Below are 143690 nucleotides of genomic sequence, written 5' to 3' on the forward strand. Positions count from 1 at the left end.
TGTCAGTTTTGTTTTTAAAAAATTATTTTCTTGGGAGAAAAAAATAAAAGAATTATTGTTATTTTCCAGGAAGCTTTAATAATTAGAAAAGAGGCAGAGCTGTTGAATGATCCCCCCCCCCCACACACACACATTTGTTGTATAGGTGCACAGTGAGATGGACAAATGAGGAGTGTGGGCTTGTACAGCTTTTTGGAGGAGTTCAGTGAAATACAAGAGGACAACTCTGTGAATGGCCTTGTGCGTAAAGAGCAATATATTGTAGCAAATGAGACATGTGATTGGGAGGCAGTGGAGTTTCTGCAGAACGGCTGTAGTGTGATGGGTAGCTGGGGTTCTTGTTTTAATGTAGGCTGCTGAGTTTTGAACAAGCTGAAGTTGGTGGAAGGTTTCCTGTGGGACACAAAACAGTAAGGAGTTGCAGTGGTTGAGTCTAGAGATGAATCTTAAGAAAATAAAAGACCTTTCTTAAAACAAAAATTCAAACAAAAAAGACCATTTTATTTAATGCCATTGACAGTTTTTTTTTGCTAATTTAAAGAAGATCTGCCAACGGAGTAAGAATTTTTGACGTATTTCTAAGGAGTCTGTTTTTGCAGTGTGACAGGACAGTAGGACAGTACACTTTTCTCAGACAGATATTAACAAGTTCATACTTTTCTCTCTTGTTTAAACTCTCAAAGTTCAAACATTCACAGGAAATAAGTCCTGAAAGTCCTGTCGCAATTGAAGATGAGTGTAAATGTGAAAAATTGAATACAACCTGTGCATCTGCAAAAAGAATAGAAAACACACAAACAGTGAAAAACATTTCACTGCCACAATCAAACCTTCCAGACTAATTAAGCTGGGGATTTATTGACAAAGTCAACAGCCAATTAGGACGCAGAACATGGTGCCGCGTAAAATAGGCAAAAGCAAACAAAAACCCCTGCAAAATTGCATTAAAAAATCTTTGAAGCAGCAATACCACAAAAGGTGAACCGCGATATAGCAAGAGAACACTGTATACAAACACAAAATAATTCATGCAGAGGTGAGCGGGCCAGTGAATTCAAGGAGTGTGTGTTTACTTGAATGTACCATGATGTTACTCCATGTAGATTGGAAGGGCCCATGGTGGGCGGTGAAGGTCAAGGAGCCTAGATGCCCAGGGTCCAGTCCAAGGCCCCACCATCCCCTGATGAATTCCGACATTGCCTGAGCGACCCCCATCATTGTCCCATGAGGTGCCCAAAGCCCTCCCCAGTGGGAATTCCAAGATAGTAATGAAGGCAAGGGGCAAAAAGGAGTTGGGAATTCCTGGGATTATCCTCACAGGGATACTATTGGGCCCATGGACCCAATGCAACTGGCCTCTCTTACAAGGGATGATTTTGGGACAGAGCATCACTGGTGACTGCCCTCTTTGTGTAGTGAGAAACACTTTCTCGCGATCTACAGAGCCAACAGTACATTTATCCTTTTACCATCATTTATCTTAGTATGTGAAGTTAGACTGTTCTGGAAGAATCATGAGGCTCACAATGATTCGTGATTAAGTCTAATGCCAACACAGGTCTAGAAATCGTAAAAAACGATATTCTGAAAAGATCACATTATTCTTTTTTTAAACTGTGGCAAAATCTTATTGATCTATATGAAAGGATGAATGGGTTCCATGTCAACATGGGTGAGTATGTGGGCAAGATTGACATGTATATGCCATTTTTATATACATTAAGAAAATTTAATATATATTTAATTCTGATAATAACCACTAAAGGACCAGTTTGGGCAGAAGGGGAGTCATAGGGAAGACAGAAAATTACATTTCTTTATCTTCTGAATGCCATAAAACCAATATCTCACTGCACCACCAAAAGCTATTATTCAGATAATTTAGCTAGGACTGACATTGCCGTTCACATGGCACTCACTGACGGGAGTGACAAAAACCAGCGAAGCCGCAGTCTGTCTCTATGACAACAAGTCATTTAGGTGCCTCACGGTTAGTGTATTACTGTTTACAATGGCAATAGCTTGACAGGTGGACGCTTTACGACAACAAAACAAAAATGATGGATTGGAAAACATGCTTGCCAAACATCAGCTCAGCAAACAAGCACTGAAGCAAAAATCCATATCACAGCAAACATGACTTTTAGGAGAACTGCAATGCTATTTCTTGCTGGAACCAAAATGAAGCATAACGAACATGCCTCATAACAAACAAAAACGACCAGGGCAACAGATGGTACCTCCTGTCCTCCATGGGCAGTAGCTGAACTGGTACAATGTTAAAAGAACATACTAGCTGCTTGTTAACATGTTGACGTCACTAAGTGACTCAAGGAAATTACGAAACCACTCATTCAGAAGCAGTTAGGTGTTATTATCTAAAATAACCTTTTTTGTAGCTAGTGCACTGCAGTTTTACTAAAGTATCTCCCAATTTTGTATGCTCATTTATAATAGTTAATCACTGTCTTTGTCATCGCTGACAAAGATAAAGAAATCATTAACAGTTGCTTCTTTAAGCGTTGCAAAAATAACAAAAGCAATATTTTTATATGACAATTTGAGGAGTAGTTTCATGTATTCGAACAGGTCCGGGCCGTGGAGAGTCATAGAGAGGAGTGTACAGTTCAAGACTAATTTAAGGACAGTCTATGTGTATCTGTCAGGTAGGGAGGGCTGGTGGGCATGAAAGACCCAAAATGCAGAGACGGGAGGCACACGGTTCCAGGGCAAGGGGTTTATTAAACTAACAAAAAGTGCTGCAGAGCAGGGAAACAAAACTAAACTAAACTAAACTTACTGTGGGTAAACCATGGCAGAAGACAGGGGAGAGACGGTGTGGACCAGCACAAGAGGAAGGCAGAGACAAGACTTAAATGCAAACAGGACTGACGAGACACAGGTGAACATCATCAGAAGAGAATGGGACCAGGGAAGTAAAACTCAAAAGCATGACAAAACAGGAAACCTTCCAAAATAAGACAGGAAACAGAACTCAAACATGACAGAAACCAAATGAAGCAAAAACTAAGGCAAAGACATCCAAACCATGACAGTATCTTGCAGGTCCCTTGAAGCTTGTTGAAAGTGAAATGCAGAATAGTATCATGAAGTAGCCATAAGATCAATGTAAGCTGTACATACTTATGATGTGCGAGGGACGTTGTCATGAGGTGCCCTTACGCCACACTCTAGTTGTTTGTAAAGCATTAGTCACAGCTGTGCTTTCAGTTAGCTACCGGCTGTCTGTAGACAAAAATTGGGCAAACTTGTTTAGGGCACCCAAGGAGCCCCCACACATCATGTGAACAGCACTTATGGGCCCCTTGAAGTCTGCAGGATTTTGTGGGGTCTACAACCTTGCTTTTTTTGTGCAGGCTACCTGCCTTGTCCAGGTTTGTCCATTTTTCACCCACAGATATCGCATATCAAGCTGTAATGGCAGTTGGGACTAAGCCATAAATTGGGAGGAACCTCATGTGTCATTTACAACACTTGTACACCTCATTTTTGGATTACACTAATGACACAGAACATTAAAATCCCTGAGGTTCAATCCCTCACCAAAGGACAGCCCCTTTTGTTTGTTTGATATTTTATACACATTCATTTTTCATTTTGCACAATATGTATCTATGGAATTCACCAGTTAACCTCTTGAGACCTGAGCTCTTGTTTGATATTTTCTTTTCTTTTTTCAATTTCGTAGTCACAGAGCCCCAGGTAATTAGAATAAACTACAATAGTAATAAAACCCACAATGCGATGTCCACGTATGAGTACGCCAAATCTCAAGAGGATAAAAAAGGATGGATAGGTTCGTCCACCAATCTGTCATCTGATGCTTGTCAGAAAGTTGCATTAGTTGCTCAACAGTAGATATTGTGACATCTCTTGAGACATCTGTTCTGCTTTATTTGCTGAGATTCCGTATAAACTTTTTTCTCCTTTGAGACGTTTTTGACTTTTTTACTGCAATTACCTTGTCACAAATAATCTTCTATATCGAAATTGGGCTGACATTTAGATATTCTTGCTGAACTAAACAATCTTTTATTCATTTATTTTTTGCTTCTTCCTCTGGCATCTCTATTTCCATGGGGCTAAATTTTATTTTGTTTTTGAGATTTTTCTGCAGTCGTACTTTTTCCATGGTTAAACCAAATGCTGATTTGAATACTGCTATTTGCATCTGGAATCAATGGTACATGAATTCTTTGTAAATCACCAGCACATATACAGCTTTTCCAAGTAAACCAGGCTCTGGTCCCAAGAATCCAAGTTTTGACTCAGCTCCTGCTCACTATAAACTGTCATTGAGCCTGTATAATGATAGATGCAGCACCTTTCAGCCTGTTGGCATCAATGTCTTTCCTTTTCTTGTTCATTAGCAACGTCCATGATATTTTCACTACTCCATAGAGTAATAACTCATTTTCGACTCAAAGTAATTTTTTACCCCTAACTCTCCTTTGGGCAGCTTCAGCAGCAGGCTATTCCAGTGAGGTCAGGGCTCAATGAAACTAGCAGGATCAGGCAAACTATGTACAAAAATCCGACCCTCAAACTGCACCTCTCCATCTTTTTGCAGCATAGAGAAAATTTGAGGTGTCACGAGTGGCATCAGTTTTGTAATATTTTTCTCCATAATTGACACAAACTCTAATTGAATGGTAAGTGAGTCACAACTGAGCAGGAGATTATAACCCCCCATCTTTTGATGGTCAGTGTTGAGCAGCCAGACCTTGGGCCCTACTTCTTTTTGGTTTTGATATGAGATCACTAAGAAATCGGTCACTGGAAATAAACTCAATATTAGCTCACAAAGCTTTTTATTTTATTTGTCTATCTGAGTTGACAGAATTACGCCAAAAATCAAGTTTCCCAGTGACTCAATCAGAGAAACCCTGATGACAAGAATTAATCAATGTGATTTCTGTCAACATGAAAGCAGCTTTCTTTAATGATGGTCTGATAGACTCCCACCAGCGGCTCAGGCATCCCAAACTCGCAGCCTAAACTTGGGACAGATCCATATGGACAGGTCATATGCCTTCTGCAAGTGTATGTGGATAAATTACACAAAATCTCATGACCTGTTGAGGACTAGATCTGAGTTTAGAGGTACTGAAATTCAATTTTAAAAAGTGGTTACAGGGTCAGGAGTCTTAGGAACAATGGGAAGGACCTAATTTTCACCTTGAGCACTGCTGCAGAGAAGGCTAAGTAACCTGAGCCCTGGCAGTGGACAACTGTTCTGAATCTTCAAGCTCTTATTATGTTGGAAGGATTGAAACAGTGGGTAAGTCACTGTTGCCTATCTGAAAACTCAGTCTGTCAGTTTTTTCCTTAGGACTTTTGGAAGAGATTTCCAATAAACCTTCAAACACTTGAGTGCTTCTGTGACAGAAAGGCCACAGCCCATACTTGGTCCTAGAACCTCTGTTTCCACAATCTCACAAGATAACTGGAGCCTGTGGGACTCCTTCAGCTTAAGGGCCTTTCCAGGGCTGGTTTACAACATTGAACGGTCATGTTGACAATATGGGCATGGAAAACATTATCTCTGGCTGAGTTTTTCCCTTCCTTTACTGAAATGTTGCAATAATTTTGCTGATCAGATTTTTCTGATCAAATGGCTGATGGCTGATTGATACATTAGTGGGCACAAGATAAACCCTGTAGATTAAAGAAAAGACTATTATTTGTAAAGTAAAATGGAAAAATAAACTTTGGACAGATTTTTTGAGGATTTTCTATCATAATAATTGTATTGTAAAAAAATTATCTTTAGTTATTTTTTTCTTTCAGCTCTGTGAATTCTGAAAACAAGACATAATGTGAAAGTAAGTTGTGCGTTTTAGATATTCCACAGGCAGAGAACAACAAAAAATTGTTCTTGAATTAATGTCCACTGATCTAATTTTACTGTAAAAATAAAATATATTGTAACTTTATTGTTGTTCCTAATTCAAAAAAAGGAATCTTGAATTAGCAAGTATAACCTCACAAGTTTTACATGTGGGCATGCTTGTAGTCAAACTAAATAACTCGACCCAACCTTGAATGAATCAATCTAAACACGGAGGTGATAAACTGGCAACATCTGAGCTTATATGAGGTCAGTTGCAGTTGATGAAAATCCTTGGATGGACAGCAGAGATGAAACTCTCATTCACTAGATCAACATCCAGCCGGCCAAAATGATTCATCTTCGACATGATACTTACTCAGTCACATTCCAAAAAAGTTAGTTTAATCAAATATTTGTGAATCTGAACTTAATCGTGGATAAAGCTGAATATAATAAAAGTGGTGCCAACATTATTTAAAAAAACACAAGTATGTGTTTCTCAAATATTGAATAAAAATGTTTTTGTAAAGACTTAGATTACACATAATTAAAAAACAGACTTAATCACCAAAACATTTTAATTAACCAAGGAAATGTTATTTCATCGTTACTATTTTTTTCTCTTTTTTTTGTTTTATACCAACTGTATAACAACAATTTTTTTCATCAAGTAATTAGCTGTTATTTAGATTTATAGTGATGCAAAGATGTGATTAGGCCAAACTTTCTTTCCATGGACAAAAGCGATTATTTTGTTAAAAAAAAAATAAAAAATTCCATACAGACAGAGAAGACACTGGAACAAAGGCTGCTTTCTACTTCAACAAGATAGGCTGGAATTCTCGTAAATACACAAGTTTGAAAATAGACAAAAAGGCTCTGGGTTTGGAAACAATTATTGGCTTGAAACTACGATTCCTGCAACAAAACTGACTAGCCGCTCATTTCTTTTGCTTTAAATTTGAAATAAATGCTGTTTCCCCATACTGCACATCCCCAAAGGCTCTTGGAATGGATGTTACAAGATTCTCAGCTGATTAAGCCAAATGTTGATGTTTTGTGTTCATTCTGACCTTGAGCAAAGTCTTGGCCGTGAATTGTTTTCAGGATTTCACAAGTAAGTGCAGGCATCATTTATACTTGGGAACTGTGTCAGAGGAGGGGTCCTGGACCACCAGGATTTGCTATGAAAAAGGAGATCATTTATTAGAGCAGTTTATCTCCATTCTGTTCTCTCTCTGTTTATTATTTTTAATCATGTCACAGTCTATTTCATGTGTGGTTGTATCAAACCTTTATGTACCTAAATAGATGCTTTTTGCTTTAGATTCCGATTTTCTGTTGTTTTGTTTTGATTTTGATATTTTATGTTTTTAATGTAAATTTATGGAACGACGGGATGGAATTTAACAAATTAAACTTTTTGAACTACACAGAAACGAAATAGAAAATGTGGAAATCGTTTTTATTTATTTATTTTTTTACACATGTATAATCATGAAAATAAGGTTTGAAAACAATAACTGGGTCAAATAACTCATGAGCTCAATAAATCTTTCATGCTTACTAAATGATGCGTTGATAATATTTTTTCATCTCCGTTGCCAAGATTGGGACAGTGTTTACGTCATAAATTATTTCAATTGAGAAACAACAATATTTTTCGAAGGAGTCTGTCTGTTTTTGTATCATTGTGGAAAAGGGAAGACTTGATGGCCTGATTTTGCGTTTTTTCTCACACTTGGGGTTTTTCTCGGAGCGCTTATAACGCATGCATCAGTTGGGCACAAGTCACTAAAGCTAAGCAGGGATGCATGTGTCCACTGTCCGCACTTGAAAGATGTGAAGTTTAAGAATTTGTTGTTTAAAATAATCCGCGGTGGTAAGTGAAAAATGCCTAAAAAAGGGGTTCTCGACGGCTTTGGCCCCTGAATATATTTTATTTTTCTTAGGATTTTAAACAGCTCAATTTTACGCACGGGATTATTTCGATTTCAGAAATATAATCTAAAGACTGTTGTTTATCTTAAGATAGAAGAAGTCAAACAGAAGTCAAATAAGTGGTTTGTTCAGTTGCCCGTATTTAAATGATTGCATTTGATCAAAACGCTGTGCTGTAGCCTAAATGTTAGTTTACTTAATCTCCGACTGTTAAAATTGTAAATAAATGACTAGTTTATCAATATTTAGATTCTGAAACTTCTAGAGTTTGAATTATGTTTTAACATTTTCTCTGATAAGGAAAATCTTTCCGCAAAGTCCCAGTTTAAACCTAAAGAAACCAGTCGCTTTAGGTTAAAATGACATTTTCCCAAAGAATTGACTAAATCCTTAACTTCTTTCTAGTTTTGCTTCTTTTCCTTGTTTAGTATTCGAAATAAATGGGAAAATGCACATCTTAGATGTTTGTCTTTACACCATAGAGTTTGGACCTCGCCTATGCGGACGTTTGCTTTTTTTTAAGTTTATAAGAGAATGTTAGTGGGTGCGTTGCGTTTTTCTGAGCACATCCCACTCAGGCTGAGAGCAGGGACTTTGAACTTGAACTTCGCCTTGCTCATAATGTTTGCAGCGCACGCAAACGAATAACCCTAAATTAATTTGCACAATTCTCGATCCACCGCAGTCTGTGGGCCGACAAAGTAATCAATGATGAAGAAGAAGGGCAGGAAAGAAATTTGAAGAGCCGCAGCCTGATGGCGTATGCTAAAAAGCAGCCAGGACATCAATAAATGTATTGATTAAAAAGATCTCAAAAAAGCTTAAAACAAAAGTGGCAAAAATATGATTCTATATTTGTAAAGTCTTAAAGGGGAAAAAAGGTTGGATTTATTGGAGTGATACGTAAACAATGCAGAAATGAGACAGTGCGCTTCGATTCACTTCTTTCCGTTTGATTGAGAAGTTATTTTGTTGATTAAACTTAAAGTGTCAGTAGATGCCCTGATATTTATGTTTAAAAGAGTAGTCCTTGCTCTTACTTGTTACTATAACAATATCATACCGATTTATCGTTATAGATCCGCATGTGCACTACAAATATAGAGAAAACCTGCGGGGAAAAACACTAATTTGTAAACATTTTTGTACTGTCTTCCTTAAATTTTGTTTCAGCATTAATTTTTTTCTTTTATGTCTCTCAACATTTTTTAAAAACCTTCAAAAAAAAGATTCAAATTTAGCTGCACGTAACTTGATAAATCTTGGAAAAAGAATCCCTCATCAGGGATGAAAAGCGTTTGGATGGAAGAAGCCACGCTCCTTCTGTGTATCATGGAGTCAACCGACCTATATCCTGCTGCCAGCTGAAACGTAATCGATTCAGTACTTTTCCAACGAGAAGCTCTCGTTATTTGTTTAATTAAACCCAGGTGACGTCTTTGTTTGCCAGGCGCGGTGCGTGCGTAATGCAAACACACTACTGCTTGTCAAAGAAGAATTTTAATCTAAAGGAGCAAATTCTCGATTAGTGAAAGATTTGAAGAAATATGATCATTTAAAAATAAGTATTCTTGAAACTCAATTTAACGTCAAAAACGTATACGTTGTGCTTGATAATTTGTTTTCCCAACATAACCAAATGCGCTCACTACAAAGATTACACAGATTAATCTGTTTTTGAGAAAATGTTGCTCACTCTGAGCACATGAAGAAAAAGAAAATGTCCGTTTCGACTTTCTTATCTTCTGAATAAAGAAGATACATAAAGCTTATTGTGGAGTTGCGTCGTTTCTGTCCGTCTGTGTGGGTTTGTAACAAAACCCAAATATATCAACAGTTTAGACCTTTTCTCCCGATACCTCTGACGCAGTAAAGCTCCCAGGGTTTGATTTCATTCCCAGATTTTTTATATCAACTGGCATCCAACAACAAGCAGGTGCTCAGGTCCTTCAACACTCCACGTTTTATAAAATTACATTTGAGCTTCTTCTCATTTTTGTTCTTGAGAGAGAAAGAGAAATGAAGCCTGTTTAAATAGTATCTCACATTTTATTCAACTGGAGACAATTGGCTTCACCGAATCATTGCTTTCAGCTCTTATATCTTATATAATGTTGCTAATGCAACATTTTGTTAGCAAAAAAACGTGTTATGACCTGCGGTTTGCTGTGCAGACAAATAAAAGTAGATGCAGAAAATAAGACGTTCTGTTATCAGAAAAAGTCTTTTTTATATTAAATGTTTTCATGTTAAATCATGGAAGAAAATAAAAGGTCACATTGAAGCAGCTCCAGTTAGAGAAAGTTGTTGGAAGGAAAGAAAAGTCAGGAAGGAAGGAAGAAAAATGAGCGAGTGGAAGAAGTTTATTAAGAAAAAGCTGGTGAAGCTGGTTTGGGGTTTTGCGGTGCAAAGATCGCCTGTGGGCTCGTTCTTGTTGCATATCCTCATTTTTTACCATACGACTAGGCATCAGCCACTCATTTTAATTATTTACTTTTCTAGTTTTGAACAAGTGCGTTCAAGTTGATGTACAAACTGATTTACAAAACCTGGGTCAAGATTTATATGTGAAAAAACCTTTATTGATTTGTTATTTCCATACTAAATAAGCAAGTACTGTTTTTGTCGGGTTAAGCCGAATAACTTTTAAAAATCAGTTCGTGCTAACTCAGACATTAAAAATATATCTTCAATTTTGGGAGAAATAAGCATGAAATCAAATGCATATTTATTTTATCTCCTTGTCACAAGTTTTCAAACGCAGGAAAGAACCAAACGACATCCGCACATCTGAAGGCCTGTCTTGTTGGACACCAGAGGTGATTCATGGTCAGTCTGTGCGTCTTTTGTTTTGCTGTCTGGGTGGATGGAGTGACCGCCTCTCTTAACTTGAACTTGGACTTCCGACGAGACGTGAAATGGATTTATTTTGTCTCTTTTCCCAGCTGTACGCCGCAGAACGCACCAGTTGCGAAAGTTCTGTGTAGAATTTCCAAGCTGCTACTCATACACAATCAAAGAAAAATATTTAATGCCGGTGTCTGCTCACACAGCACGCAGGTCCAGACCTGCACTATTTAACGCGTGAGAAAAGAAAATAACTGTACTTCAGTTTTTAAAATGTGAAAATGCTGACTAAAGAAGACTTTTGACTTCACTTGATGCCTTATTTAAATGTAAATTCGTTGCCAAATATGATAAGTATGTCTCTTGCATTCTGTGAAAGAGTCGCTCTGGTTATGTCTCGAATTTTGTAAGCTTGAGAATAAATTATTAACATTTTTAATTTACTTAATGTTATTTTTCCTTTTACTTTCCATTTTTTTCAGAGAAATGTGCGATGTTTACTTGTGTGTCCACAACACTTCCTTATTCGAGCTGCACTTCTTCAGTACGGTTGGTGTTTTGGGGAAAAGTGTTCGTCATTTGGATAAAATACCATTAAATAAGAAGGATGCGAAGGTTGTTATGTTTTGTTTTGTCTTCTCTCATCTTGCAGTGGTTCTTTCCTCTGCGCCGTGGGCGCGGCTGTGCGGCGGCCCAGTTTCATTTTGCGGGTTCAGCCACAGCCATCCTCTAAAGAGTCTATCTGCTTCTTGGTGCGGTTGAAGGACTCGCATTCAAAGTAAATGATGCTTAAGTGCTGTGTATTGTACATGGTCCACATTCTGATCTTTTATTTTTATTTATTTATTTATTTTACAGACGAAGAACATGTTCAGGCATTAAAAGACGACCACTGAGAACTGTCGGGATCACCGGCCAAGAACAGAAATGAGATTTTCAGACACCGTGTTCTTCATCTGTAAAGCACAAGAGTGGTTTAAATTAACATATTGAGTTGGTTGGGAAAATGTTAAAGAGTGTCAGGGTTTGAGGTGAACATTTGTGCCAGCACTGGAGTAGATTGGGTCTCAAATACGCTCCACTGCACAAACTCCACACTTTTAGTTTCAAATAAAGTTCTTTTACGTCTCGTATGACAAGAATTCAGATCTCAATAGATCTTTGAAATGTCTCTCACAGCCACATACACAAAATGAAGCCCATTGCATTTGTATGCTGTATGCTGATGTTGGACAGCACGAGCGCGTAAAGTGAGCTCTTGGAAATCCTGGGTCTTGATGGCCAACTCGTGTTTGTCACGAACTGACTGCAGTCTTCCTGTATTTCCGACCAGCAATTATGATTTTTCCCAAAGGATATTCATTTTCTTTTAGATGTCTCGGAGCTTTAAAAACACAGAGCTTTTGGTCTTAGTGATCAGGAGCATTTCGGGTCATAAAACAGACTGACCCATGAGAAAATCGTGCAAACTGCGAGGATGTTATCAAAATGACACCGCTTTACTTTTGTGCATGCTGAGCATCAGCCCGCCTCCTTTTACGCACACGGGCGTAAGGGAACACATGCACGTACGCACGCACAGGCAAACTGAGACACCCCCCTTTTCGAAAGTGGTGTCAAATGAAAAGTTAAGATTTTGGCTGATTTCAAACTGGGGAAAGCAAAAGTATGTTTTAAGCAGCAGTTATGATGCCGAATGGGCGGGCAATAGTTTTGACTCAATGCGCACAGTGTGCTGTCCTAGTTTCGTTGGACATTTACGTCAATGAATGCCCAGATTCTATGCAAATAACCTTTGAATTTCTTGACAAAGAAAATTTGCTGCCACACAGAAATGTTGGTTGTTTTTGTTTATGAGTCAGAAAAAATTGTTTTATTTTTTTACTGTCAACAATGATTCCATCTCTGCAAATTCTCAAGCTGCGACTCATAAACATGAACCAGATTTCTGCACGTATATGAAGCAGATGTTAACCTGCAATATGTCAGATATTTTGATGGCTGCATAGCCTTTTTGGCTGTTTCATGCTCTGAAATCTGCTTCTGTTTTTACATCCGAAAGATAATATTTGAATATTTCACTGTCATCCAAATTTTGTCATTCAAATCACATAGGAAATCTGCACTTTAAATGGATTGTTTCCTACAGCAATGTCTGTCATTGTGTCACCTGCTTTTCCAGGGTTGTTTGAATGAGACTCAGGCCGAATGTGGTGCTACAGAATTTGAATCGTGACGCTAAAAATGCGCGCCATGTAGCTCTGCGCAACCTTTTTGGAACATTATCTCTGTCATGCTCTCAGTTTTATTAAGGTGCAGGTAAGCAACTATGGTATGGGTATTCGTGCTTCCCCCTCCCCCAACAAAAGTCCGCATCAGACAGGCTCTCTTCCCGTCTAGGGTCTGTCTGGAAGGACATGATGTCTGGTTGTCATTTACAGCAAACCATCATGGCTTCTCCGCAGGACCCACCTCTGATTGTTGCTTCCATGAAAGCTTTTTTTTAATAGCTCTCTGCGGCAAATACAAAATGATAAACGGGCAACATACCTGATTTTGAAGAAAGACAGAGGAAAAAATTAAACTAAAAAAAGGATTTTAGCGGAATTGGCTTTTCAGAATCACATAAAATAAACAATAACCACTTTAAGTTTTTCAAATAGAAATATAGTTTTAGAATTTGCAAGATATAAAGAATAAACATTGTTGCTCTGCACGTGTGCGTGCAGGCACGTTTCACCTATAAATGAGAGATTTGGACCTCTCTCTGCATCGTTCTCATTTCCTCCTAATGTCCGACCTTTGAGATTTGTGCAACAATTAGAAACCATAAAACACCCTTTTCCATTAGTTGTAGCTTGTTTTCCAAAAAAATAAAAATAAAAAATTGAAATATGTGTTTCAGCTTTTGGGATGACAGCTCATCAGCTATGTCTGGAGATGTTGGGCTTATATGTTAGCAGAGACAATGGGAGAACGTTAAAATGTAAAATTCTGGGTGTTGTGTATCAGAATAAATTCAAATGTAATACACAAGTTTTGTGCATTAGATTGGCTGTATATTAAAAAGCTGGGCATTTATTTCAAAACTCGTCTGAATTGTTTTCAGTACGTTTCAGACATATTCATGGAAATGTTATGTAAATCTTTGTGGAGGTTCATAATACCTTTACAAAACCTTGCTAACTAGTAGTGTTTGGAAAAGATACAATAAAAAACAAAATAATAAACTGCAATTGGTTCACTCACACTTTTAATTTTTATGTCAGATTTCTTCCGTCAGGAAAATGGAACAGTGACGAAAATTTTGGGGAACTTTTAGATGAAGTTTAACTATTTTACTTTCATTCATTGTCAAACGTTTTCACTGCGAACTTTTTGCCCAGTTTGACAAAAGCCACGTTTTTTAATATTCACAAGGCAACAAACCCATGTCCCAACGCTGAATTGTACAGAATTTGACACTAAATAAAGCAGTGCAAAGCATCACCTCACCATAATTGTAAATTTTCAAACTTTCTAATCTTTTTTTCATTATTATTGTTATTTTAAAAAGAAAACTACAAAGTTTTTTTCCCTCCCAATCTACACAGCCTTTTTTTCTTCAGATGGGTTTCTCTGAATTACAGCCAGTTTGCATTTATACTCTAGTGTGAAGTTCATCCTTGTCTGTCTAGACTCTCATTACGACCCTGTTTGTCTGCGTTTTTTTACCTTGACCTTGGACTTCCGTGCAGCTGCCATTTGGATGGACGATTCTTTCCTTAGACAAAAGAACTAGGTCTCTGCTGCAGGAGCGACAGAATCCAGCTTCCTCAGAGCTGGTTCCAAGAACGAAAATGCATTCTTAAAGGCAAGTCAGGAGTGGAAAAATGTTACTACCCGGCGCTGCGTTTAAGAAGGGCAGCTTGCGGCCTGCTTTATGAGTGACTCACTGGAAATGCATCTAAAAGCAGACTTTCTGGAAGGAAAGTCCCACCTGAACTTTTAAAGCTTAGACATTATGAAATGATCAGTTAGACAAAAAAAAGCTCCAGAATGTGGAGTAATAATTGCAAACGGGTAACAATGTGAACACAAACACAGGTTTGATTTTGGTCAAGAAATGTTCGCAAATAGCCGAGTGACTTCTTTGAGGAAGCTCGTCTGCATTTCAAGCGAGGGCTCTAATTAAAGTGGAGTGTACTCACTGCGGCTCCTTGTTCTTTTTTCACCTGGGAGCGTCAGGAGGGAATGGATGGATAGCTGAGTTAAATAGCATCACTTGCTTTCTAACTCTGTTTAAATTTATTATTTCCGCTGCAAAAACTAAACAAACAAAACGTTTTTTTTTATTTAATTGCGAGAAAATGTGCCTGTTTTTATAGTTATAACACCATTCTGATTAAAATTGTCTTGTAATTCAATCATCTGCGCTAAAGCAAAATCGCGTACGAACTGAATGGCTGCGTCCTACCTGGAAAAGTTTGCCTGTTTTGTGACACATGCAGCCTTCGTGCATCCACATTCACCAAACACGCTCAGCTTTGCTCTTTCTAATCTTCTGAATCACGCACACGCTTAAACACGCAGACATGCCACAGCATCTTTCCTATATGAGCGTATTAAGAAGTGGACATATAAGAGAATTATATTATTTGCTTAGGTTCTCAGGGTTAAAATATGGCTGCACCGTGAATTATTGGTGCAGCTTTCCTGTTGGAAAAAACAAACTAAAACTCTATTTTTAAGAAAAATCGTGTTTCTGTTACAAGGACGATACTGATCTAAATAGTTGAGAATTTGGATCATTTTACAGATAAAGGTGTCAGTAGGCCTATTTGTTAAATTTTTTTGCAAATTGTTTTTTTTTTTTTTTGCACCCAATTCTGGTTAGTAAGTGAATTATTATTCATACTAAAAAAACGAACAAAGACGTGATTAGTACTCCAGTTTATTCCAGCAACATATTTGCTTGCGCAAAAATATGCAAGAGTTTGCGCACAGGGCGCATGAGAGAGGTGGGGGAACTAAACTACAAAATAATATTTCTTTGAATTCATTTGTTAAATTTTTTACCCAAAAAGTCTCCTACTGTGACATGTGTCAAAAGCTGCTCTATCTTCTTGCAGCTCCAGCAGTCGGCAAAAATTCGCAGATTGTTTTCGTTTGCCCGACTCTAAACGCATTCAAACTCCCCTTTAAGGGTGTGGGTCTCTAAGATTTAAACCAATCGTGAGTCTAGGTGTTCTGCAGGGGAGCGCGCTGACATGTGAGGCTGTGGGTCTTTAAAGGGCTGCTCCGTCCATGCTCACGAGCCCAATCTCGCAGGACTTGTTAGCGTATCACGTGCCAGAGTCTTAATGAAGTGGACACAGTGGGGCCTGGTGTGCGCATGCGCTCGGTGTGAAATGTAGTTGGAAATGAGGTGTCCGTCTTGGAGTAGTCGACTTTTAAAAAGCATCGGCAGCCCGTGATATGACGACTTCGCTGGTTCTGCATCCACGCTGGGCGGACACCTTGATGTACGTTTATGAAAAAAGCCCGAATGAAAACAGCCAGAATAAAAGCCAAACAATGGAGGGACTGAGCGGTAATTGCCCTGCGACCCACTGCAGGGACCTGATGTCGCACCCTGCGCTGGGACGACATTCTGGCACCATAGCGACCCACCAGGGCTCCGTCTACTCGGATATTTCCTCTCCAGACACCGGCCGCCAGTGTCCCGCTCCGCAATCGTCTTCTAGCGCGTCTCTGAGTTACGGTTATCCGTTTGGAAACCCATACTACGGCTGCAGGTTGTCTCACTCGCACAACGTAAACTTGCAGCAGAAGCCTTGCTCGTACCACCCCGCAGAGAAATACGCCGAGCCCAGCACAGCTCTGCCCTCAGAAGAACTGTCATCCAGGGCCAAGGAGTTTGCTTTCTATCCGAGTTTCGCAAGCTCCTATCAGGCCGTTCCCGGATATCTCGACGTGTCGGTGGTGCCCAGTATCAGCGCCCATCCTGAACCGCGACACGACGCCTTGATTCCCATGGAAGGCTACCAGCACTGGGCTCTATCCAATGGATGGGACGGACAGGTGTACTGCTCCAAAGAGCAAACCCAATCAACTCATCTCTGGAAATCACCTTTTCCAGGTATGAATAATATTCTTTCATGACATAAACAACCAGCTTCAGTTCGTGCACTCGACAGTCCCGTTGGATTTAGTCACAACCTGAAAAGAGAATTTAAAAATAGTATGCATTATCTGTCCAGTTTTAATGGTTATTTTCTATTCTAGCATTCTCAGAAATTATTTATCCTTTTTTCGTGTTTGTGTGTGTTTTTGTGGGTGTGAGTGGGCGTGTGTGTGTGCATTGAAGTTTCCTGCAGACTAAACTGTAATACAGTCAAGAATAATGATCAGATTTGTCTGCATTCTGTCGTAAAAGTAAACAAACTTTCTTCTTCCTAATTGTTAAAGATCGACTTTTTCAATACTCACATGTGCTTCTGATCAAAACATATTTACAGAAACAGTATTATTCATATAAAACTGTGTTAGACAGGAAACTGCATTTGTAAATATGTGGATCTTTTCAGGACAAAAAATGTTAACTTGTATAATTAAATCAATGCTGAATAGAAAAGAACGTCACAGGATGTCTCTTGTATGACAACCAATGAAGCAGCTCACTGTCTTTGGTTTGTGGTAACACATTTCAGCGCACCACAATTCATATTTTGTATGTCCGGATTCATTCACAAGATTAACATCTCATGCAGACACCGCTGTCAAAATAGATAGGATTTTGCATTCATTTACGCATTCCAAGCGCTTTTTTGTAGTAGCCCTGGTAAAGAAACAGACCTGGCAACGTAGAAAACTATTTATTTTCTTGTGATTTTTTGAATATTCTAAAATTCATAGATTCTGTTTTTCCAGGTGGGGATCCCCCTCGAGCCTCCAAACCCCCCTCCCCCCATTTTTTTATATAGCAAATGCCGAGAGCAAGCCACGCAAGCAGTCAAATAGCGCGCACGTGCACAAAGCCACAAGCGCGCGCTGTTTACGTTTCCTTAGTGGCACGAACTGTGTGTTTCTCTTTTTTCACACAGATATTAATGAAATAAATGCACGGCACTGTATTGATAAACTTGTCCTGCCTCGTTCTTTTAGGGGATGAATGCAGTCCAATAATTCAGGCCTCAACATATGGATCAAATATATTTGTGAAAACAGGATATAGAAATGGAACATTTCCTATGGGTAAACTTCAAATATAGATCATTTATAACGTAAAATTTAGCATGTGTAAATATGTAGTTTCTAAATTGGCTGATATGCAGATCCTTTTGTGCGCTTTACTCACCAGCCTTACCAACATGGTCAATATTGAAATAAGAAGATAGATGATAATTAGGCAAAAAGTACACACATTTCTGCAGAAAAAAGCATAAAAATGACGCCACAAACGATGTCTAACTGCATTGTTGTTGCAACATGTAATGAAAGAAACAGGTGATATTTTTGACGTCACCAAAACTAAAGAAATTTCACAAACCGAATGTAAGAGAGGCTTTAAAAATAAACCATGTGAAAACTGATCTTATCATCTCTCCTGTCAAATGGATCTTGTCAACTAAACCATGTGTGGGGTAACGCACCCGCGCCTAATATTACACTTTCTTCTTCACTTCTTTTTTGTTTGTTTGTTTTAGATGTCGTCCCACTGCAGCCTGAAGTCAGCAGTTACCGTCGCGGGCGCAAAAAACGCGTCCCTTACACCAAGATTCAACTCAAGGAGCTGGAGAAAGAATACGCAGCCAGCAAGTTCATCACCAAAGACAAGCGGAGGCGCATCTCGGCAGCCACCAATCTTTCTGAGCGTCAAGTTACCATCTGGTTCCAAAACCGGCGGGTCAAGGAGAAGAAATTCGTCAGTAAATCCAAGAACACTCATATGCACGCTACTTGATGGGATGAGCTCACTATCACACACACACACACACCAACGTACCTTCCAAAACAAAATGCCATACCAATACCTCTGCATTGAAAATCGCGGTTTATTGACATGCTGGCCGAGTGCTTTCTTACTTTTTCGAATCATTGAAGCTCCATCAACTTTCTCGACCACGTCAACAAGACCCCTGCTCCCAGTTTAGAGAAAATGCTCTAAAAACTGTGAAAATGTTCAAATCGCTTCACAATTTTGTTTTATAAGAATGTACATATATAAATATATAATATTTAAAACGATATCTGTATTTCAGACAAGTTATTGCGTGCTTTTTCTGTGTTTTCTGTTCATCAAGCCAAATCTTAAAAAGAACTAATGACATTTCCAAGTCTTGCATCGGCGTGAGGAAAAGCAGAGGAAAGAGTTTGTGCTCATTTTATGTTTTCTAATTCCCCCCCCCCCTCTTTTTGTTTATTTGTTTGCAAAAGCAATCGCTGTATGGACAAGAACTGTGGTGGACATGTGATATGTCGAACTTGAGATCTGAATAATTGTCCACAACAGCTGCAGAGAAAACCTCTGCAAGAAAAAGTGATTAAAAAAGAATCAGACTGAAATAGGATGAAAGCGTCCTCTGTATGGGATTTGATCTAATTAGCCTGGGATAAACGAGGCTGCTGTTAATCTGTATAGTGCAATGCCTTCATTATTTAATTCATATTATCGATTATGGCGGAACTATAAACTGGAATTTCACAATTCTGTATGTTTTCCTTTACCAGTGAAGGACTCTGTCATGCAACTGGAATGATTGTAAACCATTAAAGTCAGTGAGTATTACATATAAATGCACAATCGTTTTATTTGGGTCTGACTTTGTTAGTGTAGAATCGGAGCAGATCACTTGTAACAAAGCCTGTAATTTCTACTTTGGAACAGTGTGTGAACTGTATTGTGCTGTTGACTTCCGTACTGGTAAACGTGTTTCATAAATAAATGATGATTATGAAAATGCTGGAACATCCAAATCGATTCGCCAACCTGCTTTTACGATTTTATTTCGTTCATTTTATTTTATTTATATATTTAATTTTTGTGGTGGGTGGGGGAGCTGAAAGTTTCGCCTTACGCGGCCAAAACCTTAAAGTTTTCATCCTGCAAAAGAAAAAGAAAAGCAAATGTTAATTTACAGATTTGGGAGATTTTGACTATTACATAGGCAATATTTACATTTAATGATTCAGAAGTGCGCAGTCGATGTAGTCCAAAGCTAGCATCTGTGGGAGGTGGGGTACATATAATAGGTGCATTTATATTTTTAATTTCGTTTTTGCAACGATAATAGCTGATTTTGTTGGGTCATGTTAATAAAAAGTAATTCTAGGTGGGAAGGAGTCTCCGTGGGTGGAACAACTCAGTTCTCTTTAACCAAAACAAAAGCGCTTCAGAAGAGATTGTACTTTGCGCTGTGGATTTGAGGTTAATCCTGCATAAAGGTAAGTTTTTCCGGAAACATTTAACACGTTTTATTGTTATTGATCTAATTCATACACAAACTAGTTTAATCCTCACTCATATCTTGCCTAAAATAACTGAATCGTTTAATTTGCGCGTTGTAGCGCAATACGTCAGTTTCGTGGAGTCGGGTTTAGTTTGTCTTCAATTTTGCGAATTATTTCCAGTTGAAATTCAAGGAACCTAAATATTTATTTTTAAAGAAAGCATTAAAATAAGTAGATTCATTATCCAGGAAAAACGATCACGACCCAGGAGACGCTAAAGCTGCAGTTATATCTGCTCAGCTCTCAAAATCAGTATTTTAATTAGGAAAACGGCGAATTTGAATTATTTCTAATAAAGTCCAAAGGTTCAGGGGGAAAAGTTAGTTGCAATATCTCAACATTGACACCAAAACATCGCTCAAGTGAAGCTGATTTATTTAACTAAATAAAAGATTTTTTAATAACGTGCGCGTTTTAATTTCCCCGCGTGCCTGTCTGAGCAGGACTTTCGCTCCTTCGTGACTCTTTTTCGCGTCTCTTCGTGTTTTTATTTAGTGTAAGAGCTGTAGGATTTTTGTTTGTCTGGATTTGAGATCCTCGGAAACTTCTTAGGTCTCCCAATTTACCCTTGACCATGACTATGCCGTCACTTTGACCTTGACATCACAGTAGATTGTGAATAATAAATAGGGGGCTGGACATCAAGGCTTTCGGGTTGTTTGTAGGCAAACAAGGTGTTTTCCTCCTGTCTAGACAGCCGGGCTTAATGGCATGCCATAAATTAATAAAAAGGGGAAGTGTAGCGATATCCTCTGACCTGCTTTGCTGACCATCTCCAAAGAGCTTTGCCTTAACATTTGGGCTCTTCTCTCTTTGCTGAACTGCCCCAGCAAAGAGTTCTGGTCAAGTCTCTGAAAGCGCCAATGGTTTCATGCACTCATCACGAGGTGTGTGTTAATGACCACGCAGAACAGGTATGGGACTTTTGACGTCCCACACCAACAACAGTCATCTGCAGCAAGAAACTTTACTGTGAACACAGCAAGAGGAAAATATAACACGACGTTGCCCGCAATATAACAATTAAAGGTATGACCGTTTTCTTCCTACTTTGGTGAGAGACCGACATGGACTTTGTTTTATGGCTTTTTAGCTCACAAAATAAATGCTGCACAGACAGAACCAACGCGCAGGAATGTGACAGATAGATAATATGCAGTGTCAGTTGTAATATTTTCTTCTGAGGGTGTGTAACAGAGGTGCATGGAAAAACGTTTCATATGCGTATTAAAATCCTCAAGAGGAAATGTTTTTGTTGTCTGTTTTAATGTTGAAGGAGCGAATTGTCACTTGGTGTGATTGTAAACGCAAAACTTTGTTTTGTCAAAAACAAATAACATAAATATTTAAAATAACATATAAGCTATGCTGTTAATTGACATTTGGGAACACGCAAGTGTGGGCTTGTTTGTATTTTACTGCCACACATTTTCAAATTATGATAAGAAATAGATGTACAGATTAAAAGTATGCGATGAAGAGAAGCTTGAGTAATGTTTTACTCTCCTATAAGTTGTGAAGATGTTTGTAATCAAATAGTTCCTGATTAACTTTTAACTGAGGAAAAGTCTTGATTTTTAACGCACCCCAAACAAATAGGAAGCATTCTTTTACCTTAATGGGTAAATATGGTGACTCTTTACATACTTCTTGTCTTGTGAAGGAATAAACTTTACTTAGTAAAATAACAAAAAAGGAGTGTTTGGTTGAGTGCTAAGGCGTCAAAGTTTCAGGCCGCCGACATATAGAGACATGAGAAAGGGGGCTGATAACCTCTGGTGGTGACCAGAGGAAAATATCAGGAAGTGCTGCAACTGTTGCTAATTTATGGATCTTTTGGCTCCCCCAATTTGATTTATTTTAATGTAAGCAAATTTGGCTTTTATTGCTGGAAAACATTTTAAAATATTTTTTTTACATTTTATTTATGTTTATGCAATTCCTTACAAATTCTGCACTCACTCACTCAGACACCCAAAAAGCCACGTCTGCCCTAAATGGTAAAGTTTATTTTTTCCATTATACTATCTTCATTTGCCTAAAATGTTATCATATTACAGTGCATAGTTTTAATATTTGAGATTATTCAAAAGACACGTCATCTTTAAGAGACTGTGTTTAAAATAAAAACAAGATAGAAATATTATTTTAATGTACAAATATAGCAAATTAGGACGCATGGCATGCCATTTTTATTTTACCCTATAAATTAATTTTCTTAAATTGTTAAATGTATTTTACCTAATATAAGGAAAGTGGGTTTTATGTGGTGAAGCAATGATATGCCACAAGACAGAAAATACTTATTTTTAAATAGCTCTTATATTTTTATATGACCAAAATCTCCAGTGAATAGCTAAGCAATTTAGGAACGCTGAAAAAAATGTAAAGAAAAAACTAAAAATATGTATACATAAAAAATACATTTAAACTTACTTCCTTTTGAATGCACATGTAATTTTTACAATTTCAAAAAAGGCAGACACAAAGAACGGATGCCTGTTATACACTAAAATAATTTATTTCAGGCGTAGTGAATAAACGTTTGAGTTTGTTGTTGCCGCGCCGGGCTCATTTTTATAGCTTGATGGTCAAGTTCAAATGTTTGTAGTTGAATGGCGCAGAGCACTTCTCTTTGACTTTGTTTTGCCAATTCAAAACAAATTTTTGGATGGACTCGTGTTTTTTCTTTGGTGCGCTTTTTTGAAATTTAAATGTACTATACTTGATTTAATTGAGATTAGCAATATATGGCCAGATTAGGTGCGCCCACGTGTCTTAGGTGCATATCTGAACATAAACTAAATCATATGAAAAAACTTCCACGTAAAAGTCTAACTTTATGGATACTTTGAGCTTCCTTCGTTGGTTTGCTTCACTTTTTTTCAAAAGCTGTTTAAAGCTTTAACTGTGGCATCCTGCCTGCAGAGAATCAAAGCGAGACGGGAAGAAAAGGTCTTTGTTTAGACTATTGCCTTGTCTGGACGGGGCACAGGATTCCAGACGGCTGATTTCAATACTGCGCAGACGGTGGACTAGACAGTGACCTTGACAGTGCTCGCTTTAAGTTCTTTTGGAAAAGTAGATTTAGCTGGCGGCCCGCGGCTCGAGTTTTTACGTTGCAGCGTTGCGGTGAGGGGATGACTGAAGGTGAAATGCGGATCTGCGGCAGCAGTGGATCGGAGGAGGGACGAGGCGAGGAGGCGCAACACATGGCCTCTTTCTGCAAGGTAAATGCACTGCTTGATTCTGAAGATTACTCAGTGGTAGGCCATCATACGTCACTGCTTTACTTTTAATGCTACAATCATCTGAGGAGCTGTGAAGGCTATCAGAACTCTCTGATCAGAGTGAGACCTCATATTCTGCATACTGGATCGATATGCTGCGTTGCAAGACTCACTAACGAGATGAAATGTGCAGTGATAGGGGAGAGAGTCAGTCCAAGCCTCAGTGGATGCCTGTCTGCTTCTCCGGTTAAAACATTTCATATTTTCCTTCTATTTAAGGGCAGAGAGAGCTGCGGTGTCTTTGCTCAGGATACTTGGTCACAAGTGACAGATACGGCTCTCAAATATCGTCTGTGTTGCAAACCGTTCTCAAGTCTGTGTTTAAATGAATCCTAATGTTCTCACATAACACTTCATTGGCACATTTTCTTGGCACGCAATTTCTGCCATCCGGCGCGCATGCACGCCAGAGCCCCTGCAGCCGTGCGTAATCCCTAGACATGCATTAACTAAAAGGTCTTCATACGAATGTTTTACTTTTTAACTGTTTTTTCAAAGTGCGTCCATAACCAAAAGCGGGGTATTTTTTAATTTTTTCAACACATTTTTTTCTGGATTTATTTAAACAAGAATGAATAATTGCTTATTATTTTTGACACACCAACAGTCTGTGATTTGACTCATTTTTTGACATTCTTTAACTTTTGTTTTAAATTCAGTTCAAGTTAGTTTTTTTTCTGCCTCGCAACATGTCAGAAGACAGAAGTCAGATTTTTGTTTTACTGACACATGAAGCTTGTAGATGAGTTATGATGACTTTTAAAATCCATAAATTGATTTTCTTCCCCGTGCGCAAACTAGATGACGCTGGTGATAAAATGTTAATTTAAAATTTAGAATTTATTGGAGAAAAAGGAATAACTGTGGCGGCTGCAGGCCAGTAATGGTCAAGCAGATATTAGAGCCAAAAAATAGCAAAAATAAATACAAAAAATATATTTATTGCGTTTTTTTTATAATTCCATTTTATTTATATTTCAGGAACAAATGTCTTTCAGAAAATCCGATTAGATATTGGTTCACTAGTTTTCCGAAGTGTATACAAATCAACTAATTAGTGAGGTATAAAGCAGGCTGATTGAATCCGTTGAGTGCCCTCTGATATCTTGTAAAATTCATATAAAAGAAGTGTGAGAGGTATAACTAGCCCACCAGAGTTTGGCTGCGAGCGTTTATTGGAGTTATCTGTTAAAGTTGCTCGTGTGAGGTGTACAAGAGAATATTGTGTGAAATACACCCTCTTAAAGTAACCTTGTAGAATATCGTCTTCTTTTACAGAGCCAGTGGTTTCAACCTCCTGACCTCCTTACTGTAAATACGAGTGGTGTGCGGCAATGAGCATCAGTCTTTTCTTAAAACAAGCTTGTAAATTGGCACATCACAGCTTTATATGACGTGAAATTCAACATTAATTTGCTCGAAAACAAGAAGCCGCGCGCGCCCACTCCTCCACGAAAAACACAGTTTTCATAAGGAAGAGCATTTTAAAAACTTTGGCCAGTTTATAAAGATATTAAACGAGGCCGTGGACACTTGCGCTACTGTAAAAGTAGAAGCAGCGCGCGCTCCTTTTGGGCTTAGAGAGGCTCAAGAGGAGAAAATAAGATTGTACATTTTTAATAAAAGCTTTATGGTATTTTTAAAAAGCATATAAACCGGTGTAATACAGAAGTTAATGTTTTGTTTTGTCTGAGGGACCAAGTGGGTGGTACTATGTGTAGCACAAGTTGGCCGGGCCACGTGGTGTGGGGATGGCCAATCAGGAGCAGCTCCAGGTTTAACTATGTTAAATGTCAGATTGCAATAAACTAGAAGCTGTTGGTCGGGCCCGCGGAAATGGGCGAGCATAATCTCCTTAATCCAGGGTTTGTGGGACCTTTGGTAAACATCCACACAGGAGACACGTTTTACTTTCCGAATTTTAGAGCCTCGGGGGGACAACTGGCGGGGATTCCGTCTCTTTCTTACCCGAGAAGGGACAATGTTTGTTCCCTCCCGTGGAATCCTTCGGAGCCGTGCAATGGATACTCTCAATCCTACTTTAGCAGCCCCGTGTCTATTAACCCTTCCTTCAATCGGTCGTGTGAAATCACCAGAGCAGAGGAGGGGAAATGTTATTACAACAGCGCGAACGGGAACAGAGAGACCTGCTCAGGTGGAAGCAGCCTGAAAAGAGAGGAAAGGGCGAGAGACACATCATCCCTGACATCCGATCACGGGATGCACGGTGGAATTGGTGCCGGCTTTCCCAAATATGATTATGGGAGCGAGCAGCTAACGCAAGACCCGCCGTCCTGTCAATCCATGGAGTCCGACTCCAGCTCGTCTCTGCTCAACGATGGCAAGCCCTCATCCAGCGACACGCAGACCCTGCTGTCACCGGGAAGCCATTCAAGCACCATAGCAGGAGGAGGAGGTGGGTGCAACCATTTTCACGTTATTTCTCCATTTGATTCACTTTCATTCCAAACGCACGCTCGTTTTGTTCATAGGTGAGCTGGAGTTTGCATCTATATGTGTATTTTCTAACCCGACCAGAAAAGGTTGCTATCCTAATGCACAGCTCTCAGCATGCAGGGAATGTGCGTGGTGCGCAAACGCCGCTAGGGGTTGCCCTAAAATACTCCATGCAGCTGGTGGTTGCGCAGTCCCAGATAACCTCAACAAACCATAATGGCTGCAGCGTTTGACAAAATAGTCAATGGTCTCCCTGCATTTTGCTATTAGAGTCTCTGTGGCGCAACGTGTCTGATTTTGCTCTGCTCTTTACGCACAAATTAGTGCCGTGATTTAAAGGGGTTTTGATCCTCTCTGCTTGACTGCATCAAATGGAGAGAGTTTTCTTTTTAATGACTCGTAAACAAAATTAATATCTGTCACCGAGGACCCAAGTCATTTAATATGCTCTGAAAACTCTCAAATAAGTAGGGGGATTTGCAACCATGGCTTAATTATCGCGTTAATGCTACTTTAACTGCAACAGTAAAACTTCCTGTGACAAAAGCAGTGGTGGTCTCTTTGAAGGATGAAAAATAAAAAAGGCAGCACCTTAGAGACAGAAAGTGCAGGAAAGTAGGGCAAATCTTGGGTTTGAGGTCATATGTTTTCAATCAGACAGTTTAGATTGAACTGTCCCCCTGCATGGTCTTGACTTCTTTTTTTATTCAAGTTTTAATAAAAATGTAATTTCTTTTTTTAATTAGTAGAATTAAATAGCACAAAAAGTTGTATAAAAGTGGTTCATTCTTTGTTTTGGCATATTTTCCAAGGGTATTTGAAAGTCTCATAGCTCTGTAAGATAACTCCAACTTGCTACCGACAGCTGATGCCCACGTGGGTCAACCATAACCTTGGATGTGACCGTGATTTCTCCAGTGTGATGACTAATCCGCTGTGCGCCCCCTCCTCCTCGTTTCTTCCCCTCCAGGTGCCCCGTGGTACCCGATGCATACTCGGACAAGAAAGAAACGCAAACCCTATTCCAAACTCCAGCTGGCTGAGCTCGAAGGTGAATTCATGCTGAACGAGTTCATCACCAGGCAGCGGCGGCGGGAGCTCTCCGATCGCCTGAACCTCAGCGACCAACAAGTCAAGATCTGGTTCCAGAACCGTAGGATGAAGAAGAAAAGACTAATGTTGAGGGAGCAGGCTTTGGCCTACTTTTAGAGATGCAGCAGAATCGATGGGCAGTAAAAGCCGAGCCTGGTGCGTTCCCCCAAGTCTTCTTTGAATGCATGCACTCACCTCTCCATCCTTTACATCGCAGGCTTCCCAAAAAAATAAAATAATTCCCGTTAAGTTTAGTCGTCCAAAAGTTGGCGGAGAAAGGCCTAAACAATCTGTCATCCGATGCTGCATTACACGTCAGAGAGCCTTCATGTTTGGCACAAACAAACTTGAACAATATGTTTCCTGTCAAGGCTGGTTTTCCTGATCTGTCACACGATATTAGCCCGCGCGCCCTTGATGTCGACCAGAAGAAAAGAAATGTGTCTTCACGGGCAATTTCGTTTTGGGAAGACACTTCCCTTTGTTTCTCTTGTATCAGAGAAAATACTAGGGAGGAGGGGGATAGATGGAGTTTCAGAATAGAAGTGAACGGAAGTGATTAGACAAAAAACTTAAACTCAAAATTCGCAACGTATGAGCACGACAATTTATCTTCCCTTATTGAGCGACGCGGAATTCTTTGCTGCCATTTTTTAGTCTAAAGCCATAAATCGCTGGGTAATATAAACATTTGCTTTCAGTAGTTTTCGACACGTTGGCGTACATGTTCACGGTCACGGGCAGGGTATCTGTTAGTCTGGGAGAGGAAGGTCTCCAGCCGTAATGCAGCCCGTGTCAAGACACACCTCTAAAAGAAATACAAAACATTTTTCTTTTTGTTCCGTTTTTTAAATGTTCTTTCAAATCTTTTCTTACATTTTTCTGTCTTAACTTTAACCACTGTGACATTGCGCGGATTTTGTTTCTCTTAATTGTGACATCACAATTTAAAAACGGGTTTGAGCTGCTATTAGAAGTCCAGACTGTACCAGTAAACAAATAAAATATAAAAAAAATACATTATATGATCCAGGATGGAACGATTCAGCTATATAAACCAAGTCAGTCCAACGGGGGAGCCGCTGCAGTTTTAAAGAGCGGCTTTGAGGCCTAAACTCGGTGCTCACAACGAAAAGCTCAGAAGTTCCTGTATTTTTGCCCCTTTAAGTTGGGCCAGTGGTGCATTATTTGTCATGTATAATGAGTAAGCTATGGCAGTGAAATGTTTGCAGCATGTTCTTGATGTGAAGTAGATATGACTCATTTTCTGTTTTGCGGGCCACTTTTTATGCAGGTGACCCTTTTTCTACTTTTTTTTCACTTAAGTAAAATATAAAAGCAAATAATCTAAAACATTTTAACACCAACGTCTTCACAGAATGTATTATTATTATTATTATTATTATTATTATTAGGCTTGGAGGATGCGCTCTATACGGGCAGTGCGCCGGTTTCCCTCCTATTTTCTTTTGTGTATAACCTTGTAAAATAAAATCACACAAATTAGTATTTGCATCCTGATTAAGGATACCTTGCCGCTATATAATAGTGCTTTATGTTATTGATCGTCTCGTACAATATGGCATTCCATAAACCAGTCTGTGAGTGTAAGAAGTGGGAATGTACGCAGAATAAAACAGCCAAGAACGGGTGTACAGAACAAAATTGAAGAAACTTTGTTTGGATGTAGCTGTCTCATACCGTTCTTTTTTGTCGCCCACATTGTATTCCTTTCTTTGCGCTTGTAAGACTGCTACGTTGTCTTGTAAAAGTAATAACGATATGAATGTATATGCGTTATGTGTTCAATAAACAGTATATGGAAACGTTTATGAGTGTTTTACTTCTCTGTGTTATTATTAGGTTACCTCTTAAATGTTCCGCCTGAAAATCCGTTTTTTTGGTGATGATTGTCAGGATAATTTAACTAGATGTGACCTATAACACAGTTAGAGTTACACTTAATTCCACTGCAACAAAATGAAGATATTGGCACACTTGAGAGAGTTTCAATATGCTTTTTTTGTAAGGATGGATGTTGTTAGATTTAGCCACGAAATGTGCGATCATTGTGATCTGGAATAAATTATTCCACGCAAGATAGTGGCCAGATGCACACCCAGAACCTGAATATCGTTTTAATTATTTTATGGGTACATCATCAACCTTTTAACTACATTTCTTTTCAACAACAACCCCCCTTTGCTGTTGTTCTTTAACCTTTTTTTCCTTTTAAACCCTTGAAGTTCGACCTAATCAATGTCACCACTGTGCTACAAGCCTTTAACGCTGCAGCCAAACAAGCAAAACAGCTCTGTAAAGCAGTAATAGGGTTACACCCCTGAGCTCCATATTCGCAAGCCTTTTGGACTCCATTTTGCTCGTCCATCCTCTGGATTGCGTTAAGGGCTTTGTTCGCGCGATAATTACGCACGGAAACATTCACTCATATCATTTCTGCGTTGTCTCTCTTTAGGCATACACAGTTGCAAACTGCACTGACGTTTTTTTAATGAAACACTTGCAAAATCCACAAGGCTCTCCCTGCTGGCAATGAAGTGTAAAGCCACGCAGCTGTGCGGTGTTTTCCTATCAGACAGCCAAGCGAGCGTCAGTGCGTTTGTCTCCAGCAGCTTGCAGTCGCAGTTAGGTGAAGTATGCTCTCTGGAACGCCTTGTGCTCTCTCTGTGTTAATATCAGATGTTGCTTTTTCAGTGACGCGTTGCTATTGCAACTTATCTGCTCATGAGACTCATGTGTTTTTTAATTAAATGTATGAAGATGTGCTCATTGGTTCATTTGCTCATCATTATTTGGTGTTTTTATTATGTTATGGATGCAGATCTAACAACATTTAGGAAACATTGCAGAAGTAAGCAGTTTTGAACTGCAATTTAAAAAAAAAGTTTGCTTCTGCTGCTTTAAGAAGCTGTGATTATTTGTTGCTTCACGAACAGACACCGTCTGCAGTTTGGCTGTAAACCAGAAAAAATACCTCTAACATATTTATTATCACAAAGACAACGTCTCAAAATGTTGTCAGGACTGTACAGACATAAAAATGAAAATACGATCCAAGAAATCCGCAGTGGAATGAATAAAACAGGCCTATCTGGAGGCGCTCCTTCCTTATTGGGACACAGCATCACTTTGAAATGTACAACTCATTTTGCAAAACGTTTTGGTTTTTCTAAACTGGTTGAGTAATAAAATTATAATGTCATTTCAATGTTTAAAAATATTTTGTCCTTGGAAAAGAAAATATTTGTGATTTTACCACACGGAAAGCAGTCCATTTTATGCATTATAACTGTGGCTGCAAAACAAATTTAAATGAGCTACTGTATTCACTTCTGAGACATACATAACAACAAGTATCGTAAAACTTACAAAACTGTAATAAAGTTGCATTAAATTCAGAGATACGGGCGAAATAACTGATCTTTTATGCACAGAGTTTGAGAGCGTTTTTATCAAGGAAAGGACAAAAAAGGACGTAAACACCTTTGTAGGAAACATATTTCTGCAAGATGGTATCTATTTAAAAAAAGACAAGTGTTGATTAAAAACCACATTTACATTTTTTATTTACAGAACGTCCTTTTTTCACTTTATACGCTGTTGATAGTGACATGAGACATAACTGTTTGGCTTCAGAGGATAATCACTCTGAGAGTGTGTCGACGAAGCGTCTGTCTTGCTGCATGACTGAGAACAGAAACAATCAAATATCAGATGGATATCACAGAAACAATAAGGAACGCCCTTGATATAGAGAACTTTTTTTAAAAACAGTTACTGATTTATCTTTTTACATTTGAAAGCGGGGTATCTGACTGTCCAAAATCTTTCATTGGTAACAAGATGTTACCAATGATTATTTGGTGAATGCAACGCTCCTCTGTAATCATTTCCGTAATTTGCTCATTCAAAAGCAGTGCGGCTGTGAGGAAATGACTGTTAACATCTAAACTCAGCGTTAAGCTCAGCGTGATCGTGCTCGCCGCTGCGACTTAATGACGCAAAGGCTGCTTAGTTTCATGCTGGTAATGTGAATCCCTAATAAAACGGTTGGATCATTTAGACGGAATAATTTGGCAGTCTTATCTTTGATCAGAGCCAAGCAAACCATACAACATGTTTTCATTGCGAGCATTGCTCTAGTCATCGTGTTGTACCAGAAACGCTTTTCCTGTGAAATAAACGACTTTACCTGCAATCCACCAGAGCCTAATCTAGTGTTTCTGTATCCACTAATCTACTTTTTTTTTTTTTTTTTATTTGCCATCAGCAAAAATGACTGAAAACAATTCATACGAGAATGGAAACACCTAGAAAGCTTTTGTCTGTTTACGGGCACCCTTCGGATATTTGTCTGCAAGATCTTACAAAAGGTCTCTCTGCTCTAGAACACTTTTGACTTTGAGACTGGCTAAATCTTTTTATGGCGGCCTGTCTCCGCGTACCAAAGGTCAGTGAGCTCCACGGTGCACTTCGCAGAGAACTTGTGTGGCATGTGGTCTGCGTCCCCCGCCACCCCACTGCCGTTTATGGCACAAAGCTGGTCTGAGAAATAGAGAACACTGTTATTCCTATACGAGCAAGCGGTGTGTGCCTGTGGACGTGGGTGAGAGTAAGCATTAATGTGGGGCTTCAAAGGAGAGTGTTAATGTGATAAAGAGGGCATAGGCAGGAGGCTTCATATGAGCGATTCATATCGTTTGACTTTTTCCAGAACTGCTATATATTGATTTTGACATGATTTGAAATGGGTTCTTCGTGAGGTCTATTTTTCTCTCCAAGTATGCCATCTTATCAATTTATACTGGCGCCTTCGCAGGGCATGAGGTTAAAATTACGTCCTCAAAGCAGACGAAATCCCCTACAAACTGATTGTCCCCGTGTGAGAGGGCAGGAAAACATTTTTAAAAATCGATGCTAAGGTCAGTCTTTCAAAACAACAACAACCAGTCCTTTTTAATGTGTTAGAATTTTATTCCTTTTTCCGTTCCTCTATCTTTACGCTGATTTCAGGACTGATGTCAGTCTATTAACGCACATTTGTACTTAACAGGATTTATTTGGACCAACTTTTTTTGGGCCTTTATTGGTGTTTTCATGGTAAAATGTATTTGTTAATCAGTGAAAAAATCTGTTGCGCAGTTTTTCTTGAAAAGAAATTATGATAATTTGTGCAAAGTTCAGCCACTGTTGAATAAGTTTTTAGGAGAAAAATCGTCCATAGTTATGTGAGCATTGGTTTAATTTCACTTATTTCTAAATGTTCAAGCAAAAAGAGCCGATTAAAATAGCGCATGGCACTGCAAAATAATGCTCACCGGGGCAGGCTCGTCTGCATGTGGGAACTAAAAATGTTGCTCTGATGAACAAAGTGCGCATAATATTTAAATAAACAATTCAAAACTTTACACACACACATTTATGCCCATATATTTATGTCAATGTGTGTATGTATGTGAACATAAATACACATAAATACTGACATACACATGTATAAATGTACTGTGCACTTGCAAAGCTTTGTAATACAGGCCGCACCTAAAAATATCTTAGTAAGTGTATAGGCATGTGACACCCCTGAGTCTGAAGGGCCTTCGTGGGTCAAAATCCTCTTTGTTCTGAATTCTGTAGCATGACCTGGACCGTGAAGCAAAGGGCCCCTCCAGCTGAAAAGGAAACACAAGCTCACTTTCAGCGTATCTGGAACATTTCTGACATCCACTCTTCACTTTTCCTCTTCCTTTGCTCCAAGCACTCCCAGGTTTCCCCACAATAACCCGCAGGAGCTTGCGCCATAGAAGACTCTTCACCGGGTGATTTCTTGTGATGTGAAATCATTTAATACTTCTAATAAAAAGTTAACACATTGTTGTGAAAGCTTTATGTCGGAGAACGCGTAATGCACTCTGGAGATGGCTCCAAATCTAACAATAACATGCCTTTATCTTGTAAGGCAGTTGAAGGCAACACATTACGCGTCATGGCTGATGCGTTCGCTGAGATCTATGTTTAAAAAAAGCCTCTTTAGTGTTGCTTGAAACAGTTTGTAGCTCATACGGCCATGCTTAACTGCCCGACTTACATCCAATTAAACTTATCTAGGCCAATAGGGGACAGTAATATGATTAGACCGGCTTCCCGCATTCAGCTCAGACTCCAGTTTACTGGGCAGCAGTGTCTCCGTGCCCATTGTCAGTGTTTTGGTGTGTGGGGAGAGTTTGTATCGTTTGGAGCAGGATTTATCACCACAGAAGCAAAACACCATGATTTTCAAAGTTTTCATCTCTGTTTAAAAGACGATGACACTTGGTTTAAAGATTGTAATTAATCTGCTATAGGTTGCAAACACATTGCTCAAACTCTTCAAAGCCGGTTTTAAACCTGGTGCTTCAGCAGTGATAGTTACGCAGGAAAAACGAAAGCAAGCAACGGATTGTTGCGACCTGCACACTAGCACTGCATTGTTAATCATTGCACGAGTCTTTAAAAGAGCCGGATAACGCGAATGCACACAAGTTCGCCCTCAGTCTCTGCATAGGCCTGCTGATTTGGTGCAACATTATCAAACTTTCCTGGGTCCTACTGCTCGAAGCATTTCAGCACCACGTCCCTTCAATGAATTAACGTTGTCTAAAGTCACAATACTTGACCCACACAAGCACCTGGACTCTCACAGAGCAGATTTGGCTCGGTGGTGGACTTTGACATGTCACATTTTTTGCCGCAGTATGACACGCTGCGACATGAATACAGGAAGAAGCGACGTTTCCCGACCTCCCAAACGCCTCATTTTGACCGTTCGTGAAATAGTTTCCTTTTATTTATTCATCCTAAATATAAAGAACAATGGGATCTCAATTATATTTGTGGATTGTTTAATTTGTATACACCAACTTCACTGATTTATGTTTACTACATAACCAAAAAAAAAAGCTTATATGGAGGGGAATTATATCAGGTACATTGTGTTTGGACGAACATGTCCTTACGCCTGCCAAAGTAGTTTTTTTTTGTTTGTTTATCATTTATTTCTAGATATAAATTACACTATTATCAATCTTGACATTAAAATAATTCCAAACCACAGAATTACATTAGTTCCAAAACGAGCAAATAATTTGCCGTTTTTGATGTTTCACATAAACTCCGTGCGCTTGAATCTTTTAATGACAATGTTTTCTATATTTTATTCGGGTGAAAAAAGGAAATGTCACTTTAATGTGAATGTTATGTTGGTGCATCTGTGATCAAGCAGCAAGTGCCGTGGATGACTCTAAACAGGCCGTAGTGAGTTCATACACATATTTCCATAGCTGCGGTTGTGATCAGGAAAAAAAAACACAACTTGAGGTTGAAGAATGAAACAATTAGTTACGCAGCTGCTTTTCAGTTTAAAAATTACTTTTCATTTACCACAGTTTTTTGTCTTTAATGAAGTGACTGAATAGTTTTAAGAAAATTTGAAATTAGCTTGTTTGTTAAATATATTTAATAAAAATGCAAAAAAAGCTGAGTTTGGGTTTTTAACGGACGAAACAAACTACTTTTTTTCTTCCTTTTCCAATTTTTTGGTATAGAATTTCTTGTTAGAATCGAAATTCCTCCCATTCTCAATGTTTATGGTTTTCTCTGGAAGAAAGGGATTTAGCGTTACTACAGCCATTCGGGCTTTTATGATGGACACAGAGAGGATTTTAGTGGTCAAATTCAAGTGCTGTGTCTGGACAGCTGTCTGCTTTCTTTGTACTTGGGTGCAGGATGCATCTTGGGAGACAACCTTTTGTTTGCAAGGCGCAGTAAACAAAGTAATGCTAACGCCACGTTTTCATAAATGCCCATGTTCGTGTCCAGCGCACGCAGCCTATTTTCCCCACTCTCTTACTTAAAGCAACACGTGTGTCTCGTGGCTGACTGTAACCGAAAGATTGTGTTATTGGAATATTGGGAAACAATTTGAGAGTCCATTGCAACATTTAGGAAGCAGACCATAATCGCAAACAATGGGCCATTATATTAATTTTACCTTGTAATAGTATCAGTTAGTCTATAAAGTTTCAAAGATGGGCCTCAAAAGTACAATTAAAAGTTTACAATGACGCAGGAAATCACACACAGTCGCAGCTTTCCTCCAAGCGCTTCATTTTATTACAGATTTTAAAGGAACAAATTTCTGGTCGTCTGAGATGAATGTCAACATTCTAGTTTAAAAAGGCCTAAAACATCAGCAGGAACTTATTTGATTTAAGATGAAAAATGTAGACACATGCTTTGGCAACAAGCCAATATTAAGATGCCCCTCATTCTCTGCTTTGAATCTTAGATACAAAGAATTCATACACAACATGTAATCTAATAAAGAAGGGAACACGGTGACACATTATAATAATTTTCGGGTATGAGGCTCACATGTGTTTGCATCAAGGATGCAAGAATCCGCCACAAACTGGAGCAATCCAGCTGTTCTGTGGATAATGTTTTAAAAGCATGTTTTCTCTTCATTCTTCTGTAACTGAATGAGGTGCGTAACGTAAAGGCTTCGCGGATAATATTACTGCATCAGTTTCAGCTTGGGCTGTGGGTTGCGCACTTGTCTTTCACGCAGATCCTGTCAAAACCCGAGGTAAAGAGAATAATGACAGTGGGCCGGTTACTTTGGTTTGCTCAGTCAACATACATGCTGTGAATCCAGCTTTGCCCCAGGCTCGGTTCAGCTGCACTTTACAACATATTTATAGTCGACCACCGCTATACCATCAGCACAGGAGCGAAAAGCTGACGTGTCTCCAGTTGTTGATAGAGAGGAAAATCTTCATGAAATACGCCGAGCCTTGAAATATTTCAGGTAGATGACTTTGCATCGCTTCTGTTTCTTTGTGTGCACACGCCTCTTGTCAAGAGGTAAAAAGGGGAATCTTTGCAAAACTACTATGAGCAGACATGAGGCTTGCTTGGTGTTTTTTGTTCAATAGTACATTTATTTCTCAAACAATGAAGCAGCAAATGAGAAAGTCTAAAATAAAAACTGCTGATGCAGTATTTTACTTTGTTTTGTCTGAGTGATAATAAACTATGAAAAAGTAAAAAATTGTGCGCAAAGTATCCGAGTAACCTATGAATGTATAATAATAATAATAATAATAATAATAATAATAATAATAATAATAATAATAATAATAATAATAATAATAATCTTACCTGCAAATGCCTGATTAGCACTATAACATTCATGTCATTGAGTGAACTGTACAGTTTGTGCTTTGGAGCACATGAGCTGCAGCTGTTTGCTAGCCTAGCAGCACTACATAAGGATAAACACACCCTGCACATATCTCTAATTGCCATAGCAAGCAAACCAGAGTCTGTTATTGGTTTTCTGCGAGCACCCGTGGTGTTTGAAAATTATTCGTTTCAACCTCCTCGATCTTACCTAAAGCCAACCACTCCTACACATCCAACTCTTCCAAATTGATATATGACAATATCTACTTTCGATCACGTGTCTGCGGGGCGACCTAGACGGATTGCGCGTCATCTCGCCTTCCCAAATTTTTCCCTTCTGCAGCAGCTCGAATCCAAAACATCTATCTATAGTCTTGGGTACGAGAGAGAGAAAGATGTTTAACTCAGTGAATCTGGGCAACTTCTGCTCGCAGACGCGCAAAGACCGGACATCCGAGTTTGGAGACAGGACGGGCTGCGCTTCCAACATCTACCTCCCCAGCTGCACCTACTATGTCCCCGAGTTTTCTGCCGTCTCCTCGTTCCTTCCACAGGCCCCGTCCCGGCAAATCAGCTACCCTTATTCCACAAATCTGTCTCAAGTACAGCCGGTACGGGAAGTTTCCTACGGTTTGGACCCTGCTAGTAAATGGCACCACAGAGGCAATTACGCATCGTGCTACTCGGGAGACGATCTGGTGCACAGGGACTGCCTTCCACCTTCCACCATGACAGAAATGCTCATGAAGAACGAAAGCGTGTACAGCCACCACCATCACCATCACACCCACCCGGGCTCCAACCACCCCTCCACGGGCTTCTACTCCGGCGTGGGGAAAAACAACGTCCTTCCGCAAGGGTTCGATCGCTTTTTCGAGACTGCGTACTGCAGCAGCACGGATCATCAGTCAGACAATTGTTTACAAAAGAGCGAGGGGGGGAAGCCGGAAAGTGACTCCCAGCAGCAGCAGCAGCCCACAGCCCCAGCCGGAGCTCCGGAGCAGGAAAAAGACCCAGACGACCAAGAGGAACATACAAATTCAGGTTCTTGTGCTTCTTCCACCGCGACAAGCAAGGACGGCAACCCCAGCAAGAGCAGCCACACGAGTAGGTATACCGAAGCAGTAAAATGGGGGGAAGGTTAAGGGGACCAGCCCGGTGTTTTGTCGGTCAGATTTTATGTGGAGTTTTATAAGCATTCAAAGGATTTTATTATAACCCTACAAAGCTCTTTCTTGCAACGAGAAGAATTTTTACGATGGGAAAGCGCTTTGAAAAAAGTGGGATGTTATATACAGACGCCTCAATGGTGAGAGTCTGTGAAATTTTTAAGAGAGAGCTATTGTGACAAATGTTAACTTTGATCGTGAACTTGCGTTTGGGCGATTTAAAGGATTTTCTTGTGGGGTTGTCGAAAGTAAAAACCAATTGGGCAGAACATTGCTTTTGGCGTTTTGTGATTTTCTATTGGCTCTGAGCTTTTTTTCTGCAAAAGGAAGTGATTATATCAACCAATCCATCTATCTATCTATCTATCTATCTATCTATCTATCTATCTATCTATCTATCTATCTATCTATCTATCTATCTATCTATCTATCTATCTATCTATCTATCTATCTATCTATCTATCTATCTATCTATCTATCTATCTATCTATCTATCTATCTATCTATCTATCTATCTATCTATCTATCTATCTATCTATCTATCTATCTATCTATCTATCGAACATTAAACAAAGTTTGAAATGCCATCTGTAGGATCCATGTCTCTCAGAAAAGGTTTAGTACCTGCCGTTTATGCTGCCCTTTTACGCTTTGGTGCCAAAACCCAGACCAATATTCTCATTTAACGTCAACAATGGATGAAATGTCGTGTTTGATCCTGGAAGGCTGAAATGCTGCAGCACTTAGGTCATGCACTAGCATATCCAGGCTAACTCAGGCTGGCGTTCGCCACTCACACACTCCCACAAAACTATAAAAATATATATACATCCCATGTCGCCTGTTTGATAAGAAGTTATGGGGCCATTGCGGTCTGCATATGTGAGTGTGGACGAGTGCAATGCATTTCAAGTCACTGCCAAAAGATTGTGTAAATTGTTAGTTTAGCTTCAGAGGAATGTGGCGTACATAATGCATCAGTATACTTTAGTTGTTGTATATTTATAAGAGATAAACACGTACTTAGATGGTGTAAGTCAATATTATTTACTCCAAAGAATTTTGGATATTTAACACTCTTAATGGCGGGTTTATCTGATAGCCTCAGCATAGTTCGCTTGATGAATGTGGGCTGAAATGTTATCATTGCTAATGCCACTGAGACTGAATTCTTTGCATCTGGGAAGTCTATCGTTACTTCATATGTGAAAAAATATGTGAAAAACGTATTTTCCCCACTTTTAATATTTAATGTTGTTTTGGATGCTCTTGAAAATATGTTTTTTTATCCTTTCTTTTTTTTTTCAGGCGTTCCACGCACAAGGAAGAAGCGCTGTCCGTATTCCAAGTTTCAAATCCGAGAACTGGAGAGGGAATTCTTCTTTAACGTTTACATCAACAAGGAGAAAAGGCTTCAGCTCTCCCGAATGTTAAACCTCACCGACCGCCAAGTGAAAATTTGGTTTCAGAATAGAAGAATGAAAGAGAAGAAGCTGAGCAGAGATCGCCTGCAGTACTTCTCTGGAAACCCCCTGTTGTGAGCAGGAGCAGAGTCACAGTCTGGGACACTGGCATAAAGGCCTCCTCTTATCTCACTGAGTTGTAATCGTGGGCATAATCATTTTCTAAAAGAGCCCATAACACCAACAGTGCAATGTTGAGCGGACATGAGAACAAAATTGGCCTTCGGTGGATGAAATGTGCGATTTGCTTTTGCGGCGGTGATGCGTTCAGGCTCAGAAAGGCCCCTTGAAATGAAAAAAAAAAATCCTTCCTTTGCTGTTCTTGAATATGTCCTATTTATCATCGGTTATGTTTATTCTACTGTTCATATTTGTAAAAGCATCAAATGTAACAAAGACCGCTGGAATCACGACTGCGCAAACAACTTTGAGCTCTTATCCCATCCTCTGTATATAGCACATTTATATGAAAATATTTGGCGATCAGAGAATAGTCGAGTCCTTGGAAATTTCAGGGCTGCATTTTTTCACCTTTGAAAACTGTGATGTACAACTTGTGAAAGTATATACCCCAAAATGTACAGAGTATAGCCTATATGCAATGTGCATTTGTAAATGTAAATAGGCGTATGTTGACCCCCCCTCCCCTCCTACTCCTATCCCCGCTGCTATATTCATCACACCGCCCATGTAACTCCAATAGCTTTAACGCCACCTCTCGTTAAACATTTGCTTCAAAAATTGTTGGTGCTTTGGATTTCAGAGAGGATGGGCAGATCGTCGCCCTGTGTATCACGAAGAAAAAATAAACAAAACTCATTTAGGCAACGCTCCACGGCTTTGTGCTTTTTGTGCAAACATGTTTACACATTCTGCACTCACGCTTTACACACGTAGGGTCTAAGAAATTGCAGCATAAACGTGCGTAAAACCCGAAAATTATTGGCCTTCAATGGCACTATATTCATCAGCACGCTTTCACCTCGTGGTTATGGCCTCTACATGAGGATACACTTTGATATGACAGAAACTATAAACCGAGAGCTTGTTTCTTCAGGCACATCACTTGCCACGTTTCTGGATCTTTTAAAGTCACACCACTTAAAAAAAGGCGTGTGAATGTTTAGCCCGCGTCTTAAGCCGAGATAGAGGCCACTTCTTGGACATTTAGAGAAAGGAAGTGGAATGGTAACCCCTTTTACTGGCCACTAAATGGAATCGCCACTCTTAGTCTAGACACTGCCATAAAGACACAGGCACTAAATGGCTATTTTTTCCTCTTAATTGCACCGTCTGTTCTGGGGAAACAGCATTCACTTCCGCAGTAAACAGTAAACAAGAAAGTCTAAACTTACCAAAATAAATTAATAGATAAAATATATATGTATGAATACATTATTTTTATAAAGCAAAAATATTATTAATAATAATATTAATAACATTAACACCGTCGAAATATTTAAATAATGTGTCAAACCTTAAAGAAAAAAACCAGTGTGTGTGTCCGTGTGTGTTAAAGTAAGCGTATAATTTGCATGCGCTGCTGTGCATATGCGTACGATGATTGCGCATGTGCATCGAGTAGGATTTATAATTAGTCTTTGAACTTCAATAATGTCAAGGCCCCCACCTTTAACCTGCTGCAATAAAGTGAAATCAGGGAGCCCGGAAATGTGCTGAGAGGCAGAAGGAGCCAATGAGAGTGGGCGGGAGGATCGTGGAATGTGTACGACACCAACTTTGACCCTTTGCCTTAAACTGCGGCAGGTAACTTTACCAGTTTTAGCACACCCAGTAAATACACTTTATTGTCCTTGTAAAATGTATACCTTTTCGCGCATGAGGCATTTTAAACCGAGTTGAAATTAACTGTAAACTAGGATTAGTATTTTCTGAGGACAGAAAACTAGTTGGTGCAGGGCTGTGGCAGCGTCCTTCCTCTGCCAAGACTGATTTAGTTTTTAAATAATTTATGCCAGGATGTGCGAATTTCAATGATAATGTTCCTCTAATATCTAGAGCTTTATTTGTTCCAAAACGTTAAAAACGTGTTACTTTATTGATTATTTTTTAACTTTAGTAAATAAAAAAGATCCTCCAGGTAGATTTGTTTTTATTCTGCGTCTTTTAGCCTCTTATCAGGGGGGACAGGCAGTCGCTTTGACAAAGAACGACACAGACAAGCAGAGATCAAGGGTATTAGTCGCCCCTTCTTTTGCCCCAACCTTGGCCCTGGGACGGTGACGTGGGTAGTTTGTAGATTTCGCCAACACCCAACGTCACTAGAAGAGAGAGGGTTCAGCCTCTTGTAAGTGTTGCCCATCAGCCACACGGGGGCCGCCGAAGTCTGCTGGCCTTTGTAGTGTTTTGTTTCCTCAGTGGGACCTTGAAAACGCTTCCTCACATATATGCTTGGATGACGCCAGAGTGGGACTGTTCCTGAAGACGTCCTGTTGGGAGCAGTGGTGTGTAACAGAGGGACAGTCTGCTCTGTCGGAATGCTGCTCTCGCTCCGTCAGCTGGGTGCACTTGAGTGTTGCAGTGCAGGAAAATGGCGGCTCTTTTATGTGAATGGAAAAACCAGGAAGGGGGAAATGCAAAATGACCAGAATTATATGAGAATGGAAATCAACCTGCAAGATATCCCCGATAATTAAATAAAAAGAAAGCATGGATAAAACAATATTCACATAAGTAAAGACATGATAAAATGTTTGTTTAGGTTTGTACACATCATTATTTATTCGTGAAAATATTGCGTCCATCTTTTAGTTTAAAGGAATTTATTGGTAATAATTTGTTATTCCTCAGCAGATAGTAATCAAAGGGTTACAGGCTATTGACTGGTTTTACACCACAGTGTCTCAGCACCTAACCTGTTCCATTGGGCAATAAAAGAGCTCGTTGCAGTAAAAAAAAAAGACTCACCAACTGACTTTCAAAGTCGTCTGTTAATCCCTTCATCGGCGCATCTTACAGAGCCAGCTACAACAAACAAGTCTTCCTAAAGTCAGTAAAAGCTTTTAAGTTGTGGTCTCTGTTAATAATGTAGCTAACTGTGCTGTACTGCGACCTTGATCCTGACACCATAAATTTGCAATCGCACATGCAGCAGACAACCGCATGGAAGAAGACACAAAGCTCAGCTTCCCCGCGTCTAGCTGAAAAGATATTTCAGAGTGACTGCCAGGAGCAAATTAGTTGTGTCGGCCCTCTGACTCTTGGTTTGAAGCCTTTAATAAGGGGAGCTATGCCGCGCGCCTGCAGCATTCAACACCTTTACCTGTTTGCAGCATGATAACAGCCTCCAGGTTTGCAATCAAGTGGACGATAATTTAGTGGGTAGAGCTGGCTGCAGTTTAGACAAGTGCAAAGACCACGTTAAAATACAGGCATGGTTAACTGTGTGTTTGCGCGTGCGTGCATGCTGTTTTAGGGAAGCTTTAAAAGTAGCATGTACAAACCTCTGCGACATTCTGCCACCCCCATTTCAAAGTGAGCATTTTTTTCTTGAAAATCTTTGGATCAAGGTCAAAGTCGACAAATGACGTGTGCCGAAAGAAAAAAAGGTTTTTGCGTAATTCCACGAACTATATCTGGATAGATAGCTAGCCAGTATATATGTAGTCACGAAGCTAGAAAATGTACTTTTTATTTCTGAACATTTTATGTCACATACTTTATTGCTCTCGTATTTGGTTAAATGAGTTATTTTAAAATCTTTTAGAATATTTTATTGTACTTTAAAAAGTAATGTATAAATCTTTTGAACGTGCGTAATTTATGCGCGTAAAGGTGTTGCACTTTGTTGTTGCTGGTGGTTTTTTTGGCCACGTGCCATCCTGATGAGCAAGAAGACTAGAATTTATTTCACCTTCATAACAGACATTTTCCTCGCAGTTTGACTTGTAATTTCGGGAAACCATCACTATTTACTTTTTATCCATTTGTTACATCCAGCGCGCGCAGTCCTGCTGTCACGAAACTTGTGGTTAATCTGCTGTCTAACATTCCGCATGACAACAATTGCCCCTATCATCTCGGGTACACAGTGTAACACTGCATGTACTCCACTTCCGCAGAATTTCGGGTCTCTGTATTTAAAGTATGTGTATAATTAAACTGTGCTGTTGTTGTTTAGTTCTTGGTCTGCAGTCATGTCTTTGTGAATTTAAGCCCTTTTTCCGGTCCTGGGTATGATTGAAGCTGGCCAACCCCTTCAAATGTGGCTGCCATTGAAGTGTACAAAGGACAAAGAATTAAACATGTCTGTTTCGTAATTTCTCATATCTTAAACCTTTCCTGGTCTGACATTGTCAGACATGCTCCCCAACGGAAGCTATTCAACTTCAACAACATTTTGTGTGTATTAACTGCGGGGAATCTGTGGTTAGTGAGGATGACCGCAGAAACACCGTTCACTTAGTTACTTCCTTTGAACCAAGGGCATTTACTGCATAATGTGAACAATCAGACGGTGCATACTCACCAACAAATATGCAATCCAGCATACACAAACGCGAGCACACTCTCACAAACAGGCTTGCGAGCACAAACCCAGAAGGACAAAAGTATTTCTTCATGACTGCCGCATATATTCTTTTTTCCTCATTCTGTTTATACCTTACAAAAATAAAATAAAAATTTTAAATCTGACCATTTAACAAATCCTCAGAGCTGTAGTCTCCACATTTGAGAAACGTTAAATAAAAAAAAAATATGTATAATTTTCTTTTATTTCCAAGGTGAAAGTAAAGTTTAAAAGCACCCCCCCCCCACCGAGGGAGACTACGTAAAAGGTATTTTGTATAAATTAAAAAAGGGAAGAAAAAAATCATGTTGTTCAATTGTCTTTGATGAGGATTGGAATTTCATAGGAAACAGAGTTTATGCACTGTTTATGTCCGTCACCAAAACTGAGCCTATGTTTATATTTAAACCCATTTACAGGCCTCGCGCAACATCCGCCGACGAGGTATCTCGATACTGAAAGAAAATGACACACAATATTTGTGCGTCACACTTTGTACATCTCCAAGTGACAAAACACAAACGTATAAAACACACAGTTGAGGCAAACTGCACAGAAACCTTAATTGTTTCACGTAAATGTGTAAATATAAAAACTATATATTTTATTTTAGCTTTGAGTAGCCAACTTTTACGATTATTTTTTTACCATATTTAAAACATTTTACAGCGTTTAAAAAAAGACTAATATTGTTATTTTTTCCTTACGTCTCTGACATACTTTTTTTAGCTCTAAACTCTTATGTGACCTAAAGCGAAATGCAAGCACAAGAAAATGTTTTAAGATTTTAACCACTTTGAGGCGAAAACAAAACATCAGAAAACACTAGTTCTACAAAAAGTGACTTTGCGTAAATGCGAAAATAGAACATTGCGTAGAGTTAATTTACTTAGTGCCGAAACAGAATCTCCTGACAAGACACAAGATGGCTTCTAAGCCTATTTTAAATTCATAACGCATTGAAACAATGAGCATAACTGTAGGGCACCTCAAATATTCAGTTAATTACCCGGGAGTATTGTTTGACTACAAACAATACTGTTAAATTGTTAGAATCGTAAGAAATCACAACTCCAGTTATGGTACGCTCCCAAGCTTTCCTCAGCCGTTCCTGCATGAGCTGCGTTATGCTTGCTGCAGTATGGTTAACATTTGGAAGAACATTTGGTGATCCTTCTTTTTGGGTGTTATCCACGCCTCTTCTTGGTAACATGAGAAGAAACACATAAATCCGAGGGCTTAAATTAATATCAGGTTGAGATGCTTTTAATTATGTGAAAGCAGAACTAAATCACATTTGTTAAATATTAAATTCACAAACGACCAAGCGAAAAAAATGGCTGTTAAACTCGTTTGATCAGTTTGTTTTCTATGATAATCCACCTTCAATACTTTGAAGTTCAAAACCAGACAATGCTCACCTTTTCAAATTTGGTGGCAGAAAAGTGCAAATCGATGAAAACAGAGCAAAAATCCATGAGTAAAAACAGCAACAAAATTGTTTGTTTGAAATCAAATCCCCCGCATTCACAGCTCAATCACAGCTGATAAAAACATCATGTTAAAAATAACTAAAGTTTAAGTTTTGTGGAGTTCAAATTAACAGAAACCATACATTTATTGTCCACAAAAATCCGTCCGAAGCAGCAGCAGCAGTCCTTTGTTCTTCCTGATGTGGGCCTGCTGATTTGGACAATGAACGGTCATTAGGTGGCGCTCTTGCTCCACGGAAAAGCCTTCGGTTTTTCCAACTTGACCGCGCTGACGTCACTTCAGTCTGGAGCTTCAAGGCCACTTCCACGCCGCTATTGGTCTGAAACTCACATGACATGTCTCCGAACATCCATAATTATGTTACTGATATTTTTGCACCCCCCTCTAAAAGATGTCAGCATCCTACTATCCCCTGTCTCCCGATTACATCTCATAGCTCAGAGCAAAGCAACACACCCCGTGATTATTTGGTTGTCTAAAGCAAATATGACATGTCCGAATAACTTAGCGCCTGGTAACTTCCTGATGGATTCGCTGATGGGAGGATCATCTTCCTTCAGGAGTGAGGGTTATCCCAGCAACCCTGGAATGTACATCCACTCAGCTGCAGAGTACGGATATTCAGTGATGAGAAACTCTGGAAAGGTTGGACTATCTACACTTTCCAAAACAGACGATGTTGCTCCAAGCGGTGTGTCGCTCGGCGGCTTCCAGGATGCACCCTACCTGTCGTCGTGGACCCCGGTCTCCAAATCCAGCAGGGACGAGCAACCTGTTGCCCAGTGTTTACAGCCCTGCTCGCTTCCAACAGGGAGCGTCAAAGAAGAGGCGTTTTGCTGCCTCTATCAGGATGACAGCAATAAGGGGAAGCAGACAACAGAGCCAACCACCTACATCCGGCTTGGAGACAATGGCAGCCGGCCTGGGCAGACTGTCGCCTCTTCAAGCCGCTGTTTCCAGGTGTACAGCGGGGACAGGCCGCAGCGGGAGGAGCAGCAGTTCCCCCCCGGTTTCTCTTTGACCCACTTGGCGCCTTCTGTGGAATCAAGAGCAGAATCCACAATAAACTGCAGCACATCTGCGCAAGAGACAGCGCCTTCAAATACAGAGGAGAGGCAGAGCAGGAAGGAAGAGAAGGCCAAGACTAGTAGCTGCTCAGATAACTCGGACGCAGAATTAAAAGGTAGATTACAATACGCCCCCTCACCCCCTCCCTGCGCGTGCATATACACATGCACCTAACCTGTCTTCTTAAAAATGCAATTGCGTGCACGTGCATGTTCAGATTATTTGCAAGTAGTCATTAAATCCATTAAATACGTCTGGAGTTGCATGTTGAGCTAGTGTGCAGGCTCCTTGTGTAGGCTCGTTGTGTTCCGATTGTATCCGGCCTTGCAGAGGCTGCGGGGGCCATGGCATTTAACACCTCCTCATTAATGTGACAGTATCGGATGAGCACTTATCATTGAAATAAACACGCTCGCTTACGAGTACAAGAGCCCACATACAGATACTATTCTGGACACTGAGACACAGTCAAGGCTACTCTAGGACGCGCAGTAGCTCCTTGCTGTCTTTAAAAGTTTTTTTTTTTTTATCCGTCAGAAATTAGCGTTGATAGGTTTTTTTCCCACAAGGTTACGATGTTGTTTAAAATGCTTTTTTAAACAGTTTTTTTTAGGAACATTAGTTGCTATCTGTGAGTATAAAGTTGGAAAAATAGCTTAAACAAAAATGGCGAATTCTCTCTCTTTCAACGATTTTTTTTGACAAAATTGTTATTGAGAAATAATGCAAAGAATAAAGAAAGTTTTTATGATTTCCCTAAAATGTCATTGAAGTCATTCGTTTAACTCGTATACTTTATTTATAGTTTTTAATTAATTACATTTGTTGATTTCTATCTATCTATCTATCTATCTATCTATCTATCTATCTATCTATCTATCTATCTATCTATCTATCTATCTATCTATCTATCTATCTATCTATCTATCTATCTATCTATCTATCTATCTATCTATCTATCTATCTATCTATCTATCTATCTATCTATCTATCTATCTATCTATCTATCTATCTATCTATCTATCTATCTATCTATCTATCTATCTATCTATCTATCTATCTATCTATCTATCTATCTATCTATCTATCTATCTATCTATCTATCTATCTATCTATCTATCTATCTATCAATATTTATAACCCTTGAAAAACATAAATGTTTTATATTTGGCATTTTCATCTATGGTGATCTGGTGTTGTTTAAAGTTAGGGATTTGTTTATATTGTTCTTTATTCCTTACCTGAGTTTTTTTTTTCTTTTCAAATTCATGAACCGTGTTTTGTTTTGTTTTTACCTCGTAATAAAGTTATTTTCCAGATTCAGGAATTTCTTTTTAATTCTTGTTTTATTATTAAAACAAGAATGTTAGCATTTAAGTGATGCATGAGGTTTTGCAGTGTTACTGTGTAAATGCGTGTGTGTGCGCGCAAGTGTGTGTGATATTATACCCTCACAATGAATTAAATGTTTCGGAAATGATTAAATGGTGGCCACACGTTGTGCGTTCACGTTGCGTTGTTTTGGCTCCGTGGACCCTTTACACTAATGAAGAGACTAACAGAAAACGCAGCTGAATGTGTTGTGTGTTTGGGTGTGTGTGTGTGTGTGTGTGTGCGTGTGTGTGTAAAGGATGGTTAGCTATAAAACGCCTTAAACTCTTGTTAATAGTTTTAATCAAATAAAGGCCATTTTTTAATTATTCATTTTAAATAAATAAATCCCCAAATATTAATTAGGCATCTGCGTTCGGTGGCAATATTTTTTTATGTTAGTCTGAGGCCCAATTTAGGAAGAGGAAATCGGAACATTCCTCAATTTGATTTGATCTAATTACAGTTTTTCATTACACAGAAAATTATTTCTAAATCAGCTGAGGTTTAGCTAAAGCCAGCAGTGTTTTTCTTTTGTCAGTGGGAGGGAAGAGTCCACCACACCCAGGTAGTGTTTGGCATGAGACAGGGGCGGTTACCTTGAGTTCTTAGACTGAGTATTCCTTGTTATGTGCGCTGCTGGCCCTCATTGTTGTGTTTGTCTGGCCCTAACAGATGACTCACCCGTGGAAAAGACAACAGAAAGCTGGTTAAAAGCCAAAAGTGGACGGAAGAAGCGCTGTCCCTACACGAAGCATCAGACGCTAGAGCTGGAGAAGGAGTTCTTGTTCAACATGTATCTGTCTCGGGAGCGCCGCCTGGAGATCAGCCGGAGTATCAACCTGACCGACAGACAGGTCAAGATCTGGTTCCAAAACAGGCGCATGAAGCTGAAGAAGCTGAACAGGGAGACCCGTGAAAGGGAGCAGGGCGCAGTTTACAACTACTCCTGATTTAACAAGCGAAATGACACTATTACGCACATGCGCGCGCATAGGTTCACTTATGGATTACAACGAACATGCATGCGACAACACGGACATCCACCCACACACGCACTCACTCACATATATACACACACACGCACGCGCTCACACCTACTGTGCCTTTCTAGATGAACAAAACATAGCAAACTGCACAGTGCGGCACTATCATTGTGATAATTCCACCTAAAAGTGAAACAAAGGCAAACAGGTCACAGTCTCATCCTGTAAATAACTGTTGGCATGTATGCAGCTTCACTTTGTTGGGCTCTAATGAATGTCTTGTCACTTGTGTGCTACTTCCTCGTCGGTGTTTGTGGTGTCTCCGTGCAGTGTAAGGTGCATGCACAAGATGACATTAAGAAAATGGCTAATCGTGCCCAAAACAATAAAAATGAGCAGAAAAAATAGGAGCTGCTACTAACTTTGTCCTTCCCCTGGTACAGTGGTGAAAATGAGAGGGAGGGATAGACACTGCGGATGGGAGAAGAATATCATGGCGGTTTTAATAGAAGTGGGAGACCATAACGTTGATTTAAATATTATCCAGGTGACCACAGTAAGTCAAGGTCATAAAATTCTAATGTCAGGTTCGCCCTGGAAAGCGTTGGGGGTGGATTTTATGATCTGCAAATATAATGTGCTGCAGCAGTAAAGATGCGTTTAAAGGTGTGTGTGGAGGAGGGCTAATCCACACAGCAGACTTCAGGACCAAGCCGAGGCGCTGGGGCTGGAGGGAGTATCCGCCTCGCCTCTCTGCCCGGAGATAATGGAGCTTTGTGGCAGCAGGGAGATAAGAAAGATGGTGGATAAGAGGACTCAAACTGCTGGAGACGCAGGAGCAATATTCGCTTCAACAGCACGTGGATAACCCAGGAAGGCGACCGCGTGGAGGCAAGCGCAGGTAGGACTAATGCTTTTATTTCCTGTTTTGGATCGCGTCCCACAGCTGTCAGAGGAGCATGCTTGACAGCTCGAGAGTCACGCTTTCTCTTGTTGATAGTTCATATCAAGTTGTTATGCATCTGCAAACATGCTGCTGGTTATTGTTGCTCTTGTTGAAGTGCAAATGATCCCTTCTGATTAGTATTTTTTAATTGTTTTTAGGTTCTATTTCCGGTGAGACTGAATTCGATTTTTTTATGCTTGTCTGACTGGACTGGGATGCTACATTTCTTTATAGATTTTTGCATGAAATCAATGATTTAATGTATATTGAGAAATAATTAAAAAGGCAGAGTGACTGAAGTGCAGTTATGCAGTGTGTGTGTGTGTTTGCTGGGTTGTGTTGATCCTCATGCTTTCCCCCTCTTTGAAATGGATTTTTAACCCCTTTTGCGCGAAGCTGGAGCGTGGTTTAGGTAGTTTCATGTTGTTGGGGTTGGCTTCCTGGCTCGGCAACAAGAAACTGCCTTGATTACGTCAGTTCGTCTTCATCAAGGGCACAATTTCCGCTGAATTACCGCTTACAGTCAGTCACCCAAGTCCCCGTAAATGGCATTGTAAATGAACTGAGCAGCAATACCTTGGACAGAGACGTTTTCATTCTTGGCTGTTATTTTTGTGGTGGGCTGTAAACGCTTCTGGGGTCCTCACGAGGAGAATAGGCTGTAAAGAACCTGGGGTAAAGTTTTAGACTGTATTGTGTTGCGTGAGCCGTTCCTGCACGTTTGGTATTCTTTGTGGTCACAGCTGCTATATTTGAAGCAATGGAAACACAGACTACGTGGAAAAAATTAACTTGAGGCATTCGGTTTCCTGCAGAACAAGTCTGTGTTTTCATAAAAAAATACCGTTTCTCATTCCGCTTCTCTGTTCGCCCTTAAGTCTTATGTCTGTCAAAGTTTGAATGTTTAATTTAAAAGTTGTATGCATCACGCTTGAGACAAATGGAATTACTTTACATTAATGCTGTGTAGCAGAATTTTAAAACCCTTTTAGAAATGAAAAGAGGTTACTTATATTTTGTTTTTGAGTTTGCACATGCTGAATCCATTTTCTGCAGCGTTTTTGCGCTTAAGACTTCCCCTAAAAAAGACGATGGTTTAGTGTAAAGTTTGAGGTTAAACTTTTTTACTTATTTCATCATGCAGGGGGTCTGCATCTCGCTCCTCCCAATTATCTTCAGATGTGCACATCAATTTTAAACTTGTGTTAGAAAATTATAATCTCTTTCCTATAAAGTTTATTTTTAGCTATTGGTGGAGAGGATAATAAAAATACATTTTATATTTAACAGTGAAAAGATTTATACTCTTCAGCAGTAGTAAATAATGAAGTTATAGGAAAAATAGAATGTATCTTTACAATGTACCTCTCTTGTAGAATTTCCTCTTTGGTCACAGTCAGCATCGTTCATGTGGGAGCCCAGTGTTTGTGTCTGTTCTCCATTTCGCCTTGTTTTCTCAGCTCCCTCATTATGGCTTTAGTACCGCTGGAAGACAGTCTAGAATCCAAAGTCACTTTCATTCAGGCCCCTGAATGAGTGTCTCCCTTGGAATGCATCACTCACAAAGACTTTACAGCGCTGGAAACAGGCTGTAAGAGCAGCACAGTTTCACCCTAAAACCATATGCACATAAAGTCATTTATTTCACTTTGTTGTGGCGCACAGGAACTGAAGCCGCAGGACAGACACTTTCTCGACGCAGCTCAAGATGAGTTCCTCACACTTCTGTGATCAGACAAGAACCAATAATTGCTACTGTCTGTTTTTTTTTGCCTTTTTATTTTTTTACATTCATTTGTTTTTTCTTTTTATTTAATTAAACGTGAATTCTGAAGTTAATGAAAAAAATAACTTCATACAGAAGAAAATTTCTGTATTAAGTTCTTTAGGTGTAGGACAATATCTTCATAATTTACACTCGAAATTATTATTTCATCAACAAAGACAGCTATGTCTTTTTTCGGGTTACACAAGAACCCAGCTAACAAATATGCTTTATGTTTCTCTTTCTATATTTACATGATTTTCTTGAAATATTTTAAAGTTTTCATATTTTAAGTTATCCACGCCATCTGATTTAAAGAAAAAAATAGCTTTTATTTTAAACTGACCGAATGGGTGACTGTAAAAAGTTTACTATCTCCTCCAAATAAAGTTTCAATCAAATCCTTTTTAAGAAAGTGATTAAACCAAAGGGGGTGTTGAGCTGATTAGATTGTAATTTACATCAGAAATCAAATAGCAGGTCTGAAATGCGCATCATTAGTGCTGCTCAAGGTGAAGGAAAACAACCTAAAGGGTTGGATCATAACTTGATGAAACACTTTGATTAAGAATCTTTTGACACGTTGGGGGGGGGGGGGGGGGGGGGTAAAATGAATGAAGCCTTTTTTTTTAAATTATCTCCAACAAGAAGCTTTTATAGAAAGCTCTTTACTGCAGCGAAGACCATTTCAGGCCATGAAGGGAATCACACTGAGATCCATCTGTGTAGCCTGTTCAGCACATGCCTTTTTATAAATAACTCGTGATGTTCCTGATGTTCCTTTTTAATTGTCCATAGTCCTTAATATGCAGACTTTTGGTGGAAAATGTCTCTAAAATATCACGCTCCTCTCTGATCATGGAACCCCAGTTCCATCTGTGTTTGTGTGTGGGACAAAGGCTGCGTTTGATCTTGAATTTCACTGGTTTAATCAGCTGCTGCCTGAGGTTAGCATCAATTACATTAAGTGTAGTTACACATTGCTACCTCAGGCACGTTTTACTTCCTCTCTTTAATATGATATTTTTAATTTTATTTAATTTTTTTTCCATAAACAAACACACAAAAGTTAGACATTTCCCTCAAATATTGGCAGGATTGTGTCAGCCTCCGTTTTCTGCTGGATTTGTTCCCTGAAGCCATAAGATGCTCCAAGGTATCCCCATGACTCTTTAACATCGGAATGACAATGTTAATTTTTTGGAAAGTTTAAAAATAAATTGTGAAAGCATTGAGACTGATTTAGTCAGTATATATAGTCAAACACAAACGGAATTTTCCGAAATCTCCCCCGTGCACCATTGCATCCATGCCCATGCAGACTGTGGCCCCCTGCTATGTCAGGTGTTTGTCCCTCAGCGCCCACTTGAAGTCTAATTTGGGATTGCTCGTATATTAGTCGATTTCTATGATAAACAAAAAACGGAAGTGTATTCCTTAGTGTGCGTAAACACGCAGCCTATTGGACATCGACCAGTCATGTTTTGCGTCAGTCATTGGCGACGTTTTTTCCATTGTTGATTTAGAAGCTATTCTTGTTTTTTTTCCTTTAGCGAGCATTTTCTTCTTTTCAACATTAGAGCGTTGAGTTGTTGCTGAGCCACATCAGTGCAGTTCGTGTATCTTCACGAGAAAAGGTGTGTTGTAATTCGAAAAATTATTGTTGGAATTTGTTTTTGTTTCAGAGGTGTTTTTTTTACTTTCTTTTTTGTCTCCGTCTGCCTTCAACCCGCCATTTAAGGTATTTCTGTCGTGGGCCCTAATGTTTTACGAAGTGCATGACATTTGTCATTCACAGTTTCACTGAAAATGTCAATATTAGAGAGAAATATTTGGGTCAGTTGGGAAAGAAGGACAACAGCAACCCCGTTTCTTTGCATTTCACATATGCAAAGATTCACTTTCCGTCTTCCCTTAAATATTTATTTGAAAGATTTTAAATATTTTTTTCTGTATGTGGATAGCTTAATGGATGTTAAAAATCATAATGTGTCAAAAAAAAATCAAATGACATGGCTCATTACAGAAAATGTTAGCCGTAAAGCAGTATTCTTGAATGCGGGTATAGACTGTAGTTATGTTTAAAATAAAATAATGATAATAATAATGAAATCAAGACCAGTTCATCTGATGACAACACATGTTTTTACTGCGAAATATTAGTAAAAATAAACATATGAGACGTGGGAAAACAATTTTTCACATTCCATTAAAAACATGAAAGGCTCTGATTATTATACACGTATCCAGCGCATGCACGCGCAGGTGAACTGCACGAGGAAAAACAAAAATGCTTCGCCCCCCACCAAAAACACATTTAATGTAAAGTTGTGTATTTCGCTTCATGCATTTTTTTTAAAAGATAAATCTGCCTGCAAGACTAAAAACTGCTTCAAAATTGTATTGAAAACAGTTAATTCTCACAAACGTGGTGAAGTATTTAGCTGCCTCTAACTTGCACATTTCTCAGCGCGCACCCGGACACCGTTTGATGTCTGTGTCTGACCTTTTAAATTTCATAGTTGAATCTGAACTCAGCAGCGAGGACAGAGATGACCCGAGATTATGCATCCAAAGAGGAGCGTCAAAAAGAATTTATCAACGTTAAATTAGGTCTATATTTAGCTGTCAGTGACTTTGTAGAATACCTTTAAACTGTTTTTTAAAATGTTACAACTGTTCTACACACAGACACGCATGCGTGTGCACACACAGACATGGACGCACACACACGCGCGCGCACACACATGTACTTGTGGTAGCCCTTATCATTTTGGCTGGGATTTATGCACAGTTCACATTTTAGTGTCGTATTTTTAAATTTATGAAAGCAAATATGAGCTCATTTTACTTTTAGTACAGTAAAGAGGATTTTTTCTTGGCCCAACAACAATAATTTTACTTCTGCACGCAACATCTGTCAGGCCTGCACACCCTTATTTAGACTTCTTTTCCTAGTGTTTACACTTTTTTTGACCACGCTCTGCTTCGTTCAAAAAAACTGTGCTGCAAAGTAAAAAATACAAACAAGCTGCATATATTTTACAAAGAGAGATTTAAACAATGAAATAAAAAAACAGAAACATAAGTGAGGTAGAACGCATGTACACACATGTATTGAAATCTTTTTTGGGGAGTTTTAATAATTGATAACCTATCTTATCATGTCATCACAAGTCCATTTCACTCTTCAACATGAGCTGCTTAAATGTGCAGAGTGGAGCTTCTCTGATTTCACTGCTCGTGATCATATTTCGTGATTTGTCGTCCAAGTAACACGATAATTCTGCTAAATGACAAGTGGACAAAACAGTAAATACGTGCTGCTGGAAACAACTGTAGCCTCGCCTGATTTCTGTAAATTAAGGCTTTCGTCGAACCTTTTTTTTTTTTAGCAACTCCTGTTTTCCTTTTTCCTGTTCCTGTCCCGCACGGTCTTTCTGATTTCAGAAACAACAAAAAGTGTGCATACAAGGGTGGTTTTATCTGCGCGCCGATCTTTTGCCCATATTAACGGCACGTTTTTGAATAATCAAATGATCCTCGTTAAAATTTATTGTTGGGTATAAAAAACATGAATGGAGAGCTGTCGAATATAGTGCGCTGTAGTGGAGCTGCTTTCCATGAGACAGACAAATCCACAAATCCTATTTTAAGGAATGTTTTGATCTGATCCACCGTAAAATTATGCAGATCCCTGTGTTTTGTACTTTTCAAAAAACACTTTTTTAATGAAAATGCGTTCGTCCTCCACCAGGCCGCCGTATTTTTTTATAACCATGTCTGTTCGGACATAAAATGAACTTTTTTTCTAATCATTTTTTGCTTTAGTAAACTTAAAGCTAAACAAAAAGAAATTCAATTAAAGCTCTAACAATGCAATCTCCACTGTCACTGCTTGGAACTATGGTAGACTTTGCTTGGCAGAGATGGATTACACCATCAAATAGTTCCTCGCTTTCAGACGGAATGCTGCGCATGTCTGCACTGCGACTGAAGGAAAGCCCATCACTTGCTCCAAGGAGGCGTCATATCTTTATAAAAGCGACATTCGTGGTCGAAGTTTACCTCTGCATGTCCAAAAAAGGGGCAAAAGAGCGCATTCATGAATCCCATTTATGTGCTACGTATCCGAGGATGAGTGGCGCATTGATCCACTGTACAATTTTTGTGGGGGTAAATATAATCACGTGTCAGCGAGGCAGCCAATAGGAGCCCGGGAAGCTCTGAGAAATAATTACCTGCCTTGATTGTTCTATGGCCAGATAAAAAAGTACACATACACTCCATATAATAAACGGATGCATGTAAAAGAGTCGCGGAGGCTTCGACATGTCGACCACGGGTCCCATAACTAATTATTATGTGGATTCCTTGATCAACCATGAAAGCGACGATGTCATCGCGGCGGCTCGGTTTTCGGCGCCCGGTTCGCACCCAGCTGGCCCTCGACCGACGTCCTTGGTGCCGGAGTGTGGCGATTATCCTTCCTGCAGCTTCGCACCCAAGCCTCCCGTCTTCTCCTCCTCCTGGGCCCCTGTCCACTCCCAGTCATCAGTGGTTTACCATCCATACAGTCACCAACCCCACTTAAGCACAGACTCGCGGTATATGCGCTCATGGCTGGAGCCGATTTCAGGCGCCGTGCCTTTCCATGGCTATCCGGGAAACGGCAGGCACTATGGACTGAAGCCCGACGCCTTTCCGGACCACAGAGCCGGCGAATGTCTCGGCACAAATGGAAGGACCTACACGGATTATCTGTATTGTTCATCCACTGACATGCGAGACAAGACGCAGCAGAATGCGCCTTCTCCAGAGTCGGAGCTGCTGACTTCGGGGAAGCATAAAGAGGAGAAGCCGGAGCTCGATCCCAGTAAGTTCAAGCTCCTATGTGTCTTACAGCCAGAGAGGAAGCCCTGTTTGGATTGTATAAAAACAGCTTTTGCTAAGAGCCATTATATCGTCCTGCGTAAAATGAAATCATAAGCTGTTTCTTCCTCCCTTTGCAGCTTAGCTCTAAACCGCCTATGCTTGGGGGAAGCTTTAGGAACTATAAAAGACAAATGCTGCTAGGCTAATATTGGGGCAATAAAAGCAGACGGGGTTGTAAACATGGACTCAAACCCAGAGCAGGACGTTGAATTTGGCTGGATGGTCCATAATGTTAGAACATGCAAGGTGCTTTTAATGTATTTGTTCTTCAAAAAAGACAGCTTTATTAAGATCAATTAAACGTCGTGAGTTTTTTTTAGGTATTTGGGGTTAAAAAAACGCACATTTATTATTTTTTAACCCAAAAGACATGACAAATCCATACAATTCTGGGATGATTATAGACACACAACTGACAATTTACTCTTCTTTATTCGACCAAAGCAAATTCACATGACTCTTCCAGCCATCTTGAGGAATGTAGGGAGATACTCGAAGACTTTCACCACGGACCTGTAAAGGCTTGAACCACGGGCCATTTTATGGGCCAATAAAGTGAATAAGCGCATTGAGAATTTTACGACGGTGTTACTCACAAGTTAAGAGGACAAGGAAGCAAATCAAGGAAGGGTTGGTCAGTGTAAAGCTCAGAATATGTTCTTTAAATGTTCAATTCTTTGGAGTGCATCCTCTGATAAGACAATTCACAAGGTGTCTATTTTTTATTCATTTATTTGCTGACCCTGTCTATGTTTTTTGCAGACAACCCTGTGGCAAATTGGATACATGCTCGTTCGACGAGGAAGAAGCGATGCCCATATACAAAGTACCAGACTCTCGAACTGGAAAAGGAGTTTTTGTTCAATATGTACCTAACCAGAGACCGCCGATACGAGGTGGCTCGGGTTCTGAATCTGACCGAGAGGCAGGTCAAAATCTGGTTTCAGAACCGGCGAATGAAGATGAAGAAAATGAACAAAGAAAAGGGCGACAGCAAGGATCAGTGATAGGACTGCAGCGACAGAACAACCACATTAACCACTATATTCACTTGGACAGCACAGATGTACCAAAACACCCCCCACCCCTAATCCATGTTCTCATATTTATCACTTTGCTGGATTTTGTATTAACCCCAACGTCCAGACTGTTAAAAGCTTAATATAAATGTTTTTTAGTTTACTTATATAATTTGTCCAGCGTTTGAAGAAAATAGAGAGAAAATAGACTTGTGTTTTGACTTTTTTTGTAATAAAAAAATAAAAAAGAATAAAAACAAGCGCAGTTTGGATACAAATAACTTTCCGAAGATGGAAACTTGAATTAATTTGAATTAAAAAAAAAACATAATTTATGTTGTGAACGGTTCATGTTTGTTTCATTTGTACACACACTGGCGCACAGGTGTGGTCTTTGAGTAGAAATAGGGCATCTACGAACCATCCGTTTTTCTTGTATTTTGTGGTAGTTGTTGCTGTATAATTGTGCATTCTTTTCTTCTTTAACTGTAGCCTTCGAGTTTATGTGGACAGTAGCTTTAGAGCTCTGTAAATATAACCATATTCACCAGTGCTTGCTTTCTGTTTTCATTTGGGAACATCTTGTAATTTCACCGTGGGGTTACATCTTCACATCAGAGTATTATTTTATTTTTTTATTGTGAGAAATTCACTTATCTGTGCAGACTGAACTGCATGTTTCAAGCACAGGTGTTAATGACACAAATGTGAGCTCTGTGCAAAATGGAAAACGCTCGAAGCAATTTATGGCCCATTTATATTCAGTTTGTTTCTGGTTCACTTTTCTTGATCCGCAGTGATGCTATCTAAACATGACATACTAATCTAATTAATGGGCCAATTAAATAAAACAAAAAGTTTCCCACAAATGTTTCTAGTTTGGGTGTGTTTTTACAAGATCATCAACAGTGGCAACGTTTATTTGCTTTCCAAAGTTTTTCTTGTAATATGAAGGGGAGAAAACGAGCGAAAAACTATATTTTTGTTAAATACTTTGAAAAAAATTGGCCTTTTGTTTGGAATAGAAACAAATGTGTCTAAATGTGGAGTTTTGCTGCATTATTTACAGTCAGGCTGAGAGTTTTGGCAGAAATTTGAAAAATGCGCACTACTAACATCCAAGTAAGAGACTATTTCCCATGTCCCGCGTTTGCTTCCTGGGATAGGTCTAAATTGCCTTTTTGTGGTGGCAAACAATACAAGCAGGATGCCGTAATTTCAAAGCCCAATCCCGTGCATTTCCGCTCATCCCGGACAAAAATGCCAGTTTTACGGCCCCTGTTGGAGCTCGGCTGTTGGTCTCAAATGCAGACGAACAAAGCAAACTCGACTAACTGGCTAGACGTCTGGGCTAAATTACTTTATGGTTTTAATGGACGGTAGTGGTGGAGTCGTTCAAAGGAGAGTCGTGTACAGCGTTCATGCGGCTTTTTCCTGCTTCGACCACTCCTGCACTTCATGTGAGTGAAAGAATCAGCAATCAAAAGATGTGGAAAAGTCGATGGTTGGAGAGCATTAATTTGGAAAAAAAAATGTAAAACGCAGCTGTTACCAAAACAGGAAATGGTGCACCATTACAAGGTTGCTTTGTCTGTGACGGCAAACAAATACAACAAAATTATAGATTTTGATTTAAAATAATGCCTTTTCCCCCTGCAACGTAAACATCAAATGGAAGGATTTCGTTTCACGTTGAGGAGGCTTCTGATTGGTGGGATGCTTCAGGTGCGGCGGAGGTCAGAACACTAGATGACGCTGTTGGTCCGTGTTTTGAGCGAAGCCTGACTGTTGGCGGACTTTTTTAACTGCTTTGTGGCTTGGCTGAAGAATGAAAAGTAACCTATCGATGACAAAGTGAAGGATTTGGTCAAGCATCCCATTTTGTGTAATCGGCCACAGAGCAGCACTTTAGAACGACTGCTGATATGAGTAAATGTGCTCATAAATACATGTGTTCGTTTGATTTCTCATGTTTTGCATTGCATTTATTAATCAATACCTTTATTTGTGAATGCATATTCGTTGCTGTTAAAAAGAAAGATAGGAAAACATGAGGTGTTTGGGGAGATAATTATTTTTTTCAAATACTGCACAAAATAAAATAAAGAATACATTTTTACCGATATCCAAACACATTTTACACCTTAACCCCGGTTCTCATTGAAATGAATGTTTTGATTAATTTTTAGACAAATAAATAAGTAAATCAAAAATGTTCTCAATTCATTTTAGTTCACTAAAAAATGGTTTAGAAAATGTGGGAAAAACAGAAGAAAACCTAACAAAGAAAAACTCAGAAGCATTTTAATTTAACCAAAAGTTTATTATTATTTATTTTAATAATGAACAAGTACAGAATTCAATAAAAAAATCTATATGATGAATAAACAATAAACTATAATAAAGACTGGAAAAAGAAAGACAAATGGGCTTTTTTAAAACGGATGTGACTATTTATATGAAGGGAGATTGTAAGGTGTCAACATGTATAATGCTTCTCTCACTATGTTTTATAAAAATGCGTAAAAAAACGCAGGGAACCCCAGAAAAACCACGCAAGCCACCGCTTTTGCATGTCAGGAGCAAAGTTGTGCTGAGCAGGGAGCTCCGCAGACTGCAGCTAAACATCCAATGTTACATTTTATGAACTCCCGTGTGGGAGATTTACTGCGTCTCCTCGCCGGTTTTACGGGGTCAGTTAGTGGCACACGGTATTCATAGGTCGTGTTTATATTTGCGTATGACGGGATTTTAAAAGCACCTGGCGCAAGTGCGTCACCTTGGCCTTCATAGTGGTGAATATTAGGGGAAATATTTTTATTTTCTTAAATTCAACATTTCCTTACAGGTCTGCGTTTTACCATAGTTTCATTTGATGGCATAACACTAACACTAGCACCCTCACAAATGTGGAAGCTGACCTCATGAGTCCATCAGATGGGATCTGGACAGGTACTTTGAGCTTGTGCATGGGCCCAAACTCCAAATTAAAATGATGGTTTATCGTGTATATAAGGGGAACATTCCCCGCCTCAAACTCATTTACTTTGTTGAGTTCACAAATACATCATCCTCGCTTTCATATTCGACCCACTGCTCAGTTCCGGTGGTCAGCGCGTAACAAAGCTGCGTGATAAACACAGCATTGATCATGTTTACAGCCTCTTAGATTGTTGGGTTATGATTAGTGAAGCTTTGCTCAAGGTGGTAATACGCAGGGCCCGCGTCTGACCGGTCATGGAAAGATGAAGGGGTGGGGAAGGTGGATGAGGGTGGGGGCGGTTGGGTGGGAAGCTAAAAAAAAGGGAAAAGAAAGAAAAGAGCAGCGTCCGTGACTGTGCCGGTGGGACAATCCAGCTGTAATCGCAGCTTACGTACATGCAAACTCTCACGCCATGAGCTGCTTTTGAGACTGCAAAGCCCGAAGAAGAACGCGCACGACTGCGAGAGAAATCCGATGAGAGGGACGACTCAGAGAGAGTGAGCTGCCGTAGATTGTCCAAAGGGGCAGCGTTTTCCTAGTTCCGGTTTGTCTGCCTGTGCGCGCGGTGCGAGTTGGGACCCTAAACAAAAGGCTGCCATCGTTCTTAAGGAGATATTCTACTGCGGGAGAGCACATACTTGATGCTGACAAAACATGAGCTCCTATTTTGTTAATCCTCTTTTTTCTAAGTACAAAGGCAGCGAGTCACTGGAGCCAACTTACTACGACTGCAGGTTTCCACAGAGCGTTGCCCGCAGCCACACGCTGGTTTACGGACCCGGAGCAGCAGCACCGGGCTTCCAGCACCCGTCCCATCATGTGCAGGACTTTTTTCACCACGGGACCACGGGGATCTCCAACCCCGGATACCAGCAAAACCCCTGCGCGTTGGCTTGCCATGGAGATGCAACGAAATTTTATGGATATGAAGCTCTTCCAAGGCAAACGCTTTATGGTACCCAGCAAGACGCAAGCCTAGCGCAATACCCAGACTGTAAATCGTCGAGCAGCTCTAACCCCGGAGAAGGACAAGGCCACTTAAATCAAAACTCCTCTCCCAGTCTTATGTTTCCTTGGATGAGACCCCACGGTCAGAGTCTTTATTATTATCATTATTATTTTTACTTAGAGAGGCGCCTGTGCGCGCCTGCGTGCATCTGTCCGGTTCGTGTTCTTGTGCAACGTGAGTGCATTCTGCTTGAGTATGTTTCTAAAAGGTTGAGTAAAATAAGTTGCAGAGCATGATGGGGCATATACAACCTGAGTTTAAAGCTGCCATGAGTCTGCAGCACATGTCCATACAGGGCCGCTTTCAAACGTGCTTTTAATGTCGAATTACTGATCACAACTCAAACGCCACGCTCTTTGAAGTCAATCACCGTTTCACTGTAGATATCTGTGGAACTCTATAAAGGAGAGGGGGGGGGGGATTAGTCATCGGTTGGAACGTGATGAGACCCTGCAAAACCATCAGCCTTCAGAGTGGCATGAGGGCTAAATGAAACACAACGCACCCCGATTATCCAGATTCCGGGTTTTAGGAGTAATTTGACCCAAAGGCCCATGGTGGCTCAAACTAAAAGAGCCATAATCGTGAAAGCTTAGTGGATATTATATTCCATCCATTGACCATTTTGTTCAGGCTATCAGGCTACAGTGACTCCACACAGGTGTAAGCTTTATCTACTCACAAAGATATACATCATCAGTCTGTCTCCATCTTTCTGTTATCTCATCTCAGCTTTTTTATACTGTACCTCCTTATTTTCCTCCTACATGCGTCTGAAATAGGATAGTTGTGTGTGTGTGTGTGTGTGTAGGGGGGGGGCTATTAGACTGTTTTGGGCCCCTGATTTTAACTGAGGGAATCATACAAATTTTTGATGCTGTTTTTGAAGGATAAAACCGACGAACCAGAGAAATTGGACATATACTTTTTAAAATTCAAAGAGAGTGCCATTCAGTTTTACTAAACTTTTTACAGAAGTGAGTATAAAAACTGCAGCTATACGTCTTAAATTGACTCTAAGATCGGTTGGTTTCTTCTCAAACATGTAGGAGCACATGTTCAACTACTTATATATTTTTGTAAACAAATTCCTGTTTTATTTATTAATTTGGGGAAGGGGGTCCATCCAGCTAACATCTGGCTTTATTTCATTTAAGCCCCAGGCAGACGGAACGGGAGGCAAACCTACAGTCGCTACCAAACTCTCGAACTGGAGAAGGAGTTTCTCTTCAACCCTTACCTGACCCGCAAGAGAAGGATCGAGGTGTCCCACGCCCTTAGCCTCACCGAGCGGCAAGTCAAGATCTGGTTTCAGAATAGAAGGATGAAGTGGAAAAAAGAGAACAACAAAGACAAGTTTCCGGGTCAGAGAGGGGAGGCTGAGGCAGAAGCCGAGGAAGAGGGCAACGAGGACGGTGAAGGGGAAGAAGCAGAGGAGAAAGAAGCGGAAGAGAAAGAGGAGAGCAAGGAGTGATTTTATTGTCCTTTTTATGGTTATATGGCTGAAAAGAGAAAAAGAAGGCTCCCATAAACAGAGCAAGAGTCACAAGGAGGCAGTGAGCGTCAACTTTATGACCACCCTTCCATTTTGTCAAGAGGAATCCCCCCTCCAAAAAAATAAATAAATAAATCCTGCTTCATAAAAAGACTAAAAGGCAAAATTTTACCCCCCCCCCCCCCAGGGAAAAAAAATCACGAAGCCCATCCGCATTTGGGGAGCTTTCCCACTCTTTAGCAATTTTTTTTAAATAAAATCAACCTTGGCACAAAAAATAACTTTAAACGCATGTTAGATGGAAAATGGCGAAGCTATTTTTTTTTTACTAATTTGCAAAAAGAAAGACGAAAAGAAACTAATTTTTAAATCCCAGTTATTTTGTAAATACTTTCAAGCTTCCATTAAAACATGATTTCAGAGGTTCTCCAAACACCCCCCAAATGCGTAAATGTAGGCCTGCTTCAGAGAGTGCTCAGACATCATTACAGCAGCTCCACATTGGCTAACAGCCCATGTATAAACCACACGTCCGATTATCAGAATTGTGACTGTTTCAGTTTGTTTTCAGCTGAAAGAAACTTTAGCCATCAGACATCAGAATTTTTTTCTAGGATTACCAGGGAAACGCAACAGTTTGAAATCCTTTGATGCTACCTAAACCTGGGGAAATTGCAATAGAGATTTCTGAATATAGAGATTTCATATGGTTTAAAACATTTTTTAGTGTTCTATATCAATCTTTTATGATTAAGTTATGTGTATGTAGCTTTTACCCAGTATACAATAAACACTTGTTGAAGACAATTTTTTGGAGTCTTGGGAGGACAAGTAGCTGAAAGCCAAGCGAACAATTGAGAGATTTTACCACGGCACTACCTAATCTCAGAGCTTTGCCTTTGCGGAGTTTACCTTCCGCACAAGTGCGGCATCGCTCCGACGTGATTGCAAGCTATATTTCCCCAACAACTAAAACTGCCTATGACGCACACTTATTGCGTACCTGCTACAATTACAACGTCTTTAAAGTGAGGTCAATTTACTTTAATGTGTTGGTGATATAGCGTAGTTGTTTTGCACTGAATATAATCTTTATGTAAGTCTTGTTCTATATTGATGTTAACAATATGCTCGTTTCCTGTTGTTTCTCCTGTGAAAGACGGAACTGTGTGCCCCCGCCCCCTCCCCTCCACCGTTGTTGATGTAAAATCACAAATAAACAAGATGGCTCACGTTAATTTCTGCTCTTTATTGATCACCCATCACACACGTACAACACGTTTGAAATGTGCATATTCACATGAATATCCTGCAAAGCGCACATGTGCACTTCAAGATAAAAAAAATTATCCCAATTAAAACAGTTTAATTATAAAATGGCAAAACATGCAGAGGCGCTTTCATTAACACGTGCTGTTTGCGCATCTCTCAGCCCAGAAGGGCAGAGAAACGCGCACGCATTTAAAGCCTCTTGAGTAAACTCATTTAGTTACCAACTTAAAAAAGAAAGTATACACGTAGAGTTGTATTAATTTAACATTTTGGGGAAAGCTGTGAGTCCCTCTCGCAGCATGCCCACTTTTCACAGCCTAAGTCATATTTGATTCATCCTTTTAATAAGAAACACCCTCTCTTTTGGGAGAAAGTCAAGCATTCATTAATGAATCTCGGGATGAGTTATATCACTTTCCGATGAGACAAGCAAACATCCAGGGTGTTGCCTTAATAATCAGACTAAATAAAGGCAAAGCATTAGGAGGGACTGCATTTTTGTTCGCCGCGGAGGGTTTTGGGTCCAGATAAACCCAAAGATGCGTCGGGGTGCAGAAATGAGGAGGGACAGGAGGCCAAGTGCATGTAGGAATCTCCTGAGCGCTGTGTCGTCCTCACCGTGCTCGTAAGATGATCTGGATGACACAGAAGATGTGATCAGGACACATAACAACAAACACAGCTCAAATATGCTGAGTTCAGCAATTCACCCTTTCCACTTTAAGGCAAAGGTAATCAAAGCCAATCAGAATGAAGATGTTATGTTAAAAAAATCAAAGTCAACCCAGTTTTTCTTAAAGTGCCAACAGTATAACACTTAGAGGCAACGCACAACTTTCATAGTTATTAGTTATTTTTCATACTTTGCACAAATTAAATTTTTTTTTACCCTTACTGCCGTACAAAAATGAAATAACTGTGGTCAAACTTCGTCCGCTCAGTTGACATTTTTGAATACAGTGTGTGCAGCTAACGCTGTGAATGCAAATGACGAGACACGGTTAGTGCTGCACAATGTTATTACACCTTATAAATATAGATGTGTGTTTATATATATATTCTTAATAACTACATAGAAACAAACCTTTTTTTAAATTTAAAATGAAATCTTAAATTCAAAAGAAATGTTTAATTTCTTTCATAGACAGACATTTACACTGAGTCAATTTACGCAAAACAAATTCGGTGTTTTACTTTAAATTGGACCAGCATTTAAAGTGTATAGGTAACAAATGAAAAAAAGGTTTAGAAAATGAAAAACAGACTAATCAAAAACAGAGGTTTCTTTTTTTGTTGTAAATTTCAAAAAAATCTTAAAGAGCCGGTTTAGCCTCACGAAAGAAAACGTGAGGAACAGGATGTGATCACATTGTAAAATCCCCGACTTACCTGAAACCCAATTTTTAGCTTTTTCTTTGTCCTAAAACTTAATACTGAGCAAATAGAGACACTTGTGTATCTGAAAACCTACAGGTTTTTTCTCCCTTTTGTTGTCTAATTTCTAATGTCTTTCCGCGTTATTCATAAAAAAAAAAAAAAAAAAAAAATCCCAGCTAGTCTAAACCTGCACATAGATCCATCTCACCGCTTGGAGAAATCCCTCTCGGTTGTGAGTGTGTATATACTTTTACTAGTGAGTTAACATTACCAATAAAGTTTAGTGTACCTGCAGTAAACTTTATTGGGGTGTAAAGACATGGGTCACATGGCTCTGCGTCTTTTGTCTCCTTGTGGCTCTGCTGTTTGCGGGAAAAACGGCCTGCGAGGATTCCCCGCATTTCTAGTGTTTGACAGTTATGTTTCTTTTTTGTTATTATTGCATTCTTAATACTTGCTTTAAAATTATATTTCGCCACATCAACAAAATAATTCCTTAAAAAAAGAGCCAGACTGCGTACAATCTGCCTGGTGGGTTTGGATAAAGCATGTGTTGTCTATATCTTGGATACCATGAAACTAATGCTTTTAGCATTACATTATATGCTTGCAATTGTTTTTACCATATGAGTGGAAAATGCACCAGGGTTTCATACTCATCCAGACACCGCTGATGACGCAGGAACCTATTTATATTGACCTCTTTTTTAAAAAAAAGTCTCTAAAAATGTTTCAGTTAAAGTGAATCTTTTACAGACTTTCTATTCTATATAGCTTTATTTTCTTTCCTTTTTGATCTGTGTAAAGATGTGTTAGAGCTCCACCACCTCTCCTGCATGTGGAGCATTTCGTTGATGCAGGGTATGACGCGCAGGTTGTCGACGCTTGGAAAATCAAGACAATAATCAATTGAGGGTTTTCATAGTTGAATGAAAAAATTGGGTGGACCTAACTGTCAATTATTGACTCAAACGTATTTGTCAGTTATTGACTTAGACTTATTTGTCTACAGTCGCTGCTTTGGCTACGTCATGGTGCACACCTTGTCTGGCAGACTCCACGTTTTGTGTAACACCGAGGATTTTGTCGCATCTTGTTGTGGTGCGGTCGTTGTTAGTTTTTTCTTAAGAGGAAAAAGCGGAATCAAAAGATGGGTGCAAACATTCCTGGTTGTTAAAGGAGAGAAATTTACAGCTGAGTAATAAAAGTTTACGACTGAATCCTTCCTACGATTGGCTGCGGCGAGCCACGTGGCGCACGCTCTGTGAACATGAACTTTATGCTGTTGTCTATTCCCTGCTCCTTCCCTTGAATCAGCAGCAGACTAAGCCGCAGAGTAGAAACGCCTTTTTCCTCTTTTGTGGTGGTTAAAAATGTTCCAAAGCCACTTTGCTTCATGACCGGATTCGATGCAGCGCCGATCTGAGACTTCCTGACAGATGGATCTTCCGGACAGTTACCGCCTCTACAGCCGCAGCCAGCCTCATTCTCCCCCTCTGAACGCAATTAAACGGTGCGACTTGGAGAACAGCAGGCGATCCCGACAGAAAAGTCTTTCCACAGCAGACAGAAAGTCCGATTCTAGTAGATGCCCTCCAACATGAGTGAAAAGAAGCAAGAGACGCGCGCTATGTTGATAAAACTCTGCTGCCATTATGACCCCTCAGCTGCTGCCTGGAGCACCAGAGGCAGCTCAGGTAGGATCCAATCTTCTCTCACAACTTCTTGACGCACTTTTGTTGCTGGCGTTGATCTTGAGCGTGCATGGCGTAGAGAATGTTTAAGGAAGTTTATTCCGTGGGGCTGACCTAACCTGTAGCCTGTATATAGATATGCTGATGCTGGGAGCGGTTGTCATGGTTCCTCATTGTTTGGAGCACCTGCGTGCGGCTGGCATCGTGGGGAAAACATTTCACAAGAGCTGTGCTAATCTGTTGTAGTAAACTGCACTCTAATCGTGAACTTTCTCATCACTCATAGGCCCTTGTGACCAGGCAGTGACGAATTACAGTCAGTGCTGGCTGACGTAGCTCTTCTGTGCGCTGGCTTTGTTGACTGTTATGTTCTTGCGTGTCAGCAAAAGTGCAGACAATGTGAGCTGCATCATTTTTATGACAGATATTTATTTATACATGCACATTTTTAGTCAAAATAACAGACATATTATTGGTTTGTATTTTTAAGGCACAGAGATGGCCTTAACAGTGCCCCCTAGCGATCAGACAGGTTCACGTGAAGGTGGGCGGGTGCTGAGCTTTGTTGTTTATGGCTGGCTGGTTGTCGCCGGAGGTTCACTGCGGATTTCAGCTGACCCGGCTGATAAACTGCAGCGAGCTGATGCCCAGGAGGTTTTTGGGAATTTGTGATTTGTTTTGCTCTATTTTTGTTAATTTGTATTTTCTCTCTTTTTAAACATTCTAAATTCATTTCTCCAAGTAAAAACAATTATTTGTGTTGCTTATTACATTACCAGTGATAAGGGAAAAGGTAAAAATTTACACTCTTAAAGGAAAAATACAGAGAGAGATTTTCTTCAACATAATCAGGAACATCAGTTATTTTCCAAAAATATTGTTTTTTATTGGAAATGTAAAACAACGCGACCGTTTTGTAAGAAATCAGGCACAATGAGACTAGCAGGATTACATTGAGCCTTTATTATTTTGATAATTATTGTTATTATTATTGTCATTGCAATAATTGCTTTAATTTTAAGACTGACTTTTACCATTTGAATAAATAAATAAATATGCAAATTATTTTAAAAAAATAAAAAGGCAAGAAACCGAAATTCCTCTTCCAAGACTATGTTTGAGATGTTAAAATACAAAAATTTAATTGCACAAACAAGTGAAAATGTTCATACTTGAACCTTTTTTGCCATTGATTTAACATTGAAACAGGAAATGGGGTGTGTGTTTCTCTTTCTCCCTCTGTGTGTGTGTGTGTGTGTGTATGGGGGCGACAGAGAGCAGCACTTTCGGTCCATTTAAAGTTGTTTCATTTTAGGAATTACCAGTAAGGCCCACGGTGTTCTGTTATTTTCATTCCAGAAAGAAAATTCCGCTTAGTGAAGCGGAATGCTTTTTAGCTCTTGTGGCAGCTTTGTTTTATCTTTTATTAAGAAGTATGGCAAAGCCTCTTTTTGTGAAAGCCCTTCCAACCTATTTGCTTTTCCCTTATGAAACGTTGCTGCTGCAGCACGTTTATTTAGCCAGCAGAGAGAAACAGAGAGGAAAGTCCATTAATAAACGACTTGTTAGGTAAATCTCCTTTTAAGATTAAGAAGGGAAAATCGCGGGCCATTGTTGAGCTCTTTAGGATTTTAAAAAGCAGAGTTAAGCTGACATCAAACTCCATGAAAGTCGTGAAGCTGTCTGCGTCACCACATTTAGAAACTCACTTACAAACCCCGACAGGACAAAAATTTTCCCCAAACTAATGGTCATAATTTATGACGTGCGGATCAACATGTGCTCATTGGGCAGCAGCTTCCTGAGTGCTTAACGAGCATGAAGTCGAACACTTCCGGACATTAATTGGACTAGCCAGCGATGGTGAAGTGCTTCTAGAAGAGCTTTACATTGTTAGTATGTGAATTACTCCTCATTAGAAGCGCGGGAGAGGAAAATACACCAGACTTTGCCTCTTTTGTGTGTTTTTAATCATGGCTGATAATGCAGGAATTTTTAAAGGTTTCATGCAAACACTGAGTTATGTTGTGGCGTCAGACAACGAGGGCTGTCTTCATCTAAAGAGGACTAACAGGTTCACAGACGTACAGACGGGCCTCGTTGCAGGTTAGGCCTTCAGCACTGGAACTAATTAAAGCATAAACACATGCAGGGCGACATGTTAATTTTTGCAAAAAGAAAAGAAGGATTTAAAAAGTGGAAATAATAATTGTATATTGTATATATAGTATAAATAATATTTATGACTACTTAGCGTTACACTATACTGACACTTAAAATTTGGCAAATAAAATACGAACAATAAATAAAAAAATATATCTATTAAAACACCATTGTCATAATGAGTAAAATCGATAACTTGTAGATTTAAAAAAATGTTGTTCCAACGAATATTTTCCTATTTTAGTAAAGGAGCTCTGTTCCACTCCCCCTTCTCTACAAAAAAGCAGAATCGTCAAACGTGAGGCAAACGGCTCCATCCCTTTGTGCATCCAAAGCTGTGTGCATGTTATTTGCCTCACGGGCCGCCATAAAACACTAAAACTCTGGGGAAAGAATGACCTTTCTGATGCTGCACACGGACACAGCCTCTGCTGCATTCCAGTCCACACATTGGCTTCACTGTTCAGCTTTTATTTACAGCCTCCACTTTGAGGACGAGCGGGTTTTCGTGCGTGTGTGTGTTTGAGAGAGAAACGAGCCTGAAAACAAAACACACATATTTGCTTTCAGTTTTCACACTTTTGATTGTATTATTTGTTTTATACATCCATAAACAATTTTATATATATTGATGTATTTAAAATATATTTGACAGCAAACTAGAATTTAAGCACTGATTTTCTGCTTAACGCAGGCTTCAATCTGGTGCGTATTTGCTCGGAATCATGGTGCGGATGTCACAGGCGGTCACCAATAGGTAAAAGGAAACTTTTATTGCACCACTTACTTCCTCCTCTTTGTTCTTTTGTCTTTAACGGTATTCAGGATTCCAAGCAACTGACCAAAACAGAGTTGCATGTTTAGGCTGGACCACTTCGTAGTACTGAAAAAAAAGAAAAAAAAATCAATGCGTTTAACCAATTGGCTGCTGCAGCACAACAGCGTTTCGGCAGACATTTCCAATATCTGTATCGATTATTTTATTGGCATCTATTATGGTGTGTTGCAATACGAAACGAGATAATGTGAATTGTCGTTTCCAGCGCATATATGTGCGGTTTAATTTTTCATTCACTTTAAAAGCCTTTGAATTGGGGCAATGAGAAGCTATTAAGATAAAAACGCTGTCTCCTTTGTCATAAGAAAAATAATAACACTTCAGTTAAATAAATAAATTGTGCGGCCTGTCGGATGATAAAAATAAATAAATCACAAGAATTACAAATTTCAGTGCTGCGCCAGTATGAACTTTTGCCAGTTTTTCAATACGCCTCCAAAGTTAGTTCCAACCCCGCAATTAGCTTCAGAGATAATTATCGGTTTGTGTTTCCTGTTTGAGTGTCAGAGGAATTTCGAAGTGAGATCAGAACAACACAAAAAGACAAACATTATGGTGGGGTTATGCAGCATTGTGTTTGATCCTACAACAGAAGACCGGCCTGAATTTTCAACGGTTTTGGAGCATGCACTCAATGTGAACCACAATGACTTTTGGCCAATTTTTTTACTCCTTTGCACTAAAGCACTTAAGAATATTATTAAAGACATGAAAAAAAATCAAACGTGAAGCAGTTGTTGCGTCTGTCTCTTGATTGCCCTCAAATGCTGCCCTGCGCTTTCATCTGTGCGTCCGGATGATAGCCTTGAGCTGCTCCGCTGCAGAGATAGCTCTTGGTGAGCTGTGGAACGTTACTTGTTTTATTGCCCTCGCAGAAAAGAGACTATAAACGCATTCTTAACCCCCCCCCCCTGCCCCCAAAAAGCTGTGCTCACTTGACAGATAAATCATACACAAAGGACACATTAACAGTTTGTTGGAAACTCACTGATATGGCTGAGATAAACTCTTCCAATATTCATCCAGTCCTCCTGAAGGGCACCAAGCGTGTAACTGTTGTGAAAACAGCAATGAGTGCAGGACACAAACACACGTCAGAATTCCCTGTCACACTAAAAGGACTGTTTTGTGTAAAATTATTTGATTCAAACATGTCATTTTTATTTTTTGTGCGTTGGACTTGGAGAAAAACGTGATTTACTGGGTTTCCACGCAGATTTCCTGCTCCCCCCTCCCCACTGAACATGGTTAACAGCTCCGTGTCTTCCTCTAAAACAAATGCTTCTAAACTTGAAGTCCAAACTTCCCATTGCGTTTAGCTGGACGGTGCGCCTCTCCAAATCCACGTTGTGTTTATCGGCATTTAGCACTAATGTTCAAGCTGTGAGCTAAAAGCTACAGTTTCGCCTCAACTCCTGCGCCTCAATTGGCTGAGAAGGGTCAGCTGACACTGTCATATTGTCTCTCACCGAGCCAAGCCTCGGCTATAACACTCGGGTTTGCGCGTCTTAACCGAAGATTGGAAATTAATAATATTCAATCGTCAAAGTAGCTCAAGTCCACTTAGGAAGGCAGAAAGTCGAGGAAAAACAGAAGATCCTGGAGAAAGGTGGAGTTGGTTGACACGGGCGATAGGGAGATTTACAGGGAAGGAGATTGAAAAGAGACCGATAAAGAAGTGGGGAGAGTTGGAGAGAGGGTTTCCAAAGCAAGGCATGAATTCTTATTTTGCAAACCCGTCGCTTTCGTGCCATTTATCCGGTGGCCAAGATGTCCTGCCTAACGTCCCCTTAAACTCCACCACCTATGACACAGTGAGACATTTTTCGTCGTACGGCGCAGCTGTGACCCAGAATCGGATATATGCACCTTTCTACTCCCCTCAAGATAATGTGGTGTTCGGCTCCAGCAGGGCACAGTATGAGTATGGATCAAACGTGTTTCTTCAGGACAAGGAGGTGCTGCCCAGCTGCAGGCAAACTAACATGGGACTCAACACACAAAGCCACATTGCTCAAGAATACAGTCTGGATCAAGGAAGAGCAGGAACTCAGGAGCAGAAAAGTAACATCCCGATCTACCCGTGGATGCAGCGAATGAACTCACACAGCGGTGAGTTTTACTACGACAAATAAATTAACGAAATAGGCCAGTTTTACGATATGTCTTGCCAAGAGAGTAAGTTACTTTTTATGGCCCCATAAAACATTACTGTATCCCCTCGACTTGTAGATGGGCCTTAACATGTGCAAACAAACAGTTTCATTTTAAGAATGATATACTGGCCGTATTCGGTAACATGAGACAGACAAACAGTGTGTTAGGATACCTTTGCATATTAAAGCCAAGATGTCCTTAGAGATTATGTGCTTTTGTCAGACAGGTCAAATAATTTTATTGCACTTCCAGATTTAACAATGTGACCAGCCACTTCAAAGTGGAATAATAGACCGCAGGCAGAGGTGTCCTGTGAGGCGCGACTCAATGAGTACCTTTACTTTGTATTTCAGCAGGAGTGGGCTACGGGACAGACAGGCGCAGAGGACGTCAAATATACTCTCGTTACCAAACACTAGAGCTGGAGAAGGAGTTCCACTTCAACCGCTACCTGACCAGGCGCAGACGCATCGAGATCGCCAACGCGCTTTGCTTAACGGAGCGGCAGATCAAAATCTGGTTTCAGAACCGCCGCATGAAATGGAAGAAGGAGAGCAACCTGACCTCCACGGTGACTGGAAGTGAACAGACAGGAGCCTCGCAGGAGAACGAGCGCAGTGGCGCAACGGAAGAAGGGAAGGAGGATGACAAGAAGAAAGAATAGTTCACAATAAATGGAAAAGCGGGGAATCACCCACTGACCGTTTCAATCCAACATAACTACCTAAAAAAACTACCTAAAAATGTATGGACTTGAGTGCGACTTCACTGCATGATGGCTTCCCCGCTGCTCTTTATCTCTTGTTGACCACATGAGTGTGGAGCCACATATCCAAATAATCTACAGTTTTGTCCTTGTGACATTTGGAACATTGAGCTTTTATATATCTATATATATGTGTATAGTTCTTATTATTATTAATATTATTATTATTGCAGTTTCTCATTCCTACCATAGTGTTCTGTTTTCAGTTTCCGTCCCTGGAAATCTGTGTATTTACCTCCCACACCACATTCATCACTGTGAACTCTTTGATCACCTCACTAAATATAGTGTTGGCTTAACTTAGCTCATTATAGTACATGCACATTCCACGGCATTAAGGAAAAGAGCAGGCGGACACTTTTTGAGTGTTGACCAGTACTTGAATCTCCGAAGAGAAGTGCCCTGTTTTGAAAACAATGAAGTTGCACGGATCGTGTCCAGTCCTCACACAATCACAACTGAAATGCCTGTATATAAGAAATGCAACATTGTAATGTGTAAGTCACCACCTATCCGCACACTTACCCGATTTGTTAGGCGTTGCGTAAATGAAAATAGCGCCTATCACCTCCCTTTTTTTAAAATAAAACTAATAATAATTGACACCTAAGCTTTTATTGTGAGAAACATTTGTACACTTGCAATTCTTCACTTTTGTTTGAGAGTTATACATTTGTGTTTTGTCATAGTTGTGTATCATGAAATAAAATCTTTGTCAAACTTCCCTTCTTGTCATGTGTTTTTCGCTGAATTGCGCGCGAGAGCGCAGATTTCACAAATAATTTTGTGATACATGCGTAAATTCTGCGCGTAATGGCAACGCAACTTCTTAATATTTTTGACAATTTTGGAGCAACAATGTTCAATGTTTTGGTGGATAAATAAATAAAATAAGTCTAAAAATACGATTTATTTGATTTAAGTTGGGGAGGTTTTTTACACTTTGTAACATTAGACAATTCCAAGAGTTCCCACTTAATACATAGTCAAATACTACAACTACTGGTTATAACTTTTATTATTATTATTATTATTATTATTATTATTATTATTATTATTATTATTATTATTATTATTATTATTGTTGTTGTAGAAGGTGCGTCAGTAACGCAGGGCTGTGCCCGTCCTGCTCCATTCCAGACAGCAGATGACGCTCTTGTCTAACTGTCCTGCCCTATTTGCGCCAAAGAACCCTGCCTGGCCCCTAACAACTAACAGCTCAAAGTTTACCGGACACGTTTCTCCTATTCATCAATATCCCCATTGAGCATCAAGCCAATTTATGACTGGCCAACACGTGCACGTGATCACATACAAATACTCCATATTTGGGCAGCGCAAGCCGGATCAAGAATGCAAAAAAAAAAAAAAAAGATAACAAAGCTCACTCCACCTATAAATCCGGGATTATATATATATATTTTGTTGGTCCGACAGCTGTGAATTTTCCACAAGGCGCCACAAAGAAAAGCAATGACCTACAAAATTAGGGAAATAACCGCAACCCACATCCCGCAGCCTATGTAGTTTGAAAAGAAAGTGTCGCTGGTGGTTGAAAATGAGCTCACGTGTTGACGCCTCTGGTCTAGGGCAAACAAGCGAGACAACTTCTCTCAACAAAATGTATAGCTTCGATCTATCTGGGCACAGGTCCAGCCAGTATGAGGGCGTAAATGTTAACGGAATTTACTCCTGTCCCGTCCCCACGACCTCTGTGCAACGGGATGAGATGAGAGCCAGCCTGCGTGGCCAAACGGATACTCCTTTGCTGTCAGGAACACAGATAACCATGGTCTCCAGTAGCTCTTCCGTGGACGCAAGCGGGCTAAACTACGGCGACCGAACGCTGCTGGGACTAGGGGCAGTTGGAAACCCGGACAGGACCGCAAAATCCAGCGGCAGCAAGAACCAAGAGAGTGACAGAAACGCGGATAACACGCAGTCAGTGAAACGAAACACAAGTTTGAACCAGCTTCAGGAAAGTGAGCAGCGGCCGCAGATTTATCCATGGATGACAAAACTGCACATGAGCCACGGTAAAGTTTGTCTCATTCCTAATAGTGCGACTAAAATGCTTCCCCTTATTCACTCTTAACGAAACACCACTTCTCTTTGCTCATTCTAGTGTCCCTCTCGAGTTTTATAGGCCTAAAGAAGGAAATAATAAAAACTAGAGGTCATAAATTTTATGACAAAGGCATCCATTGCTCGTAAACCTGCTCTGTTACGGTGACGAGGTGATCTGCGGTGTGATTTACTGTGGTATAATTGGATAAAAGAACGGAATTGTGGGGAAAGTATGTCAAAAACAAAATTCTCATGTTGCACTTTTTGGTTTATTTAATTTTAACCTTTTTTTTTTGAAGATTTCAGTTTTTTTATTTTTTACATCAGAACGGTGTATGAGGCTTTAGCCTCAAATTGAACTCTGCAAAACAGCGATGCCCTGACCCACTGATGAACTTTTCACCTCTAAAAGATTTGAATAGGCAACCACTTTCACGTCTTAAACCCAAGGGCTATTTTTTATGCTACAAAGTGGAGCATTGACCACATTTGGAACAACGTAATAATTAGATAAATTAATAGTAATAAAAAAACTCTGTAACACGCAAACAAAAGATGATTAAATTACTTTCTTGTGGTAAACACAAGCCTTTTGATCTCAATTGAAGATGCCTCTATTACTTTGTAAAATTAAAACCCATTTGTTTCTTTTTTCCCCTCTTCCTCACTGGGATGCACAAATAAACTTTCTATACAGTTTCCCATTTTCTTATGTAGCTAAAATATACTAAGACGTCATTATGGCTAAATTATTTTTGCGTGACATCACAATTCTTTTTGTAAACTTACGTTTCCAAAAGCCTAAAAATACAATACAATAAAATGAAATATTTGAGGGACTAAATTGGGAGTTAATATCATGTTAAAAAAAGTTTTCAGTAAATATGGACTGAAAAGGTAGACCACACATTTTATATTTTTCGTCGTGAGGTTTATGCATGTTCAACCTACTTTTTTATTTTTGGACTTTTTGTCTAAACTCTGTAATGTAGCTGAAAGCTAACTCCTTTTAATGCTACTTCAGAATCGGAGGGTAAGCGGTCCAGGACCAGTTACACCCGGTACCAGACTCTCGAACTGGAGAAAGAGTTTCACTTCAACCGGTACCTGAGCCGCCGCAGGCGCATAGAGATCGCCCACACTCTGTGTCTAAACGAGAGGCAGATCAAAATCTGGTTCCAGAACAGACGGATGAAGTGGAAGAAGGACTCAAAGCTCAAAGTGAAGGAGTAGAGATGCTCGCGGGGAGCACGCACGCAGCACCCCACTCTGCAGAGCGCACGCGGAGCGCAGGAGTGCCGCCTGACCTTCAGATGAACCGCAAGGAGCAATGACATCATGACACCGCTCTGTGTGCTTCATCACCAATTATGTGTCACTTGCTGCAGTTTGGGACCTAATGTATTGAATATCATTCACTTTGATCAATCGGTTTACATTTCTAAATTAATTTGCTGCCCATGCGATGATAACCCCACTTTACTGCGTGTAAGGAACAGGAGGTTGAGGGGAGCTCGTCCCCGAGAGGCTTGGCTCTGCACTGCACTCACAAGATGCACAATATTAATAATCCGCTTATGGTTAAGATAAGAGGTCACTGTGCGAGGAATGAAGTCATTTCCAACTCTGCCAGTTTATGTTTAGAGTTCAGTGAATCAAATAAAGGAAAAAGAAAGTCGTGCTGTCCTGAAAGGGTTAAGATCCTGTTATTTTATCATGCTTGGATGTTGTGGAATGTGTGTGGACTGACCAGTGTGCCTGTAAGTGGATTCTCCGTCTGTGTCTGTCATTCCTCGTGGAAGTGAATCATTCTGTAAACTGTATTGACTGTATGTTAAAATATTGTAACGTGCAATGAAGTCGTTTCTCTCCTGACGGTGCCTGCTAAACACAAGGCCTCAAAAATCACTGAAAGATAGCCTGTTTGTTGACTGTCATTAATAAAGTTATTCAAAATGAGGACATTTCAGTGTCAGTGTGCCCACGTCTGTTCCCCTTGTTTACACACTCATGTCATGAAGTTGGAATTACATAAAACAGTAGTATTATCCTTCTTCTTGGTCTTAAAAAAACACAGAATACTTCTGATTTTGTCTGTTTGTTAGTCTCTGAGCACCCAGAATTTCAGTGGCAGACAAACGCGCTGAGAAGTTTAAAGCCCCCCCATAAAACTTTATTGCCCCTTTTTCCATTACTCCGCAGGCACACTGCGCTTCCTGTTTTGCCAGGGAAGGAAGGGACCCACAATCCTGTAATAACAACACACATGGACGCAAAACGTTGGTTTCCTGTGTGTACAGACTCACGCTTGGTCACTGTAAAGGCCATATGGACACTAAGTTATATGGCCTAACTGTAATCCTCTGTATCTAGAGCGGTGCTGTCAAACGGGCATAAAAGAATTTGCTGGGTGTCTCAATTCAACAGTAACTTTTCCAGAAGTACATATGCAGCAGAATAGCCCAAGGTTATGAGGTAATTCTTCTCTCTAGCACTACTTAAGGAAAAGAAAAAAGACTCACCTCTCAAACTGATAGCTTCCTACTGAGCTTCCTTGATGGTTATGTGAAGCGGTCAGCACCGCGTCCACTTTCTTTGCGCTCTGCTAGGCCTGACCTACATGTGGAGGATGTTTTCAGTCCCTTTTTGTGCGTCTTTCTTTTATGGGTATTTTAAAGTTTACAAGGTTACATATGCCAATTGCCCCAAGCAGGGCCTGTGAATGGTGCATGGGGAGCACGTGGTGTCATTTAAGTGGGTTTTATGGCCTGGAAGAGCTGACAAACCTTCGATATATACACATCATATATAATCTTAACTGTCCGGAATCGCAGCTGCTGGCTTCCCCTCATCGGAGGAAGAAAGGGCTTTGTGGTAGCGAGGCTGCAGTACCTTTCAGCGGGCTGTGGAGTAAAGCGGTACAGAGACCTGCATGCGAGCTGCTGCTGTAAGTTGATTTTAACTTTAACTCTGGCCTCCGTTTGCTAAATTGGAAAAAAAAAATCATATTTTGGTTCATGTAAGCATGGTACATAATAGACGCGTCTATGAACGTAAGACTATTTTCTGCTGTTAATTTGATCTTTATTTAATTTGTAAACACTTGTTTGACGAACAGCTGCATGTTATGGAAACGACAAATGTGGATTATATTTAATGTTCTGGTTGTTGTTTAATGTTATCTTCTGGCTATTTATCACATTTTAATATAAGAAGAAATAGGAAAAAAAAAATCTTTAAGCATTTTTTAAAGCGGAAAAAAAGTGGAATCCTGCAAAGGTGCGTTTATATTCAACAGTTTGCCTTAGTCCTGTCAGCGGGAAAATACTTACGAAGGAACGATGATGTAAGAAAACGGTAAAGGGGGTAACAACAATCAAAAATCATCTGGCACCCTGAGTCACCATCCACCCCACCCTCTCCCACCTTATTGTGTCCCCAACACACACTTACAAGACAAACCCACACACACGCGCACTGGTGCAGTCCCAGTTTGATGAAATATTTAATTTCTTTTCCTATTTGTGTTGCAAGTAAAGTTTTTGAAATTTCAAGCAGGCCGAACGTAAATAATATGTTTACTTTAAATTAATCTCTCAACCAGTGAATTTATATTTACTGCAATAGAAATACCGTGATTATTAAGTGGACTCCCCCAGGACATTTACATGGATGTTAACATTTTAGTACAATTGCGCAAGCTCCTTTTCAACCTGATTTAGAGGAAAAATCTGTGCGCAAAAACGGTCCTAATTTAACGCTTGTTGCCATGAACAAACAAATGTGCATCCTGTTTGTTTGTGTGAACGAAAAGTGCCCCCCCCCCCCACACACACACACACTCCGCACGCTTAACCTAGTCCCCTTATTAAACAATTAGTTGCTGGTGGATTGATCAGTTTTAGGCTGAAACGGATTGAGCTTTGAACCTTCGTATTTTTTTTTCTCTGCTCTGATTTTTTAATTAGCAAACAGTTCGTAGAACAGTTCTAATCAAGGTGGGGAGTTAAAAAGTGTAATATTAGATCTTTTTTCCTGTATGAGCTTTAGCTCAGCAGACCAGGGGATGTTGTTGTAGACATTCATTTTCTGATTGTGATAAGCAGCCAATCAAGCGAGATGTTCCATTTACAGCAAATGTAATGGTTATTGGTAAAGTAAATCTGCTCTAAAGTTATCTGTTTATTGGCTTGTTGATAGTTCTGTGTGTGCAGTGCTTTTGTAAGGTGTGATGATCAAATAACTACTTTCAATAGGGGGCACTGTGTGACGCGCTCCATGTGCGGGTCGGCAACGTGTTCTTGTCACAGCCTCTTCTGATTTTCAGACCTGCAAAATGTTTGTTTTTCCCGTTTTTAAATATGTCTTCGTCATTTTAGATGCAAATATTTGTCTATGGTCGTTAGACTGCTTTTCCTGCAGGATAGGAAGAAAAATATTGCTTTGCGTAAACAATAAATACCTGCGTGGGTTTAAAAATTTCCTCTACTGTTATCAGATTCATAAATGCCGTGACCTTTATTCCAAGTTTAATTCACAATTCAATTCACCCAGTAATCACGGTTAGACAGGGACGCTGCGGTTTCGGCCTAAAAATGAAACAGTGTAAACTTCCGTTTTCACTGCCACGTTCTTCGTTCTTTTTCTGTTCCTTTCTCTGACCTGAGAAGCTGACACCCTAATCATTCAGTCCGCAAGGGTCATTTCCGGGTGAACACATAGTTCCCCTTTGTTTGGGTCCAAACACATTCAGTTTCAGGGCATTTTTATCTGAACACAAATAGAACTCATTTCTTTATAACGCGGGAATTAAATAGGTCCTATCGTCAGTTTACTGAAAAGCTAAGAAATTCTGACTTTTCTTTTGGTCTTGTTTATATTTAGGTTAAAAAATGGAAAAGTCATTTTACTTGATTTAATTGACCCAAATGACTGCTGCGCATTTAAGTTCTGCAACAGCCGCGCGCCTCCCGAACTTCCCATTATTGCTGGTGGCAGAAATAATAATTTTAAAATCATACCTTCCACTCAGAAGGCTATCTTTTATTCTCTTTTTTATTTTTTACCATTGGCGTAAAAAGGGTTTACAATACCCCCAACAATAATATTTCCTTTTATGGTTAACTTTAAATTCATTTGATCTAAATTGATAGGTTATTAGAGCAATTTTACACCGAACAAAAACTCAATTTAATGCACCTCAAGCAATTTCGCTACAAAATTATTCCAGAGTAATTTTATAATTTAATTATCTACATGCAAAAGATTTAAATATAGTAAATAGTAAATAAATTCAAGATTAATTACTTGAATGCAGATGTTTTCACTTATAATAAACTTTTTTTTAAATCAGTCCTAGTCAAAACATCTATTTCCTTTTTTTCTGTTGAATTGAACGCGGCCTTGGATTCATCTATATTAAGTTACACTTCTCATTCTGCATTTTTCTGATTATATTTGAAGCTGAATGGTGAATTTATTTATCTTAAGTGAAGCAGATGTCTGTGAGAATTCATGATGTTTGTACAATTTGCATAATTTGTGAAGAAAAAAAAAGATCTTATAAAACCAGACTGTCATGCTGCTTGAAACGTCTGCGCAGTCGTTAACAGAAAAGTAATTAAAACCTTCTTGTGGTCCAGGTTAGTTGTATTTATCAGCTCAGAGCCCCCCCACAGCTCTGCACTAAAACACAGTCAGTGGTTTATGTGGCGAATGCAGTTTTTAAAACCTCTGCTCCCCTAACTGCAGCTTCCAGAGAGCATTCAAACCCTACGAGTCTCCAGTCTGTCTGCACACTTCATTAAAAACTTTTTTTATTTTTTATTTTAACTGGACCATCCAGCTTTATTACACCTGGGGAGGGTAAACGCGAAAAGGCTATTAGGTTAAAGGGTTTGATTAAAAGCGCATCGTTACCATTTTTATCAGGGGGCGGAATATTGCTGCTCCTTCTGCGCGCACATCAAGAGTCCGACCAAAAGTTACCAAAAAAGGGGGGAAACGAATCCTATAAAGATGTTTGGAACCGATTTATTTTGTTTACATGTGTGAACACCCTCAAACAGCTGTTTTTTTTTTCGGGTGGGGGGTGGGGCGCGGGTGCAAATGAAAAATCGAATTAGTCCGCCTGCGGCTCTCATTTTTTGTACTTCTACATTATAACTAGTTATTGAACTAGGTGCACGATCTGAAAGCCATTTGTGGGGAAAAGAATTCATTGCTGTCTCTCCATCAATAATCCTTGGCAGTGAACTATTGGAACCAGTCAAACGCGAGGGGTGAAACGCGGGTCAGGCTGTCTAACTAATATTAAAATGCGTTCGCCAGAGCGCATGGGGCGAAAGGGGAGTATGTGATGTGCATGCAGAGCTATCACAACGACTGAGCACAACAAACTGCATGTATATAGATCAGAACACAAAAACCAAAGAGATGGCAATTTTTGTTTTTTCACCTATTCCATGTTTTGCTTATTAGTTGGTTTTCTTTGTTTAGAAGCTTTTTCACCACGGTGTTGGTTCGTCCAAACTCAATAAAACAAATCCATCAAGCTGATATACAGAATGTGGGCAGAGAAATACATGGATAAAGATGTTTTTGAGGACCCCTGTGCATCTCTACTCTTATCAATTCCATCGATTCACAATCTGAGCATGTTTGCTGGCTTTAATAACTTCCAAACAGGTTGCATGTCCGATATTACATTTTTCATCCGAGGCTTTTCTCATTAGCTTCCAGAGTGGCAGGAAAAAAGGTTACGGCGCGGTCAGTATGGTAATGGCAGTCAGGAGAAATGCTTGGGAACAAAAGAAACTTATTTTTCATCTGCGCTGTCACGCATCCCTTTTGTATCCGCCGTGTTTGTAGCTGAATATTCATACAGAAGATACCTCAAAGGCAGAGGGTGAATGTAGAGAAAAGACACCCTCTTCCCTCTGTGTTTGCATATGTATAAAGAAAAAAATATGCAAGCTTTCAGCCTACTTCTGCCTCATAACATAAACAAATATATTTTAAAAACTATCAGTTTGGGTTTAAACGCGAATCTTGTGATTTTTGCATGAAGGATCACCTTTCAGAGTCAAATCCAGATCTTTAGTTGCCTATATGTACCCTGTAGAACCGAATTTGTGTGGAGTACAAGCATTCGCAAATACGTCTCTACAGGAATACATGGGGAACTGAAATACCACGCCAACAAAGGATGGCTCTGATTGTTCTTCATCAGCCCCTCCTCACTCGCCTCTAGCTGTTTTCCTTCGTCCCCTCCTTCCTCTGCATACAAGCATCAGTAACGATGCGTGCAGCTCACACCCAGGCACCAGCAGTGCTATCTCTTTCCCCTGCAAACGCTTTCACATTGCAGATAACCCCTTGGATTGTGTTTGTAGGCCAGAGAGGCTAAAGAAATGTGTGCGGTTCGCGGCTACTACTGTGTCAGAGCCTGTAAAACACGTTAGGAACCAGGGGTCGTTTAAAAGTGACTGATTTACGGCTTTTATTGCTCTATAAAACGCCTCTAACATCCTCGCCAGGGATAATAGAAATGTCGTGCTGCATTCTTTACAAACAAGTGCAGCCAGAAATATGATATGCAGTTGCACAGTGTGTTTTTAACCTTGTTATGTAATTATAGCTGTGAGAATAAACACTTCGGCTGCAGTGTGCTGTAGACCAAAATATTGAGCTAAGTGCCTTATTGCCTCTTAAATAACAACAACAACAACAATAATATTAATAATAAGGAAATAATAATAATGATAATAATAATAATAATAATAATAATAATTTTGCCTGTTGGTCTCTGTGTCCATGAATTTGGCTGTCCCCTCTATGTCTGATAAGGGGGTCAAACTTATGTGACAAGTTTCTATATCCAGACAAAATGAGTTTACAATGGTTTCCAGAGGTTTCCTCTTTCCCTCTGTTTTTAGGAGTTTTTTTCTTACTGAGAATGAGGTTCTAAGGGGGATCCCCAGTTTAGCTTAGTCTGTTTAGTTTAGTTTAGCCATTATCTTTTGAATTCTATGAATTCGTGCTATTTATGATTTTTACATTTATTATACAATTAACGATATAAAGCCCATTGAGACTACTGTTGTAATATTGGACTATATATACAAAATTCAATTGACTTAAATTGAATTAAAGAAGACAGGCTAGCCAACAGCTGCTTATTTGAATGTTAACATTTTTTTCTCATGTGTGGAGGCCATGTTTGAAACACATTTCAAAGGATGATGTAAACACACGTGTGCAGAAACAAGTTCTTTTTGTGTACTCAGAGTATTGATGGCTTGTTTACAAATCTTCCTCTGCATTTCCTTTCAGAGAATTTGGCTTGCAGTTGCTATTCAGTGTCTCCTGTTGACTGTATACAGCAATCTTTACCCAGATAGATGCTTGTTTCCTCTAAAGCTTACAAAAGTGGATTTAGCTGTGCTGAAAGAGACAGAGCCCTTTAATCACTAAGACCTGTTTTTTTTTTCTTTGTTTTTATGAGAATAAGTCTTTAAAGTCCAAGGCCTTTTTTGTAGTTTCAGGCCTGAAACTACAAAAACTTTGATACTAATGTTTGCAGTGAGTCAGCAGGTCATGGTTCTGACTAATTTTAATGGCGTTATTGGCTGCACAGTGGATGAGTGTCCTCACTGCAACTTTTCATTTTGATTGTTTCTCTTAATGGTTTGTGCTTTAGATGAACAAAGATTAATGAAATTCAATTGAAAGAATTTTGGTTCTGCTTTTTTCTTCAAGCAAACCACAAAAATCTTGGTTAGATTGTTTATATTGTAAACAAACTGGCTTCAGCAAGTGAAACACTGTGAATATGTCTACTTTCCACTGGAACAGCCGTAACACAGAGGTATAGCAGTTGACCTCTGATTGGAACATAGCAGGTTCACCTTACCTGTATATCCAAGTGTCCTTTAGCAAGACACTGCACCCCACATTGCTCCTGGTGGTTATAGGTTGGTACCGGTGTTTGGCAGCAGCTGTCATCAGTGTGTGTGTGACTGTAAAGAGCTTTGGGCCTTCTACAAAAATAGTAAAGCGCTGCATAAGTATATGACATTTACTTTAAATCAGTCAGATATTTGTTATTTTCTGCACTAATTATTATTGCAACATGCAAAATATAAAACTGAAAGTGAAAGCACCTGAAACAGGTAACAATTTTACATAATTGTGGATTTTTTTATGTCATCCTGTCCACTTTAATTCAACATAACAAAGAAAACATTTTTGTATTTTTTATCTCCAGTTTTAAACAATGGGGCTTGAAGGGTTATGGGAGAACACATTAACTATGCAAATCCACATATTTGCACATGTGTATTAATGAGCCCTTATCCTTTTCACATTAGCTAAGGTGCTGCTAAAGGAGTGGCTTCATATATTAAAACAACCTCTCTGGCCTTCACACTAACACAACGATTGGTTCTCTTTGGCGGTGCCCTATCCTTGTCAAGCCATTGTCCCTTTGAATAATTGGAACTGGTAGATTTTGCCTGTTTTATATTTTTTTCCTTGGTCAGCAGCAACTAGTTTGTCCCCAAGATCAATTGCTGTGGTAACACAACCAGAGAAAGGGAGGAAAAGAGAGGGGGTGATGGGGGAAAAGGAGAAACACAGGAGGAGAGAGAGGGAGAGAGGGAGAGAGACAGAGATTTTTGCCCACAATGGCGACTGTAGGTATGCTAAATACCTCTGGTTCCTTATCCGGGAACTACCTCTTTCTCTGCTATTGGGCCATTGGGTCACGTGGTTAAAGTAACTTTACAGGGCTGCTCGCAAGTAGGAGGGCTTTATGAAGCAGAAAAACGACAAAGCTAGAAAAATTATTTTCCACTCCAGAAATTAATGATCATGAGCTCGTATTTGATGGAGTCTAACTACATTGATCCGAAATTTCCTCCATGCGAGGAATATTCGCAAAATAACTACATTCCCGATAGTCCAGAATATTACAGCCGCGCGAGGGACACTGGCTACCAGCATCACCACCAGGAGTTATATCCTCCGCGGGCGAGCTACCAGGAGCGCCAGTATAACTGTGCAAGCATCCCCGAGCCTGACACGCCAAGGGGACATGGAATACCCCATTCTGCGCACCTGCTGGCAGGAAAAGGGCAACCTGCCTCATGTGAAACGCCACAGTTGTCCATGTCCCCTGCCACCCCACCGGCCGCTGCCTCCGCCTGCAACCAAGCTACCCCGGAGCATCCAAACAGCACAGCATCCTCCAAGCAGCCGGTGGTGTACCCATGGATGAAGAAAATTCACGTCAGCACTGGTAGGCAACTTGTGTGTTTATGTTCCCTGCACTCCTCGTGCTCCTGTCTTCCTTTCCCTCCCTTTATCAGTCGCTCTGACTCCCATCTCGTTGCCAGCCCCTGCTCCGATAGCAGGGAAGCCTTTGAAATGGCACAATTGAGGCGGATTTACGACTCGGCATTGGTAATTACACCCACCATAAATTTTATAGCCGAGGTATACTCAGGGCAGCCGTATCACCATGTGGCTTCTGCTGTTATGTATTGCGCGGCAGTGAGAGGGGGGGGGGGACGAATAAAAAAAGGAGAATAATTGAGCTTTGTAATCTTGCATTAATAATTTAGATCATAGTTGGATGTTAGTATCCTCTCGTTACGCACAAAAGTTCTTTCACTTCCTTTTTACATTTCTCAAAAGAGCTAAACATTCATGTCCAATAAATCTTTCCAGCCATATTTCAGTTGAGGCCATTCTTGTTTACCCCTCCTTTCCTCCTTTCTCTGTTTCCCTTTCTCTCCACTTCTCCTTTCTCCAGTGAACTCCGGTTACAATGGGACGGAGCCAAAGCGGTCTAGGACAGCATATACCCGCCAGCAAGTCTTAGAATTGGAGAAGGAATTCCACTATAACCGATATTTAACACGGCGGAGGCGCATCGAGATTGCGCACACCCTGGTGCTCTCCGAGCGACAGATTAAAATCTGGTTTCAGAACCGCAGGATGAAATGGAAAAAGGACCACAGGCTCCCGAACACCAAAGTGAGGTCGTCCTCCTCCGGGTCCAACACAAGCTCAGCAGCCGGCGGAGTGGCCGCTGCCTCGGCCACTAACAGTGGGCCCGACGAACTCAGTGGAGCACAGCATGGCGAGGATATTACCAGGTTATAAAAGCAAGATCGAGGGTAGACAAAGAACTGCTTATTTATAGGACAATTCTACATTTTGTTTTCGTAGCTATCTTGTGCGGTTTCCTTTAAGTCCAAAGTTATATAAAATGCATGTTATATGGCATGGATTACTGCGAATACCGATGAATTATTTTTACGTGACACAGGGTTTAATTTATTTGAAGTTCAATTATGATGTTTTTTTTATTAAAAACGTTTTGAATGAAGGTGGAAAAACAGTAAAAAAAAAAAAAAGACATTTTATCAAATTGTTATTGTGGGCCATTGTTTTGCCCTGCTGCCCAATGTAAAATGCACAATCTATTTATTTCACGCAACACTGGAAGGATACACTATAATGATAGTTATTTTTGGTATTAAAAAAAAGCTGGAACACACCATTGATCTTGAACTTGTCTGTTTAGGATAAGGTAAAAATGTGTGAATTACCTCGTGTATTTCAGATACAGGTTTTGGTCTTCAGTTTAGTTTTTCGTGGTGTTGATGTTGTGTTTAGACCGTCAAAAGCGGATTATTGTGAAATGCAATAAACGGACTTTAGTGTATTTGTGCTAATCATATTGGTCAATAAAACAGTGAGTGTCTACTAGTTTTAAACACGTTTTGTCGGAGTTTATTTGAGGAAAGATAACTTGGAGGCTTTTTGTAAAACTGTACAGATGGGTATATTAAACGTTTTTAAGTGATGTTTTCAGATTAGCGCAATTATTAGTCCCATATTTTTTTCTTTTTTTTCAAACTCGTCCTTAAAAATGGGAATTTGTCCTGACAACATCTGTGTAAAAGAGAATTTGTGTGTGAACGACTCGCTCATAAAGCTCTGAAGTCATCCCTGAAATCTGACGGAAAAGGTCGCCAGCACGGAGCATCACAGCAACCTGAAGTGCATGAAACATCGAGGCCCTCCAGTTCCCCTTTTGCACTGCCTCGGATATTACTTCAGATCAAAGATTCAAAGATGCACGAGATTAAATTAGAAAGTGTAATTTCTTAGGTTTTATAGAATGTTAAAAATGCACTCATTTAATTGGTAATACAGCAGAGGTGCCCTGCTTTTTCTATTTTTCACACCGCAACAAGACTGGGTTTTTCTAAATGTGACCACAAAAAAAAAAGGAAAAAAAAGGGAAAAAAAGAAATGAATAATAAAGTCTATGTAATGCATCATGTGGTGTTCGTTAACTATCACAGTGAGGACAGTAATGTAGTTAAATTTGTTCACAGGCGTTGCAACAGCGTCATGGCCATGAGGAGGAGTATACTGGTGCTTTCATGTGTGCTCAGTCTCTGACTTGAGGTTGTATAAACACTTCGCCCGAATGCTTGCTGACTCCCCAGTGTGCAGTTTGCCTCCATGGTACGCAGCAGCTCAAGAGAATGTAGAAAGCTGAAAAAAAACCTCTCCAGCAGCAATCTGTAGTGCGCCTTTCTTTGGGCAGGAGGACCAAAACACAACAGGACTGCTATCTTCTGTAACCCTGTAGGACTGAAACAAAAAGACAAAGCTTGAACAGAAATGTCTTATTTTTTATCCCTGTCTTCACACCTTTTTTTTTTGGACAGATGGAGTTGAAACATGACTTCAACTCAAAGACGCGCAAGAATTTGATAGATTATTGAAAGTGTGACATGAATAGGACGAATAAAATGCCTCGCTTAGTGGGAGGCAAAGGAACACAAAGAAGAGAGGTATTTTCCATCATCAATCTTTCAGCACAGACCTTTGTATTAGATTCTGGAAGACGACCTGGATGACGGTCAGTTCTGATGTTATCAAATATTGTGCACCAAGCTAATTCCTTTCTCATTCTCTTTAAATGTCCGCTTGAAACTGGACTTTAGAGAACCGTTTTAGCTGGACGCTTCACTTTGAAACCTGCTCTTGGGACGCAGCTTTGGAAAGACACCATAATGGTGGTTAGACGGGGCTGAAAAATGAATCCAGAAGCCTTTATGTTGCTGGACAGATTGGAAAAATTAATGTGCTCGCCACAGTCGCAGCATCCCTTTAGCCCCCTTTCTAGGGACTGTCGCCTCCATGTCGCGCAGCTGAAAAGGTAGTTCATTGAAGTTTGGGGGCGAAATGGGAGAAGGCCGAGTTCACCTCGAGGACACATTTTCTGTCCCATTAGGTTCATTTCAGTCTGGATGGCCGACCTCTCCAACCCTGTGACCTGACTCACTCTCTATTCGTGTACCTTCTGTGTGCGCCCTCGCTGGTCCCCCTTGGCCTCTGCTTTCTTTGTGGATTTTTCTCCATTTCTCCAACAGTGGGGCCTGTGGTGGGGCATCACTCAATGTGTTGCTCCTTTTGTTTAACAGGGTGCCATCAGACAAGAGTTAAACTCTCAGACAGCCCTCCTCAGCAGGACTCTCAAACATTCACTGTCTTCGAGTTGACCTGATCTGCATCAGAGGGATTTCCAAACTTTTTTCTTTTTTCAGGACACTTGCGCCAACTTTTACTCCGGTCAAGTTAGTCTATATTTTCCTATATTAATTATTCATTATTTTTTGGTCCAAAATTAGAAACAAAATAAAAGCCCTTCTTGTCTCAGTGATTGGTTGCAGTTCCCGAGGTCTACTAAAATGGCATGGTAAAAATAGTTGCACTTTGTCAGATCATGTGACTCTATTTAGGAGACTAACTGGTCCCAGATTACCTTCAGCTGCCAATTATAGCTGTTTTTTGACAGAAATGGGGCACTTTGTTTTAGTGGTTCGCTGGACAACAGCATAACCTTTTTTTTTTGCTCACTTTTCAATAACACATTTCATAAGACTTATGCAAATGGTATGTAGATAGGTGGCCTGCGCATATTTTGCAATTTAGTTTTAATTTAAACCATTCCCGTTAATCCGCATAATATTGAAAAAAGTTTCAGTTTTTTTGCAGCTTTTAGTTTGTTTACTCACTTACATTCCTCGACTTCCACATTTCTTCTTTTGGCGATGATGGACCATGCAAGCTTTCGAAGATAAGCAGCTGACAGTGAAAGCCAAACTCCTGTCACTGCTATGCAGAGTAAAGCTCAAGTTACAGAGCAGCAAAACTGTTGTTGCAGCTTTTGAAATGTGACGTTTGAGTACAGAAACAGTTATTAGATAGAAGTTTGACTCTTTTTTTTCAACTTTTGGTTTAATGATTGTTGTTGTTATTGCTTCTTTAATGGGTGATAGTAACAGGAATGTAATATTTAACAGCGTGCTGTAGATAAAAGTGCACTTTTTTCAGACACAAATCAGATTTTGTCAAAAGTCAGCAAAGTGTTTCCACTTTTTTCTATTTAAACAGTAGCTTTTTATACATTATGAGTATAACATATCTAATTTAAGAATAAGATGTGCTATTTTTTTCCTTTAGGAGGGTACACTTTGAGGCTTTACATGATGGACGAATCATGGAAAAAAATCTGATATATCCATTTTATTTTGAAGGACAGATGGCAGGAGGGCATTTTTGTGCGTTCAACTTATGTGCCTACATTCCTGCAATGGCTTTTTTCTCTTGCTTTCAAACTCTTGAGTCAGAGTTTTGAGCCCACACTGCAGCTGCAGGATCCACTGTGATTTATGGAGCACCTGAGGTGAAGCCCATCTCCCGGAAAAAGTAAAAAAGAAGAAAAACCTGACTCAAATAACCTAAGAAATGTTTCACACAAGAACCAATTAGATTTCATCAGTTGTGAATGTCATATACCAGAATTACCAGTGTCTGCAAACCAGGTTAAGCAGCTGCATATTTGTCCACTCTAATGAAAGCGTTGGTTTTACCGCGATGTTGTGCGTAAAAGTGTTTCAGAATTGGTCATCGCACTTGCATAAAGGTTGGGAGTTGAAACAGGGGTCACGCTGCTATTTTCCAGGGATGGGGAGTTATGCCTCACGTGGACCAATGGTGTCATAAACCTGTAAATCTCCTTCCTGTCCGTCCACGCAAAGAAGAAACCCCGACTCCAGTTCTTCGGCGTGTGCGCCACAGTTCCATTTATTAAAGCTCACTACAAATATAAGATGATGGAAAAATTTACTATCTGCATCTTGAGAATCAACGCCTAAACCTTAATTTGAAGGCAGAACTTTACTTATCAGAGAAGAGAAATATTTATTTGTAAAATCGGAGAAACTGCAGACACTTTGCTTGGTGGAGAGTGTCTGCAGAAGACAGGGCACTCATTAGAACCTGACTTATGGTTATGTTATTCACTTTTCATCAGCAGAGGTGTTCTCAATATGAAATCCCGAGACTATAGATCTCCGATTATGTATGGGCGAAACAATCTGATTTACAGTCGGAGGATGATTCCCTCGGTATGGAGACTTGTTGCCTCTCTGCTGCATGCAGCAGTCTCAAAATTATTTTTCAGACTTTTTGCACACAATTATGCACACAAAGAATGTGATTCATAGTTCAGGTCACCCCGTCCTCATCTCAGTCTTAATAAAATAGCGCTAAACATGCCGGATGGTTATCTGCTGAAATGAGAAACCACGATATGATTCTTGCACTTTTACTTTCCACGCATCACAAAGCATTGCTTAGGTGCACACATTTCAGGTCATTTTATGAAAAGAAGAAGTCTGTGTTGCAAAAATGGAACTATAATCCACGTTTACAAACTTTCCAACAAAATAGTGACGCTTTTTAAAAACACCCGTTTTTTTTGGTTAAAATAACTGTCCAAAATAATCCCATATTGTTCTTCACTGATGTATCATAAAAGGTTGTGATTATATAAATTCAGTTCATAAATGTAACATAAGATTGTCTTAAGCAAAGTGAAACATGCCTCATTCAAAGAGAGTTTATTTTACAATTCAAGCATAAGTAATGTTTTATTATTACGCACTAAACGGCGCTGTTACAGTTTGATGCATAAAAACAAGTTTGGTCTGTTTTATTATTAAGCACGAAACGGCACTGTTACAGTTTGGTGAACTAAGAACTAAGTTTGGTACGTTTTATTATTATCCACCAAACTTAAACTGTGCAGGCTCAATGTCGAACTCTCTGCAACATCACTGCCGTCACGTGGTAATGCATCATTATTAGTTGAGGCAACACTTTGATACTGTTTTCATGTAACCAATTGGAGTGTTTCAAATTACACCAATGCATCTGACAATTGACCATAATTTACTATATCTCCAAAGCTTATTTTTTTCAAACAATGCGTCACCTTCAAAAGCCTCAGGATTAACGGTTGAACGTCCTCTTCAACAGACAGGCCAGAATCTACGCGCGCTGCTGCATGCAGGCCCAAATTAATACTGCGCATGGTTCCCCAAAAGTCGAAACCTGTTTGGAAAATTGAAAATGTGCGTCTTCTCTTTACTTATGAAGAGCAGTCTGCAAACTCCGGTGCCTTCATTTTACTCCACATTGTTTACAGCAACATAGGGCAACGGGACTATAAATCTTCCTCTTGCCCCACCAAGACAGCGTCATTTGTATGCACCGTTTTAACCGACAGCATCCTCTGCCCATTAACATCTCCTCCACAGCTCCCAGCCTCCTCTGATTTGCGCATCTCTTTCCCCTGGACATGCATTAACTGATCCGTGCTATCTATCCCTGAGCTCTAAAAAACAATCATGTTTGAACGGCGTAATGTATACTTTATGGAAGAGGAAAATAAAACCAAAGCGTGTTGTTTTCACCACATTTCCCCAGATACTTCCCCATTCCCTATAGCACCCTCTCTCTTGATTATTTGCGTGAAAAATAAAGGTTTATCGACAATTTCCTCTGCTGTTTGTGTCAGCAGACGAGAGAGCGCAGAAGGTAAGGAGGAATTGTAAAAGGGTTGACACCCAGAGCGACCGGCGCGCTTTTGTGTGAGAAAGAAAAATGATGTATTGCTACAGAGACGGTTCAAACAGAGTTCACGGAGAATTGTGGTGGAGGCGCGTAGGAGCTAAATTATGGTCTTGCTGAGCTAGTATATCATATGTTCTATCTCCGATTCAGAGAGTGTGTTCAAGAGTGTGAGGGAAGGAAAACAAAAATTAATTTAATAACTTTCCCACAATTTCAGCCATTGCCCCCTCAGAGCTTCCATTATTATTCCCAACGACAATGAAAATTAGACGGGGTGCTGTAACTTCACATTTTGCTGAACATATAGCAGAAACATGTAGTCGATCCGTTTAAAAAAATTAAAATAAAAACGTTTACACCACCAATTAAAGTCGTTTAACCAGTATAATAAAAGTCCATTTACTAACCACTTGAAAGAAGACGTGTGTTCCATGAAACAAACTGTGAGGGTTTCAAATGGCTGCATAGATATAAAAGTAATGCATTTAAAGAAAACTGCAGTGACATGACGATGTACCCCCCCCCCCCAGGGTTCAGGCAAAACCTCGGAGATGGTTTGTAGAGGGGGGCTGAAACGGAAAAGGAACCCTGAGTGCATAATCCATCACCTGTGAGACATCTAAAGAGGGTTTCTAGACAGCTTTGTTGCAGCAAAACACCAAAAGGAACCGATTTCTGAAGCGTATACTGCAACCAAGATTGATACTAGCCCAGAAAATACAAAAATTATTTTGGAAAAAAGTGCACTTACAAAAATAAAAGTTTGAGATTTATTGTTATACTTATTTGCGCATTTTGCATAAATTTATGCTTTCTTGAAATTAAACAACTTTATGAGTTTTTTTTCCTTCCACGGTTTAACTCATTTAGGCCAGAGTTGATGGAGCCCTTTGTAAAATAATTTCTCTCCCCCAAATATTTATTATGGACTTCTTCAAAATTAAGTTGAAAATTCCATGTTTTATTTAAATATATTGCTTTTCCAAAGCAAAGCTGTTTTTTCTCCTCCCAAGTCCCTGGTGGTGTGTTGTGCGCTCAGCATTGGAGCTGCAAACAAGCGCTCCTTTTGTCCATTCAGCCACGCTGCAAGTGAGGTTCGGCCACAAAGAAAATGTCCAAAAGCTGCCAAACGATTCTGTACTGTCTGACTAATGCAGGTCATCCTATAGGAAAAAAATCTGTAATGATTGCCCTCCTTTGTCTTTGTGTAGCAATGACTGTCAAGCCTTTGTTTGACCACTCCCATTGAATCCTAAGCTCCACTTCCCCTACGACGATTCTAACCATATGGTTGGCACTAAAGGAAAGCCCGCCGATTTATTATGATCAAATAAGTTTGCTTTTGAAAATCTCGTTATCTTAAATAAACTCGCAGGTTCCGTTCGGAGAGCTAAAGTACACGTTATTGGAGAGTGAGCATCCAGCAATATGAAAAACGCTACCCAATTTGTTCTCATCCGTGTCCACTAAAAACGGTGCAGGGCGAAATTTGTTTTTAATCACTTTAAAATGTGTTGCAAAATCACGATCCGTGCGCAGTCGGAGGACAGAGACGAATTTGACGCAGATGGAACTCTTGGAGTTGTTTTTGGACGAAGAACCTACCACCAAAGAGTTTAGGGCGCGCGGCTGCAGGCGGTGCGTCTTTCAGTTCTTGTCAAAAGATTAAACAGATTTAACAAGGAATCAGCTTCTCATCACACGTGTGATCTTTGTCTGTCTTGCACCCCCCCTCCCCCCCACGCGCAAACACTGACTACTGGTCCCTTCTCTGTGTCTCCCCCACTCTGGTCACACACTTCTCGGCATCTATTCACATTTCGTTTAATGGTTTCTCTTTAAATCCCCAGACAGAGAAAGGCAGCGTGCTCGTAGAAATGTCTGAAGAAATATGGCAGGAGCTTCTTCTGGCGTCCCAAGTTGCCTGCAACTGCGGAGCTCGGCCATTGGCGGAGGAGCACACGTGACTACGGCACCCTTCTGGTAAATATTATTCAATTGATCCACATGGTTTACTTCAAGTCATCTGTCTTACGTGTCTTTATTCGCTCAGGTTAATTGTGATCTCATATTAGACTGAGAAAAGTGACGTCTTTACTACTGTAGAGGGACTCCTTGTTTTATTTGAGACAGTTTGATTGCTGGGTTCATGGACCCCCAACAGCCTGCTGCCCTCCCGCTGCAGTTGCATGGCAACAGATTTGCAACGAGCTCTGGACAACTGCCAAAACTAAGCGCGGGACCCAGGGAAAGAGGAGGAGGAGGAGGAGGAGGAAGAGGGCAACATTGGGAGCAACAAAAAATGACTTCCCTCGCACCTGTCAGTTCCAGGTTGAACCCACATGGACAGTCTGAGTGCCTGCAGGAGCCTGGGGTTCACTGCCATGCCAAGGGTAAACTGGACAGTAAGAGGGTCCTCGCCATTTGGCACTCAGGGGTCATTTTTCCCTGGATGACCCTTCGGACAACTTACTCCAAAGCATCTGGTAAACCTGAGCTTTATGTTTATTTAAAATACAAATGGAGTGCATGAACTAGGCCTAACTTAGGTTTCTCAACTTGTTGTTTTGGACAAGAACAATGCATTATATGAAAATAAAGCTGGCTGCAGATGATACCTGTTTACTCACAGTCTGTGACCAAGTTTCATTTTTGCTGCACAGTTAAACAAATGTAGCGTCATGCACTGTTTGCTCTACATCTCCAGTAGGCAAAGCCATGTCAAAGCATGGATATTTGCAGCACAAAAGCTGCAAATTTGCATCTGCAGACTTGGTTTGTTTTTGTGAAACATGTTTATTTTTCAAATAATCCCAACTCACAACAAGATCCACAGATATCAACTTCCAAGTATGACAGCTTCATTCTTACAATCACACAAGATTTCAGTCTTGCTGTTCTGACATTATTTTTGGGGAAAAATATAGATGTTATTCTTAATTTACTTTTAACATCAACAATATCCTTTTTATAAAATTCCCAATATCAAAAGATAGTTTTTAAAAGAAAAGACTCTGACTTATTAGGAGATCTGCTTTCTCTCTGAGGTACTCACTATAGACCTTATTAAACGTCAATTAACCCCTCTGTGTCATGTTTTTATCAACAGGGCCCTGATATTGCTCATATACATGTCAAATTGAATCCCTAATGGTGGTTATTTTCAGTGGTGCTCCCCAGGTACCTTTTAAGAAAGCGAGATGGGGATCTGACAGGTCTGCTTCTCTGTGTGGCTCTGATTAATGCGGCCTGTCAGGCAGTCGTAGTGGCGTCAGATGTTTCCCCCAGTCTGCTTCCTTGGGAGGGAACTTTCCCCGAACACATGACACACCAGACAGCCAGTCTTGTATACTGTCTCAAGCCTGACTGAATCAGGGGTGAGGGCTCCACTAAGTCTCAGGTTGATTAGCTGAGAATTAACACAGGCCTCTGTTGGCACCTGAAGGCTTCCTTGTAGAGGTTGTCTGTTGGGTTATTGGAAGTGTGGCACTTCTTTTTAACACTTTCCCTTTATTTGCTTTCCTCCATCATTAGTCAGTGTGGAGCCGAGCAGTTCAGGAGCGGCAGTGAAGAGGGAAAGAACGGCGTTCACCAACTCCCAGCTGCTGGAGTTAGAGAAGGAGTTCCACTTCAGCCCTTACCTTTGTCGACGCCGGAGGCTGGAGATGGCTGCTGGACTGCAGCTCACCGATCAACAGGTGAAGATTTGGTTTCAGAACCGCAGGATGAGACACAAGAACAAGAACAAGGAAAGAAAGAATTTTTCACAAGGCACTTCCTGTAACCTAAACTCTAACTCAGACCCTCATGCATTCGCGTTTACTGTCTCTCCTTTGTTTGGCGACAACAGCGCGGCTGGTTGTATTCACCCTGGAGACATGTCCCATCGAAACTGCATGTTTCCATCTCTTGCAAATGGTTCTCAACTCTCCTCCATGAGTGTAGGTGGTCATCATTATCCCGGCGTTTCCAGCTGGTCCTGAGGCCCAGTAATGATCATCCATTTAAAATACTCATTAAAAGCTCAATCATACATTCACAAACACTTACTTTTTAGGCACCAAAAGATGTTTGATCAGCATTGGAAAGCTTGATTTATTCTTTCATCATCACCAAACAATACGGCTAAATACAATTTTTCATCTTTATTACTTTGGACTAATATGTTTTCATATCTCCAGAAGACTGTTGGTCTCTATACTTGCTGTTCTTATTTTTATAGCATGTGAGACATTTTCTTGAAATGCCTGTGCTGTATTTTTGGGACTTCAATAATATTACATTGCATGAATAAGGATACGAGTAACTTTTTGAGTTCTATCTTGTTGGAAACTTAGTCTGTTTTTTGAATGGCAAATAACTGTTTTGTTTGTGTAGGTGCATTTGTGTAAAATATTTTAACTGTCCCAAGTTGAATTATGTTACAATTCTGTTTGACACTAAATCATCCAGCAAGTTTTTCATATCATTGTTGATTAATTGGGGTGTCATAAATTGTACATACTTAATAAATTCGTTTGGGAAAAGTGTACCTCTGAATTGTTTACCCTCTTCCCTGCTGATAAGAACTGCATTTTTTCCTGTGGCGTTTTATGATTAAAGGTTCCTGGATTTGATCCCAAAAGGAAAAAAAAGAAGGATTCTTTGATCAAATTAAAGCATGTTTTAGATTCTCTGAAAACTTCTGCACCGTTGTGTATTCAGGTTGCACAATCCTGCCTCTCCCTTTCCTCTGCCTCAGAGTTCCCGACCATTAATCACAGAGACAAGGCAGCCTTTCCAGCTCTCCAACCACAAGCTCTGAACCTACTGGGCACCATGACAAAATCTTTTGCCTCCTCCTTCACATGCCTTTTAAAAAACCAAGTTGTAGAGCTGCAAGTCAGGGCTGGCCTTCTACCCAGGGGCATGAGGAGGGGGTATGTTAGTCCTTGGAAGAAGCCCTTCCAGTGTGCAACTTGATGGCAGCTTATTCACTGGTGACAGTAGTTAATCTCAAAGAAAGACATGATGTTGTTTACAGTCATCTGCTGTGCCAGCATGGAGTAGAATTCTCCACCCAAAACAGGGTTTAGAAAATGTCGTGCTTTTCAGAAAGTGTTAAAAACCACAGAGGAAAAGGGAAACATTTGACAGATTTGGGTCAACTAGTGCTGGAATTTAATCATCTGAGAATAACAACTACATAAAATGAATGATTGAACCTTCTTTTAAGCTTGATATTTTTAGTCTTGGTATCAATATTCCAATCAGCATTATACATATGGTTTGAGAACGCTGACAGATTTTTATTGACCTTTCTGCAAATGAGCTGTACCGAAAAGCCACAAAACAATGTATAGCAGCTATATGAGAGTCTTGCATGTGCTTTCTGATTTATGATTCTGGAGATGCTTAGGGTTAGAAGGACCTTTACCTCAAATTCTTCAACAGGTTTTCCATCCAGACACTAAGAGCCATGGGACTCCACACACTGGAGTGTGGTAATTCTGTGGATGGGGTCAAGGGGGATCTCCAGAGGTCAAGGGAAGCCTCCTCTCAAGGGCCCCTCCGCACTCTATGTCCATCCCAACATTAAGTTAGACAGCTGTTCTCACATTCCCAGCTATCAACTAAAGTCATTATGTCCAATTTAGTCACTTGACTCCCTGGACTTCTTGATTTGACAAGTGTCAGACAAGACTAAAGATCTGCAATAGCAAAAAAAAAATTAACACAACAACATTGCCAGAAAATGTTTCATAAAATGCCTGCTTTGATCACGGATAACCAATAATTTAAGACCATACTGATCTTTTCTATTTGTTCTTCAATTTTTTTGACCCTTTGATATTTGAATTTATTTTCAGCTACGGAGAAAAAAAGCATTCACTTATTTTTTATGGAGTCCTATACTGTTCATAATTAAATGAAATATATTGAATAATATAATGGATAATTTAAAATCTGTGTGCAGGTTTTTCACAATTTAATGATCTTTTTATATATTTATGAGAGATTTAATGGTTTATTGTGTATTTGCATGAGTTCATATTTATTTATTGAATTAAATATTTATTTATTTAATTATGAACAGTATAGGACTCCATAATGTTTGGGCATTTAGTTTTAATTCCGAAATATACAAAAGAAACTTTGCGGAATAAAAAAAACCCTCAGTTGGCTAAAAATTGAAAATTTGTGTGATCACAACAGAGAAGGAAGTTCAAAAACAACCCGAAAAAACCTAACAAACTTAATGTGACTGAAACAACCTAAAGAAACAAGAAAACCACTGCTGGTTAGATAAAACCCCATGACACTTACACTTTTTTATTGAATTAGTTCACTGAAGGACAAAGGTTCTTGAAAAGAGCATCTTTTATTTATCAAGCCATCTTGTGGACAAAAGTATCAAACAGGTCAAGCAGTTACCTTTGGTAATTGTGACTTAAACCAACCTAAATCTACTTTCACAATGTCATTGAAAACCCGTTGCTTCTGAAAAAAAAACCTCCCACAATGCATGGGACTTCCATTTATTTCATTTCACAGAGCTGCATCCTCGACAAACATCAGAGAACTGCAAGACTCCCTTTAGTGCAAATTGCACAGACAGATGTTTAGTTTTTAGGCAGTTGTGAAACAGATGTCTTGCCAAAAAAGAAAAATACACAAAGCACCAAAACTGCTGCAAAGATGGCTGGAAACATCAGTTAAAGTTTGCTGCAAAATCTGTTCTGCACTGGCTGATCACATTACAAGGTTTAGTAGAGATCCATGTGGGGAAATAAATATGTATCACACCAGGCAAATTGGCTGAAACAAAGCTTTTATATACAGGATGATGTCCAAAAACCACTGCTCCTTTTCACTAGAGGCTTTAAACTTATTTACTAATCAACACCAAAGAACCATCCACAGTAAAGCTTAGCTGCGATACACTGCTATCGTTGAAAGACTAGTCAAATTGTGGCCCCTGTTTTCTCTACATATTTAACCTTTTTCATTAAGGTGTTGTTTTAAGTAAACAAGTCTGTATCGTAGGACATGAGGAGGTGTATCTTCCTCATTAATGAGTGATTAGGAATCCACCTACAGAGGAAATAACAACACAAGTTTTGCGTTTGTATTCCCCAAAGTTTGTTTTCAAAGTTGTTGTTATTTTTAATTAAAGTTGAATATTTTACATAAGGATTTTATCCATGAAAATTGATAGAAAAAAAACAAGCAGGTTAAGTTTGTTTGTGTGTTTATTTTAATGAACTCAAGTGTAAAACAGGGGGATGGACTGGTGATCTTTCCTGGGTTGCTTGACAGTAGCTGAGGATCCCTATGACCCCGAAAACGAATAAGCGAGTATAGTAAATGGACATATGGATGGATGAAGGTGTAAAACAGAGGACGGAAAAAAAAAAAACATCTAACTACTCCCCAGTGGTTAGAGTTTGTAACAAAATATGTCACAATGCAATTTTAAGAGGATGTTGCAGAAACTATTCCTGACTGTTTTGTTCATGTGTTTGTCCACTTTGTGTGTGTGTGTTTTTTTTACAGTTTTTATCATACTGTGATCTTGGGAGTCAACAATTATCTCTCTCTCTATGTATAGATATGGTCCAATATAATATACATTTAACATCTATAGTCATACAATTATTAAGAACATGTTTTGTGTCATTGTCTGTGATCCACAACATGTTCATTGTGGGTTAACTGCGGGAACAAATGCTCATACAAAAACAAAATGACAACTGGCACACAATATTAAAGGACAGGCAAAATTCAACTCTACTTTTGAACAGAAACATCTTTTTAAGTGTCACTAATTATAGAATACCTCATTCATTTACATGTTCAGAAGCATTAAATGCAGGAGCATTCCCGAATTGCAGGACATTTGGGCTTCAATTTTCATAAAAAAGTAAACCCGCACTTTTCTGATTTTCTGCTACAATAATAAGTATTAAACTGTCAAATGTTTGATCAGCTCAGTTAATGTACAATTACATTATAAATTTGATGATTACAATTTTGTAGGTAACAGCATTGAAAATCTGTAGTAAACAGATTTCCCTCAGGAGTAAAGCTAGTTGTTTAGATTGCTGCCACTGATGACCAAGAGGACAAACTTACTTATGTAAATACATTTAAAAAAAAGCAATTTTAAAATAATAACAGGTCTTATTCTGATTATATGTGTAACAGGGTTGCATGGAGTAGAGTGAGAAATTCAATCTTGGCTAACTTTGCTATAAAAATATAAAAAATAAAGGATACTCTATCAATTATTTTAGAAAACTGTTTGATGATGTCAAGTTCCACATATCTTGTGATTCTCTGCCAGATTACTATTCTATCGTGCCAAAAAGGTTATGCTAACTGAGTTGCGTAAATTTTGGCTTGCAAGACACAAGTTCCATTGATGATAATTATTAATAGAAAAATCTTGTTTATCAGAACAAATGTTTCTACAGTTACAAGAGACACCAATGAAACAAACAATGCAACAAAACAAAGATATTTAATTCTAATTGTAACTGTTTTATTTAAGATTTATTTGGACATTGGGAAACTTTCATTTTAAGGGGTACTCCAAACTTATTTGGTATTTAAAAACTTTTTTCAAGTCATTTTTTCCTAACATGCTTAATAGGTCAATTGGCAACTCTAAATTGTCCCTAGGTGTGAGTGTGAGAGTGAATGGGTGTGCGATTGTGGCCCTGCGACAGACTGGCGAACAGTCCAGGGTGTCCCCTGCCTTCGCCCACAAGTGGCCGGGATAGGCTCCGGCAGCCCCGAAAGGGACAAAACGGTAGAAAATAAATGAAAAAAAGGATGAACGAATTTTTTTCTCTTAGTTTTTATAGAATTGGTCTCAGGACAGGTACATTTGAAAGTTTTGAGTATTTTGTAAGTGGAACATTTAAAATGTGATGGTTGAGACATAAAATGTCCTCCAATTGTGGAATGACCCTTCAATTCAGTTGAATATGACTATTATGTGTGGATCACAACATTCTATTTTGACCCTGTTGTAAATAAATGACAAAGCTCTTACACGGTGCATTCACCACAAATTAAAATGATGGATTTTCATGTTTCATCAATAAACTCATAATAGTACAGGCAAAACAGGAATTTCAAAAATGGTTTTATGAAGTTTTATGTAAAATGTATTTTTATTGCACGTGTGGTAAATACTTATACATTATCTACCTTCCACTGACGGCAACCTCAACTACCAGGAACAATGTTAAAGTGCCCAAGGACACTTTAACTTATGGATGGACAAGGCAGGATCCAGGTCTACAATCCTCTGATCAGAGGTCATCTGCTCTACCTCTGCACCATGGCCCCCCCAGCTTGGTTATTTAAATTAATGTGCATTTTTGATGTGCAAATGAGAAAATGTAAAAACTGAAATACTGAGATTCAATAGTAATGTGTGTTCACACTTTTTCATTGTGTTGAGTTTCTGTAAATATGAGGACATGTTTGAAGTCGAGGTAACAGAAAAAGACAAGTGTGTCAAACTATCTGAGAAGAACAGCTGCGACTACTATACAGTGAAGTGTAGGCTAATTTATAGCCCAAAATTAAAGAAACAATAATATTTTACCAAAAAAACCCCATAGAAAAATGCTGTGATTAAAATATCCTATTTCCTTTTAAAACATTTAAATTATAGAAATTTTGACAGCTAAAGCTTCCCGGAAATGACAAAACTTTAGTATCTATAAAGTAAAAGACGGAAGTTTTATAACAGGCCTTCACACTCAAAAAACGTTCACTTTGAATGAACATAAAAAAATTATGGAAAGGATTTCCACATGATTAGATTGCGTTACTTGAACAAAAATGAATCATGTTGGTCCTACTTAATTTATTTAGGTTGGCTCAACTTAATGAATTTAGGTTCAAACTAATACATTTAAGTTGATTCAATTTAAATAGAGCAGTTGCACCCAACTTTAAATTGATATTGTTGCTCACTCTAAAAAGAAAAAAAGTTGATCCAATTTAATTGAATCACTTCAATTGGTCACCTAAGTAAATTAAGTTTATTTAACTTGAATAACTATTTATTTCTTTAATTTTATTTATTCATCTGTAATTGATATGTTGTTCCAAAGTTACAACCAATGGGTCTTTTAATTTTCACATCAAAGACATGAATTACCCAGCAAAGTCTCACATACAAGACAGGAGCTCAATTACCGCGAACTCTGTGTTAAGTATTGGAACATTAACAGTTTGCCACACAAGGGGGTTGGTCATCATCCTCTACCAAACTTTAACTCATGGTGCAAAAAAAAAAATAAACATAACAGTTTAAATCACTAGTTAAAACAGAGTAAAACAGCTAGACAATAAAACCCATGGACAAAAACTCACACTTAGACACCAATCTGCCCAGATAGACAAAGAAAATGGTATCCCACAATTCCTTGCGATTACTAATGCATCCAATTTAATGGTATCATGTTGGATCAACGTGATTGAAATTAGTAACTTTTAAATGGATTATTTTTATGTACAATCGACATGATTCATTCACGTAAGATTTACAAACATAAAATTTTCTGGTTGAAATGACAAGTTACTTTTTCGTTAACTTAATTGGCTGCTAATTTCCTTTTTTTGAGTGCAGGAGGCTTTGTTCTTTCAATGACCCAACAACCTTCTCATCCTTTCCTCCCTCTGCAGTAACTGCTGCCCTGCAGTTTCTGCCGGTGCTTGTTGCTCAAGATGATTGTTAAGTATCAATTTCCTATGTCACCTTTATGGGTTTTATTTATTTGTCTGGTCCTTCGTGCGGAACAGAGCTCGAGCATCACTCAGATAGATGGATTATAACTCAACTGCTACGACTCATCAGTCTTGAAAATTTGACTTCCTGAATCTCACACAACTGTTACTGTCATATTATGGCGCAGCATTATCAAGATCAATGACATTTTAAATGCTTCCCAGTTAAGAATGATCAGTGACAATAAAAAGGTAAGTTGGTGATGAAAATGTCTTGGCTGTGGTGAGCCGAGCCAAGCTCAGCGAAGGAGTTACCTGAAGCGGCTGGCTTCCCCTCTCTGAACAGCTCTGGTCAAATGAATGAACTTGTAAACACAACAGTCAGCCAGCGAAATGTCACATGTTGACTGGTATCGAACGCTCACGAGTTATACTCCCAATGACTTCATCACATGAGATACGATCAATATACACTTTTTCCTGAAAAAGGAAAACATTTTAACAAAATGTAATACAAATGGTATTCACATATACTTTTTTCAAACAGTCATTAAAGGGTTTTTTATAGCTATGAGATGTTCAAACTAAAAGTTTCCACAGAGATTGTTTGGATACTCACTGTTTTCTTTATACCTCAAAAAATAATTTCCTCCCTAACTGAAGGTTGAAGTTTTTTTCCGTAGCTTCTTAAGTAGAAGATATTGCTTTATTACACCTTAATAAGAGTGAACATCCCCACTTTTTTTTCCAACAAAAGGTTTAGTTTGCACTGTGCTGCAAGTATATTAGGATTTAGATGGAGCTGGCACTGAAAAAAGCTTGTGAAATTGTTTTGTTTTTCCTTTATGCTCCTAAAGTTAATTTGTCTTTTGGGCTTTATTAAGGAAAATACAATGAAAATTCAAATTATAAAACATCAAGGAAAGCTGTGAAAAAACTGAAAAAGTTTAGTTAAACATTGCTCTGCAGCATTTTAAGCAAAGCAAGCCCTCATCAAGGTAGGATTAATGGTGCTGTTTTATTAGAGTGCATTACTTTGGTCTTTTAAATCAAATAAACGGAGTAAATAAGATTACATAGCATATAAAACATGAAATGTTTACTTTTTCAGTTGCAGTAATTTGGCTTTGTGTGGTCCTGCAAATATGTTATCGCTTTCATCAACAACATCAACTTGGTTTGAAGCACTGGGGAGATTAATCAAGCAATTTCCACATGCTGAATTTAATTTTACATGTATTTAGGGGTAAATAAAATGATAACGTATGTCTATTTTTAAGTTAAAAAAATGGTTTCATGAACACAGGAAATCCCAAAGGCAGTTAAAAAAAGACAAAAACTGATGTTTGTTTTACTGCCTTCACTGAATGTCTGGGTTAAAACCAAAAAATGTAAAAGATGAAATTCTAAGAATTTCCCACCTTTTCCTCTTAAAAGTTTGATCACATACTTCAACTGTAATAAAGAAAACAGTTTTTTAAATAACCAAATATAATTCTTTTGAATTTATTTCAAATGCCACTCAACATAAAATGCTCAAAAATGCTACAAACAATATGTTTTAGTTTCAATTGTTTTTCTTGTAAACATTTAGCTTTCAGTGTCTCAAGCTGACACAGACAAAGAATTAGTGTCAAAGAAAGACTCAAAGCAATTTCAACTGCTTTAAAATGACTCAATGGTATCCTTGAAAAAGTAAGAGGCTAAACCAATATGTTCATATTATGAATTCAATTTTTTTTCCTAATTCCGGGTGGAATCCTTCTTAACCTTTAGCATAAGATTAATGGCCTATTAATAGGGTTTCATTTGTCTATCAAGCATTTATTATTAACAGTGATTAGTATGCATAGCAAACTGCTGATCTGCGTTGTGAACAAGCAGGGGATATTTGAGCAAGAAAAAAAATATATTATAAACCGCTTCTTCTCTTTCCCTGCAGCTAAAACAGAGCTGCATAAGGGAGAATATTACAGAGTGAGCTGCAGTTGTGATGAGCATTTCCTCCTGTTTCATGTTTAACCTCGCTCATTTCCCACAGTAAGAACTCCGGAAACACACAAGTGTGCGTAGCAGCTTGGGGGAAAGATGAATGATGACTTGTCATGATGTTTGGGATTCTGCCGACTCGAAGCCTCTCGGCTCACTGGAGCTGTGAAGCTGCTCACATACTATAGGCTATTGTTGAAGAGTCCTGGTATTAGCGAGATATTGCTTCATTGTCACACTGTTGAGCCTGTGCAAAGTGCAGCTATCTGTATTGTCCTTGGCTATTTGCACAGTTGTTGTATTGGAATAATGATGATGATCTATGAACTGTGACAGGTTTAATATTATTCAGAAAGGATGCAAAGGCAATTATTAGCATTCCATGTTGCAAATAGATATTTTTCTGTTTAATTATTTTGCTTTGTTCTTTTTTTACTTTTAAATATTGGTTTGGTATACATTATTCTGTTTGGTTATGTTTGTTTTGGTGCTGCAGTGGTATTCCCTAGACTGTGGGTGGGATAAGTGCACACAAAGGTAAACCTCACATCTGACATCACAATTTTTCAAAAATGTCAATATTTTGAAAAAAAGTAGACATAGCTCATTAATCACAAAGGTAGCTATCATTCAGCTGCTCATTGTGTTTTATTGGTCGCCACTTCCTCTCCGACTCTTTCTTCTCACTACGTATTTTTCTTCACACTGTGTTTCTTTGTCCATCTGCCATATTACAGCTCCAGCACAATGTCTGATGAGGCTTCACACCATAAACCAGGCATCGATGGCCTTCATCTTGTTCTGGAACTGCATTATCTGCAGTGACCTGTCTGGCTGGTGAAAGTCGTCTGTCAGTGCTGGGTAGTTCCTAGTCTTGTGAGACTCAAGTTCTGATCCATAATGAGGCCTGACAGTGCTGCGGGGCTAGACAAGGGTCCAGTGTCAACAGCAGAGGCAGTATCCTGTCAAATGAGGGCTCAGGGTCCTGAGTTCAGCCAAACTGATCACAGAGACTTGATATTGACACACATGACAGCATCCAAAACAAATTAGTGCAGTCAATATCCTCCTGTTCTCATCTTGCTGCCTATGGCAACAGAAGAACTGCCATGTTTTTCCACATCTGGGTATTAAGAGGAAAAGGTGAGGACATGATATTCTCCAATACAATTTGCAGTTAAGGGATACAAGCTGTTGAGGGGATGTTTTCCCAGGCTAAATATCTCTTTCCTGTTTGCATTAAATTTGTAACTGTGGCACTGGGCAGTGATGTGGAACAGCATCTCATATGCTAATCACACATATGGTGCTTTCAGGAACCACAACACAGATGACTGCTCTTCTTCTTTTAAACAAAGAGTTTGAATCTGATTTATTTATAAATTTGTGTATTTAAAATAAAAATAGAAATTCTAAGCAAAGACTGGATGACATTGCTCACACCTGTTTTTATTTTCCCCTCTCTGCAGCCCCCACACGCACCCTCCTCCCGGAGCTGAAAGCCATTACAGAAATACAATTTCTAATACCTCCGCACGGATCTTCGATCGACTGCAAACAAATTTATATTCAGGCGGTAAACAGAAAGCTGCAGAGATTTATTTATTGAGTGTGGAGGAGAGAAACAAGCTAGCGCGTGAACCCTGAGTAACCTCCGAGCTGACATGAAGATGGATCAGTGCACCATGCAAATGCATGGGGAGAAGGGATTTATTGCACTCAGTCATTCAGCACATTGCTGCCTTTAGAATCCTATTAACTCCCACAGCTGGGACCATACTTGTGCGTTGTAAGAATGAGGTTAGAAGTTGTTCATTACGCTGAATTATTTTGTAATTACAACAAACTTAAAAGACATATAAACAATATAAAAATATATTGACATATAAAGAATAGGAATAGTTTCCGGATTTTTTAAGGAATTAATATAAACTGAACTTTGGTGAGCTCTTAAAATGAATATTTGCATATTTGATCATTGTGTTACTAAAATTGTGTTTTTTTCAACTTTTTCAGTTAACTTTATTTTTTGCTATTAATATTTTGCCAATGTAGAGAGTGAAGGGAAAATAAACAGCTATAACCCTATTTTAATTAAATTATAGTGAAAAAAGAGAAAACATTAAAAGAAAATCTAAGAGGAAAACTGAGTGCAAAATATGTTTTGATTGGTCATGATGTAAAAAACTGAAACGACATTTAAAAGTATTAAGACATTTTTTGTGAATTTCCAGTTTTTTGTCAGAAGTAATGATATTATGGACATCGTGCCTCCTGTTATTTTCAATATGATTTGTGTAATACATTCACGTTTGTGTTTCTGGACTGCAAAATGTAAGTCTCTCCCACTATTTCTGCAAATTACTTACTCTGCATTTTTTTTTCTCAGCATTTGGCTATCCTTGGGGACAACATTTACAAAAAGAAAACATAGATATATTCATTTTAGATTGCAAGTTTTTATATCATGGATAGTTTCTTTTTTCCTTTTATTTAATTTTTTAATATTATTATAATAATTTTAGTGGAAATTATTTATTTGTTTCAATATAATACGTCACAACTTTAAAACGCATTTAACTGGCATTTAGGGTAAATGATAATAATATCTTTTTTTTTTCTTTGAGAGAAAACGTTTTGAAATATCCTAGTTTTACTAACTAGTTTTAATGTGCAAATGTGCGTGTTGCTATTACATTTTTCCTCACGATCTCATAGTTTCGGCTGAAACTATGTTGATGGTTCCATAAGGACTAGTGTTTTGTTTATTTATTTAATTTATTTTTAACATGGCCTCCTTGTTGTTCTTGGACGACATTAAACTATTGACCTAAAGTGAGTTTCACAACTTGCTCGAGCGGTTTAATCGGTCTTGTCCTCCCTGATGACAGAGAAGTCCAGTTATTGGTCGAGACCAAGAGGGCACGTCATCTCCATCAATCAGGGATCTCCTCTGAGGAATGCCCCATGCGCTCTCGTCCAGCCGCCTGACCACGCGTTGCTGGATGCATGAGAGGCCGGGCATGAAGAGCAATCCCGCCCAATGATTATGCAGGGGGAAAGGTGATAATGACATCCTATCAAGAGTTAACGGCCAAAAGCAAGTGCAGCCCGCCGTTAAAAGAGGTCATAAACCTGGACCCGGGCGGCAGGTCTCATCCTGAAGTCTGCAGTCTCCATGATAGTTGGAGGCAGGAGGTGGAAGATGGATTTTATTCTCCGTATTTTAGTATGTGCACCCTTTCGGACAGTCCTCCTCCGCGGCGGGAGTGTGAGGGCTTGCTGACATCGGCCTCCCTCCACTCATCCGGAGTCCCCTGGCGGCGCAGGGCGCAGACGCAGAGCTCTGCAGGACGCGGATATTCAAAGAGCAACGAGGCACGACACTGGTGTTTTGGCCCACATGCAGAGCCACTTGAAAAGCCACTGTGAGATCCCCACAGTGGGATTCTAGGCCAGAACGGACAACTTTGGTCTTTCAGAGAGGAAGAAAACTTTTGAGCAGATGGCAGGAACATGTGCATCAAGGAGTAAACAGCTGAGGGGTACGTTATTTGTTTCTCCGTCGATACTGACCAGTTCAGAAATTGAACTAATAACTAAAGTGGCGCAACTTTTCTGTAAACTTTTTATAACTCACGAGGAAAGAAGTTTATGCAAACTTTTTTTCTCAAAAAAAACAAAAACAAAAAAAAGAACGAGTGGGTGACGCGCTTTGTGCGTCACGCGGAGCACTTTTCGCTTTCACCACTGAAACAAATGCCAGATCAGAATACATACAAATCCGATCAAAACGTTTGAATGGCAGCAGTAACTGTTTCCAACATGGCATATTTGGATATGCACATGAGGGGTCGGTTAGTATTTCCTTAACGGTTCCATGTTGTTCGGCAGTTTCGCTCCACCTCCTGCTGAACTGTACAGAGAGGGAGGGAGAAGTACAGCCAGATGCCTGCATCCAACCCAGAAGGCGATCAATTATTTACCCTTGCCCTTACTAACCAGTACATTTTGAATAATGCAACAGACCAGTGCCTGTCGACGCTCACAGGAAGTTGAGTAAAACTTACTCTTGTGAGCTGGAGTGCTCCCCGACTATTGATTAGTTGTCTGTTTGTAATGAAAGCCCCAAGTGCATTGATTTCAGTTTGCAGCACCTTTACATGTGTCCACCTTTTTAACATAATTGCTGTCACAGATCATCATTCCACTGACGGATGAGTTCTGGGAAGAGAGCCCACAGAAGAACTCATATCCCAGCCTTAAAAATACCTACTGGGAGAAATTCCTACCAATCCTAAATTTTGTGTGATTTCTGGGAGCTTTTATAGATCTTTCTTTTGATTAATGATGTCAATTCACTGACTGGTCACTGTGCATAGATTGGTTTTCATGAATTTGAAGTATGAATTACAAAGTCTTGATGCTTATCCAAAATATGTTTTATTTGACTTCTTTTCACTCTTCCCTGGGATGAAATACTCAAAAATATTAAATCTAAATCTCCAAATGAGTAATCAAAACTAAATGAAAATCTAATTGTTTGATGCATTTACTCACAACTTCGTGAAAAAAGGAAAAAACAAAAACAAACTCAAAACACATTCGAGCTTTTTAAAGTTAAAATGTAGCAAATAATTGTATTTTGGGGATAATCCCTGACTGTTTTATGGTCAGGAAGTTGAAAATGGCAAACGCAGTTGAGGCTGCACTCAGAATTTAACATGCAAGCTGCTCATTTGATCCACATCCATGCACTTGAAAAGGGCATTGACTCCCACCCAACCATGCCGAAATCTACTTCTTCACAGTTTTGTTATGAGATCATCTGCAGAAGTAACTAATCAGTGCTAGCATGTAGCATTTAAAAGAATCATTAGTGAAAGTGGTCTTTCCTCCCCAGATTGGATTGTTTTTGGCACAGAAAAAGCTCTTGCACAGCCTATTCCTCCATGCTGAAAGACCTCCACAGACCTCCTGTAACGTGATCTCCTGGCTGAGTGTACACGCTCCCTGTGCGTCATTCTTCAATTATGCTTTGACAGCACCTGAATTACTGTGGGCTGGATGCCCAGATGACTGCAGCAATGTGTATTGATCTATCCCTTTTCTTCTTCGCTCTCCTTGGCTTGGAAGGCCTTTCCATTGCCTTTGCTGGCTGGCTATTTTTAAGCGTGCAAGTCATTCCTCAAATATTTAGTTTGATTCCTTTATGCCTGCTGGCCAGCATCAATTCTATTATCTTTGCACTCATTAATCAGAACGTGAATGTGATTTGCACTCCTGAAAGTCGGCCCTCTTAATTGCAATGTGTATTGCTCCCTCATATTTGCTGCTTTCTAATTCTCAGGCTTAGTTACCTTCTCATTCGTTTTCTTAAAACACAGATGTTGACATTTATCCTATAACTGACCTTTCCATCTGACGTGCTTTCCCAACTGGCTGGAGGCCCGTTAACCTTCCTCTCAATGAATTGTGGTGGGAAGCAGTGCTCTACACCTGGCTCCATTACCCAACAGCAGCAGCAGGAGCACATTTTCTCAGAGGCAAAGAAACACTGACAACAGCCCACAAAGTCAGAAATAAAAAATAAAGATATAGCTGCGATTCCTGTCATTCATTGCACATAAGTAGCTTGGATGATTCTTTAATGTGTAACCCAGAAACCTCAGAGGACAAAAATGGGGACGTTTGTCATTATGCACTGTTTGAAAAGATTTGTAAACCGTTAAAGTGTCATTGAGACAGAGAGGCCCACAGGCAAATAATTAATGATTCTGATGAATACAGTTAATGGACTGTAAATGCTACAAAGTTGCCAAACATTTTGATGGCTACTTTCAATGTGCAGCACTGTTTGAGTTACAAAAAACAGAGTTAAGATGAACATAAATGTAAGATTGTAAGTTAGATGTATTTTAAGGTGCGGCCAATTTTTTAAAAGTTATTTGTAATGCGTTAAACTTTGCTTTTTTTTTAACTTACATTTTTTTTAACTATTCTAAATAATTCTTTAGTGTGAGAATATGCTAAACTATTTTTTAAAAGACGACGGTAAGTTTGAGTAAAAACAAACTGACTGGGCCAGTACCTCACAATATGCTTCAATTAAGGCCTGTTTAAAAAATTTTTTTTAAAACAATTAAAAAGAAAGTTTGTTATTCTGTGTAATTTCTAGTACATCAAATTGTCAGAAAAGTAACAAAAGCTCAAAATGTTTAGTTTTTTTCTTTTTTAAATTTCACATGTTTTTTCCCGTTTTTTTCCTTTTTTTTTCTTTTTCTTATTTTGCAAATTGAAGTTTTATCTGAGCAATAAATGAACGTCCTTTCCAGTGAGTCATTTAAAGCTCTTGCGCCTCCTTTGTTAACAGCTTCATTTATCTCTATGTCCTCGTTTCTGTTCCCAGCTAAGACAGACGCGGCCGTGGGTTCAGTGATGCTGGTCAGTGCAGACGAGGGGTTGCATCTCTGCGCAGACGGTCACTGCAACGTGAACGTGGCCCCAAGATCCTGCAAGCAGCGGACGGCGCGAGAAAAGAGTCCAACAAGTACTTGAGGGCCAGGCGCATGGAGACCAGCGCCCTCCGACCCACCCAGACGCAGGTGAAAATTTGGTTTCAGAACACATGCATGAAACTGAAGAAGCTGCAGTGGGACGGCTGCGCTTCGGCCGACGGGCCGTGGCTGCGCGCACACGAGGATCCACTGGACAGCTGCCCCTCTGCCGGAGCGACCTCGCCAGTGCACCTGCCCTCCAACTCCTACACGTTAGACAGCAAGGGCGCCAGACTGCAGATGTTTTGATTCGCCTTTGCATCACTCTCACTCAGGCTTTACTTTATTTGTTTACCTCCATGGACGCTGCTCGCGAGAAGCGCAATGGCAGTTTTCTCCATGCAAGAACGGGCGATATCCATTTGTCATCGTCCCCAGCTTCAGGCTGGCGCTCTGATTTGAATATTAAAATCCAAGTCATTCCATTGCGCTCCTATCTACACAATGTAAACGAAGATACAAACTAATTTAATTGACCGTATAAGCTGAAGAAAGCTATCTGTTTATTTTACATGTTTTTCTTTGCTATTTTTTATTAACTGCCTTTGCTTGAATATTTATTCGAAGAAGCACCTCCATTTGCTTAAAAATCTAAAAGTTATTGTTAATTCAGATTTATTTATTATTGCACCACAAACTTATTTGACTATTTTTTAATTATCCTTCATAAGCAGATGCAAATTGCTGCAAGTTCTGATTTCAAGTTTAATTACCCCTCCATCAGCTTAAAAGAAAAAAGATTAAAATATTGTAATTGACTGATAGATTTATTGACAACGTATTGGGAGCAGGATTGATCCGTTGTGGTCCATCTATTTGAGGCACAATCCTGGGAGCTTTTGTCATGATATGTAAGTGCGCGTTAATGGCACGCAAAAACGTCACAATCGGGAATTGCTGCGTCCTTTATTACACGCACAAGAAAATGATTATTTGGCTTGAACACCCATGCGGGAGAAAAGAAAATGAAAGGATGTCTGAGCCGTTTTGCAGATCAACCAATAAAGAATGTGGCCCCAGCAGCTCCAGCAGCTAAACACTGCTCCCCGGTTCACATTTCATATAAAGTAAATGATTGTGAACACGCTCCTTAAACACTTTTCTGTAACTGTGTGTTTCTATCATGTTAATGTCTATTATAACGCCAGGCATATGGCCCATCAGCCACATTAATTCTCTGCAAGGGAACATTTGTGTTTGGCTTTCAATTAGCATATTTTCCATGCATATGATTGTTTCTTTAAAATCATAAAAAGTGGAATGAATAAAGCTGAAAAAAATAGTTTGTTTATTGCTATATATGAACTTTAGGCAAAAATCTGAAATGTTTCTGATGTATCTGCATAGGACAAAAGAGTGGGCTGGAGGGCTGCAAGGCCAAACTAATATATGCAGTTACACCAGAGTTCAACTCTCACCTCCTGACCCTTGTCTTGCCTCGGGACAGCAATGACCCGGTCAGTGGCTCACACAGAGTAAGATATACCATTAATTTGGGTGACCTCCAAGTCTGAACTTTTTCTTTCATTCCTTTTTTTTTTCTGTCGAAGAAAGCGCTCCCATGGCTTTTGTGTGAATCACTGTGTCTAAACAACAATATTTCACCAAGCTGAATAGTAAAGCAACAGGCAATATAAGGCAATATAATCTTTCATATTATAATTTCCAACCATAATGCTCTTCTTTTAAAAAATGTTTTCTAAACTTGTAGCTCTCTTGTGTGTGCTCCTATTTTAATAAGGCAAATATTCCACTTTATAAGCTGGATGAAAAAAATCTTCTCACCAAATGTGTTTTTTAATATGAACAAGAAGGACATTTTTAATCATAACGTTAAAAAAATTAAAATAGCTTGAGCATTAAATGTGATCGCTGTAACAATATTTGCAGCAGCCATTCATTAGTCTGCCCTCAAATTTCACACATATTTTGCTTGATAATTTTTGAAACATGCATTAATTCTGTTCAAGAAAAACGCTTGGTGTTTTTTTTTCTCATTAATATTTTTAAAAGTCTGAGGCGTGAACATTTAGAAGTGAAAGAGAGCAGCCGGCAGCTTACGATTTTTAATGCTTTTTTAAATAAGCGATTAGAGACATTTTACACGAAAGCACGATCGGAGAAGTGCCACACTCAATTTATTCTTTGCATTTACATTTAAGCAAAACACACAGTCAGGCCTGCATTTCTCTAAGCAAAATAGCACAAAGTGAAATGTTTAACAAAACAGACAAATGTGTGTCTCTTTAATGCAAAGTGTCGTGTCAACGAACAGGGAGGAGAACGCAGAAGGCAATGATTTTGAAACACAATGATTGTAAAACCTTCGATTTTAAATCGTTCCTACTGAGAAGTGTGTTAGGTTGACCTTATTAGAAACTCTTTTATCATCTTAAATATGTTCCCTTTGCCACAGGGCTTCAGGTTATAATTCATTTCCGGCTGCCGGCAGTGTTAAAGTATTTACAGTACGCGCTGGCTTCTTTATTCTCTCACCTACATCATCATACAGTTAATACCTAAACTTAAAGAGCAAACATATAATAAGAGAATAAGTAACTGTATAGCATAAAGCTGCGTTTAAGGACAGAAAAACAGCTTCATTCATTTAGGCTGAGCTGTCACTCTAATTTCATTCTGTGACAGCTTCAGCATTTCCTTCTCAATTGATGAAAGCAAAACCGCATTGTTTGTTCAGACCTGACATTTACTTTGAAAGCATTTAAGTGTGAACCCTTGTCTGACACATTCCAGCTCTTCTCTATTTCCTCCCAGTGACACACAGTTTGTTAATGAGACTGAAAGCTGTACGTACACTTCCTCAGACAACGTTCTGGAAAAACTTGGAGGAAGCTAAGTAAAAACCAAAATAACTCATGTTAGAATACAAAGCCATCACAGAAAAAAGGCGGTGTTGACAGTGACCGAGTAACCATTTCCGCTTTTTTATTTTTTATTTAACTCCTCCCTTTCTTTAAAAAAACGATTTCTCATGATAAAATCCTGGAAATCTATTCATTCGACTCATCCATTTTCATCAGCAAGAAACACTTGAATAATTAAATGGTAATCACTGTTTATAGACAGAAGCTTCCTGTTACACTTTGTTTTGATAGAATACCCCTGAACCCACAACTGAGACATCAAACTATATCCAGTGATGCATTGGTGCATGATGAATGAACCTATTGACAGTCTCTATTTTCTTCTGTGATTTTTTTTGCAAGTTAACTAATGTGGGTAGCTGTTGTAATTCTTCAGAAGAGTACCAGAGGCAGGGAAAATAAGGGAACATATGTAAGATACACAATACCTCAGATTAGATGAGGAAATATACATTTGTGAGTATGTTCTGATTCATTGCTAAATTGTTGTTTGTGAAATACTCCAACCAGAGAACACAGATCGTTTGATTGCAACTACATTTACCGGTCTAGCCTTGGCTTTGATTGCAATCAGGTTATTTGACTGCTCTTCTCCTCTGAACTTTTTCACTCATCTGATTTTACTGTCTTTCTTCATTTGCAAAGACTTTCATGCACGATTTGTCTTTTTGATCGGTCTCCTTCACATATTTGACTACCAAACAATTTCTCCATCAAGAAAGATGAAATGAAGTGCACCTGTCTGTGACTTTGTACTCAGATGCCCTGTGTACAATTACACAAATATGTGTTTTGTTTCCTAGGTGCTACTAATAAAGAAAACACAAGGATACAAAGCCCTTATTTGAATAATTGTCCCTTTGCACGTGCGTGCACTCCCATACAAATCCACGTATGAAGCATTCTGACGGAGCCCCGCTCGACAACATGCACGCACGTCCAGCCCTTGCCTCTCCTCTCATGCTCCACTCCAGGGAGCAGATGTTTGGGGACAGCTTACAGCCTCAGCGAATTTCTTTGTACACAGCAAACAGCAGCACTCAGCACTTCTGGCTGCAGTGGGAAATTTGCTCTCGGCGGTGATGGGGTTGAGGTGGGGGGATTTGAGTTAGTGGAAGGTATCAGGAAGAGTGAAAAGGAGGGTGCACACAGAGGTGAAACACTCACAAGGTTGTGTGCTGCACTGGAGAAAAACCTCCAGAGAATGTGTGTTGGAATGCTGCAGGAGAGATGTTCAGGTACAGGATGTCTCTGCCACATCATGCAGCTTGAGAAAACTCAAGGTGGCTTTGCAGCATATCTATGTCATTTGTGACCTCTCTTAAGTGCCTCTGCCTTCTGAATGCTTTAGAATGCCCTTTCAAAAGTTGCAGACAAGCACAAATTAAAAGAAAAAAAATGCAGAAACACAAATTAAATAAGCCCTCAGAGAAATTGCTGATATAGCATCTGAGACACCAGCTGTAATAAGGTCCATTGCTAATGATTGTACGGTGTAAATAATAGTGGAATGAAGTGAAATGTTGCCTCCTTCTACTTTAACTAGCATAAGGTTTAACAAATTAAGTGTCGAATAAAATGCCATTTTGTTTTTCTGTAGTGTTTACCATGCATCTTTAGCATAAATATTTGGCCAAACGTTGCAAAAACGTCTTACATAAATAGGCTCAATATTGTATAGGAAGGAGAAGTCATTCCCACCCCTTGTCAGCGGATTAAAATCCCTAAACAAACCGTCATAAATGAGCCCTGCAATGTCTATTTGTCTGAACGAAAGCAACACCCTACTTCTCTGCCCCCAGGGTTGGGTTGCCATGGTGACAATTTTGTAGACATATGGAGAGAGAGGAGAAGAAGAGTCAGGTTAAAAGAGTGGAGGGAGTACAGAGGAAAGGGGAAAGGCGTTCTGGTATAACGCACACAATCTTTATTTTTTGTGTTTCACAGATTTCCTTTTCACCTGTCAGTCAGCGATGTGTGACACTCCATCATCACTGAGGGACCGTCAATGAACTTTATTCAGTCAGACATATATTTATATATAGATTTTTTTTTTCCCGGTTCCGGGTTACAGCACGGACGCGTGTGGCTCACGGCGGCTACACAACTATCTTCAAGTGACTTAAAAGTTGATTTTCTCCACAAAAAAAAGATCACCATGGATTGATATTCCAGGATTCTTAATTCTGTCTGATACAGTTATGAACCGCATAATGATAAATCATGTAATAAAATGGTTACGGTAGAACAGTGGTGGGATTACATATGCTCGCTTCCTTCCACTCCCTTTCAAGCAATATTTATTAATATGTCTAATTATCCTAAGTTTGATTCATCAAATGTATGAATGTATAACTGATGATTGTATTGTTTTTGTGTATTATTGCTATTTGATTGCTTGAAAGAAACCATTTTAAATCCAATCAAATATAGCACATTCATGCTCAAGAGAAAGAGGCCACATTTTTTTGTCTCTATTGTAAAGCCAAAAACAACATAGATTGTTTAATATTTACACATTTTTTAGTTTCTGCATTCTTGAGCTGTTTTTTTTACACTAAAATGCCATGATACTCATGAGAACAATTACATGGTTGTTTTTGTTCCTTGCCAAACAGGTTCAAAAAATGTGATCAACTTTGTAGCAGACCTGATGTCAGCTTGGCACAGCACAAGGGGGAAAAAGGAAAGATCAGGGGTGAAAAAAAAAGTTAAGGTTTAAATATTTAAACAAATCCAGGTGCTTAAGAAAATTTCTTACCAAAGCCATTTAAATTAAAAGCAAAGATTGGTTGCTTCACATAACCTTGTTCCCACTGTTGTATTTAATCTTTTCTGTGCTTCTCTGCACGGAGGGTCTGTCTGCCTTCCCTCCACCCTTGCACTATCCTTTTCTTCTGCTCCACTCTCTGTGGGTCATTCGTCTTCTCTGCCTCTGCTGCCTGCTCTCCAACTGATATGAGAGGGTGACCCCTTGGGCCCTCAGAGGTCAAGTGATACAAGGTCATTGGCAGGTCATCTCTGCTGACTGGCTGACCTCTAAAAGGATGTCTGGAAGTGGCCAATCAGATCCTTCGCCCTTCCCCTTAAGGCGGATCCTCCTCTCCAACTCATCAGCAGCCTGTGCCACATGACCAGGGTGAGGCGTCAGAGAGAGGATGATTAATGATGCTTTTAGTACCTGTTTAGAATGAAGCTGTCCACACCACACTGTAATTACCCACTCCCAGGCGGCAGCTGCCCAACGTAATTGCTTTTTGTTTGTTGACCTGGTTTATTGAGGAAAGAAATGGCTTTGGCTGACTAAGATGGTGCTTCATACAGTATACAGAGGTGAAGATATATGTGTGTCAAAAATTTTGGTGGCAGGGCACGGGGGAGATTTATGGAAGCCACAAAAGAGATTTACACCTCAGCTATGTATGCACACGGAGGAGATATAAATGACAGAGAACACAACTGTGCTTTAAGCTTTACGTTACAAAGTAAAATCAAAGTAGGCTTATGGCCGTGCGCACAAAATGTCAGCACAACGCTCCAGAAAAGGTCAAAGACAGCTGCAGACCTCTCATGCAAGGCTATTGCATAATCCTAAACACACAACATGCACAGGCTGTCAGGAGTAATTTATGACAACGTCAGGAAAACACAAGCTCTGTGTTATCATGAAAATTTAAAAAGAAGTTCAGAGGGCTACTGCACCCAGAGATTCCACCTCCCCTTTCTTGTTTGACTGCACGCCTAAGGCAAACATGAAAATTTCAGTACCTGCAGCACAGCGCCACGAGAGCAATGACAATGAAACTCAGATAAACAGTCCCTCATTTGACCTGTGAAGAACATAAATTTGCCGCTCATAAATTCCTGAGCATTTGGCACGTTTGCAGTGCCTTATACCCAGACAGAGAGAAGCAAGTGTCGGATATCAATGCTTCTGTATGAGCAGCTTTCATCTTGCTGCTGGTTCTCACATAACTCAGTGTTGCAACCTTTATCACCAGCTCATAAATAACTACGCTATCGCCTGATAATGTCCACTTAATGCTTAGTCAATAAAGCTCACAGTAAGAGGGCCCTTTTTAGCCCCTCTCCTGTACATAAATATAAACAGTGCAGTAGATTGATGTGATGGGCAGGCTCCATCCTCACTGGAATAAAAGGAAGCAACGTGTGGGCTCAGGATCTGAAGGTGGGTTGTGGGTTGCAGGTGTTTAGAGGAGATAGTGGGCTGTAATGAGGGGGCTGTGAAAGAAAGGCTGAGTGGATAGCCTTGACTGATCACCTGTGAAAGGCACATGCACACATATACACGCAAATGACAGCACGCAGACACAAACGCACACTGGCACATTTGCACGCAGGTGCCGTCATTCACACACCAACACACACACTAATGCCATCATTAGTTAACTCATTGGTGGAGATGCCTGATGCACAAAAGCTCATCCTCCCCATTTGAAGGGCATAAAGCCACTTGATAAAGAGAGGATGAACTACTTTTGGATCTTGTTAGCATCTTTTCTTTATCTTGTCACGTGCCATTACAACAAAATTACATACGGAGTTGTAAGTTTTTACTGACTTGTGCACGTTGCTTAGACAGCTATTGGCCATTTGTGCTGGCCATCAGATTGTCTCATTTCAGTGAGGAGCCAGGGGCAGCTGTAGCCTGTGTGATGACTGGAATGGGATCAGCTTAAGCCTGGGAAGAGAGGAGAGAATGACAAGGATGTTCTTGTGTGGAACGAGGGGGTTGATTGTGATCCATGAGTTTGTCGCTGTAGCAGCACCTGGACTTGAAGATGCAGCTGGGGGAGATGGGCAGGAACACCAAGGGTGCTGAAACGAAGAGGGATGATATAATCTGGTCTAGCTGACACACTTTTTGTGCTACTGTTGATGGTTTGGTTGAAATCTATGTTAAATCTTTTCAGTCTGAAGGAGAATCTTCAGAGATGCAACAAGCTGTAAATTTGCCTTGTACTTTCACAATTTTTGTGAACTAGTTTTCTCCAATGTTTTTAAATGTTCTTTGTTTCCATAAACAAATTAAAACCCTTCCATACATGGTAGTTAAAGTAGAAAAACCCTCATTGATATAGCAAGAGCCATAGAATCACCTTAAAAAATATTCAGTCTCCATTCATGATCACAACACTGGTAACTCAAGATGACAGAAGTAATGTCAGCATCAACTGACGTGGGAAATTACTTTATTTAAAATATTGAACTCTCTATTTGTCTATGTTTAAAAATATAGTGTTAAAGACCAACTCCAATGAAAATGTTCTCGTAGCATTTTTTATGATGGAGGACAAACCGTACATTAAGGACATGTGGATTTGAAAAAATATGATTTTACTACTGTTGTTGCCGTTGTTCTGTGCTCATGTAAAAGGAACTGATCGTTTAAGAATAATTTTTCTGCTCTCTGCTCCACTCCATTCTGATGTATCCACTTGCAGATAAATAGATCCATGTCTTCCGAGCTGGTATCTGGCTCAAAACTGTACAGCTAGATAGCTCCCATATTGCTTGGCATTTTTTTTGCACCGGTAATGTTAGGTTGGAGATGTGGGGGGTTGTCTATGTCCCATAGAATGACACAGCTTTTTAGATTGTTCCTAAAAACGGCATAATCATAATTTATAGCAGCGCCAAGCCAGACATTTTCTTCATGCTGCAGTTCTTCGTTGTTTTACAGGGTTCTACTGGGAGAACTGGGTGGGTGGAGGGAGGAATCTGGTGAGGGAGGGGTCCCATCTGTGTGTGATTGTCCTGTGTTTTCTGTTTTAAATAATTTTCGTATTTTATGACTATTTTATCTGCTTTTATGTTAAGCGCTGTGTATTTTTAACCAAAATGAAAGGCGCTATACAAATCAATAAAGTTTGAAGTTTGAAGTTTGAAAAGACCACTAGGAATGCTCTTACAATAGATCAAAAGATGATCAGACTGGGATTTTAATGAGTAAACAGTTTTTGTTTTGTCTTTTTTCTGATTTTCATGAATTGTAAGTGGTTTAATTAAATGCAGAAAATTTAATTTCCTTGTTTCTGACTGAGTAATTAGTGGTGTGGTGGGGTTGGTTGCAGTTTAAAAAGGACACCTCAAACTGCAAGAACGCTGTCTTGTGTTTGTGGTTAGCCCACCATTCTGTTGATAATAACGCATAACTTCTGAAGAACCAAATGTAATGTTTATTAACCACTCCATTATTTGGAGTTAAGAGAGGCAAGGATGATTAAATAACAGTTATTACTTTTCAAACTATTAACTCTGAATATAGTATGTTTTTGTATAATCAGCTGTTTTGGTTCACTTGCACCTTCTCCCCAGAATTGTATTCACAACACAACCCCATATTCAAACACACAGGTATATTTCTGTGTGCGAACATAAAATATTTAAACTTTTATTTATATTTTCTACATCTTCATTTATGATTACTAAGAAAAAACAAAATTGAGTTTGTTCAAAAACATTGTCTTCACAAAATATGAAAAATTTTGTGGACCTGTTTAAGCTTTGACATTAATAATAATGTGGTGTCAGCATGTCTGCAGCAGTTTACTAAGGGACCAGATGTTGTGACACTTCAAGTGGACTGCATTCCAATTTTACTGGTTATTTTTTCTAAAAACTTTATATACCCTACACACAAAAACCTGCCATGGGAAATTATATGATAAAAACAAAACCTATTTGAAACAGCGCCCCTTAAAGTGCATAGACTGATTAGTGACATTCAAAACAAATGTTAAAAAAATTCACTTTTTAATCCTTGTAAAGGCTGGTTTGTTTACTGATTTATATATTTTTTAAAAGTAAGACACTATCATGACATTTCATCTCATTAAAACTTACAAGGTATAGTAAAAGAGTATTTTAGATGAGTGGCTACATAGAAAACGTTCCACATTACCACGCAGATTCAGTTCCTATTGTAGAAGGGCCCATGAAGGTATGCGCATGAGAAAACAAGGGGAAAAAAATAAATGCTTATCTTCAGATTTGTTTAATGTTAATCAGACAAAGGCGAAAATGTCAACAGTGAGAGTGAATTTTAAGCAACTGATGTTGTTATTTATAAATAAAATATATAACGTATTAAAACATACTGAAATACAAGTACATTATTAAACCACATGCCAAAAAATAACAATTAAACAATCTTTTATTTTATATACAATGTCCAAGGTGGTGCATTTGAAATTATGACAGACCATCCCACCTTGATGTCGCGGGAAAGATCATTTCCTCAGTATGGAGATGCTGGATGCTCTTAGTGTAGCTCCCCTCTTAATATGCTCTGCAGTTATCGCCAGTGCAGCAGCTATTTTTCAACAGAATGCAAGAAGAAGGGATTATTATAGATGAGTTTCCCTGACTCCGGGTAAGTAATACAATAAACTTATTTGATAAAATGTTGGCTGTACTTAAATGCATTACACTTAGTGTGTCTGCAAAAGCATCACTGTCATCTTCTCCTCATACTGGGCCTCATTTATCAATATTTGCTGTGCTGCACAGTGCTGAAAATTCTAGTAAATAGCGGCGTAAAACAATGAATGTGATGTATACCATTTCTGGCTTTAAAAAAGTCGATTTTGGTTTTGTTTTTCAGGACAAAATGTATGCTAAAATTTAGGAAAAAATCTTAAAGGTGGTAGGTGTTGAAGCAGAAATCTAATTACCTATTCATCTAAACATTTTAATTTGTTGTGTGGTGTCCTGAGGAAAGCCCCAAAACTGGTCAAAGTATTGCTCCAAACACTGCCGTAAATTGTTCTCTCGGGTAATGCAGACAGACCTATTGCAAAATCAGGAGAGACATTAACTGGGGTATCAATAAATAAACTTCTAATTAGGAAAAAAGATCTGGAGCGAAGCAGCAGCAGGAGCACAGGGGGAGCATATCAATGGCATGCTCACATCTGTATGCAGTCACAGCTCTCTGCTGAGGGACTGTGCCTCAAAGGGTCTTTAACGATGGCACTGCTCACCCACCCACCCCTGACTCACCCTGGTGGAGAGTGTGCCCGCTCCTTGACTGTGCAGTGAACCCATCCCACCCTCCCCTCCCTTCAAGCCTCCGTCTAAACAGCTCTAGGTTTTCCACCTTCTCTTTTCTATCCAGCTTATCCTCGCAGTGCCCTGAGTGTTCCTCTGTGCACTGTGACTTCACCATGATTGATTGCAGTGGGGGTCCTGCACTCCCTCGGTGAGACAGAAAATGGAGTAGGGAAAACAAGGGAGGGTAAGGGAATAATAGGCAATGCAGAGAAGCCTGTAATTCTGTGATTGGTAAAACGTAACATGTCTTGCATGTGGATTCACTCGTTCTTCATTTAAGATTTGCTCCACGTTCATGAAATGCGCTCGTGTGAAAGACAATGAAGATTTTTTACATCAAAATGCAGGTAAGTAAGCAGGCGTGTTGGATAAAAGCTAATTTGGCTGGCAGAAAGCTTTGACTTAGGTGCTGCAGGCAGCTGAGGGCTGAGGGTTGCATGGCACTGACCGCTCCCTGTCTTTCCCCCTCTGTTCCCTGGAGGGTAATAAAGACTGATGACACTGATGCTGTGCCATCCGGCTCCACAGTCTCCACTGCACAACCATTTGCGCCATCATTTATTCCCCCCACTCCCTCTTCTCGCTCTAATTCTGCTTTAATAACCACCAGCTCCATTCATCAGTGTATTGACGGGCATGACAGGCGGTGCGGCACACACTAACTCCCTGCCCTTTACTCGCTCACGGCTGGGGTCAGCATGAGGTCACACAGTCAATAATCACAACACTGCTCACTGTCACCTTGGAGCGACTGCATGCCCTGCATATCTATCGTCACACATGCAGAAGCTCCTCATTTGCAGCTTCGTGAACATTTGCTGTTGTATTAGATGGGCAGTATCAGGGTGCCAAACATTCATGGCCCAAGGATTGTTGCTCCGCATTTGTTCTGAGCATGTGACTGGTGCACAATCAAGAAGATTTACCAGATTATCCCCAAGTTATGAACAAAAGTCTAAAATCATAGAACATCCCAGTTTACTTCTGTATTTCAGAGGATGGGCTTGTTTGGGAGGATCTTTGAATGGGCAGGCATTTTTGTCCAGGTGCAGAGCCTTCTCCTCCTTTAGCATTCACATCTTCATATTCAAAACATGTCCTGTCCTCCTCCAACTCTAGCACAGTTTGCTGCTGTGGCACATTTTTTCTTCATTTCAGCTTGACAGTGACATTTATGTTCATTTGCTCCGTGCAATTGTGAAGCATCTGGAGAGGCCGTTTGCCTTCTCCTCCCTCACCTCTTTCCCTTTTTTTCTCATCCTGTAATGACAAAAATATCAATTCACATTTGCATGCCACAGTGACTAAGCTTTTCACAAAGAAAGGAATTTTTAAAAACACAAATGGGGGGAAAAAAAACACCCCTGCAATTAAACAGAAGTGGAAGATGTGGGAAATTAGATCTACTGATTACAGCACACATGCTAACGAAGGACATGTGCAAAATCATAGGCAGGTTTACTGGAAATGATATTTAGAAACAGTCTGTGATTCTTCTGACTCTTGTAAATGTGCTTTATGGGATGGACTTACACAAAAAAACTCAATGCGGGTATTCCAAGCTTGTGTGGTACCATGATTTATTCCAGTGCTTTGGCACAATTTATAGTCTTATTCAATGGCTCTTTTTACTCACACATACCACCAAAGACAAACACTATAGAAGAAACAAAAGAAACCCGATGAGGCACACTCACAAAGATAAAAAGAACAACCTACATCAGAAAATGGTTATATTCAACTTGCAACACATACATATCTCCACTTGTGGCCCTTGGCGGGCTGAGGCGGCAAGTCAGGGGTGTGGGTGCTCTGTGCTCTAATCTGCAGTGCAGGTCCCATTGGCAAGGATCATTGAGCTAATTAATAATGTGGCACAGAGAGGAATGGCAGTCATTATGGAGCCACGGTTGTGTGTTCTAAGATGCTGTGGGTTTTTGTGTGGCTGTGTGTGAGATTGTGCATGGACTTGTGTGTTACGACGGCATGCACAATAACAGAATCTGCCACACAATCATTTAATTCCTAACTTGTTTCACTGAGAGGGTTAGCAAACATGAAAACATATCAGAGGCACACACTCAAATGCATAGGTGCATGAACACAGAGCACACACACACACAGGATTTTCTGAAGCGATCCTTCAGGTAGACAGGAATTTCTCTCTGTGTCAGCCAAGGTGCAGCAGGATTTCCTTTTCCCCCCACAGCCAAGCCAACTCGAGCAAATAACTATGTGACTTGTAACACTATAACAACACTAAAGTAGACACAGCCGAAGCAGAACATTGCACTGTGGGGCTCTGTATAAAACAGTACTGCACCAGCAGAGCCTATCATTTCCAGTCTGCTGCCATATGTTAGGAGGCACTGTACACATTGCCAATATTTACTATAAGCAAGGGGACCAGAAGGCTAAGAGCACTTAGTTGAGTGAGGCAACCCAATAGCTCAGGCTGGGCTAATGAAAGGAAACAACAGGAGCAATTAGCAATGTAAACAAACAGCTCGCTGAGGCCCCGGTCTCTGGCTTCCCCCCTGACAGCAAAGGGACTGGCAGCCTGGAGTAAGAGATAATTGGGGGAGCTAGGAGCCAAGACAAAATCAATGGCAACGCATGCACGAACCCATGTGATTACTCACCACCGCACATCTGAACTCGTGGGACACTATCATGACGTATCACAGCAGGTCTGATCCTGAAAAGTTCTTTATGAGACTAGAATTTCTGCTTGACCAGCCAGCTGAACTTACAAGTGCAATGGTTAAAACAGGCAGAGTCAAAGAAACACATGGGCACATGCTGACAGCTGATACAACACAGCATATAAGCATTGCACTTTGACCACCAGCCATCCAAGGGCCTAACGACCTTTCTCTCAGTCTAATTGATTTCATCTTGGTGCCATTTATGTGTCTGCCTGTACACTAATGTCTCCTGCCCACTCACTCATTGGGAAGCATCAGCGTCTACAGTGCGACCGTGTGGCTGCAGCCAGCAGACACTCGCACAAAAGCAGCAGGCTTCTATGTCTCCTCCTTTTTCCCGAGTGGAGCCACTGGGCATAGGAGCATCACTAATGCAGTTGGCTGACTGCAACTTGTACTCTGCAGGGCAAATTCTGTTGCAGGCATGAGGCTTCTGGTGTCTAAGTGCTGGCCAAGACCTCAATCAGCACGGTAGACTTTCCTGCAGAGTGTTACAAAAGTCTGCCACACATCCATGACAGGATAAAAATACAAGTTTTGTCATCTGCTTGCACTTTTGTAAAGTTTGAAAATACACTGGCAAAAACAGCAATGTGAGCAGGATGTATAATTAGTTTGCAGACTTCTCTGAGTACGCCACTAAGAAAACAAAGTATATGTCAATGTTCATTTAGCTTTTAGTTTGCATTGTCATGACTGTGGAAATTGTAGGTTATTTAAAGTAACAAGACACAATTATCAATCCATTCAGTGGTTTATAAAAAAGTATGTTTCTCTATCAGGTGATTTTTGGCCTGTAAGCACACTACTGCATCTTTTACTTTATGAAAAACAACTGAGACAAACACTGCTCACCTGCATTATGGGAACTACGGTGGCCCTGAAGTGTAAATCACATCAACAAATCATTCGACACAAAAACATTTTGAAGATCACAATGACAAACAAAATAGCTAAAAAAATATTTGACATCTTCTAAATTTGCTTTTTAGAAAAGAAAACCAAATTCCAGAAACCAAAGCATAGAAAAAAACAAAAAAGATTTCAGGGAACAAAGGTAATTTCCAGAAAACAAATTGAAACGTTAAAAAATGAAACACAATGTCAGAATTCCCACCCTAAGGTCTAACTACTAAAAAACTATATAGTGTGGGACTATCCAGTGCCCTGGATTTTAAAAGCAATACAGACACCATGCACCACTGGCACTTTTATTTAATGACGTCATCGATTTCACAAAATTTAAATCCAATTGAGATGAGCATTTTGCGATGACCATTTATGAAGATAAATGTCTTCTGAAGATAAAAAATTTGTCCAGACGCAATGCATTGTGGTCTATATTTGCCAATCTAGTGAGGATCGATGCACACTGGTTTTTTGCAGAGACTTCTGGATATTTCTAGTGCACTCGATTTTGGAATTGTAGATTTGGACAGCACTACAAAATGGCGAACGCTCTATATAGTGCACTATGTAGTAAGTAGTGAAGGAATTCGGACATAGAGAAATGAGAAACCAGAAAAGTTGGGTATTATGAGACACTGCTGATTGGATTATGAGATCTGGTATGGCTACATGCCAAATAACTTTCAGTTGAAATGTTGCACAAACGTCATCATCCAAAAAACATGTATTTGGGAGACGAAGCAAGAGAAAACCCATGTAGACAAAGGTACAGCAAACTCTAAACAGAAGGAACAAAGCTAGGATGTGCGCCTTAATGCTGTAAGATGAGAATGATAGCCACTACTCCACCATAAAGCCCAATTTCCATTTTGGTCCAAATTTATTCAAATGAGACCACTATGTCATATGTTTTATTAATGATATAACAATTTAAATCCACCTAGTGTCTGTAGAATCCCCTGAACTGATTGTGCCTTTGAACAACTATGAAGAGAGAACCCCCTTCACCTTCAGAACAAGACTTAGTATAGGGGTGTAACGATTCATTTTAACAATGATTCGATTCATATAATAAATTCTGGTCACTGATACGATTCATAGTTGATATTAGTTCAATTTGAACGATCCGTTTCACTGACCTAAAATCCATCCTGGACATCTTTAGCCTAGAATTCAATCAGAGATACCCGAGTACTGAACAGTGCAGGGGAAGTTTTCCAGATTCCTTGTATTTCTTACAAGATAATCTAGTGTTAATTAAACATGTGTACAAACAAACACGTAAACAAGAATGAATGCCATATCCATTCACATTTTAGATTCCTAACGTTCAGCCCACTGGTGTTTTTCCACATAGAAATAATCCAAAGGGAACATTGTTAGAATATCTTACCACACTGCATGGTCACATGTCTTTGTAAAATTCAGTGTTTCCACACATTGGATTGTAATGATGGACTGATCATTTTTTGATGCCATCACATGTGTGTTGTCCACTGTGATGGCTCTTTGTCATTTCTACGTTACAGTAAAATTAATCTACCACGCCTACTAATCTACCACGTCTAAATTGTATTTTCCAGAAGTGATATAATCAAGTTCTTTCATTTTGAAACGATTTTATAATGGTATAGGACAATTTCATTCAATTAACAACTTGCCTCAGACAGACTGATCTGGTTGTACAGTTACAGTCCTACTCGGTAAGGATGTCACTGGGTCAATTCTAGAGAAAGATAGTTAGGAACTGGAGAAATTATATGTATGAAAGTAAAATTAGACTCCACAAAACATAATAATGTAAATGGTAAAGAAGGATATGCCTTCTAGAACAGTAGTTTGACTGAACTTGTGCTTTGGACAATCTTGATCACCCTAAACTAGGCAAGGCAAGGCAAGTTTATTTGTATAGCACAATTCATACACAAAGTAATTCAAGGTGCTTCACAAAACAGAAAAATGCATTAAAATCACAATACATCATAGAAATAATCAACATAAAATTTACTTTAAAAGAAAAGAAAAATAAATAAATTGAAAACTGATTTAAAAATAAAGGAAGGAAAGGAAAGAAAAGTGCAGATAGGACCTTTCAGTCATATACACGGCTAAACAGAAATGTTTTAAGTCTAGATTTGAACATGAACACAGAAGAGGCCTGTCTTACGACTTCAGGGAGGCTGTTCCAGATTTTAGCTGCAGAATATTGAAACGCTGATTCCCCTTGTTTAGTTCTGACTCTGGGAATCAACAGGAGGCCGGCCCCTGAGGTCCTCAGAGTACGAGATGGTTCATATGGCACTAACATGTCAGAGATGTACTTTGGTGCTCGGCCATGGAGAGACTTGTACACAAGCAGAGCTGCTTTGAAGTCTATTCTTTGAGGTACAGGGAGCCAGTGCAGAGACCTGAGCACAGGACTAATGTGATCATACTTCCTGGTTCTGGTCAGGACTCGAGCAGCAGCATTCTGGATGTACTGAAGCTGTTTTACGGCTCGTTTTGAGAGGCCGGTGAGCAGGGCGTTACAGTAGTCTAACCTGCTGGAGACAAATGCATTATTAATGAACTATGTTTGATTAACAGGGTATCAGGGTTGTGCTTTTACATGCATTGCAATTAAAGACACAAGCATAATGCGACAAACTTAAATAATCTTTTCTCTATCTGTGCACTATAAATGTTTTATTCAATTAGTTTAGTAAAATTCTAGTTGCAGTAAAGTTTATTAAAATCAACATCAGGGCCAGTGAATTGTTTTTCCTAATATCTCCAAACCCCCTCTATGTCACAATATGAGCATGTGTTTCATCCTATAATTAAAATCTAAAAATCTCCTATATTAGCAAAACTCAAACACTAAAGGCAGTAACTCAAAAAAAGATTTTACACTGTCATTATTGTTGAGCTCATGCGGAAGCTTAATCTGGATCCAAGAGACTTATTTAATCTTTTATGACTCTGAAAATTGGAGGGAAACATTACATCCATCACTTTCATCAGCTGCATTTTTGATTTAGTGGTCAAATGGATTGATATTGGCTCTATTAGTCCTCATTATTTCTGTAAATTCGGCAGTACCGCCAAGTTGGCTTGGTAGGGATTATGGACCATTATTATTTGAGTGGAGGCAGGAAAGAAGAATGTGTTCAGACTCCAGATAATGTTAATACAGGAGACAGAGCCATGACTGGTGTGCAAAACACTCCCATTCAGTTATACTTAACAACATCCTGTATAAGAGCATCCGTTGGATTGGACAGCCAAATGTCTGGATGCAAGATGATACACACACACAAAAGCAAAACGCATCCCTCCTAAATACCAGTGCATTACTGCCATGGCGCTCATTGACAGAGCTGCCACTCACCACAAAGATAGATGCTCCTTCTGGGACCATTCCAAACCTTGTTCATTATCCCATTTGTATTGCTGATCTAACTACCTTTGAAATCAACTCTGAGGTAGCTACTCTCTAAAAAAGGCAACCATCAGAAACATATTCATATTTTTCCTTTAGCTTATGACCACAGGTTTTTCTCATATTAACATTGGCCAAAACACCATCACTAACCCTGAATCGAAACAACTCCGATTGTTTTTTTTTTCCTACCACGTATCTGCATTATATTTAATCCCCCTACCCCCATCGTTGACATGCCACAAAGATAATTCTTGTTGCTCATTTATGCATATTTCCTTGATTAAAAACATGTAAATGACTGATTTTATACCCCACTTTCTCCCAGCTTTATATTTATCTAAAATAGAATTTCCAATTTGCATTTTCATTTGATTTAAAAAAAAAAAAAACTACAATTTTTCAGCACCCAGACTGTGTGCAACTTTGCATGGCTATAAAAACCCCTCATTCGACTTTGTTTCCACCACAGACAAAACGCACTTCACAGACTCGGCTGCATTTATCACACACTCGCAGCCACGTCGATAGTCGCCTGGCTGAGCAGGCTCATAATGAATTTGAACAGTTGCGCGCCTATAGCAAGATCATTTACTTTATCGGCCCAATAAAAGGAAGTGATAAGATAGTGGATTGCCACTGTAAGAGTATCATCCTGTTATTTATCTCAGCCAGATCTGCAAATGGCAAAGTTCATTCTTCAGCCACAACAGCTTTTATCTAATATCAAAAACAAACATGGCTTATTATCTCATAGGTTTGTGACTCTATGAAGGCCACCGTATTTATATCATGATCATCAACCTGTGCATCTTATTTTTGTGCTAAAAGGTTGGCCTGGCCTCTCTGCATGTTTTCTGCTTCAGGTTCAGGAACGGCTCAGAGAATCCAGGTGCTAATATGATTTAGGCCTGTTCCTCTTATGAAGTTGACCCCTTGTAATTGACACAGACACACTGGCAATTTGATTAGCTCTTCCTATTGCTTGAGGGCATTTGACCGTGGCGTCTTCATTGTCTGATTCATGCATGTAGCTCCACCTATTGGTGATGTCAGGGAATAACGTATAATACAACCTTTTTCCATCTTATACTTTGTGATTTTTAATACTGGAAAAAAATCAAACAGGTAAAATAGCAGACACCCATCTCAGAATGTTTGTAGCATAAAATCATCTATATTGTCAGACACTCTCCTAACATGTATATGAAATCATACATATAATTATATTTTTGTTTCATCATTAAGACTTTATTTTAAAGTCATTGTCTATGTGCTCATAATTTTCAAAGCATATCCACATTTGCAAGCAAGAGCCTCCAGTGAGACTGTGTGTGTGTGTGTGTGTTTGTGTCTGCAACTATCGTCTGTGTTAGCAAGGTCACGTGTCCGATAGAGGAGATCTCCTAATTATTACAAAGAAAACTGATAAGAACCTCTTGAAGCACTTGAAAAAGTTTGCTGGCTTCAAGTACGCTGACATTGGCATCAAACAGGCAGAGATAAGAAATGCAAGCCAAGATGAATGAGAAAACCACACACATATTCACTTGCTGGCAATTCAATGGAACATTCATTCACAACACTGAGTAAGTACAAGCTCAATAGTAAAACAGAGTGTCACATGAAGTGAAAATTACTGTAGATCAATTCATCAAGAGGCGCCATTAAAGCTGCCAAACATCAAAAGCTCTCTGATCACAGCTCATTCTTGAGAGCGACACCAATAGCCTCGTTTATCATATTTGTTTGAGCAAGGAGAGGTGGAGTAAAGGAGAGAGAAAGAGACCAGAGAAAGCACAGAGAGTCAAAGAACGGAAAGTTAACATGAGGGAAACTGAAAAGTGATAAGAGTGTGTGCAGGAAAACCTAATGCAAAAAGTTTTTGAATATATGAAAATTGTTTGGAAAAAAGAAGCAACAGAGATTCTAACACCTCTGTTTTGTGATGGGACACCACCTGGACTGATTCCTGGCCCCAAAGGGCCTGCAAACCAAGCATGCTGGCTCAGAGCTTCACACCTGCACACCAAAAAATGTGCAGAAAGTGCAGTCTCCTCCTCCATCATACTTTTTTCATTACTCCATATCTTACCCTCACCTTTACATGACCTCAAGAGATGTCATTCAGTTCAGTGCAGATTTACTATCGTTTCTCATTTTATTAACATGGGAAATATTTTGGGGGTAGATTTGATTGCTAATTTCTATCCAAATACTCCTTGTAAGAAGACATCTTTAAAGTTTATTCAGCTCGTGATCAAATGGTTTTTATATATCCCCAGGCTCTTGTATTCTCCAAATTGCTTCAATAAATAACTTGTAAGTCTAATTATGCAGCAATTAATTGCAACCAACACGTAATGGCCATCAATCTTGGATCGTGAAAAAAGTATTTTCCAGCACAAGCTGGCAGCCCAAATAAGAAATTTGATTAAATTTTTCAAGCACGTATGGAATTGAGTATGTGCGCCAGTTTGTCATTACTCTGTGCATGCCAGTGTGACTGTGGACATGTGCAAGTGTGCATTTGCCAGTGGAGGTTACAGCCAGATCACAGAAGAGACAGCTCCATCCCAACGACTTGGCTCAGTCTGCTCTCTCCGTCGTCTTGTCCAGTTGCTATGGCAGCAGCAGTGAAGGCTGTATCCATGGCCAAAGGAGGAAGCTGGCATCTCCCAATAACAGACCTCCTGTCCCCTCTCCCCCCGCCAGGCTCATGACCTGCTGGTGAACCTGCCTGGAGGTCGGAGGTCAATGGCTTAGAGCTGCAGAGTGACAGTGAGGGATGATGAGGGAAAGAATGAGAAAGAAACGAGTTACACCACACAGATGGAGAGGAGAGATGAGAAAATGAAAAGATGAGACCAAATTTGATTATTATCAAGAGGTGGGGGTGTGGGTGATTTTGCATTTCAGAAAATGGCTGCTGTTTTGCTCAGTGCATGTAAAATGGAGATGGATTTTCCGGCGTCTCTTCCTCCGTGTGTGTTTTCTGTTGACTGTGCGGGTGTGGGCTGAGGTGAAGGGTGCAAGGGTCTAAGACAAGACGACAGCAAGAAACATGAAGGGGTGAAGGGGCAAGGTAAGATAAACTCACCCACTCTCACTTTTTGTTTATTCTTTCAGTGAATGTGTTTATCTCTGTGTTACACCTGTCCTAGCAAAGTGAAGGTAAAGAGTCTTCAATGTAGAGTTAAAGAAGCTAATATAAATTGGGAAGAGGGCAAGTGAGTTGACCCTTTCCTTCTTCACCTATAAGAGCTCAGACAGTAACAGGTTTGCACGAAGGACAACTTCCTCACCTTTGTGAGTGTGGTTCCTTTTTTCTAGCTGTTAATACGATCTGATGAAGATATTTGTCCAGTCATAAACATGTTCTATCTATTTCAGGTTCACTTACTTTTTTGGGGGGGTCTCTTAATGGAATGATTAATACCATTATTAATAAACATTTTATGCTCATTAAAAAATTAACAAAAATTAACAAAAAAGGCAGCAATACCTTTTATTCAGAGATTGAAGTGTGCTGTATAATCAATCAGATATTTTTTGAAACATTGTTTTTGCTTCAACTTGCTTCAACTATCTTTTCTTAATTTTTGTGTTTGTGTATTTTTTGATTTTGAAACACTTTCTTATATTATTATAAAAAATACTGAAAAGATTTAAAAGAAAAAACATGTGAACTACTGGGTCTTTAGACATTTCGTCATTTGAGTATTTTCATGCAAATGTTGGTTTTAAAAATGTTTTGTGGTTTTCTTTACCTAAATGTGTCTTTTTTGTTTTTTTTTGTTCAATTTTTACATTTGCCTCTGTATTTATATTTTACTCTGCTCCTTTTTTTAAATGTTGCATTTTTATTATATAGTTAGATTTTATATGTGCCATTTCTGATTAGCATGAATTTTCCTTTTTTTTTGGCTTATTTTTTGCTTGTTTTTTGTTAATTTTTGTCTTATTCTTTTTTTTCACCCTGTGTGTTGTGTGTGCATCCCAATGAAAAATGTTTTTTTTTTTCAAACAAGCACCAGCAAGATTCACCCAGTGCTGTGGCTGTGGAACATTATCATCAACCCTGCAGCCATATGGAGCTGGAAGTCACCACTGCTGTCTGACATTGAGGTAAGCCCTGCAGTTTCATTCACTAACACAGTGGCTCCTTTTAATTCTGTGAGAGTAACATTACCCCCCAGTGGCTGATACCAGGTACTGCTCAGAGCTGGGATGCATTACATCAGCCAGGTGCTTTATCAATCTCCATTTTCAACACTTTGAGGCAAAAAAAAAGGTATCAATAATTCCGGTAATTACTTTTGAAGCACAAAAATGTCAATGCAATCGGACACAAGTGTGTAATTTTCATAAGCAAATTTCAAGACCCAGTGGGTTTTGACTGTCTGCCAAGAACCTGCACAGTAGCCGAGGGCAGGGCAAAGGGTGCATGTTTGCTTTCCGCACACTCACTTTAGGCTCTGTGCAGACACTTTACGCAGTCCAGCTCTCTGCTGCATTCTTTTTCTCATGCGTGTACTCCAGATGTTGTGTCCTCTTTGTCACCCCGTTCCTTCGCTTCGCTCTGCTCGGTTCTCCGCCTGGAGACTTGTCATAGTCCCTAACCGCATCAGTAGCACTGCTAGATTGGATATACATGATCTGTTCATCCATCAATGGGGAGAAGGAGGGAAAGAGTAAAAGCAGTCTATTTGTGAAGAGTGAGATAGAGACAGAAGGAATGGTAAGCAAAGAGGCCAAAAAAAAGAAAAGAAAGACAAACTCAAATGATGAAAACAGTCTAACTTATTTTATGTCCGTATCTTTGACGTGGAATAAAACCGCAACATCCTGTTTGTTCTCTATATTGTTATATGACTGGTCACTATTTTAGTCTGTGCAGAACTGAATAGCACACAGTTACACATCTGTGTTGAAAAATTGGCAAAAGTCCTCCTAAAGAGTGCATCTTAGTCTTGAGCAACCTTGCATTTGTTAAAAATTTGGACGATGATGCTGAATCACCCTTCCCTGCACCAATTTTTTTGTTTTTGTGCAAATTATCTATGAATATATCCTCAGGGAGCTTAGCAAACATCTGTGTCCGCACTTTTGTATCTGCAGGTGTTTTAGCATGATTCCAAGTTGAAGATCTTGTTCATCATAGAACGATAAGCCGGTTTGTGAAATACAAGTTATGTTGTCATGGCATCCAGAACTCTTTACACTACATGCTGTGATTTCCTTAGATATTTTTGATTATGAATGAACAGACTGAGGTATTGTTATTTAAAAGTGTAGTCTGAGAGTAAAGATTTTTTTCTATAATTATTTTGAAACAAATGATTAAAGACAAAACAAAATTAAATCAGAGGAGCTCCTGTCATTTCCAGTTGGGATGTTTCCTCCGCTGCTTCAGAAAAAGTATTGCCATGATTTACTTGATAATAAATATTGTGCATAAGGAGGGTTCAGTCTGAGGTTGCCTCTCCATCCCTCTGTAATATTCGCTCCATATCTCTGCAACCCGGTTCTAAATTTCCAGATCTCCCTCTTTACCTTTCTACCTGTATCCCTTTCTCTCCTTACTCTATACTCATTCCCTCTCCTTTCGTGTTTTTCCCAATACCTTTACTTCTGTCTTTTCTTATCTTTCTTTCCATTTTCATCACCCCCTCCACACAGACAAGCACACATACACACATAATCCTGCATCCTTCCATACCTTTCTCTCTGTCCCCACTCCTTTCTTTCTCTCCCTGTGTTCTGATGAATTACCTTCCCCTCCCGGTGAACTCAACCGATAATCCTGGGGAAGCAGTAAAAGACCATCGATCAGCCCTGCAGACAGGCCCACAAGCCACAGCACAGGAACAACACGCTAACAACAAGCCTCTGCACTTGGCTTCCAGTTCACATGTGCTTGTATGTTATAGCATGGTTTTGCATGAATTCAAGACTCTTCATACATATATGAAAATTCCTTCTATAGAATAACTGTCCTGTATTTATTATAATCAAAGAGGCAACTGTCATAATATTCTCCTTGTCTCTTCACACATCTCACTCATTTGTAGCAAAGAGCTAAAGAAAAATCTCTATCATTGCTTATTGTATTTGGCGTGCTAAGTTTAGCCCGATGTGTCATTACCATAATCACCACACAACGGAAGACTTTCTTGTGTGCATCCTCACGTGATCCTTCTGTGATTCATCCTTCATGGAATGTGTGCGGGTGTGCTGCATGCAAGATTGTGTGTGTCTGTGTGTGTGTGTGTGTGTGGCTCCATCAATTTCTGTGTGTTTGCCCTCCAAGCGCTCATGTTTGTCAGCATGTGTGTATAGTCTTTATATATGTATGCAGCATACACAGAGGCCATAAATCATTTGGTATTCTCCAGGCTCATCTTGAAGGGGAAGGCAGAGAATGCACATGATCCTGAGCAAAGCCTGATAGCTTTGAAATTGACCAATTGACTGACTGAAACAATTAATTTTGCAGCATGCATTTATGGCTCGGAAGTCAAGCAATCATTTGTATGCACCAAGCAAGTGAAGACAGCTGGATTGTTTTATAATTTCCACTAATACATGTGGAGCAGAGAGCCAGCTCCTGCTCCAGATTTAGGATAATGCCAAGCTATTGCCCTAACTTAAGATGATATAAAACTCCGGACTGCACAAAGTCACGTATGAAGTTCATTCATCTTCATCCTCCATTTTGCACCGAAAAATAAGCCAACCTGAGTGATTCAGGCCCAATGAAGTCAATGGTCATTATTCTATCTGCTTAAACATGAAAAATGGAGGACTGCTTCAAGTGAATCCCATTCTTTACATGCCATATTACAACACTCTGCTGTTTGCCAGTATGGAGGAACTTGATCATAAAAAGGCAGTTGCTTGGGAAATAAATCTCCCACTTTGACACCCCCCGAACTGCTTTTTACTGAGGAGATCTGCCATTCATATTTTATCTCCCCTTTTGTTTTGGAACTGTTTGCAAACTCTCCTTCACTGCCTTTCTCTTTGCTGCTTTTGTTCCTAATGTACTGGCAAGACTGACTTCATTAAGCCCTGTATGCGGCAAACACATTTATGTACTATATATTCATTTTTTCCTATTTCGTTTTGCTGTGATACACCACAGCACTGCCACCACAGCGGAAAATAGAGCCCCTGCCAAGCTGAAAGCCTTGAGCTCTTTATGGATAAAGTGACACCTTGTGGTAAGAGCTCAGAGCTGCAGTAGCAAAGGAAAAGAACACAAATGCAAAACAAAGGCAGCTGACACGCAGTGCAAGCAGCTGGTTCCCGCCAAAGAACTAGCCTGCAGTTATCAGCAGTTCTGAACTAACAAAAAGAGCTGAATGCAGATGAAAAACAGGGCACGCACAGACACCTACAGCAGTTATCTGAAGCATTTCACAAGCACCAGAAGGCGGTTCTTCCCCTGATTCTCATGATACTTTTGAAATGACTTAATGTGAGGGTGTGTGTGAAAGAGCGGGTGTCCTTGCATGTTTTCCTCAGAGAAACGCCACCACAGACGTTGACAGATCACAGGGGAATGTTCAATTGCAGGTTGTTTCGTCCTGCTGTCATTGGGCTCATCTGTCACAGGGCAGACCTCGCTGGGAGGCAGGGGGAGGCAGTGAAGGGCGTCACTCTACCCAGAGATGATGATCACACCAGAGCGCCTGCCAAGCAGGCTTCTGGCCCTGTCTTGCTCCTGTGGTCCCTTGGAATTTTTTTCCCTCACAGTTGGTTGCAGAGCAATAATATAACAGCTCTAACTGAAAACAGTGTGGACAGCAGGACTGGCGCTAAGAGGGATTTTCCCACTTGAATGCAGTACATTTCTGTGACTCTATTTGTCTAACTTTGCCCATAGTGAAGTGTTGACTGCTCCCAAACTTTGTTGAGATACATTTGGCAACTTGGAGTGTTGTTTTGGCTCAAAGTTGGGAACTCTCCAGCTACAAATGCCACACACAGATGCTGTTCTTCTGAGTCAGCACAGGGCCCTGCAGCAACACAACTGATCAGACTTGCAGCGGAAAGTCAGAGGCAGAACACACTCCAGTAACCTCTGGTGTGTCTCTCCTCTATAAACATTATTGTCCCATTCCTCACTTCTTTCTTGTGTTGAAAAAATGAAAAAGAAAACTCTTAAGTCATTCTTCATTCACTGTTCACACGTGCACCCTCTACAGTCAATGCCAGAAAGTGACTTTGTTGTTACACGAGAAAAGATACACAAACAGGATGGCCAATTACAGCCTAACAGTCATCTATCTGTCAAGCAATTGACAGGAACATAGCAAAGCCAAATATATGACTCCCTCATAAATCAAAGCATCTCACTCTAACTAGCCTGTCTTGTGTGAGTAATTAGCAGTATCATGAAGAAGCATTTTGGCATCCCAAAATCCCATTAGACCATTTTACTTTTGATTTTCCATCACTTTCCTACAAAATCCACACACTCAAATAGCCAAATGTTCCTGAATATTTTAAGCATAAAACTGATTTAGGAGGCACTCACAGAATCGATCATGAAACAGAATCGTTTAATGTTCAAGGAAGGGCCGTGTGATTTGTGGATGTTGAAACAGAGTTCATATTCTACATTTAGAGATTAAAAATAAGGCCCTGTATTTTCATAGTGAGCCCTAACAACCGTGTTCCCCTTGCAGCAGTCCCTTGCAGAGAACTCCATTGCTATTGCAGATGCTTTATGACGGGCAATTTAGCTTCAGCTGCTATCTGAGCCATCTCAGGAACAGCTCAGAATCAAGTGTAATAAAGCAGAGAGGAGAAGTGAGAAAAGAAACTGGGGGTGGGAAGAGAGACACAAGACAATCTTGTCTGCACATCCCCTCTGGTCAAAAGCTTTGGAGGCAGGGTTGTCTTTGGTCACACACAAACACCAGTTCCCCTGCTACTTGGCTTGTGGACTAGGTGTCAATTCCACTATGTTTTCACAGGAGTTCCCAAACAAAGCATAGCGTGGAGGAGAATGCTAATTCAGTATTCTTCAAATGGTCCCGGGTTTCTGTATCTGAAGAACAATTTGAGATTGCAACCTCAAGTGAGCTTTTTGCGAGATAGGCTGCTTTGAGAGTTCAGGTTGAGCATTAGAGCTCAGATTAGGATTGCAGAGCAAGAACATTGTGATAAACACACATTGCGTGCGTGCGTGCTTGCGTGTGTGCGCGCGCAACATTTGGTCCGCCATATTGGTCTGCCTTTGTTGAGTTTGCTGAGCCCCAGGAAATCTCCTGAGACGGGGAGACAGATTTACGCCCTTTTCCCCAAGAGGGCTTTAAAGTCTGGGACATTGGAGCAATGGAAGGGCCAAGAGCACCAAGAGAAGAACAGCTTGATGAGACAGACAGGGAGAGGAGAGGAAAGAAGGGAAGGATGAAACGAAAGAGGACAGATGAAATATGGCGGAGACCGGGGTTGTGATATCGATGGAATGCAACATGGCTGCTATTTTCCTTGCTGCCCTTCACCTTTACTCGCATACCCTCTCTGTCTTGTACCTTATGTCTCTTGCTCTCAACTCATCCCGGCTGCATAGAGGCACACATTTAAGCAGAGGCCATAAATCTGCCAAAGACTGCTGCTGGGATAGAGACACCTAAGACAGGGCCTATGCTGTGTTTGGAGAGAACGCAGATGTACCTGCCTCCAGCGCATCATCTTCGTCCCTCGCCTTAATTTTCTTCCACTCTGTCATTTTATCCTTTCAATCTCTCTTCAGAGTTTTCTGTCTCGTGCTCTTAACCCCTTTCAACCTTAACTCAGGTCACATCTGATCCACTTTGTTTCTAGCCACCCTTTTCTTTGCTCTCCCTTTAAGAATAGGTGTTCCCCAACTTAGGAGGAACAAATCAAATTCCAAGGCTTTGTGAAGCGAGTCAAAGGACTGACAATACTGCAAAAAATGAAGGGGAACACAGCTTTCTCTGTAAAAAAAAGAAGTGCCTTGTGGGGAAATAAAGGAAACATATACAGGGTCTGTGCAACCTGTTAGCAGCAGTTCCTCTGTCTGAAAGCCACCATCCATCATCCTGTGACAGGTCTAACTATGTGCAGAATGACAGTGATAGCTGTATTCACAGTCATTCACCTATACGTTATACGTCTGGCATAAAGACAAACAGGGACATCAGAAAAGAGACAGGAAAAGCTTTGAATACTTTTCATGGTGGCTCATAATGTAAAATGGTGACAGCAGGTGGACGTATTGAGGGGATCCATAAAAGGCATGTTTGTTAGTCCGACAGCATAATGCTGCTGTTTAATTCCGTCTGTACCAGACGTGACAGCCTCCAAACAAACTGCGACTGCAAACACATGCAGCACAAAGCATTAACACTTTTTCCATGACATTATCACAACCAAGACTCTCACAGTCTCTGAGCAAAAAATAACAGGCCATGAACAGGCACACATGCATAAACAGACACTGCCCAAACAGATGTGGCCAGTATGACCTGATTTACAACGAAGTAAACAGTTTTAGTCTCCCATCTCACTCCAACACCTAAACACCTGACAGGGCTCTCATAAATAAGGCTGGCCAGAGACTCCCTGATAATTTACACCGTTTTTATCTGCTAAGCTAACATGTAACAGGTCTCAACTCTATATTTCATCACCTACAGCTTTGCACTAAAAGGAAAAGCTAGACGTGCAAAAGTCTGTCTGTGGGAAGGGGTGAGGGAACTTCAAAAGCTTAAGAGAAAGAATTCGATTTTGAGATGTGGTGTGGATCTGGAGTAATGGGTGCGCATATTGGGTGTGTTTACATGAATGACCCTGGCCCAGGGCAAATCCTAGACTAGCTTAACCACGACCCAGCTTAGATAAAGTCTCATAGACAGGAGTTTGACTTTGGCGTCCATCATCAATCGTCCTTCTGTTGTCTGTTCTCTCTTTCTCTGGCTGAAACTTATCCTTTTCCATTAAGACTGATGGATCAGCAGCTCTCAGATCTCTAAAGCCTCTAAGGTTATAGGTCTTTGCAAACCTTGTACTTTTCTGAAGATAGGAACAAATAGAGAATTTTACACTCATATCTTCCAAGATTTTCCCTAAGCAGGTTGGTCAGGATTGTGGAAATACGTGTATTTGTAATAGATCCGAGTGGAGAAACATTTAAAGTTCAGTTGTTTCGTCAAAATAACAGTTTATTATTTTAAAAAATTTTTTAACTGCTATTCAGTTTTTTCCTACGTTCTATGTAACAGATTGTGTGCTCCCTCTGGTGGATCATTGCTGCAATGACCACTTAATACATTTACCAACTTAACCGTCATTAGAAATTGTATATAAATTGTATACAAATATTTATATTAAGAATGCCCCAATTCTTGGTTTAAAACTGAACCAAATCCTAGGGACAGTCAATCGTTGCATTCCTACTGCACATCAGTGTACCTTTAAAGTTTCAAACCTGTATTTTGCTAAATTCAAGGAGGATTTACTGTTTTATTACATGGCACCAGGCTTTGTATAAAGCAAATGAAAGGTTTTCTTCACTGTTACTTGCTTATTAGAAAATGTAATATATATATACTTAAATATATATATCTTCATTTTTGTTTTTTGTTTTACAATACACAAATCATAAATTGAACCAAAATAAAATCATGACCCAGGTTTAAACCGATTCCTGGGTAAAGTTAACCGTTGCATTCCAAATTCTCCTTTATATATTTATAAATCTAAAAAAGACAACAGTTTATAAAGAGGTGATGTTGTTTTTAACCCAGCTCTGAGGTTAAAAAGGGACACATTTTTCTGTGGTTTTATTTTAACTCAGGAAAAAAGAAAAAATTGGATAAAATTAAACCATTGTAACCCATAAAATTGATATTGCCCAAGAAAGTAACCCAAAAACGTATTTATGTTTTCTTCGAAGCACAAGGTAGTTGCTTTTGCGTGAGATCTTCCAAACATGTCACAACAGCAACATGCCTTCATCAGCTGCATGTGCAGAGGTTCTACGAGTGGGTCCAATGCTTTTAACAGCTGTGTTGCAATAACGCCCATTTTCTGTGATTTTGCATTTTGGTTGTTGAAGCAAAGGTTCATGAGAATACTTAAGGTTTTGATACAAAAATAAAATATAATAATGTCAAAGCCAATTATTTAAATTACCTATCTGCTTTTAATGTATAAAAGCAAAAAAAAGGTAATTAAAACAGTCGAAATCAATTTTAAATACTTACATTGGCAACGTACAGCACATACGAAATAAATGCATCACAAAATACATAAAAAATATTAAATACATTTCCGCTCTATGATACAGCAGCTGTGAGACAGGTGAGTGACGTTGCCTCCTGGTGGAGAAAGTACAACACTGCGGCAGAAACACCACACTTCAAAATCCCTTCTTTGACCTGGTTTCTTGTTGAGCACAGTATTTGTACTAAAAAATATTGCGTTTTATTTCACTAATTTAATGCGTAAAATCTGTGTGTCAAGTCTGTGTGTAGCGCACGTGTTGTTTTTGAAGGAAAGGCGGCTTTTTACTTTGGAATGTCAGTCTAATGCGCATGCGCGTGCCTTTACCGGACAGCGGAGTCACATAAAGCCTGGTAAATTGCACTAGGGCTGTAAAACGGCAATAAAATGACAACAACAGTGCATTAATCCATCACCAGGGAGCGCTGGAGGTACTGTAAAGCGCTCTGGTTGGACTCAGAAATGATTTCTTGGTTTATCAGATCAGGAGTGCAGTCCTGTTCAGTTTGCCAGGGGGCAGTGAGGAGCAGCAAAGCTGCTTCCCTGTGGATCAGCCTCAAATTAATAACTGGTAAGTAGAAAAAAAGCAATAAAATGATGCAGCAATTTTATATTGAATGGTTCATTTCTTTTAATTAAAATTCTGAAATAATGAAGTTGTGCTTTGAGCCATCAGGGGGCAGATAGACACTCCCACCTCTCTGCCCATCTCAAGCCGCTCTCAGCAGCATTTTTCTGTCATGGGCCCTCACGCAGAAGGCAGGCTGCTGGGTTTTGGTGCAGCTCTTTCAGCATACAGCCTCCCCTTTGATTCCCTGTGGTTTGTGCGAAAAAAGAGCTTTATTTAGGAGCACCTGATTTATGTGGGGGAACCAGAAACAGCAGGTGATGAAAATTGCTGGCGCAGTAGGTTGGCTGTGGCCAGGGGGTTCTGGCATGGTTGTAAGTGGGCCCAGTGGGTCACACAGTCATTTCCTGTTTCTTTCCCTCTTAGCTGTCTTTTACCATCTTTCTATCCCAGCCTGCCTTCATCTGCTGCTGCCTTCCTGCCAGCATCACTTCCTCCAATAGGAAACAGATGAGGAGATCAGAGTCGGAGGTGGCCGTGATTTGCCCTTACCATTATCAAGGCAACACATCTGACATACATTTTCACATAGTCTGGGATAAAGTATGCCTTTAAAATGTCATTTTAGACCAGAGCAGTCCTTGTAAAAAAAAAAAAAAAAAAAAAAAAAGACAGGTACTTATTTGACCAGGAAATATTCATTCAGACTTCCCTGTTATGCAGCCAGTGTGCAGGTAATGTTCTGGAGTCTCACGCACAGGTTACTTGTCTGTTATTTTATACATCAGCATTACTTTAGTATTTTATTACTGACATGACAATGCAGTTAAATGATAAGATATCCGTTTTTTTTAAACATGTGTAAAGAAATTCCTTGAACTTCCACTTCCAGATAAAACCGCAAGCCAGCAGCTTTTCCACAAACAACATTCTAAACTGAACCAGGTGTGTGCATACCAGAGGAGAAAGGTCTAAAGTGGAAACACATGACTGGCTCTTTCATTTTCCTCCAACTCTTCTTCTTTAGTTAACCTATGCTTGTTAAAATAATGCATATTGTTGTTAAAAATTCTTTACAAAGTAGTAAAACGAATGTAGGTTGATGCCTGGTGAACACATTTCTACCCAGGCTGCATTTGTGTGGTGTGATCCCAGCGTAAGGGAGGGATGGTAGGGTGGAGTGCACGAGTGATGGAAAGAAAGAGAAACTTGGGGAGTTGGTGGCGGACAGGCTGAAGAGGACAGAGGGGGTTACACTTAGGAGGTGTCTGTGTTGCTGAAAGACGTCTGTTTGGTCTGCTCTGCTTCCCACATCCCACCACCCCCTCCTCCGCCCGCTGAATCACACCGCCTTGCCTGGATTTATTTCTGACCTGCAGTTGAAATGAAGGACTCCGTGTTTAGATGTGAACTGTTTTGACGAATGGGGCTGCACATGTCCTGTAAGTAAAGGCTTGTGTCACTGCTCCTTCAGAAGGCAGACATCTAAGAGCCTTTGTACTTCATCAAGATCCAGTTATGAATCAGCGTGCTGATTCATAACTGCCTCTATCTGCCTCTATTTCACTAAGTTTTATGACAAAAGTGTTTACTGCTAATCAGTGTAATGGACTAGACTAATAGCACTTGAATATGTGTTTAACTTATATATTTCGTGAACCTTTGGAGATGACAGGACCCTTGCAAGCATGGTGGTTGTAATATTGAATTATTAAACCCATTCAAGAACCTGTCAGGAGCCCCTTTATCCTGGTTGGAGTAGCAAATGCGCCTTCCTTTATGTGTTGGATT

General features: G+C 39.7%; 9 protein-coding genes, 4 long non-coding RNA genes and 1 other non-coding gene across 20 annotated transcripts; 12 read left to right on the top strand and 2 right to left on the bottom strand.

The window, feature by feature from the left end:
- The first annotated feature begins 11160 nt into the window (after nt 1-11160).
- LOC110015304 lies at nt 11161-13516 on the top strand. Its single transcript, XR_002873483.1, has 2 exons — nt 11161-11420; nt 11501-13516. It is a non-coding gene; the product is annotated as an uncharacterized LOC110015304 (long non-coding RNA).
- Nucleotides 13517-15651: 2135 nt separating this feature from the next.
- hoxc13 (homeobox C13) lies at nt 15652-19587 on the top strand. The gene is made up of 2 exons (XM_004070462.4): nt 15652-16763; nt 18331-19587. The coding sequence occupies exons 1-2, from the start codon at nt 16100-16102 to the stop codon at nt 18585-18587; spliced, it is 921 nt and encodes a 306-aa protein (XP_004070510.1). The 5' UTR covers nt 15652-16099; the 3' UTR covers nt 18588-19587.
- A 5607-nt stretch (nt 19588-25194) lies between these two features.
- On the top strand, nt 25195-28803 carry LOC101173058 (homeobox protein Hox-C12a). Its single transcript, XM_004070463.4, has 2 exons — nt 25195-25840; nt 26852-28803. Exons 1-2 carry the CDS (start codon nt 25261-25263, stop codon nt 27088-27090), a joined length of 819 nt encoding a protein of 272 aa, XP_004070511.1. The 5' UTR covers nt 25195-25260; the 3' UTR covers nt 27091-28803.
- A 7385-nt stretch (nt 28804-36188) lies between these two features.
- Nucleotides 36189-39678, top strand: hoxc11 (homeobox C11). Its single transcript, XM_004070464.4, has 2 exons — nt 36189-37320; nt 38691-39678. Exons 1-2 carry the CDS (start codon nt 36609-36611, stop codon nt 38921-38923), a joined length of 945 nt encoding a protein of 314 aa, XP_004070512.3. The 5' UTR covers nt 36189-36608; the 3' UTR covers nt 38924-39678.
- Nucleotides 39679-44614: 4936 nt separating this feature from the next.
- On the bottom strand, nt 44615-45711 carry LOC105354372. The gene is made up of 2 exons (XR_909010.2): nt 45597-45711; nt 44615-45474 (listed from the first exon to the last, which is right to left on the bottom strand). It is a non-coding gene; the product is annotated as an uncharacterized LOC105354372 (long non-coding RNA).
- Nucleotides 45186-68720, top strand: hoxc8 (homeobox C8). Of its 3 annotated transcripts, XM_020704671.2 has the most exons (4): nt 45186-46053; nt 47985-49196; nt 62110-66793; nt 68065-68720. In XM_020704671.2, exons 1-2 carry the CDS (start codon nt 45201-45203, stop codon nt 48260-48262), a joined length of 1131 nt encoding a protein of 376 aa, XP_020560330.1. In that variant the 5' UTR covers nt 45186-45200; the 3' UTR covers nt 48263-49196; nt 62110-66793; nt 68065-68720. The 3 variants fall into 3 exon arrangements, with proteins under 3 accessions (XP_020560330.1, XP_023811984.1, NP_001156722.1); XM_023956216.1 differs by lacking the exons at nt 45186-46053; nt 47985-49196 and adding an exon at nt 60276-61033; NM_001163250.1 differs by lacking the exons at nt 45186-46053; nt 47985-49196; nt 68065-68720 and adding an exon at nt 60598-61033 and having other exon boundaries at nt 62110-62426.
- mir196a (microRNA 196a) lies at nt 49628-49732 on the top strand. The gene has a single exon (NR_107106.1). It is a non-coding gene; the product is annotated as a microRNA 196a (primary transcript).
- hoxc9 (homeobox C9) lies at nt 55285-57201 on the top strand. Its single transcript, NM_001201492.1, is given in 2 exon segments — nt 55285-55882; nt 56704-57201. Coding segments are annotated over 2 exon segments (789 nt in total). The 5' UTR covers nt 55285-55338; the 3' UTR covers nt 56949-57201.
- LOC105354371 lies at nt 63167-77465 on the bottom strand. 3 transcript variants are annotated; one of them, XR_909009.3, is made up of 4 exons: nt 77304-77465; nt 70780-70844; nt 69741-69836; nt 63167-64354 (listed from the first exon to the last, which is right to left on the bottom strand). It is a non-coding gene; the product is annotated as an uncharacterized LOC105354371 (long non-coding RNA). The 3 variants fall into 3 exon arrangements; XR_002290536.2 differs by lacking the exon at nt 63167-64354 and adding an exon at nt 68743-69492; XR_002290537.2 differs by lacking the exons at nt 63167-64354; nt 70780-70844 and adding an exon at nt 68743-69492.
- Nucleotides 70740-73438, top strand: hoxc6 (homeobox C6). Of its 2 annotated transcripts, none has more exons than XM_004070467.4 (2): nt 70740-71903; nt 72305-73438. In XM_004070467.4, exons 1-2 carry the CDS (start codon nt 71507-71509, stop codon nt 72610-72612), a joined length of 705 nt encoding a protein of 234 aa, XP_004070515.1. In that variant the 5' UTR covers nt 70740-71506; the 3' UTR covers nt 72613-73438. The 2 variants fall into 2 exon arrangements, with proteins under 2 accessions (XP_004070515.1, XP_011475418.1); XM_011477116.3 differs by having other exon boundaries at nt 70746-71903; nt 72302-73438.
- LOC101174425 (homeobox protein Hox-C5a) lies at nt 74108-76745 on the top strand. Its single transcript, XM_004070714.4, has 2 exons — nt 74108-74750; nt 75806-76745. Exons 1-2 carry the CDS (start codon nt 74273-74275, stop codon nt 76012-76014), a joined length of 687 nt encoding a protein of 228 aa, XP_004070762.1. The 5' UTR covers nt 74108-74272; the 3' UTR covers nt 76015-76745.
- Nucleotides 77466-77645: 180 nt separating the features above from the next.
- On the top strand, nt 77646-96322 carry LOC101174186 (homeobox protein Hox-A5). 2 transcript variants are annotated; one of them, XM_011477114.2, is made up of 4 exons: nt 77646-77728; nt 93642-93774; nt 94117-94277; nt 95326-96322. In XM_011477114.2, the coding sequence occupies exons 2-4, from the start codon at nt 93683-93685 to the stop codon at nt 95772-95774; spliced, it is 702 nt and encodes a 233-aa protein (XP_011475416.1). In that variant the 5' UTR covers nt 77646-77728; nt 93642-93682; the 3' UTR covers nt 95775-96322. The 2 variants fall into 2 exon arrangements, with proteins under 2 accessions (XP_011475416.1, XP_020560331.1); XM_020704672.2 differs by lacking the exons at nt 77646-77728; nt 93642-93774 and having other exon boundaries at nt 93800-94277.
- Nucleotides 84636-86115, top strand: hoxc4 (homeobox C4). Its single transcript, NM_001104878.2, is given in 2 exon segments — nt 84636-85081; nt 85598-86115. Coding segments are annotated over 2 exon segments (786 nt in total). The 5' UTR covers nt 84636-84648; the 3' UTR covers nt 85951-86115.
- Nucleotides 96323-107301: 10979 nt separating the features above from the next.
- LOC105354373 lies at nt 107302-112350 on the top strand. The gene is made up of 2 exons (XR_909011.3): nt 107302-108056; nt 110921-112350. It is a non-coding gene; the product is annotated as an uncharacterized LOC105354373 (long non-coding RNA).
- The last annotated feature ends 31340 nt before the right edge of the window (nt 112351-143690 follow it).

This window comes from Oryzias latipes, chromosome 7 (genome assembly GCF_002234675.1).
Source record: "Oryzias latipes chromosome 7, ASM223467v1".
NCBI lineage: Eukaryota > Metazoa > Chordata > Actinopteri > Beloniformes > Adrianichthyidae > Oryzias > Oryzias latipes.

Coding starts and splice junctions, on each gene's coding strand:
- LOC101173058 (XM_004070463.4), top strand. CDS start 25,261: ATGGGCGAGCATAATCTCCTTAATCCAGGGTTTGTGGGACCTTTGGTA. Junction 25,841..26,851: donor CACCATAGCAGGAGGAGGAG/GTGGGTGCAACC, acceptor CTTCCCCTCCAG/GTGCCCCGTGGTACCCGATG.
- LOC101174186 (XM_020704672.2), top strand. CDS start 93,941: ATGGACCCCCAACAGCCTGCTGCCCTCCCGCTGCAGTTGCATGGCAAC. Junction 94,278..95,325: donor AACTTACTCCAAAGCATCTG/GTAAACCTGAGC, acceptor CTCCATCATTAG/TCAGTGTGGAGCCGAGCAGT.
- LOC101174425 (XM_004070714.4), top strand. CDS start 74,273: ATGAGCTCACGTGTTGACGCCTCTGGTCTAGGGCAAACAAGCGAGACA. Junction 74,751..75,805: donor AAAACTGCACATGAGCCACG/GTAAAGTTTGTC, acceptor ATGCTACTTCAG/AATCGGAGGGTAAGCGGTCC.
- hoxc6 (XM_011477116.3), top strand. CDS start 71,507: ATGAATTCTTATTTTGCAAACCCGTCGCTTTCGTGCCATTTATCCGGT. Junction 71,904..72,301: donor GCGAATGAACTCACACAGCG/GTGAGTTTTACT, acceptor TTTGTATTTCAG/CAGGAGTGGGCTACGGGACA.
- hoxc8 (XM_020704671.2), top strand. CDS start 45,201: ATGACATGTCTCCGAACATCCATAATTATGTTACTGATATTTTTGCAC. Junction 46,054..47,984: donor CTCGGACGCAGAATTAAAAG/GTAGATTACAAT, acceptor TGGCCCTAACAG/ATGACTCACCCGTGGAAAAG.
- hoxc13 (XM_004070462.4), top strand. CDS start 16,100: ATGACGACTTCGCTGGTTCTGCATCCACGCTGGGCGGACACCTTGATG. Junction 16,764..18,330: donor CTGGAAATCACCTTTTCCAG/GTATGAATAATA, acceptor TGTTTGTTTTAG/ATGTCGTCCCACTGCAGCCT.
- hoxc11 (XM_004070464.4), top strand. CDS start 36,609: ATGTTTAACTCAGTGAATCTGGGCAACTTCTGCTCGCAGACGCGCAAA. Junction 37,321..38,690: donor CAGCAAGAGCAGCCACACGA/GTAGGTATACCG, acceptor TTTTTTTTTCAG/GCGTTCCACGCACAAGGAAG.